The sequence below is a fragment of the Grus americana genome, chromosome 1, assembly GCF_028858705.1.
Source record: "Grus americana isolate bGruAme1 chromosome 1, bGruAme1.mat, whole genome shotgun sequence".
NCBI lineage: Eukaryota > Metazoa > Chordata > Aves > Gruiformes > Gruidae > Grus > Grus americana.
In genome coordinates, this window is record NC_072852.1 from 99,872,608 (window position 1) to 99,985,033 (window position 112,426).

The 112,426-nt window shown below is 38.5% G+C and overlaps 3 protein-coding genes across 12 annotated transcripts; 1 reads left to right on the forward strand and 2 right to left on the reverse strand.

The window, feature by feature from the left end:
* Positions 1–24,588: 24,588 nt before the first annotated feature.
* Positions 24,589–57,687, reverse strand: PROS1 (protein S). Its single transcript, XM_054819112.1, has 15 exons — positions 57,477–57,687; positions 52,775–52,932; positions 51,742–51,766; positions 51,324–51,410; positions 47,981–48,103; positions 47,704–47,826; positions 45,640–45,765; positions 39,127–39,248; positions 36,530–36,648; positions 34,241–34,430; positions 33,087–33,254; positions 31,842–32,010; positions 30,518–30,666; positions 29,576–29,789; positions 24,589–26,619 (listed from the first exon to the last, which is right to left on the reverse strand). Exons 1-15 carry the CDS (start codon positions 57,553–57,555, stop codon positions 26,474–26,476), a joined length of 1,998 nt encoding a protein of 665 aa, XP_054675087.1. The 5' UTR covers positions 57,556–57,687; the 3' UTR covers positions 24,589–26,473.
* A 600-nt stretch (positions 57,688–58,287) lies between these two features.
* Positions 58,288–109,211, forward strand: ARL13B (ADP ribosylation factor like GTPase 13B). Of its 9 annotated transcripts, none has more exons than XM_054819145.1 (12): positions 58,288–58,537; positions 63,568–63,742; positions 64,866–64,936; positions 68,189–68,438; positions 93,293–93,398; positions 96,663–96,865; positions 99,509–99,605; positions 100,830–101,061; positions 101,543–101,659; positions 102,108–102,176; positions 103,840–103,883; positions 107,061–109,211. In XM_054819145.1, the coding sequence occupies exons 2-11, from the start codon at positions 63,684–63,686 to the stop codon at positions 103,845–103,847; spliced, it is 1,212 nt and encodes a 403-aa protein (XP_054675120.1). In that variant the 5' UTR covers positions 58,288–58,537; positions 63,568–63,683; the 3' UTR covers positions 103,848–103,883; positions 107,061–109,211. The 9 variants fall into 9 exon arrangements, with proteins under 9 accessions (XP_054675120.1, XP_054675130.1, XP_054675148.1 ...); XM_054819155.1 differs by lacking the exon at positions 107,061–109,211 and adding an exon at positions 104,240–106,284; XM_054819173.1 differs by lacking the exon at positions 102,108–102,176.
* On the reverse strand, positions 73,404–89,521 carry STX19 (syntaxin 19). 2 transcript variants are annotated; one of them, XM_054819220.1, is made up of 3 exons: positions 89,219–89,521; positions 86,015–86,095; positions 73,404–79,131 (listed from the first exon to the last, which is right to left on the reverse strand). In XM_054819220.1, the coding sequence occupies exon 3, from the start codon at positions 79,039–79,041 to the stop codon at positions 78,166–78,168; it is 876 nt and encodes a 291-aa protein (XP_054675195.1). In that variant the 5' UTR covers positions 79,042–79,131; positions 86,015–86,095; positions 89,219–89,521; the 3' UTR covers positions 73,404–78,165. The 2 variants fall into 2 exon arrangements, with proteins under 2 accessions (XP_054675195.1, XP_054675189.1); XM_054819214.1 differs by lacking the exon at positions 86,015–86,095.
* Positions 109,212–112,426: the final 3,215 nt, after the last annotated feature.

The window sequence follows — 112,426 nt, forward strand, 5'->3', positions numbered from 1 at the left end:
GTGATATTTGCCTCCATCTAGAAACCATATGCAAGAGTATAGGCTCCAAAACAAGATACAGCTGCATGTAGGCTGTTTTTGTGGTGAAAGACATCATACGACTTCAGAGGCAAAAGAGTTACACCATTTAGTTTACACAGAGAAAATGAATTTTCTGGCTATGCTAAGGGATCTGTGAAAGGAAACCTACATACAAACACCCAATGGACTCTAATAGGAAATGATACCTTCTCTGTGGAATTGAATAGAGAATTACATCACATGCATAGGACTCTATAGGATGGTTAAAACCAGAAATTATTTCATTCTGTGTTATGCCAACAGTCTCTTAGCTGCCCTTTGTCCACTGGAGGCAGGAGTGCTTTAATAGCTGCAGGCCTTTATAAGTCACTTCTATTCAACTATAGTAAACACCTATAAATTTATCAAACTTCATAGGTTTTTCTACAAGAGAAACACCCAAAGAGCAGTTGTATCTATTCTATTTCTCCTGTAAATATTTCCTTAAAATGCTACTAAGGTAAGATCATTTCTCCATTGGTAAACCAGAGCTAAGATACTAAACTTCTAGTTAACTTTCCTGCTAGCTATCTTCTCTGTGGTTAAAAGTGGTAAGGAGAAGGCCCAGCTCCAAAACATTGCTGGCTCTATCTGACTACTAAAGCATGTTCCAGAACTCACTCAGGCTTAATGTGGTTGTATCAGGCATGATAAAATTGGTTTTCAAAACAAATATTGGTCAATACAGGTTCGTGTATGGTCATGACTAGAGAGAAGATAGGATAGATGGTCCATCTTGAGCCTGCTCCAAGACCCATGCATCAGCATGCAGAGAAGAGCATATCCATCCACTAAATGATCTGATCATTTAGTTGACTCAAATACAGAAAACTGTTCTTGGAACAAAAGATGACTAAGTGGCTCAGTTGTGTTACTAATTTACAGCATTTTGATGTGAACTGCAGCCAGGAAGTCTTCATTTTATTCTTTGCTCCAGACACGCTTGCTCCCTTAACCGGCTGTTCACCTCTTACCAAACTGTCAAGAAATCCTTGCAGTGCTTCATTGCTGGTATCGCTGTCCCAACGTACTATGAACAGCAGGACATGCATGAATAAGAGAAGGAAAAGGCATTCCTATCCTCTAGACCCTACTGCTAGGATTGCTGAGAAGCATAATCTCTTTCATGTTTTATTCCTATTGTAGTTATATTGATTTTTGCATGTAAAAAGGAAGTAGATTTTGTACTGTATTCCTAAAACACAACTCAGGTCTGTAACGGGCCAGAACCCCTGTTACTACACTGTGTAAGAGTTTGAGCTCCCATTTTGCACAGTTTGGGCTCAGCCTAACCACGGCTAATGCTCTGAAATGCTGTGGTCTCTTTGTGAGATACTGCCAAGGCCAGGCTCACAACTGCACTATAAATATAAATCACTGTCATTAGTGGTTTGGAGGTGCATGCCTATGTAATAGAGTAGGAGCAATAAGAAAGCTAGAGGTCAAAAGTTAGCCATGAAATTTTGAAAGGCTAAAGAAAAGCAGAGGTGAAGGTTGCATCTCTGAAAAATTCTTTCCCTTTGTATCCTTGATTCCATCTTTGCAGAAAGGGTGTTTTCCTGTGCACGCATAGTAGGCAAGAAATACGCACAATTTGATGATATATTTCACGCATGAAGTGCTGACAAAATTAATGTAGGGATCTATCACAATTTACAGTGCTGCAACTGGCCTCAGTGAATGGGTCCCCCTAGAATTTCTCCTATGCCTCTGTCTACCCTTTCCCTCCAGCCAGACAGAGGATACTTTCTAACCTAAAATCCTGTGAGTAGAAGGAAATTTGGGAGAAAGCGCAAGGAATAAAAATAATCACATGCTATAATAAAAAAATTAATCCTTATAAAATCATTGTTCAAATTAGCCTAATGTTGTGATTAGTGTTTAAAACAGCCATGGCTGTACCCTCTTTCCATTTAACTTTCTTTTAACACTGGTCCCTGTGTAACCCAGTGTTTTTGATCAGATTTTATGTTACTAATCAAGGTACAGACCAGGCCTCTGACATTGTCTTTCAAATCAAGGAGTGCAAGTGTGTTGAACCATAAAATGGTTCCAATTAAAATAGTTTGGGACAGAAACTCTAAGATGAATCTGAAGAGTTTTTTAGTGTTGCTTTTTTTCCTCACATTCCCCAGATCAATGCATTCCTCATTTGATGCTTCTTGAACTTCTCTAGTCTCTTTTTCAAACATCAGTAATAATTTTACTCTGTGAATTCAGGTAGAGATGTAAGTATGTATTATAATAATAAAACCCCACAAACTTGACAAACCAACATAAAATACAAACCTTACATTAAGTTTAGGAAGGGGGAAAATTCTTCCTAGAAGAAATCTTCTCTTTAGTCCTCACCAACTTTCTGTGGACAGTCACATTGAACTACTTAAAAGCATGGTATCACACAGAAAGTCTGATCTGCTGATCATGTTGATGATGTCTTTCATTTCCCAATGGGACACTCAAATGTTAATGTGAATCTTTTCCTCCTGTTGTTTTGAAGGGCTTGATCATAAAAACACAACTTCAGAAAGTGTCTGTAGTGCTGCACTGAACCTTCCTCCTGATTCCTAGAGAGCAGGAAGGAAGGAAAAAGAAATGTATTCACTCAAAGAGTTATATTTTGCTCCCATTTCAATATAAGCCTGCCTATTGTGTTTGTGAAATATACTGAAAAGGCAAAAGCTGACATCACAGTCTTATCAAAACAGACTGATTCATGGTTTATATGCAGATAATTGCTTACTACTTAACCCACTTTTAGCTACATCCCCATATGCAGCTTGTTTCAGTCTCTAAATGCTTTCAAGTCAGATGAAGAATATTAATTTGTTCCTCAACCCAGAAGGGTGCCCAATTGTTGGGTCAGCTGTTAAAAAAGGGAAAATAGTCATTTGCACCAGGCAGCTTGCTTTCTTCCATTTGATCAGATTACAAATGATTAATCAAAACTATAGACTTTTTACGAGCAGGCAGTTCTCCGTATTTGAGGAGAGTCCATGTTATTTAACTCAATGTATGCCTTTTGTGAAGTATCCTTTGCCATTATTAACTATTATTTATCCAGTAGCAGCCCCTGAATGAATTAACTCATACTCTGCTTTAACTTGTAACATCAGAGCTTGTAGTTCAAATAGGAACATGCAGCCCTTGTGTTATGTAGGTAAGGAAAGTTTATTATTTAACATTTATGGAGCCTGGGTTCTCCTGTGCCCTGTAATCACAGAGGTCTTTTACTAGCATGACCAGAAAGTGAACTCACATCCATTTCTAAAGAAAGCCAGACTCTTGCATCTTGAACATGAAACTACAGCTTCCGCAGCTCTATAAGACTATGTTGTGACTTTCATCCTGTTATATTACAGTGTATTTTAAAGCCATTATGGACAGTTTGGCAGCTGCTAGATACCAGTGTATTGCTTTCAAAGCCAAATGAGATTCACTTGTTAGCAAAGGTTGCTGAGGGCTTGGCCTCTTCTGATTCCTCCAGAGCAAGACGTTCAATGTGCTCCATGATTTTGGAGCACGTCCTGCTTATGGTTTCAAACGTGTGTTCCTGAGTTGCCCAGTCCATTTGAAACTCTCAACTCCTGAACCAAAAATGGATAAAGAAAACTAATGTGCCAGCTTGTACTTACTTGTTCAGCACTACCAATCCAGAAAAACTACACTGCCAATATCTGAAGTTCCTCTGGATAGACAGTAGTGACATTTAGAGAACAGGCCCGTCACAGGTGACTTGGTTGCTCTCTAAAAGTATCTGTATGCTTGTAAAATCAAACAGGTTGTCCTTCTCCTTGTAGGGAATAATGCTCCTATGTTTCAGGAAGTCTGTTTCCCATAAGTGAGATACATCAGTCTTGATAGACGCCCTTCATTACATCTCTCTGTGAAGCTTTGCTTAGTTAAAGGTTCAAATATCTCTTAAGAATTTGATCTGGGCAGCCAATATGTAGCTCGCCTCTACAGAGATGCAAGCCATTGGGCAAAGGCTCAAGAAGTCTTTGCTAGCCTTCATCCTCCTACTCAACGTCTGTGCATGGGCACAATCAGCATTTGTTCCTAGTGAGGCTATAGCTGCCCCAGAGCCAGGAAGCACACTGAGCGGAAAGCCTGGCATCAGCACTCACGCTGAGCTGTAAGGCTGGCTTTGTACACTGCGACCCTTCGAAGAGTAGGTGAATTGCATTTTGAAAGTCCACGGTCCCTCGGGGATTCTGACCCATGTGGTGAGAAAATGAGAGATGAATTTTCTAAGTACAGGCTCGCTCTCGAAGGGGCACGAGGGTCAGCTTCGCAGCGCTGTGTGCAGCTACTTCAGTAAATCAGAATGGTTTCCAAGGGCCTCCAGCTGTGTTACAGCTCTTCCTGCTGTACTGCTACTCCTGGAATATTACCGGAGAGAAAGGCAGCATCTTACACAAGGGCTGTGATCCTATAAATGTCACTGCTCAGAATCCACCTACGTGGAAATACTTTTGGGGTAGAGAACTTTGGTTTCTACACCAGTGACCAAAATCTCTAGCTCTCTCTGGATTGGCTTGGCCTGATGTAGTAGATAGGAAGAATGAGGGAAAGATCTTGTTTGCCAAAAGACAGGATTTTTGTTGTTCCCAGTCTGAAATCATAAATGAATAGTTTCTTGATAATTTAGGGGGCTAATTCAATGTGATGTTTCTCTTCATTTACCTCACTGAGTCCTGTTAATAGCACCTCAAACCTAAAACTTTTCTGCTTTAATAGTCAAAAGTTGCAAAAAAGCAACACAAGAAAAAAAAAGGCAATTAATTTTTCAAGGCAATGATTCACAGTAGCAATAGATTCCATCTATCTCCCTCTTGTGCTAATGTACAATCTAATTTTCCAACTTTAAATTCATTTTGAATCCTTCCTCTTTAATATCTGTAAAATTTCTGATGGTGACCTCTACTTCTTGCATAATTACTGCTAATGAAAAGCTTAAAATGCCTCATTGAGTTGGAAAGCTATTTAAATACTTGTTATCCAGCCCAAAGTCTGAATTCCCCATTGTCTTTGGTGTACTTTTGCTAAGAAGGACAAGTTATGAGTGTTAATAAACTGGCTGTATTGGAGAATTGGTCTGGCTACAGGTGGAGGCTGAGTAGAAGCTGAACTTCATCCTAAATGCTCCCTTCATTTGCTAAAGTAATATGCTAGCAAAGGCAGGATCTTACAGAAAATGGGGGGAGGAAATGGCTTTGATCCTCTGCCCTCTCTCTCCCTTTTTCACAGCCAATGTCATTTTTTTTCTGCTTTACATGATTAAGTCTCATCTGGGTGAGGGCTACATCCAAGGATTGAGAAGTAAATAAGATATGTGGGCAACTTTGGTGAAGCTACCTTGGTTTGACTGATTTTGTGCAGGGTTGAATGAGTAGAAGATGTGGACCTTTAGCTGTTCTTGCCTGAAACTGGAGCAAACTGAGCTTCTGTGTAGAATTGAGGCTTGAGTCTTGGATCTATATCTGAAAGCTTGATCTGGTTTTCCTTTTATTAAAAGGGTGTTCAGGCATCATCTCCCAGCTCCAAACCTGACTGAAGGAGGAGTGGTTGCGTGGCTGAGGCACTCAAGAGTGGCCTTGGAGACCCTGATCTGCTACCTCACAGACGTCCTGTGTGACCTTTGGTGTGCTACTCAGTCTCTCTGCACCTCAGTTTCCCATTTAGTTTAAAGTCATGCTTCCCTCCTTCTGGGAAAACTGTGAGGACAAACACATTGGTGTCTCAGACTTTCTGAATGGGTCTATTACAGAGAGAGGTGAGAGCTGGTCAGTTGGAATAGGCCATAGTGACACAAAAGAAAAGTCATTGCCTCAACCTTTACCCCATTGGGAAGCTTTTGACATCCATACAATACAGGTAGTTTTTCAGCATGGCTGCTGTTACTGCTAAAGCGTACTACTAGTCTTCATTCTGATCTTCTCCCAGATGAAAAGCTGGATAGTGATATATCAGTGAGCCTTACTCATCCCGTGTTTAGCTGGAAACATGGGTGGAGGACAAGAGATCGCCTGAACCTATGAGAACTGATTCCTGTAGCTTCTCCAAGAGGTGGACAGGTGGAGAGTGTATCCCTCTTTCCCCACAGATAATAGAAATGAAAAATCAGGAGTGGCTGGAGAAGCAAAGCCTCCTGTTTTTGAAAGGAAAATGTACTGTAGGAAGGAGGGGCCGAGTAGCTTGTTTTTATTTAACTGCGTGTCCAGACAAGATCAAAGGAAATTAGCTGGGACAGGGGAGAGACAGACTGTCTGACTGACTCCATGATTCAAAAAAAAATTATATACTGTGAGAGAAAGATTGAGGACATCTCTGAGGACTTGGCCCTAACCCCAAGGATGCTCTCCTTGAATGAGGAAACAGAAAAAGATATGCCCATTTTATTGAACCACAGCCTTATATCTCACGTGCCTCTAAGAGTCTTTTGTTAAAGACCCATTCACTGAGATGATTTGTGCCTCTCAACTTTAATTTTGCTTTAAGGGGTGTCTGTAAGCCCCAAGGTAGGCAGAGAGGCTCAGCTCTGGCAGAGGGGGGGTGTGTAAGCCCTGGGCTTGGTGGGGAAAGGGAACGAGTCATCACCAGGTCTTTGGTGCTCCCATTTCCATGAAAAGACACCCTGCACCCTCCAGGAGGTGGGCAGGCCCTGGGAGAACTATGGACCCCACGGGAAGAGCACATCAATCCCCACCAGCCTGGCGAGAGCCCAGATGAGGGGATTTAGGTGTGTTGGGGTAGGTGGGGGCACGCGCTGAGGGACTGAGGGCAGCAGTGGTTCTGCCCACGTAGCAGGATGCGGGGGCACCTGGTATGAACGTGATCTCTGGTCGTGCTCACCACGCTGCGAACCCCTTGGCTCCAGCTTAGTTTTGTCTGGCTTTTAGGAAGGATCAGCCCCTGCTAATTCCGGCTGGCCACCCACTCCTTGCTCTCATCTGACTGGAGTCTGTCACCTCGCCACTGCTGAGTCCTCCAGCTTCATGAATTTCACAATATGGACTGCAGTCTGTTTTTCACCTGGGAATCTCAGTTTTTATTGGAAAAGAAACACATTTTTGGCCTTTGTGGCTTTAGAAAAAAATCGGAAATACATGAACTTTACATACTGTGAAAGGGGGTGGAAAGCTAAGAGAGCTAAGCATTTATTATTTTTAAGTCTACCTTTTAGCATACCTCAGGAATTTGGGGGCTTGACATAAAGTTGGGTGTTTTTTTTAACACTGAGCTGACGGTGACCCATCTTTGAAACTCTTGATGCAGCACTGTGGAAAAAGCAAGATGTGAAGATGCCAGATCCTGCCGTTTGCATGTGTTATGTCTATCTGGAGCCATATAATGGAAGTGAAAGGGATTACTTCTGGTAAACAGGAGGGATATTTGTGGTCTCTGGATCTGGGGGAGAGTTTCTAATCTCAAATTTCCTTTATGTCAGCTCATGTAACCATAATTACCAGGCACTGGTCCTTCTTATTCCTGTCACCTATCCGACATCTGTGCAGAACTCTGAAATCCCAAACATGTTGGTGTGAATCTGTGCAAGTCCTCTGGTTGTGGGAATTTTTTTTTTTTATTTGGGGGATTTATTTCTTTTTTTCTGATCAGGTGCACAGCACACGCCTGGTTCCCACAACTGAGAGGAAGCAGTTTCTTGGTGTTCACTCTCCTGGGCAGTAATTACAATTTGTCAGGAATGCAGTTTATTTTGTAATTCAACATTTCCCCATTGCACAATTGTGTAACACCTATACAAATATTTGTTCCTGTTAAATGCTTGGAAAAAAATAAAACATAGTAGAGGTCAGGATAGGCCTAAGGAACAAAACCTTTTCTTTCAGTGTCCTTGAACCTAATCCACTTTTCATTAAAATAATGAGTAATATTTCCATTGACTTCTGTAGGAATAATTCCAGATCCTAAGTGTTTGTAGTTCCTGGCAGATGCTATATCGACAGCCCTAATCTATTGATAAATCCAGGTGGCACAGCAGAGGTAAAACAAGAATGTCATCACTGCCCAAGTACAAATCTTACAGGATGGCAGCTGGGTATCACCATGGACCTCAGTTCCTGTGCTCCTGCAGTCAGTGGTTTCTCTGATTACAAGTCTGATAAAGGAATGAAAGTAATTTTTTCTGATTAATTTTGTACTGAAGCTTCTTTTTACAGTGCCAGGCTAGTACCATTTACACCTTCTTTTATACCCTGTCAAACAGCCCCAAAGAAGAGGTTAGCATGAGACATACGGCACTGGTGGTTACTACTTTCTGGACATCTTTTAAGTCCTTAAGGGTGAGCATTTAGAGCAGAAAAAAAGATGTTAAATCTGGTAGTTGCAACCCAGGATTTTTTGTGATCATTGGGTAGTTGTAGTATTATGTAAAACAACAGCAACAAAGTTAGAAAATTGGGAATGTAGAGCAAGCAGCTGTGACTTTTTCCTCATTTTCTTTTTAATTTCATTTGGAGGGAAAAAAGGGCCAGGATAAGAAATTCTGTAGGAAATATTTTTTACTGAATATTCATAACCTGCTGGTGAAAAATGATGTGGTTATTAAAATATCTTCTGTTCTCATATGGAAATAAGGCCATCAGATGTCTATCCCCATCAGGAAGCAATGCAACTGAAATGACTGTCAGACTATTTGCACAGTGATGGCTCTTATTTAAGTTGCCACCCCTACCAAGCTCCCTGCAGTATTACACCCTTCTGCCTGCCTCATGGTGCACCAACAAAACAGGCAGAAGTGTAACCTCAAAAAAAAAATTTTAAAAAAATGTTCATAAAGACTGTGGGATTTCTGTCCATGTTTTGGATGGACTGTATGAACTATTTGAAATGGATTTTGGTGAGTGATATTTCAATATAATCCATTTAAGTAAGCGGAAAGAAAAATATTCTCACTTTTTTTTTTTTTTTGGAGTACCTCATTTGCATGAAACTTTTATTTTTTAAGAGTGTCTCCTTTTTGATTTCCCCATGTAGAATGGGAAGTCATGTTAGCTTTCCAGATGAAGTAATAAAAGTGGTTTATTTCCTCGTGTCCCACTCATTCTACAGAGTCTTCTAAGTCCCAGTAGCAATCTGACTGGCAGAGTTTTCACATTTTGAGTCAGGGCATACAGAAAACACAGCCTTAGTGTATTCTGCATCTTTTTTATTTTCGTAAGGAACTGTTGCTTTTGCAGATACAATCCCCCTTCATGTCAAGCAAGATCCCTGTTGATATGTGATTTTTACTTGACTCAGGGGTCAAAAACTAAATGGAAGACCTACCCAGTGGTGGAGCAAACACCTTTCTTGATGTTAGGAATTCTCTTAGGAAATTTTGAAGGAACTGAGAGCCAGAAAGCCAAATGTGGGAAGAGTGCTCCAGGAAAGCTTTGCCATGTAGGAGGTACCAGCAGTGCTCTGAAGGAGCCACCTCCCTCTCCAAGGGTGGAGATGAACCGATGAACGGAGTAAACGCTCCCCATTAGATCGCTCCATCATCTCGCTGGGTACGTGGATTACCGTAGAGCGGGCACCGCCATGATGTGGCTGTTGTGTGACTTTGCCTGCGTGCTTGAGCTACATTTGAACTGTTGGTGAACCTCAAGAGGCTCAAAAGCCACGAATTCATGATCCTTCATCTAGTTGATTTCTGTACCAAAGATTGCCCATTGGGTTCCAAGCAAAAATAAAATTGAGATTCACTTTAACTTTGTAATTTTACAATGCAGCCGGAACTTTATGTTTTTGCATCAAAAAGAGTCCTAAAGGTAATGGTGCTTTGGGTCCATAAGAGCCAGATGAAGCTATGATCCTCTATATATGTCTGCACACACAGAGCTTACAGCAACGAGAAGAAATGAGATATAGAAAGCTAGGTTTGGGTTACCCTTGTCTGGAAAAAAGGGGAAAAAAAAAATAACAGCATTCTCAAGTGCTCCCTACTCAAAAGCTGGTCTCTAAAAGCTAGGAAATCAACCCCAAATCAGAAGTTTTACGTTAAATACAAAGAGATGCTATCTATTTGGATTCCTGTGTTAAGCTTTTAAGATGTACATTTCCAAGTTTTTTTCAACAACCTTGAGGGTGATATGGCAAATATGTATTTTACTGTGTTTTAATAATAATTGTATTTCTGCAAAAGAAATTTCTTCTAGGTTATCTGATGAATTCTAGCCAGGTCCCTAGTGACAAATCCCTGGCCTTTTTTCTGCATTGCACTTCTGCATCATCAACCACCTTGTTTCTATATAAAAAAGGTGACTGGAATTTGCAGGTATGTTAGTTATTGGTGATTTCGCACTTGCTGTGAAGCCAGACATTTGACAATTATAAACAGATGCTTCTGTAACACATTTGGTTCTGCTCAAAAAGTGGAAAAGTTGTTTTATCCTCTATTAGAATAATAGTAAAACTATAGTTTTATTGTAAGTAGTAAAACTTATGCAGTCACAAGCAGGAAAAAAATCTTCATGATAAAACTATTCATAGTTTCACTCAATAGCAGTATCTTCTACTTAACTCAGTTATTTAACTACACTTTACTCAGTGCAAGTGTTGAGCAGAAGGGAAACTGGACTGAGGATGCTAAACCTGCGATTATTCATCAAGAATGACCATCACCTGGAGTTGCAGGGCCAAATTCAGTAGGTCTACTCACAACGATTGTACTATCTGAGAAATATCTGTCCTTTGGGGGGGAAAAAACCCAGATATTCCGTATAATAATCCCTGATCTACAAAATTTTAACTTCTGAACACTGTTGTGTATATAGTACTCTAGAAGATAGACATAAATGAGCTTCTGAATTGAAACAGTGAGCCAGACACAGACTGTAGTGCCTCAGTTAACTGTAATCTTAAGCTTGACTGTATGCAGAATAATTAAATCAGAAAATTCTTTAAAAACTAAAATAACTACTACCATCTAATGTTTAAATGTTGTTATAGTGGTTAATAATGCTTTTCAATAATGTGTGTGCATCTCTACCTTACCTTTTTAATAATAAACAGATTGCATAAATGATGCACGTAGAAGCTCCCCTAACCTGATGAGTCCATTATGGAATTATATCTTTAACTCACGTGCAAAACTAATCACAGGAAGAATGTTCATGCGGCAGTTGGTTGAAATGAACAAGAGTAAGTTAAAAAGATTTTTGTCTTTTTTTTTTTTTTAATCCACTGATGCTTTATTTTATATAAACTCATCACTAGAAGACATAAAAAATCTTTAAAAATCAAGTTAGACAGGTAACAAGACTAGGATGTGCACAGAAATCTAAGCTTTGATTTATTTACTTTTAATTAGTGAATGCTTTGTGTAGTGCAGTGAAACAAACCATGTTTGCCAATGTTTTTCCATTTAATGTACTTTATGAGAAAAGTCCAGCTTTTGGAACATTTAAATCAATCTAATTGCTTTTGACATGTCCGCTGCTTTTCATATTTTTCTCTCCTGGATCTGTTTCTCTTTTTGGTACCTGGTTCCTCCTTTACCTCTGTTCTCTCTCATCTTCATATTACCTGTCTTATTGCTTTCAGCTTCCTTATCTTCTCATCAGTGAAGTTTCAATTCTGATTCAATTCTTTGAATCAGAAATGTAACACCACTGCACAATGAAGGTCCAGACACCGTAAGTTTACAGGCATGTCTACTCTACAGTCATAGGACAATAATGTAGATATCCACGCTAGCTTTAAACTGCCTCGCTTGGTTAACAATACCAGCCTGGCCACCATGTGAATCAGCAAGAGCTAATGTAACCTACTAAGAGAATTCTGCAGAACAGATGCCTGCTAAATCCTGCAAAACCTTCTTTGAGGGGAGGTTACACTGTGCAGTACTTTTTACGGATCCCTGTTTAGGTCGGGATCCTCAGACTTGGAAGACCACTGCTAAGTGAAAAAGTGAAATATTTTACCATCTCTGGTGCACGGGTATTTGTAAGTCTTCAGGTGTGAGTATCTGGATCCTGAAGTGGCTTTCCTTCTCCTCCAGTTAGATTAGGCCATCAGTGCAAGAAGAGCTTTTGGTTATGATCTGGATTCATTCTTCACATAAGTGTGGAGATTAATTAAGTGAGGAACGGATACCCAAGACACTTATAATTAATGCCTTAAGTAAGTTACAAACCAGGGATCCAAAGATGAAAGCTTACTGCTTGACTGATTTACTAAATCACACATTCCCTCTCGACCACTGTTTTAAGGGCACAATCTTTGGCAGCTCCATGCATGTGCTTTGATAATTATTCACTTCAGAGCTTCTTGCATTATCAACAGCACAGTATTTTTTCCCAAGCATAGCAGTACATGCTCATGTTAAATTCTTTGAACTTGCATCACTTCGTGACATCTGATTAAACCTTTTAGACCTGCAAGTAGATGTTTTGCATATTGAAGAACTTAATCTCATGCCTAAATCCTTCTGCCTCTGGGGGTTCCCCACATGAAAGGTATTCTCCATAAGCTTTTCAGATGCTTCTATTTTCATCCTGGAAAACTATGATGACTTTAGGGGGAATCTAAGAGGGAGCAAGTTACTTTGAACCTTAGTCTTCTGCTACAGGGTGGGCACGCTTTTCAGTTTCAAACTTAATTTAAAAAAAAAAAAATTAAAAAAATTCTGGCATTCTGGCACCTTTCAAGAAGTTGGGTACTTTTTTCTTTTTCTTGTGGCATTTTCAGAGAGAGTGTTTGGAATGTGGTCCAGTACTCCTGAAGTCTAAGAGAACTGAGGATGAGAAGGGAAGCCATTATGGCTAAAAGTGAACTCAGGAGGTTATTAGATGTAAAAAAATATCCTTCAATATGTGGAAGTCCAAATGAAGAACATAGAAAAGATAATAAAGCTTCTGGCAAGCTAAACATGAGCCATAATAAACCTGGCCAAAAAAGATTCTGAGGAGCAAGGGTGCAGAATTTAACAATAAAAACTCTTTGCAAATACATCAGAAGCAGGAAGTTTGCCAGCAAGCTGATGGGGCCAATATATTACTGAAATGTTAAAAGACCACTATAGAAGGACAAGTCTATAGCAGAAAAGCTTGAAAGTATTACATTTGTGAATGCTCATTATGGAGGGGCTCAAAGAAGTTTCTCTATTGGAGCCCATTGCTGGGGACTGTCCTGAGGAACTGCTGACACTGAAGTGGTTTGATAGGAAAGGGGATGAGAAAAAATCCACACAACAACAGGGCCAAGGGCCACACTGTAAGTGTGCAACTCGTGCAAAAGCTCTAAAGAAACTCGAAGAGGAGTCAGGTCTTCTGGCATCTTAGCACTTAAGCCAGCCTTGTTTTAGAGATCTGTGACGTTCTGTATCTGACGCTGCTTTTTGAAAAAAACTTCAGGGCAACCAGGAAACTACAAATGTGGATGTGACTTCCGTATTTCCAAACTGGTATAATCTTCCCTTATTATAGTCAAAACAACAAACCCAAACCCCATGCTTATTGCAGAGCAAAACAAATCAAATTTCCAGCCTTATATCTTTTGTATGGATAATTGATCCAAATTCAGTTGAAAAGTAGTACTATTTTTGTATCATTGCCTGACTTTTGACAGGAGACTACCTTCTGTTCCAGCTTTAAGTCTTACCAGGCCCTTCAGTCTAAGTTAGATTCATGCACTCCACAATTGGGATAATGAGTGGGGAGGAAGAAGTAATACTACCTAAAAATTGAACAGGAACTGTGAGATGTTTGGTGGTTCATACTTCTGGGAGAAAAGCTGGTGTTCCCAGTTTCCTGCAGTATTAGTGTGGCTGATTTGAAAGACTGGCCTCAGCTCTGTTCCCCATCCATAGTACTGAGGGGAAAAATAAGGATTAAGGTTATTGTAAGTGATATTTTGGTTAAGACATACAAGGGCCATCTGGTCCCCACCCGATCACCAGCGTAAGTCGGAACAGGCAGTTTATATCGCATTTCCCCTGGTCCCTTTGGAGCTTTGGAAAGCAATGAAAAAGCCTGGAGCTGTGTACTTCATCTCCTCTTTTCTTCAGCGCTCCCTCTCCCATTCCTTGGTGCAAAATCTGCTGTCTGCATGGGAGACTGAAGCACACTTGAGGAAGAAAAAAATCTTTCTGCTCATCTTGTGCCTCCTAAGAAACTTCTGCAGAGAAAATTATTTCATGTGGCCTTTTTTGCCCTCTTTTTTAGAGTCAGTGGCATAAACAAACTATACATAAACATTCACATGACCTGCGAATAGGTAAGACCTATGTTGGTTGGCCTGTGTTCATTAATAGCACAACTCCAACTACTGTGCAATAAACCTCTTATTATCTGTGTGGTACAGTTCTATAACTTTAGAGAATTTTGCATGTGAAGCTGCTACCCAAAATGCCTGTTATTATAAAGCAGATGCGCTTATTTCATCCCAGTGCATTTTGACTACAGAGAATATTGTTGATGATAATATGTGGACTTAATACTGTCAATTTGAATTATGGTTTAGTTTTACTTTTTATGCCACGATCTTGATGTAGCTTTCAGAAATAGGGTAGTTGTTCCTAGCTAGAAAGCTTTGACAGATCTCTCTGAACGTATAGGAGACCTTTATCAGAAATGGTGGATGGCAATCCAGCTGTCCATAACAGGATCTTAAACATTGACTCCTGATCCCTTAACACTTTTTTTTTTTTCTTTTGTCATGAATAGCGTATAGAGCCGTGTAACTGTAAATACATCTTTAGATCATCTCCGGGGATGTCAGATAAGTGGTTGTTGCCTTTGTTATAGAAAAGCCATCCGGAATGACCAGACCATTTAGAGACACTTGAAAATACAACTGAAGAGGATCCCCCGCTTATCTGAGATTACCATCAGCGTATATTGCCGACCCTTTTTTATGAAACATTTTTGGTTAGGTAAAAAAGAAAAGTGAGTAGCTTCTGCTGAATACACTTCAAATATTTCCTTTTCATTTATGAAGATCATAGCTATCCAGAGAAATGAGTTCTTTGCTTTTATCCTTATTTGCAATATATAGGGTTTTGATTAATTTATATATATTTTTTTCTATAATTTACATATTTTGTATAAATTTATATATTTTTATATACCAATTTGTGTAATTTATAATTGTTAAAACTCTGAGATAGAACCTTCTTCATTCCCTTTAGTTCAAAGACAATACTAGTAGTAGAAGGGAGGATGAATTTACCCAGATCCCTTCAGATATGCTACACTTACTCCACAAAGTCTTCAGATACCATTTCAAATGTTCATCCAAACTAACTGTCTACTTTTTCCGGGGGGGCGGGGGGGGGGGGGAATCCTGTTTGCCCGTAAATAACCAAATAATAAAATTGTTCGCTCTGACTTTACAGGACTTCACAAGTCTGAAAACGTCGGGGCTTACTGCAACTGTACAGTAATTCCTCTAGAAGACGAAAGGCAATCGGTTTCGCTTGACCGTGAAGAAGAAATCACCATTTTATCCTAGTCCTTTTCTCGCACGGCGGGGACTGTAGCCGCGCAGGAGGCCGAGGCTGCGGGGGGCTCCCTCCGCCCTCCCTCCCCCCGGCCCCGGCCCGGCCCGGCCCGGGCGCGTCCCCTCTCCGCCGGTGCCGCAGCGCCACCCCGCGGGTCCCGGCGCCGCCGGCCGGGGCTCCCCCAACCCGGTGCGGGTTCGCGCCGCGGCTGTATCGAAAGGAGAATTGCTGTACGCCTTAATGTTCCTAACCTCCGGGAAGCAGGGAAATAAAGTCTTTAAGGTGCGTAATGAGCCTTTGCAAGGTGTTTGAGCTGGTTTTAATGAGCCCTTACCATATTCGTCAGCAGCTCTGCCTTCTCTCGCTTCTGTTTATCTCGCTGGCACGCTCATCTCGTCCCTTCTAGCTGGCGTTGACTGGGAATTTCCTGGCTGAGGGACTGAACGTCATTTCTCCTGATTTAATAGGAAACAAACAGTTGCTAATGCCTCTGAGCCCTCAGACCTCGGTAGCCAGGCGGGCGCCCCAGGAGCCGTCCCGCCTCGGGGAGAAGAGCCAGTGGGGCAACTCCCACCCAGGAAACCCAGTGCCCAGCTCTCCACCTCCCAGAATCATCTTTAAACACAGCGTAATATTTCCTCCAAAGCTTAATTTCACAAAGTTTCTGCTTCTCTGTAATTCTTTCACATTTCTGGATTTCATCTGCAACACAAAAGAAGAATTTTAGAGGAAAATCAAAGAAGTTTTTCGTAGAGAGCAATGCATGCGCATGCATTTTCTTTACAGCAGATCTTGCATAACCTTTAGAAAGTGAATTTATTTCTGGAACCTTATTTATGGAACAGCAAATGAATGGATAGCTGACCCCTGGGAGAAAAATGTAGGTCATCACTGACAAGCATGTGGAAAGACCACCAAATTCCAAGCTGATGTTGCCAGGCTGATAACTATATTAGCAAATATTTTATATAAGCCTAGCTTGTATGTTCCCTGGTAACTACGTTGGTTTTAACAGCTTACATAAACATGACGGATATGAGCATTTCTTTAAGATCTGGTGTATCACATTGTACCAAAGCATTGGGTGAGAGACTGGCAATAGGTCATCCAAAATAATGCAGTTTGATGTGAAAGGATTTTTGCCACTTGGGGTAGAAATTCTCTGGGGGAGGAGGAGAAGGCATGTTTTGTCCTTAAAAATATCTGATTCTCCACACATACGCACTCCACTGACAGCACATCAGCAGTTAGCCGTGCGAGAAACATCCATTTCTTGTTGGGTTTACTATCTTAATTAAATGTATTTGACCAAGGAGGCAAAGGCAGAGTGGACAGGTCGCTGCAGCTGACATAGGCAGGCAAAAGTGCTACATGGCAGATCTATCTTACTACGGGCCATCACCTTTTGCCCTGGTGGAAGCAGAAGCTCCCCTGCCCCACAATGCAGAGTGCTTTGTATAAGAAATCTTATTTGTGCTGTCTCAAACCATCATGTGTTTGTGTTCCTGTTGAGATGAACTTTAATTCTAACCCTGCTGAGGGTGTATTGCTTGTTTTGGAAATACTTGCAATATCCCTAGAATGTTTATTTTCCACCCCAATATGCTGCTACATTCTTGCGAGCTTTCTCTGGTTGTAATGCAATGTTTGGCCAGGAAACAGAGAATACAAATGAAAACCAGTGCCCCAGTCTTAGGGAAATGGAGTGAACCTGTGACAGAAAGTGTTTTGTTGGAAAAAAGACAAAGATTTCCAGAGAAATAATAAACAAACAGCTGGTCAACATCCCTGTAAGACCATCAACTTCAGTTGTTTATTTCCTGGAAGGATCGGAGTATTTTGTTTAATTCTCTTCCTCTGCCCTCAGCAGGTAGGAGAAACAGAGGGTAGGTCTAGTGATAACGTTCCAAATCAGATAATTGGATATTTAATAAGTGTAGCAACAACACAATTTGCATGACCAGCTAACCACCTACAGATTGTTTCCAGTAATGGATCCAAGCCGCTGGCTTTCTCTGTGTATTTGCCAGCACTTAATCCACTGTACATAAAGAGTCAGGCACCAAAGGGTCAGCACGGGAAAACACTTCTCCCCTGCACTGCTGTGCCGGAACCTGTCTAATGTCAGTGCTGACATTAGGGTCCCTTTTGCCAGGGCAGCAGGGTGTTGAAAGGGCCAAGACAAGACCTGTGTTCTCTGAAACAAGGGCTCAGCCCCTCAGTAAAGAAACAGAAGTTCCCAAAACCAGTGTCAGAGAACCTGAAAGCAGGCCTGGTGTCCACAAAGTCATAGCAATTCCCTGCACACGGGCTAGATGGAAGTGCAGCTATTAAAGTGGGTCCAGGTACAGAGTCAGACCTGAATCTAACAACAGCTAGTTATGTCACCTCGGAGGGCTAGACGGGAGCCTGGCTGCACTGCCACTACCCTGAGAGTGCTCAGAATTCAGGCTCTTCATGATAGCTAGCACCTCCCCCTTCAAAACTACATTGCAGAGTGCTATGGCATCTCCGAGTAATCTTAGAAGCAGAACATTCCCTTCTGATAGGCCACAGACTTGTCCAGGGTAACAGCAGGCCATCAAGGTCTCCCACAAATGCAACTACAGCTTGCAGAGCTATATAATCTAAATATTAAGACTAAAACACTGTTGGATGGCACCAGGTGGCTCAAATCCCGCTGTGTGATCAACAACAGAGGCAGAGAAATAAATGTGACCCAAATCAGACAAGGAGGGTCAGGTAGGCAGTTCCTCATCTAGAAGCGTGAGGAGACTTGAAGAGTCTGGAGTTGAAAAAAAAAAAAAAAAAGAATGAAATATCCAGGAATGAGGAGGTTTTACAAATGCAGAGGAAGAGGTAGAGTCCTACTTGGCCAACTTTGTCATAAGAAAGCGAGTGCCTGAGCCTGGGAGAACCCAGCGTGCCCATTACGCTGCAAGTGAAGCTGCTGCTTTGGCAGCTACCGTAGCCATTATTTTATTGCTAAGCTAAGCAGGTTGGATATGTACGTTCACTGGGACCTCAAGACGCTTTGTACTCAGATGAACTTGCACATGAACATTTAGTGAGTAGCAGAACATCTACAGATCTGCTTTTACTGGTGTGGATGATGGATGGGGAACCTAATATGCAGAAGGAGAGGACTGACATAAAATCGAGAATTTGCCTTCAGGACAGTGTTTGGAGAAACTTTTTCTTGCTATAAATGCAAAATAAAAGGGTTGGGGGGCAGGATTGATTTTTTTCCCTACAAGGCAAAGTAACAAAACTGGCATTGTACTCCAGTGAAAAGTCAACCTTGTGGCCAGCAGCACAAAGCCAGAGCCTTTGAGCAGACGGATCCTTGTAGATAACATGAACACACAGAATTGATGTATCAACCCATAAACGTTGCAGTGTCTGTGGAGATGACAGACACATAGCCAAAATAGCTGCAGTGCTACCTGGGCCTTCTCTCCCCTTTAGGAAGCAAAGCAAATGGGCTTGCACCATGCTCCATGGTGTTGTAAAATACAAGATGGGTCATTGTAACATATCATTGCTTCCTGGAGTCTAGATGTACCATCTATAGGCTACACGTTCTCTGCTTTCTGCACTACTCAACCGTTGAGCATCCAATGGTACCTCTAGACGGCAGGCCTTTGTCATAGCAGTTGAACGTAAGCCCCAAACAACCAGACACGTACCGTCTGCTTTCTCTCCTCTGCTTGCTTCGCACAGCCAGCATCTCCTTTCTGCTAGGAGGACTGAGTGATAGCCAGCTAGCTCTCCTCCAAGGGTCAGGCATAGCCATGCCAAGCAACTGGACTTTCGAACTCTGGTGGAACAGACGTGGAGATGAATGTTGCTGGCACACTGGACTCCCCAACGCTCTCACCGTGGCATTGACGTACAAACCTAGCTGCAATTTGCAAAAGGTCTTAGTGTCATTGCAACTTTCTTTGTCACTGGGAACTGAAAGTCTGGATAGAAAGTTTCTAGCAGGAGTTTGAATTTGGCATTGCTGCATAAACCAAACATGGCTTAAGTTCAACACTTAATACTTAAAAATGCATTACGCTATGCCTTTGTATAGTACAATGTACAACAGACATGGGAAGTCATCAGATTTCTGGATTGTCTGGAAAATTACTTTCTCACTCTCTGTATACATCATACTTAGCAGGGACAGGTTAAAATTGATCTCCCAGTGCTGTACTGTCACAAACTTGTTTTATTTTTGTTTGAACCTATTGCGTTTCTTCTCTGACTGCAAACATAAACCTCTGTGTTTGTACCCCGGTAAATCTTTGTTCTGGTAAAGAATAGCACACAATTTAAGTTTTGGCTTTGAAATATTGTGTAGGTCAGGCTCTTTTGTCTGTGTAACAAGACAGATTTTCAGAGGCATGAAGGGTAGTGAAGTGGTTGACTTCCAACAGTAGGTGGATGCCTAATGTCCCTTTGCGCCCTTGGAGACCGTTCCTTCGTGCGTTGTTTTGCCATCTGCCTACACATGCGCTCTCTGCAAGTTCAGAGTTAAACCCAGCATTAGCAGCAGAAAAATCAGTGCACTTAATGAAGAAAAACTAATTGGTTCCGGGTAAAGGCATGAAGCGCTTTGAGGGTCTGTTTAATATTCATTGCGCAGATTCCCAAGGAACTAATGTCCACTTTTAAAGTTTCACTGGTTGCGTGTTTTTGGGGGTGAAGAGTGGTTGGGTGTTTTTTTATATCAAGGCCTACAACAGGCTGTAAGGTAAGACCGATTAAATCAATTTCATCCTTGGTTAGCGACAGTTTCTTCAGGCTTCTGGCAGTAGCTGGGTGTTTGAAATATTGGCAAAGCTTGTTCTTACTGTCTAATAGATGAGCGAAACTACATTTTCAGCCCTTGAGATCATAGGTCATAGCTCTGTTTCCCCAGCTTTGGCTGATGACATCACTGACACCCAAAACAGAGCAAGGAACTGCTGAATGCATCAACTGCTAATATTGTTAGTGGTGGGGAACCTGAGACACCTGATATCTTCAACTTTTGATAAAAGTCCAAAACCAGTTCAGAAGAAAGTTTGCTACGAGCACAAAGAGGTGAGAGAGTAACCATTTCAGCTACCTGCTTTACAATAGCAGTAAAAAAAATAATAATATATATTTTCTGCAGGACCAAAATATGAAAACAATATTCACATCATTTAAATCAATGGTCAGGCTTTTCAGTGACATGTAAAGACCTTACCAGCACATCTTGCCCCAAATGATTGCAATTACATTCTGTCTGCTTGTTTGAAAAAAATTTAACCTATATTTCTAATGTTTTGTTGGGTTATTTCTTTAAAGTCTTCCCCATGTAAAAAAAGTTTGGAAAATAATAACTCAAGCCTCATCTTGCTTTAAAAAGAGCTACAGTAACTACGCTCATCTTATTTGAAATGGTTGTTCTTATTCATCACTGATTTAAAGAGAAAAATCTTCTATATGGAGCACGCCTGGAAATATTGTTCATTTATCTTTGTCTAAAAAGCTAAGTACCTATAAAAAGCAGCCTTCACTTGTGAGGAGAGGACACCCGTCCCTCTCTTGACTGTTTGACCCAGACTAACATAATTTCCCATATGGGGTGGAGCACCCCAAGGACTGGGCGTTTTGGCCCACCCCAGTGGATGGAAGGACAATTTGGGGCAGATCCTGATGTCATCCTGGTTCACATCTGTGGAAAATGGCAAATGCAGCACAATGACTTCACTATGAGGATTTTGTGAAGCTGCCAATGAACTACTTATGAATGCTCTGAAAGACTGTGAGAGTGCGTGTAAACCTCCACGAGACACAAACTTCAGTTCATTTGTGCAGCTTGTTTCATGCCTCTGATGCCCGGCATGGTAATATAAAGGCATGAATTACAAGGTGATAGGGTTTGCCGGTTCCAGGCAAACAGGTTTGTTAAATCGACACGACCCTCTGTTCCAGAAGAAAACCTTTAAGCAAAAGGTTGGCTTCCACCCAGATGTAAAAGAGAGGATTGCTATTCAATGGGCTGTGTTAGCAGGAGCCTGTGACCAGCTGGTGGGAATGATCACGCACTCTATGATAGGTTAGCAAAGAGTAAGGCTTGCTCTAATCACAGCTTTTTTTTTTTTTTTTTTTTTCCTTTTAAACAGAGTTTTGGTTGATAGGAATCGTACCAGGATTTGAAGAAGGGAAAAACCTTTTTTGAAAGGTAAGGTACTGCTGAATGGCAATCACAAATACTGGCTGGTTTACACATAAATTGTTCTTTCTTAGCATTTGTTTTAAGCAAAGAAGTTTTTATTCTCTATTTTTTGTGCTACCCCAAACTTGCAACAATTCACATAAAACTTAGCATGTGCCTTACAGTGGTCTTCTTACATTCTGTTAATTAAAACCTTACCTTTATAAACCAATATCTTATTTATGATATTGTATGTAAAACCACTAGTAAGCTCTAGAAGTATTGCTCTCCAGTGCTGTGGCCCTCACCACCGCTTCCGTTTACTTACGCTGGGTGCCAGCGTTGCTGTGAGCACGTGCTTCCCCGCTGGTGCTGCGGTGGGCTGTCAGCAGGGGAAGCTTGGCCGGGTCAGAGCAGAATGAGGCTGATTTGGGTCCCCTATCTAGAAAAGCTTATTATATGGCTTTTTGTAACTGCAGAGTAGTGGGATCAGAGGAAGGGGAAACAGAGCGTCTTAAGGAGCGTTAAGAACCAAAGTGCTACTTTGCACAGAACTGTTAAGGCTTGCAAAAGTAAAGCAAGATTTTCAGAAAAGCTTCAAGGATTGATTTTGCTTATGAGGAAAGGTGAGCAAGAGACTTGATCTATAGCAGGTCTGGCATCCCAAACTAGAGTCTTGTACTTTCAGTGCCTTCAGTTACTCTTCTAATGACAGATACTCAGGGGCAACCTGAAGTCCCGTTTAAGCTCCGGTTTACATGCAAGCATGCCTGTTCAAATACATACATTTATAAAGCTGGCTTTGGGGACAGGGGGGACAGCCCTGACTTTTAGGCAAACTGTTGCCATGCTGGATGACGTAAAATTGCCAAGTGAGGTTAAAAAGCGAGCTGTGTTTTTTTGAAAGAGGTGTTTATGTGTTTGGAGGGGCACAGAGTGGAAGAGAGAGGAAAGGAGGTGAAAACATTTATTGGATCAAAGCAGCTTGTGTTTCTTGGTGTATGCATTTTTTTGTGGGTGGTTTTCTTGGTTAGTGTTGGCTTTGGTAGGGGTTTGTGCGTGTGTTCCTCCCTCAAGCACTCAGCTAGACTGGAAAGAAGCCGGAGCACCAAGGTGGGAATGGGTTTCTGCCTTTTTGATGCTTCCAAAATCAAGAAGCAGAAACAAAGCACCATGCTACTTTGAAAAATCTTCTGGCATAGATTGCTGCATAGGCTGCTTTTATGCTAATGTTTGTGTATGAAAATGTTAATTATGCAAACAGTACTTTTTAAAGTACTTTTGCACATGTCTGACTTTCCCAAAATGCACCTAACTGCTTTGGGGGGGGGGTGGTTTGTGCTTTGTATGTTGTTGCATCTCCAATGGTCCTCATCCTGAATGACGATGGGGTGGGGGGATATCTGTGGCTTTGCAAACCATGTTGTGTGATTCTGGTTTCTTGTTACTTGTATTTTTTTCCACATTACCAATGTGCTGAGATGCTACAAATTCTTCAGAAAAAAACCCTCAAACTGTTGGGTTTTTGTTGCCTCTTTTTTTCTTTTTTTAAAAGCCACATAAATTAAGTCCTGAATTACATACAGCTGTGTCAATTTGCAACCACTTGGTTGGTTCAAGTGTCTATAAGCAACATACTAGCTCCCTTACTCAGAACCAGCTTAAGATTGAGCTGCTCACTCAGAGAGTCCTGTTGAAATGTAACTACCCCTGGAGCAGAAGGATGTGCCCAGGGTAGCACTGGGCGTACAGTCATTTTGCAGGTAGGAAGTGTTTTTTAAAAACATGAAGGGTAAAACCCTGTTACTGTGAAGGTTTTGTGGGTAGTTTGGATGGAGGTTTCTGTAGGTGTTTCTTTTGATTTCTAATGATAGCACAACAGTATCTCTGTCTTGTTGGCACTTTTGCACCAAGAAAATAAGCTATCTAAAATGACAGGAGGAGCTGGGGTCATTTCACTCTGAACTGCTGCTGCAGGACTGTGGTCAGGAAAAGAACGTGGGACAAAACCAGAGTCGGAGCATCTTGGTTCTCTTTTTAATCACAAAGTGATGCCTTAACTTACCCCAGGTATTAGTTCTTATGGCTTTCATTGTATTGAAGTTTTTTGGTACGTAACTGTTCTTTTTGGCAGGTGAAACATGAAATTGCTCAGGTTGGTGGTTTTGACATAACAAGGTTGCTGAGGCAGCAAAATATTAAGCATGTACATACAACTAATGACATTGAAAGACCAACATCAGTGTGTTGTTCAGTGATAAGCAGGACTGGGATGATGGAAAATGAGTTTAGTCTCTCTTTCTTTGAAGATGACAGCTCTAGAGCTCATCTTGAATATCAATAGTGAAGGCGTTTGCACTCAATCAAGCCAGTTATCTGTACCAGGAGACATGCAGGCATTAAAGCATGTAAAGGAAGCTTTGATCAGGCACGTAAGCAGGAAGCCGCTCTAGTATAAATGCGAACCAATTCCATGACTAGATTTCATTTTCAAGGAAATTAGGACATACTGACTGGTAACACTTGGTGCACAGGAGCTGAAAAAGCACAGTGCAGGTCCAGCCATTCTGTATAAACACTGAACGGCCCTTGCCGAAATGATTATGCCTAAAAATACAACAAAATGCTTCAGATGAAGGAGAAAAGATAGGAAGTCAAGAACTTTCATGGATCTCCTTTCTTCCATGTGTAGTTTTAAGCAAAGCTTTATTTGCTCAGGCAATATTAAACAATTCATAAACTTTAAAATTTATCTAAAGAATATGGGTACCTATTTGTATAGCATACTAATTTGAGCCAATTCTTTTCTTTGATGCTGAAGATTATCGCAGCCTCCTGAGTAACCCATTTGACCACTAGAACAAGTCTTGCACAGTGAAAATGAACAAAGATATGCAAATACGACTTAAAATGAAAAGAAACTTGCAAATGCTGCTTTATTTAATTCTTACAACAGGGAGGCACTTTTACATTTAAAAAAAAAAAGTGTAGAGGTTTCATTATAACACCCTAAAATGTCTTCCATGAAAACAAAAAAAGTTACTTTTTTTTTTTTTGCTTTAATTTCACCTCTATACCACTTATTATACTTAAAACCTTAAAAAAAACCCCCAAAGGACCAAACCCCTGGGTGTTGGTCGTATGGTATTCCTGCTGATAGGCAGCTATGTATGAACCAGTGCTGCGTAGATTCGGAGACTGCTGAGGCTGGCTGGTGTGAAAGTCAGAGAAAATCCTGTATTACTTTACACAAGTGGGAAGTGAAGTTAACAATAACTTCAGACAAAGCAATAACATTGAAAGATGGGCTCAGATTCTGCAATACTGATGTACTAATGTTAGTACTCAACAATGAAAGAAACCTCACAAATGTCACTGGGAGTATCTCTGGAGAAAGGCAATCCTCAAAATTAATATTGTCACAATCCATCCTTCTGTACATACATTTCCACTTCAATGTCTCAAGTGAAGAAAGCAAACCCCAGGTCAAGAATCTTGGCAGATAAATGTCTCTCTGGCTGATGGATGAGAGTATATATTCATCACTTACAGCAATTCTCTTACTATTTATTTGGTTTGGGGTTAACAAAACCACTAGGTGAGTGGCACAGGGAGGCTTCTGGCTCTGAAAATGAGATTGGAAGTGGAAAGAACACTCAAAGGATGCTAAAGAAATATTAGAAATGCTTGAAATGAGCACACCTGAGGAAAACAATACTTTTCTAATCACCTCTTCCGTTAAAGTTGGCTGAGCAGAACATGGCTTTACATTCTGATGTTACTAGCAAAATTCAGGCTTTCAAGTATGTCAGAAACACAACTGCAACAGGGCTGAAAAATAAATCTCTTCTGGGGATCTGTGAATGCAAGGTTTACCTAAATAAAGGGAATATGATGGACCATTAGAGGGTGTTCATATTGAGGAGTGCTAGATTTGTCACAAATGGAATAAATGTTTGCCGCCATTTCTCAGCTTTACTTAGCAAACTCGTTTTATATCCTGTGATGAAGACCAGTGCTCCTTCTTTCAAGCCATCTCCTCTATTTTCTAAAATTGCTTGGTGTGTGTTTTAAACCCACTTTGAAAGTAAATTACCTGACCTGATCCAGAACTCTGTTAAAAGTCTAAAGCTGGGTTCCTAAAGTAGAATAATTAAAGCTGGTACAGTATAATAAGAGCTAGTTTCAAAAATTTAGCTACTTACAAAAGCATTTCAGTTTTGAAGTTGCTTTGCCAATACTGATACAACTTGTAAACATATTCACAGAGTCCTTGGGCTCTGGATTCCTGGGTATTTTTTCTTTAACCAAAAGCACATATTACAAAACCTGTACAGATTTTTTTTTTCTTTGTACGTTATGCTTGGAAAAGTTTAATGAGACTGGCTTTGTTTAGATCCAAATACATTATCAAAACTTGCAACTTGTAACTTCGTGCTGATATATGAAAAATAAGAAGTAAAATTGGTTCTAAACAGAACTTCCTGAACTTTCTCTCCAAACTAAATATATCAAGGGCATAGTATGAACATGGAAGATAAATCTAGCTTTAAGATTTATCACTGATATGAATAAGAGAACATTTTACAGAATTTTGATCTTGATTGTCTCTTTACAGCTGAAAAGAGAGGGGATTTTTTTTCCCTCCACTTTATATAGAATAGGGGAAAACACGCCGTTGATTATTTTCCTGGCACATTTTGAATAAAGTAATACAGGCTTCATTATGGTATGAGACTAATTACACAAATTATATCTGAAAGAAAAAAGTTAAATTAAGAATTGAATGGTTACTGCATAATCAGTGGGCACGAGTGAGATCTAATGTCATTGTGTTTAGAAATGGCTTCATCCGGATCCAGCTGTCTGTTGTTGACCTTCACCTCCATGCAGCCGTTATAAAAAGCAGTTACTAACGTAGCACCCAGAGGAACATCTGCACAGAAACACATTCAATTTATTAGGCCAAGGCATGCAAATTCTTATGTATTTTTCAGATTAGCAAAAACACGGGGAAAATTCCATTCCCTATCCATTAGTCAGCCATGGGAGGAAAGAGCAGTTTGGCACGAAACACTTAAGTTCTTCTCCCTTTTGTTTAAGATTGAGATAAAGTCAGCAAAGCTGAGAGAGGGCAGTAAAATTTAAAATGTGCCTTAGAAGTCTATTCCCATCCAGAAACCTAACTTTGTGAATGTTTTTCATAGTAGCAGTTCCTGTATTAACAACTGTGAACCAATAATTTGTTTCCTGGAGTCCACTGTTCTTGTCCTGACCTACAAACAGATGTTTACAGGCTTAGAGGTCACAGAAAGAACCATCTTGCTTTTGCCAGAAAGCTACTCTGGATTCAAATCCGCAAGTTCTCAGATGGGGGACCCCTGGGAACTCCACACATTTTACTGCTTCTTCAAAGTGAATTCTCTGTAAAAGGCTTTATCTGTTGCTCATTTAGGTATCGTTGGGTTATGGCAACATCAGATCCTGGATATGCTTCCAGGAAACAATATGTTAAGCACAAAATCAAGCAGGCATTGCTCTGAGGTCTTAGGGTACAATTGGATTTTTACAAGGTAGACATAAGGTGATCCAAATACCTTCAGTAACTAGAACGAGGATACCTAGAAGCTGATCTCAAAAACATTTTTTTTTCCAGATGTTAACTATCCTATTCCTCCTAGACGATAGACTTGATCGTCTGGGGAACAAGAAATGTTGCTTCATTGTGATTTTTCTTTTGCTGTACACTGAGGTACTGGACAAACAGTCCTGTAGAATTGTGCCCTTCTGCACATTTTACTCCAGTGATAACAACACTGCTGTCACAGAAGTGTGCAAGTCTCATTTAGCCTGCATTAGCTGTGCTGAACTAATTAACAAAGAGGCACACTCCCAACGCTGTTACTAGTTTGAAGAAACGTGCATCCAAAATGGGGACTACTGGTCTTCATGAAATGAGTATTTTTGTTAGGTGCCTCTTCACCATACAGTTCTGTGCACTGTAGCTCAGTGTGGGGATGCTTGCCCACCTTTTTATACCACTCAGCACTTCCAAAGGCTTTTCAGGGGTGAGTTAGAGTGAGGAAATGAATCAAACTGGCTGTACACAGGGACCTAAATTACGTTCCCTATATCACTTTTTCTGTCTTGGGTAACAGAGGCTGTTGTGGAAGCAGCTCCTTTGGATAATTTGAGATTGGTGGGTTTTTGTTGCTTTTTTTGAGACCTCTAAGTAGAAACTGTTTATGCATACAGAGTTATTTTTGTTAATTTGCATGTTGAAGATACATTTTAAAACTGAGAGATGACGTTTACTTTTAAGGAGCAGCCAGTAACTAATACTTGCTTCTTAAATATTTGGGATGCGTGAATGAAGCCAAGGTCTTAGCTCTTAAGATGCCAATTACTCTGTGGCTGGCAATGTACTATACAGAATCATTTAAATATCACAAAGATGAAGAGGTCTAAAAAATGATCAGAAACTTAGTTACTATGGCTCAGTTAACTGACTGACTCACCTCTACTAAGTAAACACTGACTTCAGTTCTCTCTTAAAAGTGAACTGGTATTACAAAAGCACCGACATTTACCTATTTCAGTATGTGATGGTACTACACCATTAGTGCATTCTTCTCATTCATTCTACACATTCGATTTGAATCGAACTCACCTGGTTACCTGGTTTTCAAAATATTGCATATCCATTCAAAAATAAAATTAGATGAGAAATTGTCATATTTGGTGTCTAAATCTTGTTACATCCTTGATTACCAGTGTATGAAGACTTGTAGAGAACAAGTAAATTCCAATACATTGGCCTGGAAACTGAGGCAGCTACCACTTCAGACAGAGGCTGTGGTACCTGCAGTGCTGCCCTAAACACCTTGCTTCTATTCTGACAAGCAAGTCTAGGGAGCGGAACCATAACTCCAACTTCTTCTGTGTATGCTACCTTGGAAGAAATGCCTAGAGAGATCATCTCTAATGATACACAGTTCCTCCCCTCTCTTTACTCCTGTGCACCCTTGTCTCCTGCAGAAGACATGCACTGCAGATAAACACCAGCTATATCTGCGGGAGTACTATGACACTGCAGCCTACATGTAAAATGGATGTCAACTCAAGACTGTGTTGGTCAAACTCTTAGAATTTCCTTAGGAATTGTGTCTTATTATTCCTAAAATAACTTTAACAGAGGATACAGAAAAGCTCTGCCAGTAGTAACATTGTAACCATGGTGTCTTTCCCCTACCAGTTTTCAAGTATGAGGATCTTAGGCTTTGAAAATTCCTCAGCTATGGCAATGATGTTTTTCTTCACAATTCACCCTGAAGTCAAACTACTTTATAGATAATCATGTGTACGCTTGCTGTACAAAATGATGCTTGTACATGTCTTAAGACTGGGTATATACTAGCAGCTTGCTTTAAACAAAATATTTGCTGTTTCAACACATTTTCTGTCTCATAAAGATTTTCAGTCATCTATTGCCCAGAGTTTAATTGCTGAAACCATATTCCTGACTTCTTCTGCACTCCTGACACTTAATTTACTTACAAATGCCTAGTTTTCTTCCATGCTTGATGCAGTTCCTAAATTGTGCCAGCTGGTGGCATTTCAGAAATATGCAGTGCTCATTCCTCTCCAGCTCAAAAATCAAGACATATTCTAAATTCAAACCTTTAGAGAGATACTTATGACTTTTAATGGGCCTAATAATGTTGAAAAGCAGGCTCCCACAAAAGCTGAACAGACTGGATTAAACAAGAAGCATTTTGGGGGGAAAAACCTGTTTCTTTTTGTACAATTGCAGGCTTTTTCTGGTTTGGGTAAGGCTAAATATAATCAGGCTTGTACAAATAATCAAATTAATGAAAAGAAATATAATTCACCTGGCAGGCCGCCCAAGTAGGTAACAACATTTGCCATCATTGCTTGATGCAGGACAGACAGTTGCTCTGAATCGCTTCTGTCTGTGTGTGAATCGACAGACAGCTCAAGCTGCTGTTTGGTTACCAGAAGTCCAACCAGCACTTTTCTGGGTGTACATAACTTCTTTGATTCCAGATGTGCAACAGTGATGTTTCCAATGGTCACAATGATTTTCTAAATGGAAGAATGGTAGGTCACAAAAGATGTCACATGTAACTTTAACACACAATTATACGTAGTTCTGATGCACTTTATATTTGGGAGTGGAAGAAAAGGAAATGTTAGAGCTACATTTTATAAAACCAGTACTTTGGCTATGGTTCTGAGGTACAGGCAAAAGGAGTACTGATAGAGTTTCAAAAGTAACCAGGTGTTCACTCTAGGTCCTTATTCAGGCAAAACCATGGATTAGCCACGGTGTATAATCATGCTCTATCTTGGGATGCCTGATGTAAACAGATGTAAATGGAAACTTAAGGACAAAAAGATCCATTTATAAATTGAAACTAGCATGATGCCATGCTAGTTACTATAATATCATCATTCTACTTCTGTCATATTCCCCTTTCTGCTTGTGCATTTAGAAGGAAAGGTTAAAGAAGACATGATGTAATGTGTAGTAACTGACATAAGAGTGCTTAGTGCTCAGTCGCTGCTGTAGCAATTGTTAATAGTAATATATTTTCTGCACATACCTATATAATCTAAGTGTTCTTCAAAATATTGATTCAGCCTACCAGCTCCACTGCAAGTAAGTGTGAGTAGCTTTTTTTAGTTCGATTTTTCACAACTATAGTAAATAGTAAGTTAAATAAGTAAGTTAAATATAGTAAGTTAAATAAGACAAAACCAAGAGGTGTGACTTATATGCATATCAGCTGCTATGATAATTGTAAGATCACCTGTGAGTCAGAGGAGTTAGAGTCCACTATGGACAAAGCAAGAGGCACTGTTTCATTGGAAACCAAGGCAAACATAACACCCGTGTCTGTGGATGGGCGAATAGTCATAGTCACATTTATTAGCCAATCTTCAGCACTGTCAAGATTATCTGTTTTAAAAAGAATAATTGAAATTAATAGAGTGTCAAAAACTAGTATTTAATCTGCTGACACTATGAGAAAATTCATACTAAACTCCAGAAAAAAACAGTGAACTTTGGAACTTTTAGAAAGAACCAGAAGTCTAAAAAACCCAACCAAAACCCAACAAAAACCAAAACAAAAAAAACCCAACAAACACCCCCCCCAACTTCAATAACTTCAATCCTGCATCTTCCCTAATGTTCTGTGCTTATTGACCTTTTCATTTTTGCTGCCTTCGCCGTTCTAATGTGGAACAGGTGCCACATTTATTAGACATCAGTTCAAAATTAAACCCCAATACCTAATTTACTCATAAATTGTTGCCACTGAGTAGAAGATTGGTACATCTTGTACACCTTTACATTCCAAAGCAGTTCCACTATTAAAATGGGAATATGCAGGTGCGTAAAGTAAGTATGCAGATAGTGCAAATATAATTTCATATGATGTGTTCATAGTGAAGCTAATACAAAAGGTGCAAAATACCTCCTTAAATAGTAATTTTTATGTCTCTTCTTTCAGTGTCTCTTCCCCGCCCCTACTCTCCCAGTCAAATCTAGTAGTTTCTTTATTTCTAGCAGTTTCTCGAAGAAGCAGAAATCCTAAAATATGAGGTGAGGTCATGTTCCTACACATGTTTCCTGGATTGGAAATCTTGAAATTGGGGCAGGTCAGGCAAGAAAATTCTGGGTTCAGGAAGGAGCAAGAGGTGCACCTACATCATCTAGACTGGATATTTGTGTAGAAGCAGAATTGTATAGACGAAACTACCAGCGATCCTTTTCTCCATCCCCAGTCGTCGTCTTCTGTCAATAATATGATAGCTTTCCCCATTGATGAACAGGGGACAGAATTAGATCTTTGGAAAGTGAGTGTGTTTAACAGTGCCCATCCTTTGCAAATAAAGAATATACTTCCTAACCTAAAGCACTTCAGAAATTAAATAAATGACACCAATAGGATCAGATTTCTCATTCAAGCAAATTTCTAACAGAAGTTACGGGAATCATTGCTGGATGCAGTGGTGTACAGCTTAGTTTGTGTGTGTGGCTCTTTTTTTTTAATCTTATTTTATTTAACAATTCATTAGTTCCATCACCAGTCCAGCACAAAAGATAGGAATAGACAGAAAAATACTTACTATAGTTTATCTGAAACTCTGCCATTCCAGTACCAGGGTAGAAGGATCCTCTCTCCACTGCTACTAAACAGTGTTTGCTTTGTTTTTCTTGAATAACTTCTTTTACACCTGAATGTCCCTGATTCATCAGGTTCCAGGCACGAATGCACCCATCCAGCCGAGGGTTAATCTGTAGAAGAATTACAGCACTAGGTGTTCGCATTCAAAGTTGGTTTAAAAATGTGGATACTAAGGCATTACTTTATATGTAAACTTATTTCTGCGTAGCGAGAAATAGCTTTATCAATGGTATAGGTTACAGCACTGATGCTGGAAGAAAACAAATGGCATGCATTTAGTACCTCAGACTTCAAAAGGTATTTCTGATTTAATAACACTTCACATTTTGATGCCAGTGATCTGTACAAAATAGATTGCTTCAATTTTTAAAGCTCATGCTGTCCTTTTGCTTAGGTCACAACAGCTTTTCTGTAGCTGAAAGACAATGATCACTAGCACTGTTCCTTGTTCAAGGTTTCATCTTATCCTTGTACCAATGTACAAAGAAATTTCTGGAATTACTTTCTATTGGGTAAGGGGATGCTGGTTTATTGCTTCATATTTTTTCTCTCTGCTTCACTTTTGAGCAAAAATGGATTTAAAGGAAAAAAAAAAGTGCAGCCTCTATTGTACAGTTACTTTTTGCATCTCTGTTTTGACTGCCAATTAGTTTGAGGGCTCCTGGACTGAGAAACAGACAGTCACAACAACTTGACTGTACCCATCCCCAGCATAAGACAGAGCTGTTAAGGATGGAAGTCTGAAAGAATCATAGGCCTTGTTGAGCTTGGTCTATTATAAAACCTATTAAAAATGAAAGCTCATTGTGCTGCCTGCACAGTGAATTGCATACCTATTCAGAGCCTAGCAAAAGCCAGCACCAGAAACATGAATCACTCTGAAATGCTCTTGCAGCAGAAGTGGTGGTGATTTAGGGAATCTTAAAGCTATATTAGAAAACAGGCTACAGAATCCTGAAAGATTAGACCATAAGTGCTCTGTTTTTATAACTGAAACCTAACTGAAGACAGACTACTAAGCTTTATGCATGTTTATTTTCAAAACAGTGGTTTAATAAGCTGATTTTCACTTTCTAAATGGATTCCATGCCACTCTTCCTTTCTCTGTGAATACTAAGTAAACAATACAAAACCATACAAATAACAGAACAGTATTAATCAACATTAGTCTTATCATTTTAATTACCTGTTTAACAAGAGTATTGCCCACTTTGCGAGGTAATCCTGCAATGTACACTTTAGTTTCCAAGAAACCCTGTGATTGTTTAAAAAGAGTTCCTGGGCTGTTAATACTCATCACGGCTTCTTTAGCTATTTTTACACTGATGCTGTGTTCTAGTTCTTCAACTGATATCTAGAATTAAATACAAATAATTACATATTCTACATGTTTGTGTGTGTGTATTTATTTTAAATACTAATTACATATACCTGTATGAAGCATTACTCATGTTTCTCTAAACATCTAACTTGTAAAATAGTTTTAATGCAGTCAACATTTACAGCACACTTAAACTTGAATCATGACAGCTGTCCATATCCACAGACATCCACAGGAGGATGGTCTTCCATTCTACCCCCATCCTATCCCTGGGAAACCCCATGCAGCTGATTAGTTTGCTTTATGCGCTAGAGTTTGCAAGAAGCTGATTTCTACAATTGCTCTGTATTCAATCCACATCTGGCATACACTTCTCCATGCGAGTCCAACATGCTACAGAAGACTGAATATTCACATGGGATGTAGACAAAATAGATTCAACACCTGGTCCCACTATTATTAGGCGCCAAAGTAGATTTTTAATCTCAAGGAAGTTGTACTGAACTGAAACAAGAGGTCTATGCAGAATCCTAGCTTCTCTTGCCCCCCTTTCAAAACAAACAAACAAAACCCAACCGATGTTAATAATTTGGTGTGATTTATAGATGGTGTGAGCAAGGCCTTTCACCTCAGGTATGTAAGCTTGAAGAACAAGACAGATTTCTGGTCTAGCAAATGTAAGACTTGCTCTCTAGACAAAGTTTCTAATAACTATGCACTTGACCATGCAATCACACTTTTTAATGTTCTGCTGCTTCATTTTTCATGATTACAAAGAATAATTCCTATGCTGCCAGATAATGGTAATCACCTCTTTCTCTATCATAAACAGGTGCCATGATTTCCCAAATGTAAGGCATTCTTGTGCATTTCTTGGCTGATTTTTAAATCTGGGATTTCAGGGCATAATTTTAAGCCTTTTTAATAGTTGCTTAGTTTCTCCCTATTTTACTTGTCAAGACAGAATGTTCCCATAGTGGGTTAAAGGAAGGAAAGGGGAGAGGAAAACTCAAGCTTACTATATGCCACAGTCCATCATTAATGGCTTTGCCTCCACTGGTGACTTTTGTTCCAAATTCATTCTTGAATTGAATTTCAATCTTCCCATCACGAAGAGCAAGCAAGATCCATGCTGTATTGTCAAGGGACTCTGCATATAGTATAACTCCCTCTGCATCATATGTCCGGAAATCAAATTCTGCTGTAAATCTGAGTTGTGAAGAAGAAATCTTAATAAGGTGACAGGAAACATGAAAAACTGTATAGCCTAGGATAACTCATTAATAGGCTAAAAAAAAAAAAGTTCATAGATATTAACTTTTTGGTCACTCTTTGTCTGAGCAGTTGTGCTATTTACACACAATTAGTCAAAAGCAGAATCTAATGTAATTCTTGTTCATCCAAATCCAGTGAAAAGTTTTGAGATTAATGCCCTGAGCTATTATTTGAAAGAGCCTTGGTTCAGTTCCCAAATCTGCTGTGAAGGATATCACACCCCCTTGAGTAAGAAGATAGATGTAATATTCCTATTCCATTTCATGGAGATGCGATGCAGAAAAGCATATATGATCGATGATGTGCTTCAGTACAACAGCGTTGCCAAGTGTTGTCCTAAAACAATTATAACCTAGCAATTTGCTTTGGTTACTATTGCCTTTTATATGTCATCCTCTAATTTATATGTCTGGATCTTGGCAGGTGGTTGAATTTGTATATGTAGCAAAATTATTTTTTACATTATAGTGCCTGTACAGTGGAAGAGAGAAAGAGTACAAGTATAGCAAAAAACGGTCCTTGTTTCCTAGAATTTTTGTACTAGACAAAATAGATTAAGGATGAAAAGAGAAAACAAAGCATTTGGAAGTCAGGATTTGCTGAAGACAAGAGAAACAAATAAGGGAGCTGTAATTAAGAACTCAGGTCGCTTTCACTCTCAGTCTTGTTCTTTGTCCACTAGATGTCATTGTCTCTCATGCAGACCCACAGAAAAAAACATTCTGTATTTACAGAGACTATTAAGATCGCTTCAAACACTTGTCATCTTGGAAAGGTCTTCTAGGAGAGCACTAATGCCTGGTCAACTTGGAATAGTGGCAGAGAAAAAAGTTCTTGGTATTTATGTCCTTCTGTAAGGTTCTCAGGCTCTGGGGATCACCAGCTCAACAGCTGCTGCTGCTGTTACCCTCAAATTGTTCGGTCAGTAAGTCAAGGAACACTGCAATTTCAGCTGCTGCAGTGAAGACGTCCAAGAGTAATAAAGGGGTCATTACCATTAGCAATTGTTCTGACAGCTGTAAAGGAAATCATACAGACAGCGCTCTAAGACAAGGTACTGTGCTCTATCGGTGTCCTTGGAACACTGTGAAAGGAAGCACGGAGGTTGGGGGGAAGCACTGGCCTGGTTTTATTTCTCAGCAGTATGTGCGTAGCATGTCACAGCTTCTACCCAGAGCAGAAGTGAAGCAGCAGCAACATCCAAACAAAAGCCACTCCCATATATAACTGGACATTGTACAGTAATTATTTTCCTGTCACATCTGAATTTTATGTTGAGAATTTTAAATGCCTTCCTGTATCTGTATTGCTGCCTCCCACCTTCCCCAGCCCCTGATCTTTCCTTCAGGAGAAGAGTAAGCTACTGTCATGAGGAAGCACCAATCTTTTTGCTCTCTTTGTTCACTAACAATGGGACCTACTGCCCTACTGCCTATTAAACTTACTGCCCTCAATTCTGTTCCTTTTTCACCCATTCAAGTCTAGATCTCTTCAAACTCTTTCTTCCAGTCCATATACCTCTCCCTACAGCAGCACTGCTAACCAGAACTGTAATGGCTGGAAGACTCCAGCTGTGTTATTTGTAGATATGATCACACCTGAATGCCAACGGTGCATGTCTTGCCCCCGCTGTGCACTGTTTCCTGGCTGGGACAGAGCTGCCACTGCCTCCTTACCTGCTTCTGAGGTATCTGGAAGAAACTTGCTGACCTTCTAGTTTTGCCACTTGAGAGAGCTGTTGTCTATACTGATGAGGTGGCTCAAGGACACGGTATAACCAATAAGAGATGCTGTAAACTGCCTCCAGACACATTACTCTTGCCTGTCCACTTCCAAATTACTCCAGCTTCCTCTAAGTGCTCGTATATGTAGGAACCAGAGTCAGTTCATTCTCCATCGAAAGGTATCTTAACTAGCAGGGAGACGGTGGTATAATTTATGCATGCAATGCACTCCTCCTAAACCCTCAGAAAATTAATGGAAACAAATGTCTGTAATTTCAATGCATACTTTTATCAATAGCAAATACTTACCTTGTCACATTTGGCAATTTAAACTTTAAGTACAGAACAGGAATTCCTATAAATTGCTCTGCCAGGTAAAGCAGTTCATAATTCTTTTCAAGGTTCAGTGGGATACACGCAGTAACAGACTGAAAATGGCAGAGAATACAAACAGCTGTTAATGCATTGTGCTGGTTCATGAAACAACTCCTATTGCTGGCTGTTAGCCTGTCCTTTTTTTTTTCTTTTTTTTTTTTTTAAATCAATGGCTTACCTCTGTTTATTCTTTTGTTGGTTTTTTCTTTTTTTTAAACTTGAATACCTATGAAGGGATATGTTTTTTCTTTTTGCTTGAAATGTCCATTTATTTAAACTGTTCGAGGATAATTCAGGTTGAAACACAGTTCTGGTGGATTGCAACTACTATTTAAATATTTAGTATTTGAATCAAGAAATCAAATCTTCCATCAGGCACTTTCCTTTCACCAGGGACCTGTTGTTTGGAATCTAAACCTGATCAGTGGTTGGAAGTGAACAGGGCCAGAGCTGTGTCTTGACAAGGCTTAATAAAAAAAAAAACCTAAAAAATTTCAAAATCACCTTTTATTATCTTTATCAATATTGAAGAACAATTACTCATAGCTGAACAATCTCTAGTACTACTAGAATAATGTATCTGGAATAAAAAGTAACAATTTACAAGTAACAGTTTAATAGAAAATGTTTCTATCTGGCTGTTCTTTGAATGTTCTGTTTGAGCTCTGGAAAGGAATGTTGATGAAGTCAACACCACAATTCCTGCTGGAATAGCACTGAATTAATATTTTGGAGAACTGTTAGTGGGGATATGAAGCTCTTAAGACTACATTCTCAGGAAAACTGCAAAAGAATTTCTAAGTATTTGTGGCAACTGCAAGGCCTACAACAGTATGTAAAACTGGAATTAATCCTAATGCTCTAGCCAAAGTCAATGTGAGTAATCACAGTCAGCCAACTGCAGTTGCAATGAGAGGAGAAAAAATGGTGCTTATTCTTTCAGGTATTCATCTACCTGAAGTTTTAAACAAAGACTTTTATATCCAGCAATAATGTCTACTTTATGTGTAGTGCAAGTTTAAACTAGGAAAACATTCAGTAAACAAATGTCGGGTATCCATTCTAAGGCATTGTTGACTTTGTCTTCTAAAACTGTGAGGTTATAATTAAAGTAACATCTACAGTTTTGTTTTAAAAGTAAAGCACTCAGATTTCCTTTAGGTACAGGGAACTAGGCTCTGCTTGTGGAGAGAGGTGGGAAGACTTGCAGAATATGGTTTAGAGCACCTGTCTCATTGACTAGTAGGAGCCCAAAAGTCTCCTTCATCTAAAGTTATCCCTTAAACCACTCCTGGAATATCTTCTATATGATGGCAGTATAGTAGTCCTACAGAAGAGAACGATAGAGACTAGGTGGGAAGGGCTTTTCTGTTCTGAATACATGCTGTACTTTGGTAAAAGTTAACAATGTCATTCCCAAACTCTGACTACTGTATTCATGATGTAGCAGTTTCATTAACTATATAGTTGTTCATCCTGAATTTTATGGCTAATTCATTTTATGTCTGCCAGTGTCTCCAGTCTACATATATTTTTGGATGACATATTTTCAGCTGATTAAACTATTATTTTTTTCAATTAAAATGCCTGAAACTAGCTTCCAGATAGAGTTAATCACTTTTGAACAACAGTATTGAAAATAACATGTAATGAGGCCAGAAGATGTTCCTCCTATTTCATGAATAAGCAAAAAGAAATATTATGACTGCAAGCGTTGTTCAGATATTAAATTTCAGAGAGTACAAACAAGACCTAATACCTACATGCTAGAACTTGAGCCAGACCTTGTTCCTACAGTTTAAGCCAAATTTTGTTATACTATGTTAGAGGTGGGGTTTTTTGTTGGCAGTCATCTGAGCTAAACTCACATAACAAGTCTCAGCCTGCCTGAACCTTTCAAAGTAGAGAGAGAACCACTCACAAGAAAATCCTTGCACTGGGATTCTCCAGAGTTTCAAACTTTCTGCTACTAAGAAGTGTAAATTTTCAAACTGAGCAACAACAGCCAATTTTGGCTGCGAGATGTTCTTCAACTGGCAGGTATAACTAAGTGCTTTTTCTTAAGCTATGGCAGATAAGAACTGTGGAAAACAATCCAGTTTTTTCAACCCAAACAAGCAAAGCATAGAGTAATTCTGAAAGAGCGAGTGAAAACTCTTGCACAGTCTAAGGAAAACCTGGGAACATATGGACAAATGGAGTATTCTGGCTCAGATAAAGCTGAACAGGAATGATTTGATAGGAGAAAGTTGGGCCTTATCCTGGAAGCAGCAGGGAATAAAGATGACTAGCTAAGGCAAGCTTCTTTTGACAGGATTCCTGTAAATAAGCATGCATGAACTGAATGGCAGCCAAATCCCCACCGGGTCTGTTTTGTGAGCCAAACCACAGCCCAGAGTCCCCAGCACTTTCTCAGCAATTTTAAAATCAATTCTGAAATTGCTTTCTGTTTTCTAAGTCTAACTTATCCTGTCATCAAGAAATATCCAACTTTGATTTTCTGCATGGAATTTTACATCTTGCAGTTTTACCTCACAATTCTTCATGTCCTTAGAGAGCTTGAACCCTTTCTTGCCATCACAATAGCAGCTGTAACTTCCTGGCGAGTTTACACAGAGCTGAGCACAAACATTTTCAGCACATTCATCAATATCTAGGAGAAATGGAAGCATACAGAAAGCTTTATTCAGATTATTCATGGCACAGACTGAAAACTAACACAATAAATTAATAGAATAATGGACAAGATGGGTTCTCTGGCATAACATGAATCCAATAGGTGACTGCTGCTAGGCTAAACTAATGCTAATGGATGTCTCCTATGTAAAACTTACAATCCAGAATTACCTGCTGGGTGTATAAGACCTAGTAATCTGATAGAGGCCTTGTGTGCAGAGCTGGGGAAAACTTGGTCTGATTTGTGAGGAAGAACCTGAGCTGTAAGGTGAAAGATAGCTCAATAAATCACTACCATTTATGGCAGAAATGCCGTTCTGGGTCAGATCTCTTCCTTTCCCTATAGACATCATGAGAACTTAAGAGTATTAAGAGTATATGTGGCAAGTATGTGGAGAAAGGACATGCTTTATTCACATAACCCCAAAATAATCTTGGGGCAAAATACCTTTTAAAATAACATACAATAATCTCATAAATAACTAAGTTTCAGACAGCATCTATTTGTGGAGACCAATCTGATTTCAGCTGCGAATAAGCTAAACCAACCAAAGGAACTTCATTTTCTATTTAATAGGCTGTAAACAATAAATAATTTAGAAATGAAAGGCTGTGTAAAAGGACAATGTAACTGTTATATTTCTAATATAGAAACAAACAAAATCTCTCCTGCATAGGAAACTCTAATAAGGGTGATTTTGGGCCTCAGATTAAAGAAACTACAGTATTTGTTTTGAAACAAATGGCCTTTCTAGTGGGAATAAACAATTTTGTATTAATGTGTGCATTTAAAAAAAAATCTGGTTTATACTATGATAGGGTTTTTTTAAGATTAAAATACTTTCTGCTGCTTGGGGGAGGAGAAAGGAAAAGAGGAAAAAAACCCAAACAAAACCCAACCCAAAATGTTATTGGAGAAACTGTTACTTTGTAGTGAGCATGCATAATCTCCTGCCAAAACAGGATACTATGTTTAACGGTTTGGGGATGCTATTCTGATTTCTCCTCTGCTGCAGTTAATGATCATGGGCAAGTCACTTTAGTGCCAAGTGCTAGCAGTTTCTACATTATTTAAATGGCTGACAATTCATTAATAAGTTAAGGAAACTGGTCTCGTGTTTGGCTGAAGAGTTCCCTATTACTAAAATGCCTCCTCTTCCTCACCTTTTCTCTAAGTCATCGGTATAAGGGGTCTGTGCTCAGAATTACACTCTCTTGTACTTGATCTTATCAGAAGAAAAAGCTGTACTGTTCTGTTCTACAGCTAATACAGTCAGAACAAAAGTTCTGCTCAAGATCCAGCCACATGCTGTGTCAGTCTTCCTGCTGACATGGCAACCTGATGCTTGGCTGTGTAAGCTACAAATACAGTCTTCTCTTGGTGTTTGTGTAATTTCTACCTCCTTCCGCTCATCTCCCATTCTACCCTTGATCTTCAGAAGCTGGATGACCCTTTCTATAGGCTGATCTATCTGATACCAACTTTTGTGTTCACTCTTTGCGTGAACTACTGCGGAGTCTTCCGAGTCACGGTTATTAGCTCCAGAATGATTGCTTACCTCTGCTCTGTTAAACTGAGAACCATCTCCTGCTGTGTAGCAGGCTGATGGAATGCAACAGTGAGGTTCTCCTCCTCCTCTTTTTGGAAAGAGTTTCAATGCCATTTTGAGCTAGCTTAGCAAGTTTGAGAATGATTGCACTGCATGCCAGAAGCCTATCAAAAGTCTTGGGTGTTCTACAGAAAGGCATAGGATGCAATACAGAAATCTGTAGTATATTCAAGCTGTGCAGAATTCAACATGGCATTAGCACTCTACAGCCAGCTCCACCACCTCCTTGGTCCCGTTTCACTAGAAGAGCGCTCTCTCCTGCAAGGGACTGGGGGATGGGAAAAGAAGCAAGATGGAGATCTCTGCATTAAAATCATGGTACTTCTAGAAACAGTGAGCTCAAACCAACTGCTCTGCCCCAGCAGGGTTCTCTGAGGGTACTACACTGGGTCATAAAGACACATGGAAGACCTCAAGCCTTTGACCGGCAAGTGTTGCCAGCGTGGTTTCCTGTTCAGGGGAAAGGTTCGATACATACTGGAAGACAATTCCTAAAATATAACCGGAGAGTTGCTCACTGGCTTTTTGGGTTGTTCAGGTTCTAACTGGTCTCAGGTACGTAGCTGACATTTTGGATGGATGAGGCACTTGGAGTAGAGAGAAGCAGAAGAATTTCCTATGTAACCTTTTAGTGTTATTAGCGTTATTTTAGTGTTTATTTTGGAGTCTTACTCAAACTTCTTTCCGTATGCTTCGGAGATAATGCTCGCACGTTAGTTACATGGCAGGATTTGGTCAGTTGTTAGGAAGTATTTTGCTGATGCATATGTACAACTGACTGACCCCCTCCGTTTTCTCCAGCTACAATAGATTACCTCTTACTCTTCTGTTTGGCATGTGTACGCCTTTCCATTTAGACATCATTAAACTGTTTATGGTCTAGATGGGGATTTACTGCCTAACCCAGTAAATTGCAAGCTCAGCTTGGTGAAAATGATTCTGCTGTGAAAGTCACTTCCTAATAATTTCTGGTGACTGGCAATCTGATACCTGTTTAAAACTGAGACTGCAAGATGATGTGTTACAAGGTGAAGCTGCTTTTGTTGTTCTTGTTTTTGCATCCTAGCAAACATGCAAATGAGGCAATGACAAAATCCAAAGGTAGCCTAGCCATACTATGCAATGGGTGAGCAGAATGCCTTCTGTGACCTTTCCTATCCTGCCTGGTTTTGGGGCAAAAAATAATCATTCTGGTTATGATCACTGTGAGATCTGAAAAGGCCAAGAAATCTAGAACTAAGCACACTGAGAGAAGGAAAAAAAAACCACAAAAACCACACAAAAAGAAACAAACAAACAAAACAACCAAAAAACTCCAACCCTGCAGCCCGCTTCACTGTGGAGATGTAAAAGGAAATAAAAAACTTGACACCTCCCAAAAGCAATTGGAGCAGAGAGACTCCAAGAAGCACCTTCCTTCCCATTACCTTCCTAGAGGAGCATGACTCTGTGTAGACACTTCAGGAGGCACTGTTGTCTGTGAAAGAGCCTGTACCCCTTCTAGTACTTGAACACCTAGAGTACAAAAGTAAAACTACAAGCACTGGCTAACCAGTAGCACTAGCGTAAATGTGAGTGCTGAATTCTCTGAAAGCAGTGGTTAATTTTGAGCACATTCCTAAGGCTCAGGGCCTGCAGACAGAGACTTATGACGTTATTACAAAAGCTTATCGCATAGTTTGACAGATGAATTTCTATCATTAAATCAATTACTCAGAGACTTGCACCAGTCTTGTAAGGGTGTAAGTTTCCATTACCCAAAATGAACCTACTGCTCAAGGGTAAAGTCTCCCTCAGAGTGTACTATAGCAGCAGAGGGACAGGCACAAGCTTCTTGGATAGGTATGAAGTCTCTTTCCTCAGCAGATGTTCTGGAATCCCTGATCAGACCAAATGGCAGGACCTCCCTGTGCAGAGCTAATTGTCCTGCTACAGAAATACTGACATGCACAGGCTGGAGGGGACCGAGTTTTCTGGAGGTTTGTTTCAATCATTTATGCTATAATTATCCTGCACTTTCTTTTTCTTCCAAGTTGTAGTCAGCATCTATGAATGTTTGAGATATTTCAAGGGCTTCCCACAGATCTGTCCAAATGCCAGTCCCACATCATGAAACACTCAGCAGAAGCTATTTGCACAAACCCATGAATCTGAGCAGCACCCTGGGTTCATACAGCTGCTTTCAATGGAAAGCTGAACTAGCTTGCTTTGGATAAGTTGCTAAGATATGATCAAGTCAGCCACAAAGGAGCTGCACACCATTTCCTAGAAGGGAGCTACTCTATATAACACCAGGGAAATATGGTTATTCCTAGAGCATGGATGTGGGTAGGCAGGGGTTTGTGTGTTAAACAATTCATGTGAGAAGGGGAAATCCCAATTCCTTGTCTCAAATTTTCAGACTATGTGCTAGGGAGGGACTACCACCTGGAATACAGACATACTCTGTGCTGTTTGATTAACTGGCTCAGTCACTTCTTTAAGAGAAGTTTCCCCTTCAGAGAAGGAAGAAGAATATGGGGAAAGACATGACAAAACTTAGGTCATTCTTTAAAATATGGGTTCAGCTTGGTTTGTCTCTTTGATACTGACTGCAAGACAGACCCCTCTAGCACAATAAGCATACTTACTCATTCCCACTACCCCTTATTTTGGCAAGGTGTTTAGACTGTAAAGGTGGTGAGAAGAAAATAATCAAATTCTGTATCTAAAATTGTATGTCTTCCATGAAACAAAGACTGGACTGTACAGGTATCTTCCACTGATAGTGTGTCCCAAAAGGTGGGAATGAAGAACTGTAGCAACATTCCCCTAGGAATGGGTAAGGGAAAAAAATCCAAGCTCTCTTCTATTCCACTCTTATTGTACCTGTCATCACAGAGAAAGTTGTGCACAAATGTATGCAAACCTGATTTTTCTAAGAAGCATAATTGAATTTGGCCACCTACATGCAATATGACAATGAAAAGCTAATGTCATTTAGTATTTCTGTAAGGCTACATTCCTGTCATTCTGCAGAATCCTGTCCTTAGACAGGATTTGGTGACTCATTTAATGTGGTTACAACAAGGTCTGAAAAGCTTAGCAGTATAATCCTCCTTCTAGGAGGTAAGTCTTTGCTCGTTTTAATGTCCTCATCTTGCAACCTTCTGGAATCCATGTTTCAGAAGGAAAATAATACTTAAATGCGATTTGATGCAACCCCTGTATCTGCAGAAAGTACTAAGAAGAGCGAGAATTAGATTACTGTGAAGTTTTTCTCATTTCAGTGCATGCAAGGACATAAAACTGTTAGTAATGTTTTAATCCCATAGTAACTGGACGAAGAGCAGACATCTGAATATGTAATCATTACCACTGTGCAAAGCTTTCTCACAAGAAAGCTGCATGAAAAGCCATGGAGCAAAAGATTCACAGCCAGCAAGAAGCTACTTTGTGTCCCTTTGAGCAATAACACAAAGGCAGCATTTAAAATAAAAATTGCTGATGTATTTTTCTTAAATTGGCAATGTAGAGAATTTCCCTTCATAGTAAAACTCTAAGAGCTTATATATCTCTTCTACAACTGAAGTTTAATTTCTGATGTGTGTACTAAACAGAGAGGAATAAAATATGTTCTAGGACAATTATGCAAATACTTTCAATACTCGAAAAAGCTATTTTATGACAGTCTGTGTATGAATGGCTTCTTGCTGCTTTACCGCCAGCTATCAGTACTTTTCAACCTTGCTATAATTGTTACAGAACTCTGTCTTGAAGTTCTTTCTTCCAGATTTTCATTTCAGAAAAGAATACTCCTGAGGAAAGATTCTTTTGGTGCAGCTTCTTTTTTCATAGCTCATTTTCTGGAGATTTAGGAACATTTTTATTTTAAATGTGGTGTCTTTATACAAAATCTTTTATACAACTGTTATGCTTTCATTTCCTTCATGCCTCGGATGGAGATCAGTTCACTCTAACACTGTTATTTTCTAGCATAACTAGATACCGCAAGGAAGGATTAGACACTTGAATGTTATTTTAAATGGAATTCAATGACCCCAGTGAAAAGGTCTTTCTAATATCTGAGAATCTAAGGACATATAAAGGACAGAGACTGAGTCCCTGGCCATGAGGGCTAAATAAGGACCTGAATAGCCTATCAGATGGATAAAGACAAGCTTTTTCAGTTTTTAAGACAACTTGATTAAGCACAATTTTCATTTTTGACAATTGTCTCTTTATAAATCTTCCTGTCTTGTCCAGTTTGGAATTGCCAAGTAAGTACTTTGAATTGCTTTTGCTATAACTTGAGTTAGGGGTATATATTAAACTGATTGACATCAAATATTCCATCCTTATAACTGCAGCGAGGCTTAAAAACAAGGTACAAGTAATGCCCAGATCCGTAACACATTGCTCCAAGTTATCCGAAAGAAACATGCTAGCTGGTTAGAGAGCTTGGACAGAAAGTCCTCTCTACAGTGGGACAGGAGAGCTCGCATGAACTGAGAAAGTTATCTGGCATACAGCAGGACACGGGAGTATACTGTAAAACCCTCCAACAGCCAGGAGTAAGCCATTGCAACTGTACGCACTGCCTGTAATGTAGCCGGACTGAATCTCTGAAAGAACAAACAGTTGAGTTATAGTGTAAAGAACAATATGAAGATTAATAAATATGCCACTAGATGAGATGCTGGAGTTTGGTATAGCAGTGGATTCAAACAGGAGGGGAAAAAAAAAAGAGAGAAAAGGGGGGCAGGGGGAAAGACCTGCCTTCGCAGTTCTTGGAAGTTGAATTATAGATGTAGCCTTCTGCACATTCACATTCGTACTTCCCCAGGGAGTTCTTACAGATGGCTGTCCCACAGATGTTTGGATGCAACACACATTCATTTATATCTAGAAATACAAACAAGTTATTAAAAATAAGTCACCTTTTTTTTTCCCAACCCTATCCAAAACTGTGCAAACTGAGTAAGGCTGGCAAACTGTCTCTTTCCTGCTAAGCTTACCGTGCTTTCATAGCAGACTATACCTATAGCCACAAAGACTTCCAGAGGTGTCTAAGAGGCACTTCTGCATGCCCTCAGTGAAAAATAAATTCTCTGCCTGCCTACCTTCCTCATTCTCTCATGTGTTCTGTGGATAACAGGAAAAGGGATGCATGTCCAGGAAGGCAGAGAAAGAAACAGTCTGCACATTTCCTATAAGCTAAACCAGACTGCATTATAAAATCCTATCTTAGAAAAAGACATCCAGAAAGACAAGAGATAAGATTATCAGAGTTTCTTACGTGCTATGATCAATTCATGTCACTATTGTCTTTTAATTGGCTATGCTGACAGGTGTTCAAGTCCCTCACTGTCTCTCCATCCCTCAAACCATTTTAGTGTCTATCTTTTATATTGTTTCCAATTTTTCAATGTCACTTTCAAAATGCAGATGTGACAACTGGATGCAGCATATGGTATCAATCTTACTAAATGTCTGGTAAACAGAAAAATATCAGATCCCTGGTAGTACCTCAATTTCCACTTGTATGTGCAGGGATCATTCTAGTTTCCTCTGGTTTTGTATTAGTTGTAGAAATGATGCCGCACAGGGAGAACAGATTCTACCACTGGCTTGCTAGGACTCCCAAAACATTTATTAAGTCAAAGTTGTCCTGAATTCAACCTACTTTTCTACAGTTACTGTGTGTGCTCCAAATTCCTATGTGTATAATTTTGAAGTTGGATGTAATGAAACACTTAAATCCAGTTTATCAAATGACCAAACTAGTAGTCTAGGTACTAAGGCATATTAGTGTATTTTTATCTTTAAGTACTTTTTTAATGAACTTTTTCCAGTATCTTTCCAAGAATTACAGATATTCTAACCAGTTTATCCTCTTGCCCTTTTTGACAAAACAGCAATCTTCTGTTCTTCTGGAATTTCTTCAGAAATTATTCATTCACAAAAAAACCCCAAAACAAAACATAGACTAAACCTTTTAGGAGGAGATGACCCTCATCAGGAGATGACCCTCAAGTCTGGCCTCTCATAGTATTTAACATATTATCCAAAACTGTTGGCATAGTTCAGCAATAAAATATATGGCATTCAAATGGAATAAGGTTGTATTTTTTTTTTCTAACTATGTAGTAAGAATTGCTAATTATTTTAATACATAGACTTTATCTGGAATGGAATGAAGCATGTAGGTCATGGCCAATAATAACAGACACAAGCATGTACAGAAAAAAATTATGCTGGGTGAGTAAAAGGGAAATCTTTCTCTCCATTAAGAGCATTTTCAGATTCATTAATAGTTTCTTCTCCAATGAACTTCAAACTCCCCAAAGAGCAACATCACTAATTAGGAGTGATTCAGCGTAAGCCAGTGTTTACCAGACAGGATTTCCACGGTAACAATGTTAGGTGGTCGCACCACTCTAGATTCTTGTTTCAGCATGCTTAAAGGGTATGTGAAACTGGTTAGTGATCAAAACAAGCTTTACAGAGTTCTAGTAAGGGACCATAATCTAATATATAGTCTTTCTCTGTTTAATTCTTCTATTTTTCTTTTTGTTTTCTTTTTTTTTCTTTTTCTTGAATTGGTTTCAACCCACCTCAGTTCCTTGATCTGGTTCACAATACAGTTGCACAAATGCTTGCAGTGGTGTAAGGCTGCAGGTGGAATGAGCAGCCAGGTTGAAGCAGGACTGCATCTCTCAGAAGCCATGCAAGCTTCTGCTGACAGAGCATTTAGGAACTACTGGACTAAATTCTTTCCTCTCTAGTCAACAGGCAACGTACTGTCATGTAATGACATCCTCCTTAAGACTCACTTCCTACCTCCGCAATCCCGTTTATTTGAATGCATGAAGTATCCATCTTCACATAAACAACGGTAGCTTCCAGGTAAATTAGAACAGCGTTGGCTACAACCTCCATTTAAGTCTTCACATTCATTTATATCTAGAAGGAAAACAAAATAAAAATCTCTGCTCGGGGGGAAGGCATTAATTGACCAACTGTGTGGGTATACTTAAAGATCTGGTACTGTTCAATAATAGTAGAACTAAAATTGTGTTCCTGAGAACTAACATTGTAATGAGATTAGAGGCTATACCTTCTTCACATTTCTCTCCTTGCCATCCTGGTTTACAGACACATGTATATTTGGCTTGTCCATCTATGCAATCCTTATATCCATCTTTATGGCACGGCAGAGGGCTACACTGGTTTGAAATTTCTGTGGGACGGAAACATTGGAAATACTTGTTATTTGGGGTTATTTTTCCTCAAGGATCAGTTTAGTCTTTCTTCTTCTTTTCCTCAGGTACCTTTCACTGTTCACAAAACAGGAAAAGGCTTGATGCATAACATCAAGTACCCTACAACCATCTTGCTGCTAATTCTGTCAGCAAGAATTTGCAAGTGACTGAGAAAAAAACCAAAGCCTCCGAACATCACAAATATGTTGTTTCCACTTTAAAGATATGTTCTTGTAAAGCTCTGGAATGTCATTCTGAGGCATGCTTTTAAAAATAAGTAGTGTCCTAAAAGAACAGATAGCAGAATGAAAAGAAATGATTTTTTTGATGTTCAGATTCAAGAAAGTGGAATGAAAGGCAATGTTCCTGAAGTACAAAACTTGCTACAATTCTGTACCTAAGGACTCACTGGATTTCTTAACTGTTTCTTACCTCACTCGAAAAACTAAAGAACTGAGCCCCATAGAAAAATTAGCTTTCTGTGACTAAGAAAGTTTAACAAAATCTGTGTTAGTATATTTGTCGACTAAATCTAGTTCTCATTAAATTCTGCTGCAAGTAAATCCAAATGCCAAGAGGCCAGCCAAGCTCCAGAGCACCTGTAGAATAGGTGCTGCATGTCATGTAATATTCATATTGCAGACCAAAGGACTCCAGTTGCAGATGAAGAATGACAGAAAAAATTGTGCAGAAGAAATAAAAGGAATGGGGTTTATGTATGGATCCTTCACGGCAATTTCCAAATGTAAGTTCTAGAACTCCCTATGGTTTTTTTTCTCTTTTTTGATTATTTATTGATTTTGTAGGTCCAGGAATAAGTGCAGTATCAGCTTGGTATGAGCGAAGTATTTCGTAAGTGATATATGTGGAGATACCCTCAGAGTGTGCAACTGGGGAACAAACTTGACTAAATATTTCTGAGCAAAAGGCAGCGGTGGCTTGTGAGTGTCTGAACTGATGGATGGATTGGGTTGGCAGTGTGAAACACGAGTAGATGGAATAAGGTGAATTAAGGCTATAAAGGGAAAGGAAATTGAGGAAACCAATGAATGAAAAAAGGAGAAATGGTGAAATACCCTAGAGGAAGAAGACAAGACAGGATGGATAGGACTGGATGGACACAGAGGTTATGTCCACAGATGAACAATTAAGATGCCACGGCAGGAACAGTAATGTAACAGCCATTTGTTCCAAAAGCAGGCCTGGTATTCCTCTTTTGCCAGTTCAGGGTGCCTTCTGAGCCACTATCTAGCAATGCTTTTTGATAAACGCTTGTGACAACAACTAAATGTCAGAAGATATACTCAGCCTGCAATAGAAAGGGTAGGTGGCAAGAAATGTATTGTGGTACCTGTACCCTCTGCCACTTAGAGGCTCTGGTATCCAATAGATATGTCATGGTGAGCTGGATAGATGCAAATGCAGGGATTTTTTTAAGTGCTTATTTTCAAAAGCAATTAAGTATGCAGATTTATGGGATACAGACTTAAAAGATGCAGCTTAGATACCTGCTTGGATTAGAAAAGTATGAAAAAGGGTCTTCTATTCTTATAAAAACTTTCTGTTTCCTTCCTAGATAGGAATTAAAAAGTCATTATAGCCACAAATTTTTGTAACTGTTTATCCAGAAATGTGTATCCTTAAATGTGTGTTCATTTGTGTTCTGAAATAAGTCATTTTGACAAATACGAAAGCAATGAAATTTTTAAATCCTGTTTGCATTATCTTTATTCCTTGATTTTTTTCAACTTGAGATTCAAATCATGTTGTTATAAACTAATTCCTAGAATTATTTAATTATTTCTCATTAGAAAATTGGATTTTTCATTTTGACAATATCAAAACAATTTCATCAATAAGTTCAGAAAGTCAAAACTTTTAAAAATAAAAAAAATCTCTTGATATCAGTATCACAACATCTTTGTCTCGACGAAAACACATTTAAAAAAAAAAAGTTATATAGTTTTAATGGGAATTTTAAATTCCATTTCTCCAGAAGTAGCTCCTTTCCAGAAATGTGCATAAATTTTGCTGAACACTTAAGCCTTAGAAACACTTGTAAATTTTATGCATGCTCTCCTTTACTTCTCCTTTATCCTCATGATTGACCAATAGTAACAGTTTATTTAATTTGATTTTATAATATGAACCCAAATGGAGAAATACAATGACTATCAAGTAAACTAGTTGTTTTCACTGAATAATACAGAGACACTGCACATTCACACAACTCTGCTAAATCCTTTCCTCCCAGGACCTCTAATGAGAGTGAGAAAGAGTGATATGAATGGGAATACATTTTAGTTTGTGACAGCAGTCACGTTGGCCAAGTGATCTGGAAAATATGTTCATCCATAACCATGTGCAGTGTAATTATTACGGATTTTTTTGCCTTCCATAGCTTTCAATGACAAAAACAGTGTCAGATGATTAAGGATAAGTATCCCTACTCAAACTAATTGAAAGCTTCTTTGATGTAACCAGGCTGTAAAGGTTTAAGAGGTTTAGAGAGATGTTTCAACTGTGACAAGTAGGGAATATGGTACAGATTACCTCCTGTGAATTTACTAGAAAAACCGCAGTTCACACTGGACTTATGAATGGATAGGCATAAAAGATAAAATATTTGAGCAACATAACAAGTTTCGTGCTTTGTGATCTTCTTGTGTCTGGAGTCAATGATTACGCCTTCCAGCTGATCGTTGAATTTTTCAGCTGGTAATGTTACCCACTTCATGAAGGGCTACAGCGTAACTATGGGCCAAAGGCTGGTACAAAGGAGAATTAACCAGATGGTCTCTTCCCTGAACTGACAGAACAGGACTTGCTAGATGCAAAGAGTTAGGCATAACTATTAAAGACATGGCAGAGTACAGAGGACATATTAGGGAATATTGGTGGGTTGGTGTAGGACAGTTCCATGTTTCTGGAAGAATTCTGCCTTCCATTTTGCATTTAATTATGCTTCTTTTCCAGCATGCTTTATAAAGTTAAAAACGGTCACTTATATCACTTGCTCTGAAACTGCTCCATCTCACCTAATATTTTTCTGTCAATTTCTGTTCCAGATTATTGAGTTTGCTGAAGTTAAATGGAGATTTGTCTCTTTTTCTGCCTGTGTGAACTGCTTTCTAGCCATGTACGTGTGTGGTGTTAGATCTGAGTACATTAGATAAAGTGTCTAACAGCAGCACTTACCATTGACGCAAGCCCTCAGGTCAGCTGGAGAACCTGGAATAACTGCAGTAACCCTGAAAACCTCTGCTCGATGGGAGGCAAGGCAGCCTACAAATGCAAACCCACACAATCTGCTTATGATAAAAACACTCATTTAGGCTGAAATTACAACAGCTTATGCATGGCATCTTCAAAGAGTCTGTTCTCACAGCTTGAATTAGAAAACTTGTCCGGGCATATTAAGGACAGCTGATCACAGACCAACCTTCTGAGTGCCTCTGCTAGGATCTAAGCACACAGAACTGCCTGGGAGCTACTATGCATTGCAATCAGCACGGAAATCATTCAAGCACTATGGGCAGAATAACTAAACTAGTATTACCCAAATAAGAAGACCAGTGAATGATATACTAGAGTTGTTCAGGCTTTTCATACTTACTTAAATATTTGGGATAAAAATACTCCTGCAGAAAGAAAAGAAAAATTTAAGGTAGATAGTATTACAGCAAAATATGTGCTAGAATATATTGGTATTAAAACTACAAAAGAAGCAAAAAAGAAAATGTCACTTTGACTTATAGAATAAAGACCAAATTTTCTACATCACTATTGTTTAGGCTAAGACAGCACATTATTTAATAAACACAAGCCTAAGTGGAGAGATTCAGATACTGCACTGAACTGGTGTCAAAATGACTTTGAATATTGTCTCTTTAAATGGGAGGATCTTGCCCAATGTTGTTACTGGATGCAGAGCGGCCTCCTTTATTTCCCTTTTTCACTCTTAAATAAACAAAAAAACCTGGAATAGGTTGAACATTTCATATGCAATTAATTCCACATAAAGTGAAAAGTGTTACTAAAACAGAAATTGTCAAAAACAACTGATGATTGATTACTGAAACTATTTAAACTTAACAATCAGTATATCCAAATACATGTAATGTTATCAAGGACAGAAGGTGGAACTGACATAGTTTGCAAAACAAGAATTCATTTTAACCACATATATTTTGTAATAAACCTTTTATAGTACAAAGTTGAATAAAATATACCTAATACTAAATAATGTGCAGTGGGAATGAACTGAGGAATAGAGTTTTCCCGCTAGGAAAAAACCTCACAGCAGTATGTCCAATCCTCTCATTAAAAGGGCTGCACTGCCATGCATCCTCTGTGTAAAATTGTAATTGAAGCCAACAGAGTTTCCCCACGTGAAATTCTTGCAGACAACTGTGGTCTAAAACTGGTGATCCGTACGAGAAATTAAAATAATATCTACTCAACTATTCTCTTTGCTTATACAGTCTTCATTATTAATTGCACAGGTTCTATACACAAAAGAATTTCAAACCAATTCTTGGTCTGCATGGTGGGGTTCTTTTAGTTTGGCAGTGTGAATTCTATGTGCTTCTAGCTTTCCCTCTGCAAAGAACTACTATCTACCTCGTAGATATTCAGTAGATACTTACAGTTTCAGGATTATTTTCAAAGATTTCCCTGGCTTCTTCCTTATTGCATAATTCTTCAATGCATTCTCTTTCTAGATTTCCCTTCTTACTTTCCTCCATAAAAGAATTTGCTCGACGTTTCCTCACCAGGAACTGAGAGGCATACTGCTGGGATAAAACTTTGTAGAAACAAAGGAGCTCTGTTGTTGTTTGTTTATTTTTAAAAAATAAAAAAATTCGAAAAACAATGTAAGCACTGAACGAATATGAGAATCTAACAAAAATCTGAATTAAGTGCTTAGTCAGAAGTTGCTGTTTGCTATCATTTTGGAAAATGTGGGCAAGAAATCCAAAGATTCTGTTTTCTGTATGTGGGATAGCTGTTTCTGACCAAAAACATCCAGAGTCACCAAAAAAAGTTTGTGCAATGCTGTGCCTGAATCATAATTTAAATGTCCTATTCAGGACAAGATCTGTTTTTTTAGCTATGGATATTACAAAGTCAGACATATGACCAACAAGTGGAAAAAAGCCGTGAAGCCTTTTATATTACTTGTTTCGGTGTTTTAGGAGTAAATATTCTGATCCTATTTAACTTATGTGAGATCAAAAATGTGTCTTATAAAATCAGGCTACTGATTACATGTAATTAACATAAATAACAGAACTGTAAAGAACAAGACAAAGTAAAAGGTGAGAATGATATCCTGAGAAATATCAAGGCAGACTACCTACAAATACATTCACATCTTACCAAGATAAAATACAATCCTAGCTAACTTTGATATTTCAGATCTATCATGTTATGTGTCATTACTTAATTTTCATGTATCTTGTTACAGTCATTTTATTGACTTTTACACAAATGGTGAAGAAATAAGTGAGTTGAGAAATTACATTAAAAATTAAAGATATCTGTTTGCTTTGACATTCTTTATAAAGCACACAACACTACAGGAACAGCAACTAAGTTAGACTGCCTCATTCGTTTAACTTCTGGACATATCTCGTGATTAAGAGAAAAATGGATGACCATAATTGGAAAAAGTCCAGCTCATAGGGTTAAAGAGCATGGCTGACATATGTTAACTAGAGAGCACCACACTTCTACACCTGCCCTTCTTTTATCAGCCTTTACACAGCTTAACCTCTCAGCCTAGCACAACTGTGTAAGGGTCATGACACCTGCAGTGCAAACCAGATATGGTCTACATACATATTCATCACTAGTCTGCGAAGATCAATTCAAGCAGACATAGTCAATTCAGTAATGTTTATGAGCAGGTAATCCCTCAAACCCAGAGTGCCTTTATGGGACGTGCAAGCAGCCAAGTATCAGAGAAGAGCCTGCCAGTGTCTGTGCACTAACAGGAATGAAAAAAACCTAGAAGACTTATTAGAAAGAGCTGCTAATAAGGCCCAGAATGTGAAGTGAGAGTAGCTTTCAGGTGACAGATGTAGCTAAAATCATACCATCCTAAACATGGGGAGCACAACTGAAGCACTCAGAAGTGCTGCAATATTGGATAACGACCTGAAAAAACCTTTCTGCTACAGCATCCTAAATGTATTTGATGTGGGATATGCTTGTAACTCCAAATTGATCTATTTGCTTTCATTCTGGTAAGACTAATTTCTGGTAAGGCAGTAGGAAAGATTTCCTGAGCATAAGGTGGACATACTATGGCACACCTCTGAAGTTTTGAAGCAACCAGCAAGTTGCTTAGAAATGCAAGAAATCAGCTTGTGCCCTTTCCTGCTACTAAGTATACGAGCGGGCAGCAGTCTGGTATTTAAGGATCCATTTCTTCTTATATACATGTTGATCTTACATGGTGGTCTTACTGAAGAATGGAAAGAACTCTGTAAGGTTAAGACTGATCCTCAAGGAAACTGCTCAGGGAAAGAAAAGTTTTATTTTTTGGGGCCCCACTTCCAGAAATTTCTGGCACAAAAGAAATGATTCAAGCTTGCTTTCCTCTTCTACTCTTTTCCACTTTCACAAATCTTAAGGTACGCCATAAGCACATCTCAAGGCCTGGATTTAGATTCTCTCGTTGTTACGTATCCTTCATACAGCAGTTAGGAGGAGCAATGAATTGGAAGCTGCTGCATCTGTGAATCTCCTAGACCTTTTCTCTCAATCTGTGAGCCCACCACTAACATCGTCTGCTGGGGGACTGGCAAAAAGCACAGCAAGATCACAGGACAAGAAGGGCCTCATGAGAGTTCTTCTGAGCCCTAACCACACTGGAAAGCAGAAAAACTTTTTGATAATTTATCACCAACTGTTGCTAGTATCATTTTAATTAATTTGGGTAAGTGGTTGTATGTGTCATTACATAAAAGCAGACTATTAAGAAGGATGCAGAAAGTCCATCTGTTCTGCGGCAACAGGAGTGACAACAAAATAGTAAAACTGCATGTTGCATCTGCTATTTTGTTTACCTTGGAGTTTACTACCAGTGCAAGCATGCTGACATAGCTTTGGGGCAGAGGCTCTGTGGTGCAGATGAGGCCTAATTCATAACTGATTTCAAACAATCTTGTTTTGACCTTTAGCTACAACACTCTCTTTTGACATAGTTTTTCAGTAAACAAAGTACAAGAAAATTCCAAGCGCATGCAATGTTCTCGAGGACATTACACCAGATATAATACTGCCTACCGCATGTTTTCGGTACAGTGGGGTAGTGGAATCAGGTCTGTTCGCCTACATCACAGCAGTTTACCCTTCTCTTAAGCTGATTTCCTATGACTTTTGAGTTTAAATAAGACATATAACTCAATGCAAATTCCATATTTTTATTGCAAATACTCGAATTCACATGCATAGAATTAGTAGTGTATTTATTCAACTCTTCTTTCCTTACAAAGATTATGATAGGATCTTTATTTAAAAAAAAAAAAAAATCCTTGCCGCTGCTGCCAGTTTGATTACAGGAAACTCCATCCCACTTTCTGACCCTGCCAAACCAATAGTTAACCCTTAATGACCTCAGTGTGTTTCATTTGATTATCGCTGAAGCCTCATGGAAATCCTAGCCATGATTTCAATAGGTGCTGTACAGACACTGTGCAGTGATTACTTATCAAGAACTTGTTTAGAAGTAATGCTACTGAAAAAAAGAAAAAAATGAGGGGAGAAGATGAGATGCAGTGGTTCTTACGGCTATTTTGTAGTGCAGATGCAACTATAAGCCTGCCTTAAGTGGGCTAGTTAAACATGGCTTAGAGCTGCTTAATACCCCAGTTGTAAAAAGCAGTTGTAAACTACTAGTGCACTCTCTCAGAAACTCAGAAGACCCAATAAACTGAATAAAAAAGAAATGCGATGCCACTGTGGAAAGTGGCGTTATTTGTACAACTGTTATATTGCAATCAGCTCTACAATTCCAATGACTAGTCTCCCAAAATGCTCATGAGTGGCATAAGCTTTATGCAGCCAAGACAATAAAGCCAACCAACTGCTAGTGTTTGCCTGTTCCTTCTCCATCTTATCCAAAACTTGTCCGTCACTGGACGTTGGACCAAATGCAGCTGCACTAAGACAGAGAGGCAACTTTCCTTTGTAATTATTGAATGGTACAAGCTTCTTTATTATGATCCGTCTGTTTTCTGGGTTGGTTTTTTTACATGTACCAGAAATCCCTGGCATTGTTCAGAACCAGTGATAGCAAACTGGACTACACGGGCCACCAAAATTTTGCATGAGTAGGACAACTTCTGATTTCTCACTGTTCATAAAAGAGAAAACTGACAAGGTATGCAGTGGGGAAGATAAATGGAACAGAAAATGTGATGAAAACAGAGAAAAGAACATGACAAAAGATTTTTTAGATGACTTATTTTTAGGATCTGTTCAAAAGTGTTATAAAATGAACTTTCATCTTTCCATACCATTCCCTTCAGAGTCAGAATCGCTAGCATTCAAACAGAAGTCTGAATAGTAAACATTAGGTTTTTCTTCTGCCTGTTTAATCATTAGTAAAACACGTCAGAAACAGGCTTACTTTGAGCTGCAATTTTGCTTGTTCCAGATACATATTGTCTTCCTTTAGTACTAAGCTCAAAGACTTTCACGTCAAAGACATAAGCTTTGATTTTCTTTTATTTATATGTGACAGCAAGTAGTTCTTACCTATGGTGGTATGTCCGAACTTATCAAGAGTCAGGGCTGCTTGCCTGGACTTTGCAATAACGCCACTCTCCTGAGACCATGATCTATCAAGTATTTTTCTCCTAAGCGAATCAAGCGCTACTTGAAGGCACACTTTCCCCTGAGCTGCAGAGCTGCCTTTTGGCCGCAGCTAGCTTCAGAGCCGCGACCAACCTCCAAGTGAGAGCTCAGCTGCCCCAACCGTATCGGCTGGCTTCGAGAAAGCAGCCAAACCCGACGGGATCAAGGCGCCCCACCAACGCGGTGGCTCTGTGGCACCTACCCGGGAAGGGAGGTCGCGATGCACCGGACGGGTGGGGAGGGCCGCCCCTCCCCTCGGTGCTGAGGCGGCCGCCGGCGGCACCCCCGACCCCACGCCCAGGGGGAACGGCGCCGGTCCCCGATCGGCAGCTCGTCCCGGTGCCCCGCGCCCCCGGCCCCAAGACGCCCCCGGCCCCCGGCCCTGAGGGGAGGGCGGTTGGGAGCGCGAGGGGCGCTAACGGAGACCGCACCGCGCGCCCCGGACCTGCTCGCCCCGCACCCCTCCCGCCTTGCCTCACTCACAGGTCGCGGCCTCCGCGAGGGCGATGGCCACCGCCAGGCCCGCCAGCAGCGGGAGGCACCGCCTGCCCCGCGGCCTCATCGTTAGCGGGGGGGCGGCCGAGACCGGGGACAGCGCCGTGACTGCGAGGCGGCTACTCTGCGCGGCGGGGCCGGGCGAGTCTCTGGGGGCGGGAGGGAGGGGCAGCAGGGAGGCCGGGCCGTGTCCAGGCAGCGTTGACCTGCGGGAGCGTCAGCAGGGCGCCGGGGGCAGCGCGGCGGGGACGCAGGCGGTTCGAGCCTGACTCGTGGCCGGGCGCGCCGAGGGGCAGCCCCGGGGGCGACGACGGCAGCAGCCGGGCACGCGGGGGTCCGCGGGCATCCTCCGGCAGCAGCCGGGCTCCCGGCGCTCAGCGGGCGGGAGGGCACAAACCGAGGAGGGCCTCGCACCAGCGCGAGAGGGGCACGGCGGGCCCAGCGGCGCCCGCGCGGCAGTGGACACTACTGTGGGGTCGCGCCCTTGTTTGCTCTTGGGCGGGGGGCTCGAGGGGAGCGTTCTGTCCTCTCCCCCTTACAGCTGATTGGCTGATCCTCCGCGGGCACCGAGGAAGCCACACGCTTCTATTGGTTAGCCGCGGGCCTGCCCTCTCGTGCCTCTTCGCCCGAGCATCGGCGTTGCCTGCTTTCGCACTTCGCTGCCGTCGATAAGTTTGTCCCTTGCCGTCTCCCGTTAGCGGTAACCAAGGGTTACCGGCCTGGTTACGCGTCCCCACTGCCTCGGAGATCTCGGTTTCGACCAATGGGCGGCTTTGCGTGAGCGGGGCTAGGGGCACGTGACCCCGGATCGGCCGCGTCGGGCCCGGCGCGGCGGAGTCGAGCGGAGCGCCGCGGCCGCCGCCTCCCTCTCTCCGCGTTCGGCCGCGGCCTCCCGTCACCCGGGGCAACGCCAGTCCCGCTGGCAGCCGCCGTGGCGGGGACAGGCGGGTGGCGCGGCGCGGAGCCGCCTGGGGCGCGGGTGGGCAGCGCGGAGCCATTAGCGCTCGGACTGCGCGGCCTCATCGTCTCGAGCCTCCGCTGAGCGACCGGTAAGTGCCGCCGCACGCGCTGGGCGGGGGGCGCGCAGGCAGCGGCGGCGGCTCCGAGGGGGGCTGGCGGCAGCTGCTGTTGCCGGTGTGAGGCGGCTGGTTGTGCGGCTCGCCCCCGTCCCGGCCCCGCCGGGGCCTGTTTTTCCAGAAGCGCCGTGTGCGGCGGGCTGCCGGCGGTGCCGCTGGAGAGGGGCGAGGCTGGCAGCTGGGGGTCAGAGCTGAAGCCCGGGCGCTCCGCGGTATGGCAGAGTGCCTTCTTCAGGTGTTTGCGCCTCCGGGGGTTGGCGAAGTAAGCCTGCTGTCGACGGGGCTGCGGCGTCTCCCGGGAGGGCTGACGGGTGAGGTCGATGCGGCGGAGGGGTCGCCCCGCCAGGCTCCGGCCGAGCGTCCTGCTCGGCTCCCGGCCGGCGGAGCTCGAGTCGAGTTTGTTCCAGCTTCGCTCCAGTGTCACCACATAAAAGACGTCGGTTGTGTGTCCGCAGTGGCAGCCTTGGACTGTGGTGTTTGGCTGCCAGTTTGTAAGTCTTTGAGCAACAGAGAGTAGAATTTTTTCTGAAATGTTGATTTTATAAAACAAAACCCATACTCCTAGAGTGGAAGAGATAAGCAGAGAAAACATGCCTGAAACAAAGTCTAGATTTTAGGACTTCTTTTTCCAAACTCAAGAAGGGTGAGAATGTGGCTGCAAAGTGCACACACTCACAAATGCTAGTCTTGTAGTAACTTTTCTTTACAGAAGAACTGGTGGTCCTAGAGCTTATTTCTCACAAATACTTGTATGCTTCAGTCTTTCAAGATGTTACAGTTCTTGCTTGCACTTCACACACCTGTTAAATACACTACGATTTTGGCAGAGAGGATGGTGTTCAGATTTTAGCTGAATATACCTCCTTCACTGCTCAATTGCTTGGCTTGCTGTTCAAAATATAATGCAATATAACTAAAATACTGTGTTCTTATAATTACTTCAAACAGCTCGCGCAAGGAGCATCACAGTAGAAAGTTTAATTATTTAACTTTATGAGGAGGGTCAGATTTAAATGGTTTGCTTAATTATGTTTTAAAGAAAGTGAGAGCTTGATAGGACTGAAAAAATTGTCTACCATAGAAGCCTCTACCAAAGGCAGAACATTTAATGTAAACTCTGACAGTGAAATGTGTAAAAGATGCTTGGTTTGTGCTTTGATGTGGAAGTAGATAAACTTATTCATGAGATGACTTTGGATGTTGGACTTGCTGGTACCCAGTATTTTGGATCACATAACATACAGGCTTCTAAGTAGCTCTTGATCTAAATCTAGTGTGTAAAGAGTTAATGCAGTTATCTGTCATGTTTTTCTTTGTCTCTGTAATACACTTCTGCTGTTCTCTTACCTAAAAATAGGATCTTTGACATTCTTAGTCCTTTACACTTCTGCTGACCTGCTAGCTAAATGATATACCAGCTTAACTACACAGTTTTACATATTTCTGAGCTTGAGGGCATAAAGAGTTCAAACTGACAGATATAATATCTGGAACAACTTCTGAATGTTGTTAATGCAACATATGAGATACGTGTAGTATGTTCCATAAGTATTTCAGAGATCAATTTTTTTGTCTGTTGCTAGTTCAAGAAATGCGGTCTCTCCAAAATAGCATAACACAATGTGATTTGCCTCCCTACCACAATTTTCTCAGCAGTGTTGAATGCCCTTTCTTCCTATAGTGGCATGTTTTGGAAATTTTTTATCTTATTTGTCACTCCCCCCTCCCCACCCCCACACCCCTCCTTTGGGGTTTTGTATTTAGACAAGATTCCGCTGCTATGACATAGTTGTCCTCTGCTCTTCACTCTTTAACAAGTTTTCTCCGTCTCATGAATCCCATTTGAATGCTATGTGCCATATCTGTGCTTTAGAGCAATTTTGTGACAATTTGCAAAGCTAGACAATCCGTATAATATGGGAGGGGAATTGTTCTGTGATGATGCTCAGGCACTGAAAATGTTATACTTTTGTCAGCGCATTGTCCATTGAGCTGTTACATTTTGCTTTTCAGCAGAACTAGCTGAAAATTTGTGTAGCCATGTTCTCAAAGTTAGCTTTGTATGTACTTGCTTGTGGGTTGAGGCACCATACTCCATTGCGTGTGACTTTTTTTAAGGTTTTTTGGATTTTGGATTCTTCAGAGCCTGATGTTAATACTTGTAATAGTTGTAATCATCTTGCTGTCCTTTTTAGGAACTTATCTGTTCCTGACACACTAAGCTGTCCTGTGGAGAAGCTATTCTCAGGTGCTCTTGTATAAGGGAGTATAAATATTTGAAGACTATCTGTTGTCTCTGCTGTGGAAGAAATCTGACCTGTTTCTGACATTGAATGATGGCAGATCTACACAAAAGCATCCTAGAATATATCAGCTTCATAAGATCAGGAGTTGTTCTCAGTTCCTACCTGTATAAATTTTCTAAACCATCGTAGTTTATTAGGGACAATATATGTATGTTAGGAATAATGCCTCAATTTTTTTTTTCCACTTTCATTGATGTAGGTTGGGAAGATGACAACTTTGGAAAGTTATCATATTTAATTATTCACTTTTCTGCATAATTTGAAATTACCTTTAGTTTGAGGTTAGTTATTTAAAATATGACAGAAATTTTGTTGGGTTTGTTTTGATTTTTTCTTTTTTTTTAAAAAAAAAGGAATATTGAGAACCAAACTTTAGGAAACTTGCTACTGTAATTCAAAGTGTCACTACTCTCAGTTGATCTGCTCGTGGAGGCAAGTTAGTAGTAGGGAATATCTGTTTACATCTCAGCTGCTCTGATATGAATCCAGTTGGGTTTTTAGCTGAAGCTGCTGATCAAAATGGAAACTAAGCTGGTATGAGCCTATGAGCTGAGGTGATAGTGGACATTCCTTCTGCAAGGGTTGTGATAATCTCTGGAGGAGAGATTGCTGTGTCATTGACTGCCATCCCCTGTCCCATGACATATGCATGGATATTTTTCCCGTATTCTGTAGCCTCCCACCCCAAATTCCATGCTTCTTCCCCAAATAAGAACAGTTGATGACTTGGATCCCACCTCTGGAGGTAGTTACTCAGGGCAGGGGAAGTGGCATGTCAGATAGTTGGGTGTCAAGACCCACTTGGGTTGAGTCACCACTACACTCCCCTGGTTCTTCACAAGGCTCATCCTCCTTTGGTTCAAGTGGTTCCTGCTATACTGTTCCTGTAATGTACAACTCAAATCAAGGGTTATTTCCCCCCAGGTTTAAATCTCCTTGAGGTACGCACTGGATTTCCCCATCCTTCCACATGACCCACCAAGTGCACTTGGGTCCTTGAGCAAAGATAATCCCACAAATGGCTTTGCCTTTTCCCAAGTGAGGAGCATCCCACACTGCCTTTCCCAGCCACTAACAAGCACTGGACTTTAATATACAGTAAAGTAAGCAAGCTCGGTGACCAGCACAGGAGCCTGCCAATTAACAACTATAATGTGCTCAGATCAAAGCTGTCATCATCTTGGCCCCCATGTTGGACACCAAGAAGGACTGTGGTGTGTTGACCCTGGCCAACAGCTAAAGTTGCACACAGTGACTTGCTGCATGGGAAGATAGAAGGAAGGTGAAAAGACTTGTAGATAGAGATAATGGCAGTTTAATGAGGAAAGCAAAAGCTGCATGCTCAAGCAGCGCAAAAAGAGGAATTTGATCACTACCGCCCATCAGTGGGCAGATGTTCAGCCACTTTCTGGAAAGCAGGGCCTCACCGTGCTTAACGGTTGCTTGGGAAGACAAATGCAAAACCCAAGAATGTTCCCTCTTCCTCCTCGTTTCCCTGAGCTGTCTTTTGCTGAGCATGACATCATATGGTATAGAATATCTCTCTAGCCAACTGAGGCAGCTGTCCTGGCTGTGTTCCCTCCCAAGCTCTTGCCCACCTGACTGGGGGGGACAGAGGGGCAGGACAGAGTGGGAAAGAAAGCCTCCATACTGTGCAAGCACTGTCCAGCAATAGCCAAAATATTTGTGTGTTATCAGCAGTGTTTTAGCCAAAAATACAAAGCACAGCATCATCTGTGAAGAAAATAGCAGTCAGACTTGGTACATCATCCTACAAGGGAGGTTGCGGATTTGAACTCATGACAGTAAAATTGCCCAAAGATTGCCAGTGAAAGGCCTTTACCTGGACAACTACTGTTGTTCGCAGTAGGATTGTTGTAGCTGAATAACTAAGGAAGTTTTAAAGCTTTTTCATCTTTGTGCACTTGACTGCATGGTTTGTGTAAGCTTTACTGTTTCATAGCTAAGTATGCATACAAAAAAATAAACATGCACATGATCACAGAGTTATTCTCCATTGTTTGTTCTACAGAGCAACATCAGAAAGAGGAATATTCTCTGTTTCTCCTGATTGAAGAGTGGGAACTGGGATTGTGAAATGATGGAAGTACTTGATACTTCTATTTAATTTAGTGACAATTACTAGATATTAAGTTGCCAGTTCCTCAAAGTACTCACTAGAGAACCCAGTTTCCTTGTTGTGGGATCTTTCTGTGTGAAAGAAATTGACAGTTAAATGAATATACTTAACAGGTAGGACATTCTTTGTTTGCTTTTAATGTCTTATCCTGTTATGTTCTTACAAGTCTTACTCATGCTTGAAATTGGTCCTTATTTTCTGTCAATCAGCAGAGCTGTGGGATGTGTTAGCAAGGCAAGCACTGGAATTTCATAGCTTGATGTGTCTTACTGCTCTAACTTGCAGGTTTCCTTATGTGCAGTGGTCTTGCAATATTATTTTTTATGAATACTGTGTCGTTACTGCCCAGATATGTAAAATGGGGGCAGATGAAGTGTGAGAAGATGGAAAAGTGAAAGATGTAATAAGACTGTCATATTCAGTCAGCCCCATGACACACTCTGAATACACAGGCTGCTGCTAGGGAAATGGCTTGCCTTGGATATACATAGGGGCTAACAATGGGTTTAATTTCTTTTCTTTTCTTTTTTTTTTTCTTTTTTTTGTTTTCTTGCTAGCAGTGACAAGACAACATCTGGGCCTCTGCAGTCTCTCTCCCAGTCTTCTTGGGTTGTTCTGGCCTGTCCACATTGTTTCTGTAGCTTTCGTGGCTCTGGATGGTTAGTGAAGAGGGATGTTCAGTCTAATGGCTAATTGCTGCAGCTGGTTAAAACGGTGGCAGGAACCTGTCAGGTAAACACATGAAAGTATCTTACGTTTTTGTGCTGACCTTTCTAAACTGTATTTCATGTCCTCTCACCTACGGTTTACTTTATTTGCTATATAACAGTGTTTTTCAATTCCAAGAAAAAAATCCATCATTTTTTTCTCCAAGAGAGAATTAATATATCTTCTGAACTTAAAAATGAAATATTAATCATCTCTAATTCAGGTACTTTGTTTCTTCAGGAAAGTATAAAGTTCAAAATATTGTCCTTTGCATACTGTTTCCTCAAGTTGAGCATTATGAGGTGATGCTAGAATCATAGAATAGTTTGAGTTGGAAGGCTATTATAGTTTTAAGACTGGGAATAACAATGTTTTTAGTATTCCTTCACTTAAAGGGGCATAAAATTGAGCAAATTCCTTTGACTCCTCTGAGTCTTTGTAAATAGAAGGAACAATTGAGGTATACACATAGAAATGTTTTTCCTATTGCTTTGCTTAAAATCCTGTCCTGGTATAAATTCTAACCTGCATACCAGTTTGCTAGTGTATTGTAAATACTCAACACCACTAGTTTACACATTTGCAGTCTAGATTGCTCCTGCTTGAAACAAAGGCACGATAAGTACCAGTGCCGCTTATTTACAGCATCTGATGCTGTCTACAGAAGTGTTGTATACTCTATAGTGTTGTTCAGATGCACTGGTTGAGTCAGAAATAAATTTCTGGTATAGGCACAACTTCGAGGCAGAGAGATGGTAAAAATACAGGGGAATGGAAATTAAATTACAGAAATTGTTAAAGAGACCGTGACCATACCAAAAAAAAAGGATAAAATTTACAGTACCATGAAATTAAATTTCAGCAGGCAAATACAAGTTGAAAGCAAAATCATTGTCTCATGTGAAACTTACAGCACAATATTAGACTTCTCATTTCATACCTTGTTCTGCTGTTCTGTCTGATTAGATGGTTTGACATATTGAACACTAAATACACAATTGTAACAATGCCTATTAATTGGTATTTTGATACCTATTCTTTCTACTACTTTGTGGTAAATTTGCTGTGCGTGTATTAAAAAAACTTAAGTGATGTCTAGCTAGAGGAAAAAAGATTTGAAATATTTTTTTTTTTTCTCCTTATGGAGGAAGGTGACACTAATAATGGTGGGTCTTGATAATGCTGGTAAAACTGCTACAGTCCGAGGAATTCAAGGAGGTAAGCAATTAATTTGTTTATCATCTAAATGGAGCATTGAAAGAGAGAGTATAATTACTAATTTTCCATCATTTTAATCTAAAAATATTGCTTCATCTCTTAATTTATCTCTCCCTCCCATATGTTGAAAGAAAATTTTGGTAATTATACCACCAAAAATGGTGCAAGTGTGGTTGCCAAAGTGAGTATGTCACAGGTCTCATTGTGTGAAGACCTGCAGATGAGAGAAGAATTAAGGGGTCTTACCTTTGAAACATAAAGATCCTGATTTTTGATATCCAGCAAGTCATGCTAGGGTCACTTAAGAAGTAGGTGCTCTTAGTGATGTGCTTTATGCTCAGGAGAAGTAGCAGAGCAGGCTCTGTGTTTGCTCATTGGCTACTGCACTTAACACCACGTTGGGCTAACGTAGACCAAATCAGTGGTAGTTCAACAAAGTTGATACCATTCTGCTAGATCTTTTTCAAAGACGGTATTATGTTATAGAGGCAAGGTAGATAGTATGAAAAGACCTGCCTCTTAAGACATTGCACCATGCACACTTAGTCCAGTGAGACAGAAAAAATTAGTCCACAGAGGTGTTTCATTATCTTGGAAACACTAAGACCAAATGTTCAGAGTACCTTTGTGCTTATGTGCCTTGAATTGACCACTGTTTTGTTAACTGTGCAAAATGCTGAATTGCAACAAAATCTGTTCTGGGCTCTTGTTTAAATTTCATGAGCATCATAGTGTATTTTTGGACAAGAGGAAATTTTTTTCAGTAGTTCAATAAATAGCTGAAGGAACGTTTTAACTACAAGCAAGCTGTCTGTCTCTATCAGTTGTTTTAAGTGAAAGTGCAGGACAAAAACTCTGAAGGCTGTAGACCACATTCTAATTAATAGTTACTTTGAATTAATGCAATGACACGAAATATTCCGGTTAATGATGTGTTTCACATCTTAGTATATATTAGAGAAATCAATGGACCAGATTTTTTTTTCTTGTGTGCATGTGCTGAAGTTGCTTTCAGATGACCATTCAGTAACACTCATACGTCAGTAAACTTTATATAAAAATCAGTGTTGTAAGTGTATATAATGAGGAAGAGGTTAAAAAGAAGGAAATTGCATGTGTATGTATATAACATAAAGAATGGTTCTAGTGGTATGTATTATTTGTCACCAGAAAAGCACTATCAATTTTTTGGCATTTACTAAGAGACCACTTGATTTTGGAGGCTGCTTTGCACTATCCAATGACGCATGCAAGCAGGATATAATTTGAGATAAAACTTGTACTTATGAAACCAAAAATTCTCTATGTTTGTTTTTGTTTGTTTGGTTTTTTTTCTTGTGGGTTTGTCTTTCTAAATAACTTTCATCTTGTGTAATAACAAGAGAGTACTTAGTAGTGTTATGGCAGACTTGCAGACTCCACCTTGACTTTCTGTTTATACCCCTTATGTAAGTTCATGGACTTGCTAAAGTGTGAATAATGTTATGAATATTCTCTCATTTATATTCCTGAATCTTTGCCCTGAAAACATGAGTCCTTCATTATTTAGCCTTCCATTCTGTTTCAAAATCAACTTTAAAACCTCTATCAGCTAAATATGACTGTTATTTCTAAAAGTCCTTTTTTCTGGGAAAAAAATGAGATAAAGATGGTTATTTCTAAAGGGAAACTCCAGGAAAAGATAGTTCTGACTTCTGTTGACTGTTTCCCAGGGCTTGAATAGTGTTTGCCTTAGCAATTTTTTTTTTTTTCTTAACAGGGCTTGCAGACATTAGAACCTTCAGTTAGTCTTCAAGGTTGATAAACCCAGTGTTTTTGCCTGTGCACTGGTCATACAGCCTATAGGAGGAGACTGGTTATAACTGCTGGGTTTTAGCAGAAACCAAGTATGTTTCAGTTCTTAGGACTCTTAAAGCTAGGCAAATCAGCACGGCCACCAAAGTCACATTTGCCAAAATGGATCTGCAGCTTATATGGCAGACCCTGGTTTTGCATTCATGGCTGTTTATTATTGGAGATCTTACTGTACAATAGGAGCAGATGTTTCAGCAATATCCCCTTACATTCAGCACTATCGATAACTTTCACCCTTAACCAACTCTCATTTTGGCATTGCTCTTTCTTGTAAGAGCATGTACTTACGGCTCACAGTGCAAAATGTTCTTCAAAATAAAGTCTGCTGAGTTTTGAAGCTGTAGTTTTTCACAAATGGGGGTCCCAGACCCTTCTTGTGCTGGAGTATTGGCTTACACTGTCCTGGGCAAGGGGTCTGTTCTGAATCCCCATCTTGGCTGTGTGTGAAGGATTCTGTCAAAAAAGGAACGTGGTAGCAGAAGGCTGATGGTGATTTAGCTTCTGCACTGCTCTTCAAAGCTCAGTGCTTTTGACCATGCCTTCATTTCTTCCTCTCAACAAGCTGAATTTTACATCTGTTTCTCCTGCCTTGTGCTACCAAGCTACATAAAACAGTTGCAGAGATCCAATTAACTCACCTGTGTAGTGACAGCTTTGTGGTGTGAGGCAAGTACAGGCTTTCTTTGCCTTCCAGAAAGGAAGACAGCAAGCAAAAGTATTAAATATAAAGCTATGGGGTTTTAGCATATTGCATGGCAAACTGAAAAACAGAAAATAAAAATAAACAAACAAACAAAGGCCAAAACCTGATCTTCAATAAAGGGAATCAAGTAGTTTACGTTTTGGAAGAACACGATTTCAGCGACTTCATCTCAGCCCTTGGTTTGAACTTTTGAAGCTGTTTTGGCAACCGTGAGGGGTAAAGAATAAATTTGGCAAAGTTCAATGCTTCCTAGGTCAAAATACATTAACTGTTTTGTTTGTTTTCCTTCTCAAACTTGGATTAATGCCAAGTTTGGCATTAATAATACAAATGCTGTATAACTGTTCAGACGGGAGCATTGGTGGTGAGGGGGAAAGTAAAAACTGCAGTACACTGAACACCACTGTAATTTAACTGTGGTGTTAAAAATTGCATTTTTAGCTTTTTTTTTTTCTTCCCCTGGTACTTCTACCTAAATTAAAGTAACTGGTTGAGACACTAGTGCATTAATTTGAAATTACCTGAGGAGAGGGAAAATCTTAATGTAAAAAATACGTGGTTAGCAATATGGTGTCACTTAACAGGGAGGGTTTGCTCCACATTTTTAAATATGAGTTTTGCTACACAAATCACAATTCTCTTCAAATAACTAAGGACACTTTTTACTGAAGGCTTTCTTCTTTGAACTCTGACAGAGTCTCCTGAAGATGTGGCTCCAACTGTTGGGTTTTCCAAGATTGACCTGAAACAGGGACGCTTTGAAGTCACCATCTTTGATTTAGGAGGTGGAAAACGAATTCGAAATATCTGGAGAAATTACTATGCTGAGTCCTACGGTGTAATATTTGTTGTGGATTCCAGTGACATTGCGAGAATGGAGGAAACAAAGCAAGCCATGATAGAAGTTTTAAACAGCCCTAAGATATCAGGAAAACCTGTGTTAGTGTAAGTAATGTTAAATGTTCTCCTAAATATCTGAAATTTTGTAAATTTTGACCTTCAATATACCTCAAGAAGTATTTATGTACAGTATAAACATAAGTATACAGTACACTAATACTACTGTAACTTTAGCACTAAGCAATAGTACAATTAGTTTTACAGTATTTCTGAAGCATTTATTTATGCCAATCTTGGTCTTATACTAGTGAACAAAGCCTTTTCTTCCTTCCTTTTTTTCCCTCTTGAATTGTACGTGGTGATATACTGTATCCATTCACTGCATCTGACATTAGATCTTATTTAGCCCTTCTCAGGGATATTAATTAATTTCTCTTCTCTTTCATTAGCAGTGGAAAAATAATAGGGTTTTTTTTAATTCTTTAGAATTCTAATATTACTTGAAATGGTATGACAGGTTAAAGGCTTTGCAAGTTTGGCATGGCAACATGGTGTAAAAATATTGTTACTATTTAGGCTTACATCACTTACTTAAATTGTAAATGCTTGATTATATTCTGCAATACCAATAATCTCCTCAGCAATAAATGTCTTGTTCACTTAACACATGGTGGTGCTGCTGATACGTGGTCAGCAAAATCTCATTAAAGAAGGCTTACTTTAATAGTATTTGGCATGTGCTTTTGTTTTAGTGCATGTGTTTTAATTTAAAAAAAAAAAAGTTGAAGTTTCAAAAGGTCTACAGACAGTCTTTCACAGAACAGATAGATTAATGAACTTTGCTTAAAAACTAGGTTTTGTAAAACACTGGAAGTAACATTTTATTAAATTCAGCCACACAAAAGGTCTTTGAGGACAAATACCCTTTTGAAGTTACAAAATAAACTATGAAAGTTTAAAAACATTTATCAGGACTATATGTCCTGTCAGCATGAGACCTCCATAATGAAGTAATTACACAACATTTCTGTGATACCATAAAAAATCTGTAAAGCCAAGAGGAGAGGCCTCTTACTTTTAAGTAGCAGTGATGCTCCAATGGTTTGAAGATGTAACTGGCTAATCTGGATCGAGTGCAAGCTAATAGTGTATATGTTGATAAATAGATTAGATTTTAACTTCCATTGCTATCTGAATGTTATTAATACAGGGAAGGCAATAAAAATAAAATCAACCTAATGCAGCTAGTTTAACTCAAATCTGTTCTGAAAATGCAACCTTGATAGTTGACAACTGTGCAGTATTTCTAACTAAATACAACTTTAGGGTTGTGGTTTTTTTTTTCACAGAAGTCTCTATGCCCTAATCCTGTAATCGAGTTTATTTGGGTGGCTGGCTGTACATGCAGAGAGCCCACTCACTTCCCTGGACTTGATCCTGCTTTTCAATCCATGTTAGCAGCTAATCAGAAGGCAGAGTGTATTAACTGAGTCTAATGGTGATTAAACTAAGTTTGTTGATGTTATTGCCCTCTGATTGATTGAGCTTCAAGCCTTTGAACAGAATTTGCTCTTGCAGTGTCCCAGTTCTGTGGAGGGATCCAGCAGTTCTTTGTTTTATGCTCCCTATATGAGCCTGCATTTTGAGTTATGAATTCTTTCCTGTATTGCCTTTGGTTTTGGTTTGGTGTCTGTGTTTATGGCATAGCTATGCTACTTTTGTCATGTTCAAATCACAAAACCCTAGAATTTGTTCCAGTATTTGAAACACTTCTTACGTTGTGAAGCAGGAAGGATTGCTCAGTTAAGCACTAGTGTTTGTGGTATGGAAAAGGAGTGCTTAGCAAATGAGACTAAACTGGTCCTGTGCACCTTCCCTTCCCTGAAGATGCCTTTGGTTGGAGATGCAAATCCCCGTCACTCATAGTTATGAAAAGAGATCTGTGGCATAAACTTTTCTCCCTTAAGTCCCTAGAATTGAAAAAGGAAAATGTAGCAAGAACAGAATAAAGGAAACAGCACATTTCCACGTTTGTTGTGAAAGTTAGCCTTTTTAAAATATTTTTTTCTTCTAAGGATGTTCAGCTTTTGTGAATTTATTTGTTTGTTTGGGGTTTGTTTGTTTGTTTGTTTTTAAATAATGAGATACTTGGTATCCACATACCCAAAAGTTCCCTAATATCTTACTAAGTTTCTAATTAGTGTATCTTAGTCCGTGCATGTATGTGTGAAGGCCAGTATTTACTGAAAACAATACAGTGACTTCTGCATATTAAATGCAGGAAAGTTGAAGTTTAAGTAATTTACTTCTCTCCCATGCCCTTGTAGTGCAGAGCACAATCTATTTCTCTTTTTATAGAGCCCTGTTACAATTTTATGCCAGAGGAGAGACTCCTCCTCTGTGATTTCCACACTCCATGGGTGTGTCTCTGGTCTGGACTACTTTCTTCCTCCAGCACTTGATATAAACAAGGAGAAGCAGAAAAACAGGTGTAGTTTGTTTACTCTCTGCTGTCTGTAGGTGCACAGATTTCTCTATTATTTGTATGCTTAAATACAAAGTGCTTATTCATTAATGTTTTATTAATTACCAGTTATCATCTTAAAAACTAACGAAACTAAACTCTAAAGAAATGAAAATGAGTGAGCTATAACTTCAAAGTGTGTGCGTGCTGAAGAATGAGGAGAGAGGTATTGGTAACTTGATCAGAATGAAACAGATAAAATGCTTATACTGAATATTCATGTTTCTTTTTTAATCATAGATTGGACCAATGTACCAACATTTCAATGGTCAGCACTGAATTTTAGTCTAATGTTATTTACCCTTACTTGTGCTGCACGTAGTATCTTGTACAATGAAGTACGTATAAACATGCTGTAAGATTGGATGCAAGTCCATTCTGGATTTTGAAGGCAGCAGCAGAAGTTACTGCATATGCAGTATCAGGTGTATCATTGTGTGTACCTAGCATCCGCTTGTCTTTGAAATAACCTGCTGGTTATGTCTTTTTTTTCTTTTTTTTTTTTTTTTTGTGTGTGTGTACTTCTGGTAGATAATAATCAAAAAGAATTACCTTTTTCTTTTGCATTTATGGGCTTTCATCTATCTGGACAAAACTAATTTTGCCAGTTAGTTGGGGAAAAATAAAATCTTCATGAATAGTAGCTAAGATGTACCTTTGAAATAAACTACTGCTCATGAGACAAAGTAATGTAAAGGAACATTTCAGTTATCAGGGTATCAATATCATGTATGTGGCTGTGCTCTGTAATATTTTTCTTATTAGTTAATACAACTTGGAAAGGAGTGATACTGGAGTGGTAGCAATGGTAAGGAGGCAGGAATTTGCCTCGGGACAAGAATTCTGACCTGTCAGAGTTCTCTTCCTAATCTGCCTTTATACCATGGACTACCTCAGCATATATAAAATAAAAACTTGAAATAGAAATTGCATTCCCTGTTAGGCAAACTAATGCTTCCTAGAACTTTCATCATGTTTTACTTGTAGAACATTAGGATTTGGATTAGGAAGAGTGCTGTTGTTGAATGCTTTTAGAAAATTGGCTGTTCAATAATAATTCCAAGAGGAAGTAAAATACAATTTGCATAACTCTGCACTAATGAATAAACACATTACCTAATATACTCACCTTTTCTTACATACTCTGACTTCTGTCACTAGTTCCTGAAGTCTGACCCTCTTTCTCCTTCTCTTTCCTTCCTCCATTCAGCATTTCCTCTCTGGCTGGGTAAGCACATGCTGTGTCTGGTTGTGGTGCAACAAGCAAAGTGCTCGGCTGTCTGTTGCCTTTGAGAATAGGTGAAGTGAATGAATTAAAACTAGTTTTGGTCTCTCTCCTCTACCCGTATGAATTTGATATAGGTCAGTGGTACGGTTATTGTAGGAGCTAACTGTCCTTGCAAAAATGGTCTAAAAGAGTAGTAGGGGAAAAAAGCCTTCTTCTACTCAAGTAAGCAAATTTTGATGTGATGTAATGGGTAGAATATATGCTGAATCATGAAGTTTTCTATCTAAATAGATCTCCTTTTTATCTCTCAGATTTAAAAAAGATAATAACATATCCTAATTTAGATAACTATATGTTTCTTCCTGTAAAACAGTAGTGTTGTCTATAACTACAGGGTCTGGTTCATTACAGTAAAAACATCTCTGATAGTTACATTTAAATAAAAGTATTCTCCAGTTGTTTGCTGTTATGTGATGGCAGGATTGTCCATTACTTTATATATTCATTCAGTGCTCTGTAGATTCATTCAGTTTCAAAACACACAAAAAACACCAAGAACAGGAACAAACTTCAACAGTGATACACTTTGACACACAGTCCTTAATGAAAGTACACAACATTCCCCCCCGCCAGTAATTATGTACAGTAATTATGTGGTTTGTCTACACTGAGGGATTTAGTTATTTACTCCCTCCCCTTTTCTCCGTTTTTGTTATTGTTCTTTGGGTGCTGTCATAGCAATGAGCCGTACTGTGTATGTGTTAGTTGATTTACTTATTCCTTCTTGGAGAGAAACAGTTGCGTGTCCTTCCTCTTCTGGAGAGGACATGTCTGTATAATACTGGAGTTTGGTCAGATAGTAAGGGTGTAGACCATACCAACTTCAGCTCCTACTAATCAGGACAGGTCTCCAACACTGCATCAGCAGGTTTTGCATGCTACATGCCCTCATGCTGTGTCCCAAAGCTTTAAACATATGACATCAGCATGAACAATTCTTTCATGAGATGCATTGCACTGATCGTTATTTTGGATGTGTTGAATTAAAAATAAACCAGTTTTATATATTTAAGTCCTAAGGCCAGAGGAATGTCACGTGCAGCCCACAAGAGACTGGGGTCAAGTACTGTAGTGTGGATGTGACCAGACCTATCCAGAAGGTGATCTCCAAAAGCTCTTCACTCCAAACAGCATATATGGGTGCCAGTCCACACCGCTGTATCGAGGGATCAGAGCTTGCTCTCTGGCACTGTCCACAAAGACATTGTAGTTATAATTTATTACCCAGGTGAGCAACTAAGTTAATGCGTGTATTTGGAAGAAGGGGGGAGAACAATTTTGGATATGTTGTCTAGCTGAGACTGTGATGTGTGTGTGCAGTAAACATGTATTAATCATAATATATAGGGAGGTGTGCAAATGAGGCCCTCAATTCTTTCATGAAGTACATGGAAAATTATATCCACAACAAATACTTTAAAATTTTCCCAGTAGAAGAAAGAGTAGGTCCTTGAAAAATGTATGTGTTTTATTCTGGAAAAAGTAACTTTTTTTCTTCAAGTTAAAAATCTGGGATTTTTTTAAATACAAGTTTTTCCCAGTAAGTATACTATTTCTATTATTTCTTTGAATAACAGAACACTTCCCCAGAATATGTTTTCTATTTTGTTTTACATCTGCCAAAACAAGCAACAGTCCTTTCTGAAAAGCACTGGGAATTAATGTCAATTTATATCACATCGTCTTAGATGTCTTTTGTCGGTAATCAACTTCATACTGTGAGTACTGCTAGCAAGATACTGCCGTGAATTATCATGGGTAGATGGGTCTGATTTCACAGTGAAGAACAGGATCCATTACTAAAGAGTTTGAGATGCAATCTTCATTACAGAGCAAAGTAGAGTTGGAGTCACTGGCCCCCTCTTCCTTTTGCCATCCTTTCTTCCATCCCAATCCATTGTATTATGGTATGCCATATCCCATAGTACGCCTATACATGTGGCAACTTTGCTTTTTGCCAGGGGTAAGAAGACACACTGCTGACTGAAGAAAAGTAAAGGGGAAGACAACTCTTGCTCCTCATCCTCCCTGATAAAGGAATGGGTAGCAAGCCTGAGCACTGTTCAGGGAGAAGTGGAGGGAAAAGCCTGGAAAGAGAATAGGCTGAATTGTGCAATGTGAGCATAAGATTGGTACAAGACATAGGACAGTAATATGGGTTTGTAAGAGTTCTGATATTGTTCTGTCTGATACTTGCTTCAAATTTAATTGCTACTGTGGCATCTTATTATCTATCATCGTGCATGGGAGGTGTCACAGTATCATTTTAAGACGGTTTTCCTAAAGTGCTGATGGTTTTGGCTGTTATTGACTCTTAGTACAAATTACTTAAAGACATTAAACTTTATATTTGGCATTGTTTTTACTGTTCAGTGTTACTACTTTATTAATGTTGCTTTGCTCATGTAGGCCTCATTTAACACTCCAGTGCTTAAGTAGTTAATCAGTCTGTTATGCGTGGGGAAGTTGAGTTGTAGAAAGTAAGAGTTCTTGCAGTTCTTATGTTCATGGGTCAATTCTTCCGTCAGCATCCTCAATACTTATATAGGTATGCAAGTTTAAATTTTCTTCTCTCAGAATTTTTTTTTGTCTTTCCTTTTATCAGAAAGGAACAGTTAGACTTCATATTATGTAGACAAATGCTGGTTTTGTTTGGGGTTATTTTTGTGTTTGTGTTTTTAATTTGTGGTTCTTTGGTGGTTTTTTTGTGTTTTGGGGGTTTTTTTTGGGGGGGTGATTTACTTTGACATTAAAGACATACAAGAGGAAAGTAGAAACTTTCTACCTGTTATTTTGGTGATGAGGGATTATAGCTATTAATATTTCATGTTTCTTATTAGAACACTAGCAGCTCTGCTTTAATTTGTTTGCTCTTCTGCATAACTATGTAACTAAAAAACCACTGGAAAGTAATTGTAATGACTACTGCAGAATTTCTGCTGTTAATCATTTTGAATGCTCAATATCGAATTCTCATGATGTCAATGTAAGTTGTAGTTAATACTAATTACTTTCAGTAAATAGCATCTCATATTAAGAAAAAGCTTTCCACAAGTCTTTCTGATTTTTTTCTCTTCTCAGTTCTTCTGCAGTGTATTATGTGTGTTTCTGTTTTGCCATTTTCTAACCAATATACAGCTGAAAACTACTTGAATTATTTACTTGTATATGGATAGGCAGCTGTCTTCCTGAGTATTAGTGCAACTGGGGTTTTCTTCCACGATTTAAAGTACAGCTCTTGTTTAACAAGACCATGTTTACTTCAAAGAAACATATCTGTTTTGTGAAGAGGAAGGGCTAGCCCAGGAACACATTTCTCTCTCAGATAAGGATGCTTGTGTGAACACCCCTTCATGGGGGATGCTGTGTAAATATGTGGTGTTTGTTTTATTCTAGTTTTCTTTCCTGTCAATGCTGGCTGCAATAATCTTTCACAGAAGTACCATAATGCCTTTCTTTTTATGGGCCCAGGAGAGAAGGCTACCTGTTATGTGCCTTTGTTTTTTTCTAAAAGTAAAAACAGGAAAAGATGATGGGGTGGTGTTTCTGTGTAGTGCATATTTCTGTGTGTATTATATACATACATATATATATGAAAGAGCATGTTGGCCATAGCAACTTTTTTCTCTGTGTTGTTTATTGGCTAGTTCCTACTCTGCCCTTGTAATGTAAAGGTAGCTTCCATGTATGCAAGAGTGAAGGGACATTATTTATGGAATAGTATCAGTGGTATCATTAATTTCATTTTTTTGTTGCTACAGTGTAAACAATCTTTTTCACTTTAAAGTTCAGACCTCTGATTGTACTTTGATAATAGTTAATTCCAACTAATTTCAACTAATTGTTGAAATAATTAATTTAATAGTTGCAGTTTTAAGCTGGGATGGAAAGAATCCAACTATTCATAAATAACGCAATGTGAAAATAATTCTGTAGTCCCTTTTGATAGTATATTAATTTCATCTAGTGGAAAAAAAATCAAAGACATCTAGCTTGCTTAATGTGTTGTAGAATTGCAGTGCAAATTGCTCCGACTTCTCTGACTGTATCCAGATACAGTGGTATATATTGTGTCTTTCTAAAGCATAATGGAGTTCAGAAATATGTTCCTGGTTTGATGTTTGGTTTTGGCATTTTTTCTTTTCTTTTTGGAAATAACTTCTTAGTTGTATTTTTATTTTCTGTTAAAATGCATTAGAGCACTATTTCTCATGTAGTTCTGAAAGGGGTCAGGTACAGGGCAGAAGCCAGCCTTTGGGGCTATGAAAAGCAAAAGCACTTGGTATCTGCTTGCTTCTGTTCCCTGCAGGGATAACTGCTGCTGCAAAATAAAGCAATGGTATATTTCCTGTCTTGCTAATTCAGCTCTTTCATAAAGAACTTCTAAGTTATCTTCAGAGACAGGTTGAGTCAATGGCTAGCTGCTCTGTTTTAGGTACTTAGGGGAGGTATTCATATTCACTACTATAGGCATCTGTCTTGCATAACTACATGATGAGGATCCTAGGATTTTACAATTAGCAGAATTTCATGGAACCATTTAGAGTTCTGGAAACCCTCAACTAGTTCTTCTGGATGCTTCTGTAGTAGTACGAATAAATGCATGTCCTATACCCTGTCTGGTTCTGGACTTCCCACTACAAGAAGACTGTGAAGACAAACATTGATTATACTATAGTGAGTCCACGCTGCTTGGGTATTGGAGCATGTGACACATGAGGAAGGTCAGAGAACTGTGTTAGTTTGGACTTCAGATGAAGAAACTAAGGGAGAGATCTTCCCACTGCCTACCAGTAAGGTGTGAAGAAAACAGAACAATGGTCTTCGCAGAGGCATGGTGGCAGGAAAAGTGGTGGACAAGAACTGCAACCAGGGAAATTCCTGTCTTGATCTGAGTAAGAGTTTGCGTAAGAGGTTGGTCTGGATGTCCCACAGAAGTTCCTTTCAACCTAAATAATTCTCTGGTTCTAGATTATGTTTATTTTTGTAAGGATGGAGTTCTATTTTTTTAATTTTTTTTCCTTGATTTTTGTACTAGCGAAAGTGAGACTGCAGAGGCAACTGCATATTTAGATAGGCTAGGCAGCAGTAAGAACGTGCCTTATCACTGTGTAATAAAGTATCATATTCCCCATCCTTACCTGGTAGGGGTCTGCCTATGTAGTTGAATAATGTAAATATCTCTATGTCAGTTTATTAATGAAGGCTGCCTTCTCAGCTGGCTGCTAACAAATGTCCCTGTAGGTTTGGTGATGTGGTCTTCTGCTACTAGTGATCTTTAATGTGTTCAGAAAATACCAGCTCAACACCTATTTGTAAGAAATATAGCACAGTGTTATTAAAATAAATAACCCAATGTCTGTTTTGCATCCCATAAGACAGTGCACACTGTCCTACTATAACATGAGTATTATTTAATGGTGTTAAGCAGGTAAATAAGCCTGTAAGTAACTTTTCCTCTGGAGGCAGTATTGAAACACTTCCGATTTTTCTGACTTTTGTTTGATTTAGGCATCACATTCTGGATTGTTACTAACGGTGTCTGCTTTATGTGTAGATTTTTTTTTGGTAGAATTTCAGATTCCTGGAAAAAAAACTTTAGAAATTGAACTAAGTAAATAAGAGTGCTAAAAAACCACAAGGCAATTAAAAATACTAATTATTATTTTATGAAAGGTAACTAAACCGTTCTTATGAATCCTGTCTTTCAGGTTAGCAATATTGTCAATGCTTCCCAAAAGCATGGGTAGTTTGTTGCCACATTGTTTTAGTTTGTGTAGAAGAAAAAAAAAGTGTCACTTCTGTCCTTTGATCCTTCCCTTCATTCATGTGTTTCTGTGAAAATGATAAAATTCTTTGTAGTCTTCTAACGCTGGAAAAACAGATGCAGTTTTTCCTGAGAGCTCTGTGAAAGAGGAAGTGGGAAGAAAAATGAAGCAGTAGAGGCATCCTAAGACTGCTTCACAAGATCAGTTTACTAAATAGGAACCATTGGTATTTCAAACAGTTTATTTCTTTTGTCATTTGCAGCATGGACAACACCAGCAGCATATTACTTTGCAAGGGTTTCTTTTTCGGTACTTGACTGCAAGCCCAAATTTTTCTTTAGATACTTGAGTATATTCTTGAGTGTTGTTCATACTGATTTCAATGTTGTTGATCATCTTCCCTTGCTCCTCCACCAGAACTGATATCTGGATGAAAAGTTCCTTTAAGTCTTTGATCTGGCTCTCCAGATTGACTAGTTCTTTGTGTCTCTGTTCAATCTCCGAAAGCTGAGCTTTGGTAATTTTGACTTCAGTGAGCAGATTTTCATTGAAAATCTCCCATTTTCCTTGTTGGAGCATGTCATTGACTTCTTCCTCAGATACCTCTTTACCAGCTACTTCAAGCTGACGGACTATAAATCTTCTGCATTTCTCTTGCTTAGCAGTTATAGCATCGTTGTATGAGAGCATAGCATTTAGGTAACGCTGGGATAAGAAAGAGTACTGGGAAGCTAGAATTCTTACTGTGGCACGTGATGGCCCATGTTCATTTTCAGCTTTTTTCACTGTTTTTGACAGTTCATCCAAACATTTTCGTATGTGCTCTGCTTGAATTTTTATTTCTCTTGCTATGTTAGATTCCTTTTTAAGAACACTGAATCTTCTCATTGAAGATACTAGGCTTTTTTGTTGTTGACTGAATTTATGAACTTCTTCCACCAAATTGTTAATTTCATTCTGAAGCTTCTGGATTTCATGCAAGTGCCTTTCAGTTATGGGCTCTTTTTCATAAATAATGGCCTGCTGTTCAAACTCCTCCTGCTCTTCTTGTACAGTTGCACCATTGTTTTCTCCAGCTATCTGTAGTTCCTTAGCTCTCAGTTTAAGCTCTTGGAGGCGGTCTCTCATGGTTTTTGTGTTCGGGGTTTTTCTTCCAGTTTTTTTTCCCCTCTTGCAACACAGGGAGTTAAATCCAGTATCTCTTTTTTTCTTGTTTCACTGTAATCAAAGTGTAACAACAATCAGTCAATGTTGGCAGTTATCTGTATACAAGAAAAGAAGTTTTGCAGATCAGAGCTACTTCCCTCTGTACAAAAGTAAAGTAAAAGTAGCAGTGCATTGGAAATGGTAGGTATTCAGAACAAATGTAAAAGATAAGTGGTGTCAGTGCACTCTACCATTTAATCCAGTTTCTGTAGGACTTAAATTAAAAACTTTAGGTTATGATTATCTTCAGATTGGTACAGTTAACAGTCTTCCCTCAGCTTCTTCGCTATAGGGTTGGTTTTAGTTTCACATACAGTGATTTGTAGCCCAAGCCCATTTTTGTGGTGGATTTGTGATGCAGGGTCCAGAATTTAGAACAATGAGGAATATGACATGTGGAGAGGACTTTTATTTTGGGGTGGAGAGAGTAGTAACTCAAATTCTTATCATAACTCCTTATTTGATGAAAACCTATCAACTTTAAAATCTTTTTGGAAATAAAAGTGAATCTGCTGCTCCATTTTTGGATTCTCAGTAGGAAACACACACTTCAGTTTTTGAGCTTATGAGATAGACCATCTAATGAATCAGAGTTCTGGTATGAATAAGCTACTGGCTTCAAGTTTAGCCACACTGAAAAATCTTTCTGCGTTTTCTATGCCTTCCCTTGCCTGCGGAGTTAAACTGATAGTAACTGAAGCAGTTAACTCTACAGCAAAACAGGACATCAGAACTCTAATAATTTAGCATGGAAAAAACATGATTTTTGATGTCTGAGGTTTCATAGAGGTAGATCCATATCACTAATGTTGCAACTTGAAGATTTTTCTAAGCCTTTTTGGATTACTGCTATCTATTCTTACATTGTCATTTGCAGTCTTCCTAAAATTTATGCAAATGTACTTTGTACACCATAGTGAGACACAGTTCAGTATTTTTTTCTTATTTAATAGAAGGTAGATTTAGTTCTGTGTTCTGCCCTAGCTGTTGTGCAGGCTTTACTGGAGATATAATTAAAAGAAAGTAGCTATTGTGTATGTGTTAGAAAATATCAAAGTTCAACTATTTTTAATTATAGGAAAGAAAGTATTTTCCTCAAACTCTACATGAATGTTTTCCTTGGACTATGATCAAGAATAGAAAATTTCAGTAAAAAGTAAAATGTTCAGGACTGGAAGATTATGGGATTTTTACCTAGAGTCTTCTGGTTAAGTCAAATGTGTGTCTTTCAAAGGGTTGTTCAAGCATAAATGTTGAACAGTACAGTAGTATCTTTTGGCTGTTTTCAGAGCTTTAAGGGCAGTCTTCTGAAATAGCAGTGTTTTATAGGTGCATTTCTTCTTAAGCCCCAATTCTAAAGATTTATTTTTTTTTTAGTAAACAAATGCAATATTTCTTTATAGTATCCAAAAGGATGCATTTGTAATAACTGCAGAGGATCAATCCAGTAACCTGTCAATATGCAAACGAATTTGTTACATTTGAACAGCTTCAACTGATACTACTGTGGTATCTCTGATCCCTGGTGCATATTTAAAATTCCTAAATTGATTTTTGCATAATATAAGTCATGGAGTTGAACAGTGTGAACATGTCTTCCACAGACTTAAATCTGGCTGTCTGCCGGAGGATTAGTTGAAAAATAAAACTTGAAATGCTACAGAGATCAGTCATGAGAAAGAATGTTGATATCCTACCCCAGTGTGGATTTCCCTTATCGCTTCTTTTTTTTCCCCTTAATGCCTTAATATCTGAATTTAGTGTTTGTTGATTCACATCAAGAGAATCCAAAAAGCCTAGCAGTCATTAGAAGTTACAGTAATGTACTGAGATTTGTGATCAGGCAAGCTCGCAAGTAATTTATTGGAAGACACTACTTTGGTGTTGGGAAAACGCAACATGCATTAATTTTGTTACAGTAATTCCTCTTCATTGCCTAACCTGCTGTGTATCTCCCCACAGCAGAAGTCAGCAATTTCTTCAAGATAACATTCTTTAGGAATGTTTAAGAGCTGCTTGGCACCACCGAGACTGCCACAGGGAAAGTTCAGTCTGGGGCATGTGAAAGGAACCAGGAGTGCTAAACAAGGCTTCAGAGAAGTGACCTGAAAATCTGTTTTAGTATAGCCTAACACATCTGTTGACCCATGTGAATTTAGCATGGCTTGACAAGCCTGTGATTAAAAGCAAGTTCTAAGGGCGCCATTAATGCTTATGATGTGAGGTGGCAAGACTTTCTTGTATCTAAGAGAATGCAAGTCATTACTGAAAAACTCTAAAATATGCATGCACAATACAATTTCTCAAAAGGGCAGTTACCAGTTTTTCATATGCTTAATCTCCTGTGGTTTGAACGAAGTTAAATATAGGAGCATAAGAACTATACTGGGTTTCATCTTCAGTTTGTGTATCCATTAAGAATTGACATCTACTTTTCGATGTTTTGAGTGCATTGGTCTTGAAATAGCTATATTCCTTGGGGGAAGAAAAAGCAACAGAATTGCAATCTGCAAATATTCTCAAATATCAAACTTGCAAAGAAGTAAGCAAAAAAAATTTAAGATTGCTGTTAATGGATTTTTTTTTTTTCCTTGTCTAAACGTCAGTCTCACTAAAGAGTGGAATGTAAGCAATTGAACCCTAGTTTCATATCTTATACCCTATCAGGCTTGCCTTCAAAACCTGCCACTGAATGTGCTTGCCAATAAATGGAGTTGATTATACTGGCAACTGAAACATGCTGGTTTCAAATAAATAAGGATGTCTTCATGGCAAAGATAACCTTGGAAATTGTTGGCTTGACTTCTTGAGCGTTCCACAACAAGCTTTGTTCATGTACTAAGTCCTTGTGGGTGTCCTACATGTTTGTGTATATGTATAGGGGCACATCCTGTTTTCTTTTGGTTGAGATGAAAGATCTATTTCCTTGAAGTTTTTGTCAATAGAGGGAGAATATGCCTATTCTTTTAGATTTGAGTAAATGGAATATATGGACTGAAAGCACTCCAGTGACTTACTGTGACCCCTACATTCAAAAAAAGATTTTAAAAGTTGATCCTTCTGAAGTGATAAAGTAGCACAGCCTAACAGATCCTCATCAGATTTTTTTCTTCATCGAATATTGGAAAATTTGGGTTAAAACATCTAAGAGACTGGCTGCAGTAAAGGCAAAGCAAATCAGTAGATGGGAAAGCATTAGCTTGTTAAACTGTAGCTTCAAGTTGTCTAAGCTTAGAAATGGCCCTAAATGCTCTTACACATATAAATCTGAAGAACACTGGTGAGGTCTGCCCATGTTTCTGGCCATTCCTCAGTCATAAATTCTGCTGTATTGTCTTTTATCTGAACTGTTTCTGATGCTGGAACCATATGTTTGGAGCTGGAATCACAAACTGCTAGCCGATCTTTAATAATAGATAATCTGTAGACATTGAGTTGCTCTAATAGTATGGCTGCAGTAACTTAGTCAAACTGATGTGGCGCTGTGCTTTCTCTGTTCACACTTAGAAGCAACGTAAGGTAGAGAACATAGCCAAAGAACAGACAGGGCTACAGGGTGGGTTTGGGGAGTAGGTGGAAGGGGTAAGAAAGAGAAAGGAGAAAGAAACAGGCCCAGTTTTGCCCAGTACCTAAGTTGTACTTGGAGTTCAAGGATTATTGATGTGCTTTCGTACACATATTCGGGGAGAAGAAGTAGGAATGCACATGCAGTATTTCAGTTTGGTCACTTTTGTGTACCTTATCTTCTAGAAAGGCTTCCTCCTCCCCCAACCCCCCCGCAGTATTTTTATCGTGCAGATCCACTGGTTTAAGTTTATATTTGTTCTTTCGGTAGGCATCTTTATATATTGTTGACAGCTTCAGGAATACAATTTTCAGATCCTTGTCAAATACATTTTAAAGGTATTGCAAGAGTCTTTGCCTTCTGATAACTTCATTGTGTTGCTCATCAGGGTTATAAATCCCTCCAGTCAAACTGATAACATATGTGGCTGGGAAAGTCTTTATAATGACAATTACCTCACCACACTGACTAGGGGAATAATAGATCCTGGTGAGTGGACCACCATTGTTAATCTGGCATGATGATAAAGTATGTCCTAAATGCAAAGATTAATGAATTTGATTTAAATGAAAATGTTTATATTATCTCATCCATTTTTAAGGGGGGGAGAAGGTCTTTTTCTTTAATTGCAAAGCAGCTATACAGAATATTCTTTCACCCATCTAATTTATCAGTAGACTCAGTGAACAGGGAGTCTACATCCAAAAATGAGTTTTGGGCTGTATTTAGTTAAAAGGCATAAATGGATATGTGAAGTAGGTAAGTTGATCATATGGAACTCTTGTTGTTGGCTGTAATTAGACTTAATGGCTTCTTTTTTGGCTTTGATGAATTGTTTTATTTCCACCCCACCTCCTGACTTACCAAAAACTCCTGTTTATATTTCAGTTTCCGTAGTCTTGTTCACTATTTCTTGGTTCATTAAAATGCCTGACACAAAAGGCTCTGTTTGTATTTGATCTTTGATGCAATTTGCATGCCTTCTTATGTTCATTTTAACATACTGCGGTCCACCAGGAGATGAGGACTTATAGACAATTGAGGGACAGAATTCTCTAAGATCTCTTGGAGATGTATGAACTGTGTTCTGCATCATACTCCTTTCTTTACCTCTGCTGAAACAGCTACTTTTTTTTTTTTTTTTAATGATTGCAACAAAAATAAGGGCCAGGGTTTTTTTCCTGTTCCTTAGTTATGAGTTAATTAAGGGCACTGGGTAGAGGACACTTTCAGGCAACGTGTCCCAAAGGAATTTCAGGTTACAAGCAATCATATGTTTGGTTTTGTATTATTTTTTTAAATCATTTCCAGGCTGCAGTGAAGTTACATTATAGTTCTGTTATATAGTGCCAATAAACCCATATAACTGTTATTTTTGAGCATAATGGCTCTGAGTAATGTTTGGAGTCATACTCTGGTCTGGAGCTTGATTACTGCTTTAAGCGTCTTAAGTTTAGCAACAAAAAACTAGTGAGACACATATACCATTTAAACGTCTACAGTTTAAGATACTTATAGTAGTCTGTGGGGAAAACTAGGGGTTTGAGTTGAAATTTCAGTTTGTTCCAAAGGCTACGCTCTGGTATGTTCTCACAAGAAAAGAAGGAACTTGTTTGATGGTGTTTTGGAATCTGGCCCTATTATCCAAAGATACATCTTAAGTAACTAAAGTAAGCGATCTTGCTACAGGTTACGTTTATTTTCTCCTTTGTTTAAAAAGTTTCCTTTACTTAAATATCTTGTAAACAAACATGCTTAAACCAAGGATTATCACACAGCAAGGCAGTTGGATGAAAATATCCTCTTAAAGCATGGCTGTCTTAAGATGATAAATCCTTGGACAAACGTATTTAAAAATAGTTCTAAGTTCAAGTTTCTGTTTGTGGGAAGTGTGGGAGTGGTTCAACAGGAAAATACTAAAGGCAGAGAACTTGCCCTGGTTATGAGCCTAAAAAAAGATGCAATTATAAGTGGAAGGCAGCTAAATTGTGTCAGAGTATATATGATATGATAGTGCAAAATCAGTAACATTTTCAGCACAGGGTACTTAAGCGTTAATGGGTATGTCAATATTAAAAAATACTAACACGTAAAGGTAATTTGAATTTGTCAGCTTTTGTCTCTGGGAAATAACCTGTAGAGCATTGCTTCTGGCACTGCCAACTATGCAATGCTGAGGAAATAAAATCTGGTTGCTTCTTCCCTTTAGACAGTGTTACTCACTGAAATTGCCACAAGGCTACCGAGTGAACCCAAAATGATCAATATGCAGGAGCATAGAAATGGTGCATTTGAAGCAAGGTAGCTTGGGAGTTCTCTAATTAGTGTGAAATAGGTCATGGGAGGTGGAGAAATGTTGATACTGAGTGAAAACATGAGATTCAAATGGAATAAAACAGGTCTGAGTAGTCAAGGAGTTCATAAGACGGGTAAAAATGAGGCCCAAGTGTGCTGGAAAAGTGTAATCAAATCATTCTGCTGGAGTAAGCCCTCCAAGGGAAAGGTAGAGGGTGAAAATAGACCTTAGTTACTTAAAATAATTCAGATGTTATGGGTGTTTGGCCAGAAATCTGTAACACAATCATGTTGTAGGAGATGTAGTTGTCTTGTGTTGATTGTGTGGTGTTGCATGATATGGGAAAGAATCCTGAGAGAGAAAAGGGAATAATACAATTTACAAGTACAATAATATGATAATACAATTCAGCATGAGTGGAGTGGGAGAACATAGCAGTTTGTGAATCATGTGTATTACAAGCTTTTATACTTCCAAAAATCTCTACAATGTCAGTACTTTTCTTACATTCCAATTAGAAAAATGTGGTGGGTTTTTGGTTTTTCTTTTTTGCTATTTTATGAAGTATTTGGTTCAAAGATGCGCAGTGAATCTGAGAGCATACCTTGGGGTTTTATACCCTGTATTACGAATGTTTGGCTGCAGACACGGAAGACTTGAGGAAAAGCATCTACCACCATTTCCGTGTCTACAGACAGCAATTCTCATGTTCCCTACTGATACTTTGAGTAATGGAAGGTGGTGATTTCATGGTTTTGCACTGATGTAAGTCACAGTTGTGGTGACGCATACTTCACCTACGTGTCCTGACTGACAAAACAATGATCTCATTCTGCAAATCAGTTAGTTGGAAGATTATTCACTGTAATCGGTAAGGGAATGGACTATCCCTTGATTAAAAACAAAGCTGAAGAACTTGTTTAACGTTTTGATGGTGGTTTTTTCACCTCTTAAACCAGAGATTTACTGTCAGCAGTGCTCTTAGACATCAGAAATGAGTAGTAGAGAGAAGTAAATGTATGCATTGTAGATACCTGGGTTTGTTTATTTCCAACAAGAATAACACTGGAAATCAGCACCTTCATTTAATTAGCTGGTCCAAATATGATGGTCACCTATAGGTCACAGAAATCCAGAAAGAAAATCGTGATCTCCTCTTCCAAAAGATCACATAATTAAGGTCCAGATATTGATATATTTTAAAGCAGTATTTAAAAATGAATTAGGAGCAAGAGAAACATCTGCAACAGGATAGAGAGCAGGTGGAATTCTTTCCATTTAATAGGATATATACCTTGAACTCCTAGTTAATGACTTTTTGTATTGCTATAAATCAGCTTCAAGATTTTTGTCTTCCTGACAGTAGAATTGCAGGGTTAAAACTTATACTGTGCAACATCCCACCTATTTTACATTCCTGTTTCTTCTGTCAGACCATATAGCTACATATCACAGCCTTGGAACTCACCTGTAATAAATGTGAGGATTTCCAGGCAGCTTTTTTAAAAAACATATCTTATAGGCAACTTTGACTAAATAACTTTAATGTTTCCCTAGGTATTGGCATATCAAGATGAAATGGAGTATAAGAAAATAATTCAACTTTGCAGTTTTTTTAAATCTCATAAATGATATTGCCATATATTTTTGTATTGTCATTGCTTTTGGAATTACACATCTGGAAGCTGAACATAATATTCTTGATGTGAGCTCAGACTTCTCTTTGGATGCAGCCTATTTGATCCATAGGTATGATTAAACTGATAGCAGAGCAGAGTGTGTCAGAGAAATATGTTTTTGGTAAATAGGAATATGTTTCAGACCCGAGGTGAGAATGAGGCCACTTAACCAAAATGAAATGTTAGAATTGTTGACATTCATGTAACCGCTTCAAAAGGTAATAGGAGAATGAAGTTGCCCTAGAGTTGCCTAGAGATGATATAAACAGGAACAGTTTAGAATCTTATTTCTAACTATTCTCTTATTTAAATGTGACCTAGAGGAACTGTTTAGGGAAAAAGTTGAATTAGAGGAATGTCTCTTACATCTCTCTGCAACTGCAGGAAAGCAAACTCTTAACTGATGTTTGCAGGCTGATAATCTTGTAGCACTTTATTCACCAGTTTTTCATTATAGCTTACCCTAATATTCAAAGGATTGGTTTTGCATAAGAATCAAAGGCATGGAAAGCAAACTAGAGAAATGAAAAAAGCCAGTTTATTTGAGAAAGAGCCTAGTGTCAATCACTAAAAAGTTACTGATGGGTTTGTAATTGTTGTCAACAATCCAGAAGACTCAGGGGAGATCTGTTAACACCCACCATTTGGATTATTTCAGTGTAGTTAAAAGTTTTTAAAAGAAATCCACAAAAAAATTGTGGAAAGAGGGAGCTGAGAGCTTAATCTTAGAGTGCCTTATGGTCTCCATGGGAGGCCTGAAACTGTTGGCTAGTTCTCCTATCTGCTTGTTTTTTAAAAATATCAAGAACTTTGTTTTCTTTGACTTACTCAAAAAGCTAATGAACTGCCAACAACTGAAGAGGAAAGAACAAACAAAACAATCTGACAAACTGACATCTTTCTGCCCCGATCTTTCTGCCCCGTTGTGGATCAGGAGTTTGACTTTCATGGATGTTAACATAAGCAAAATATAAAGAGACTATCAAACCTTTTCTTGCTGTATCTGCTGAGGCCTCACTTCTCTAGGATAAAATATCCTATTGATTACTGTTCACAGAATTGCCCAAGAAAAAAGTTAATAGATGAGAGATGAAATTTCTGAAGGAAAAAATGTAGAACAGTATTTTCAAATAGAAGATCGACCATAGACTGAAGAATACAGCATTGTTCTTTCCCTTGTGTAGACTGCTGTTAAATTCAAAGGTTCTTGCTCTTCTTTGTTTTCCCAGGAATGCTAATTCAATCGCTGAAAGGTATGGCTTCTTGAAGTAGCCTTAAAGACTAATATTCTTGATCTTAGATAAAACATTCTCATAAAGATACCTTTTCCTTAAGTTATTTTTAATCATGGTGATAGTTCTGATACTGTAATATTTTGACCTGAGGGATCCTTTTCTCTTCGTTAATTTTGATGGCCACCATGCAGGTTTGACCCACAATTTTGGGTTTGTGATAACTGACTCTGATTAAACCTAACCCCAAAAGCAGCATCTCCGGGACACTTTTACAGATTACTCCCCTCCCTGTACCCTCTACAGTATTTAGTTTTCAATGTTATGTTACTGTATGAGAATCCCACACAAGTGGAGAGAAATGCATAAGTTGGAAGGTAACTGTTTAAAAAAACCCCTCTAATTCTGCAAAACAAGAAAACAATCACGTGGGCAAGCACATACCCTCACCCAAATAAAACCTTTCTGTAACACTTCTTGGATTTTTGAGGAAAGCTGAGATACAAATGTGTCCTTTTCATACTGGATTTTTTTTCACCAAACTTTTTGGATTGTAAAGTAAACTTTAATACTGATTATGGTTTTTTTTCTTTTTTCTCTTTGCTCAGTAATTTACATTTTAGAACCAGGTCAAGGAACACACATAGTTTGCATTCAGACTTTGTATTTCTCTGGCATGTCTTCTGGCTTCTAAGAGAAATATTATTGTTGAACTGTAGATGTCTAGTTGTGCCAATGCACACATACACTCCCTTTCCACATTGTTTCCCATGACTCTTAAAATAAAGTTCAAAAGCTCTCTCTTGCTTAAAAGAATCCTACTTGATATAAAAGCAGTTGGCTATCCTTTATTTCTTGCATAAAGTAAGTTTGTTACACTAAGAAGATTCCAAATATACTTTATGTGAAATTGAAACAAGCCAAGCACGATTTTATATATGAAAGCTTCTCACTCCGCAAACTTAACGTGATAAACCAACAGAAACTCTCCTCCTGCAGTTTTTTTAAACATGAAAAATTGCTATATATGAAGTTCTACTGACTTGGAAAAATAAAATCAAGGTCTATCCTTTAAGATAACTCTGACGTATTCCATAAAGAAGGAAGTTTTATGCATAAAAGTTGCCTCAATACCTAGCATTCCTGTGCATGAGCAGCAGAGCTCTGAGACTATATTCACCCAGAGAAGTATCCAGTTCTTTGCAGGGTAGACATCCATTATTTGTATGTCTTGACACTTAGGCACATTTCCATTCTAAACCACACTACGCAGCCTTTTTCTGATATTTGCAACTTTATAAATATTAAGTAAAAGAAAAGTCTTTACCTTCTAATCCTGTGCTGCTGGCTTTCTGTTTTATCCTTTACAGAGGAACTCCTGAGGCTAAGCTTCAGTATATTCTGAAAAACATTGTTTTGAATATTTGCCTAAGTAATGTGTCTTGAGTGGCATTCCATTAAGTATTTTTCTGCATGCCTTCCACTTCTAGTTCTTATATAGTTGTCCAAGGGCTCATCTTCAGGAGCGGTGGTGTGAGAGAGAACCTGACTTCTGCAACTGCAGACAGGCAAATTGATTACTTTTTGCTTGGGGAATCTGGTTCTGCCTGTTTGAAACCCAGCCTTGCTGAGAGGCGGATCACTGCTGGAGCTGCCTAGTAGCAGGAAGTGTCTGGAGCAGCTCCCTAGTAGATAGAGGCCTCCTAAGCTGGAAGTGGAGCACTGCCTACCTATGAAGCACAAGTGTAAGTGTGGGGATTGCTTTCTTTCACGCTGAAGCATGAAGGAAAAAGGAAGCAAGGTTAGGTCATTCATACATTTACTTGAAAGGGCAAAAAACATCCAGCGTAAAAATAACCTGTATCACAGTCAGTACCTTAAAAACGTTTTAACTCCATTTATAAGTTTGATCTAAAGGCTGAAGCAGGAAGGGGTATACAGCAGGATATCTATGACCTGTGCAAAACCACTTCAGTTCTTGGGGAGCATAAGGTGGAGACAGCTATTTGGATATACTGCTTTTTCAGATACAGCATCTCAGCTGTATTTTTTGGATACAGTCACTATTGCAACAGGAGTGCTGCAAAGAAAATGGAAGCTAATTGACCAAAAAGACAAATCTTACACCTTTCAAGGTATTAGAGGTTAAAAATCAGCAGCTGCTGCAAGTTATAGGAGGTTAGAGTCACGCTCACACTGAGCTATGCAGCTTACCAACATTTCATTCTGCTTCAGCTGTGCTTTGTGGAATGTGCAGTCCAATAACACAGTAAATAGTGCAGTTATTTAATCTTCAGGTGAGAAAGGAATAGGCTGTGGCAACAAACTCTGTGTTCAGAAATATTTTCTTCAATTAGATCTAGATGAATTGACAGCACTGTGAAGGAATGCTTTTTGAGACTAAGGGGCAGTGCAGTAGGATTTTCAGACTGTAACAAAGATGAGGTTTTTTATGTGGAAAAAAAAAAAGTTGAGATAATTATTTCCAGTCTTTTAATTATTTTCCATAGCTTTCTGGAATTTCATTTTAGTTTTTCCCTGGTTTAGCTTTAACCCCATTTCATAGCTAAATACTGAGAGGACATTATTTGTTCTAGCTGGTTGGTGTGAAGGAATAGTGCTAGAGTATCATAAACATATTGAAAATGTCATAGGTTCTGTATATGCATTGAACAACAGTTCTAAATCATACAAAGTACTGTAGAAGTACTCTTTTTGTTGAGAAGTAGGAATGGGTTATCAAAGGAGGGACCAGGGAGAAGACCCTTATGCTCTTTCTAGCACTGTGAGCAAGTCAGGGAAGTTTTGATTATTAGTAAGATATAAGGGGGTTTATCCCTAAGGTGATGATAAATAAGTGAACCTTTTGGACCACAAAAGGTTAGGACTGATTAAGATTGAGAGAGAATGAACATTTGAGAAGCTGTCTTTCTGTTGTCTCCTTCATAAAATCTTATTGAAAAGAAAGATTAGATAATGAATCATAGTGCATGAGGTTAATGGTGATAAGGAATGGTTTTCTGAGCTGTGAATGCAACACAGCTTTTTTTTTTTTAATGTCTCTTTGAAGCTAAAAACTCTCTTGGGAGTAAAAAAAGTAAGAATTGAGGATCTCATACTGTGATTCTGGAGAATAGGAAGGAATAAGGTCTTAGATCAAACTGAAGTGCTGACAAGTTCTGCTAACTATGGAGTGAATTCTTAACATTGTTCCTTCCCAGCAAGGAGCATGATAAATCCAAAGTACAAGCCTAACATTCCCTAAAAGCTATTTGAGTTAATGATGACTTGAGATTTCAGAAGAAAGACTATGATGTCTGGTTCCAAAACCATCTGCCACTGCGTTCATGGAAGCCAAATGTTTGTGATTTTATCCAGAAAGTTGAATCAGAGTTCTTATGTAGTGGAAGGGCTGCTAAATTTCAGAACAACATTATTTTAGTGGAATTCCTTTATTAGAGAGAAGCAAGTGCAATTTTTAGATTCTCTAATGCTATGCAATACTCCTTTTCGCACTTAGTTTGGATCATTACTGTTGTAGGAAGCGGAAAATAAGATTGCATTGTACGCTTATATTCCAAAATGATCTATACTGGTTCAAAGCACACAGTATCAGTTTTCATGCTGAAAAATAGTAACTTTGAACAGGAGTAGTCTATTGCTTGTAAAATATTATTTAACATCTTTTCATACTTCCTAGAGTTTTACCATACTACATTTTAATTAAAAGCAGGTAATGGGACAAGAAAGGCTAGATATCCTATTGTCATGAAGAGTTTTTATGGAAGATGAGACCAACTCTTCTGTGAAGTTTTGTTTATTCCTTATAAAAAGACCCTCAGGAAACATGAATGATTTCCTATGTTTTTCTTTTTGTCACTTTTGTTTGTCTGTTTAAAATATATATTTTTGATTTCTATCTAAGTTTCTCCATTTGTTACTAAAATTTGCTTGTAAGTGAACTCAGAAAATCATTGACCAACATGACTGCAAGTTTACTTTTTTAAGGTGGTTCTTAGGGAATACATCTGCTTGGCTAACACATTCCTAAATACTTAGGTAAATTTACCTTGTTAATCCATCCTACCTTCTTGGACGTTGACGAATTTAAATCCATTTTAATCAAGAAATTGAGGTCTCAAGGATAGTCAAGTCCTGTGAGTTTCATGAAAATTATTACTTGGATAGCTGAAAGAAATCCCCATAAGGGAAAAGATTTTCCCTTTCTGTAATAGGTGGTTCCATACAGGTTTTGGCAGTTACCCTTGCTTTTCTTACATGTAGTTTGTGATGTACCTTTTAAGGCTTTACATCAGAAGCTTTTCCAGTTTCATTTCATATATAGAGGAGTTTTCAGTGAAACATTAAAAAATTAGTCGTGATAAAAAGAAGTAACTTTCATTTCTGTGGTTAGAACGTGGTATCACCAGGAGTTTGCTGAGGTGAAGAACTTCAGTGTTTGGGATGCTTATAATTCTGCACAACCCTCTTATCTTTGTAGTAGTTATTGATAACAGTGTTGAAAGGAACATAACAGCCTCTGCTTCAGGGTATATGTCCATATTAAAGTGTGAAATAATGAATAACGTTCTTTGGGTGGTAAATCAGATCTAGTTTGTGCTATTTAAAAAACACACATTATTGGCTGTAGTGTTGGATGCAGTTACAGAGTATATGGAAGATAAATCTGATTAAGAACAACAGTCCTCCAAAAACTTAAGATGTTTATCTTCTGGAGTCCTCTTTGCTACTGTATCTCTAAGAAATAATACAATGATGGCAGTTCATCTTACAGAATACTTATTTTGTAAGCTATGTGTTTCATACACCTTTTTTTTCCACTTCTCTCTATTTAATAATAAAATACGGTTTTTAGAGCCATTCATGCAAGTTCCTCCCTCCAATGTTGAAGTTCAATACATTACATATCAAATTGTTTGGCATTAGAGAGAAATTCTGGATAGTAGGCAGACCTGAGATGATCCTGAAGCAGTATTATGCAGGGAAACGCTCATGGTTTGCAAAGTTCTGAACTTTGATCCATAGACTCCAACAGATTGTACTCTGTAGCTTTAGATGTAGAATGGTAGCATCTTTTACATCCATCTTTGTAGCTGTAAAATATAATTGCTTTGTCTATTAATAATTATTAAATAACTGCTAAGCACCTTTGTAATTATTTATTGTTAGTATCTGCTGAAAATAGTGCATGGACTAACATGTTTATTAAGTAGAAAGAACAATTAAGAATTAAAGCTGAAACAAGGCATCGTCTCTTTACTTCCTCCTTCTTCCTCTTCTTCTTCCTACTTTTGTCAGAAACTTCGATTTTGGAGATCTGAGAATCTCTCTCCTGTCAAGGTGCTTAGTGTTTCTTTTGATTTTTTTTTTTTCTGTTTAGGTTGGCAAATAAGCAGGACAGAGAAGGAGCTCTGTCAGAAGCAGATGTTATCGAGTCCTTATCTCTGGAAAAGCTTGTCAATGAACACAAGTGTCTATGTCAAATTGTAAGTATATTTTAAAATGCTTCATTTTCTAACATGTACATAAAAGTTGCAAAAAGGTAGGAGATTGTGTGTAAAACTGAAACTAAAACCCTGCAATCCCAGCAAAGATGCAGTACATATATCTGTTCTGTGAGCAATTCTACTGTTCACCTTGATGTTCTGATTCTGGGTTTGTTGAAGAAGTCTTTATAACGAGGATCCTCAAAGTGCCTGCTGGTCCATTTTGAAACCATGTTAGAATAATTAGTTACTGATGGGGTTTAAAACTTGTTCAATTGGACAGCAAGTTTAGTATTCCACCTTTTTAAAAAGAAGCAGGAAATGGAATTTGTCTACGTTGACATTCAGGAAGGATCACTGTTTGGATATGATGTTTGTCTCATTTCTGTTCATAGCTAAACCCATCATTTATTCTGAGTCACCATCTGGCAAACAGTAAGAACTTAATCTAATTCCTAGGGCATCTAATTCCCAGCACAGTAATCACCAAGGAACACTGTTAGAACTAGTTGCTAGTTAATATTTATCCTAAAATAACTACATTTCCAATGTAATATTCACAGTCATATTAAAAAAATAAAAAAAAAAAGCTGAGGTGAGGCCATAACCAGAAATGTGTATGAAAACTACTTAATATTGTTCAGTATTTCAGATAATTTATCCAAATCATTACTCCCTGAAGTTTTGTTTAAGCCTTTGTTTTAATCAACCAGTTTGTTAGTTAACTATTTGTAGGCATAACTTTTATAATCTTTTTCTAATGCCAATAAGAAACATTTTAAAAAATAATGAGAGTTATGCTGTTATTAACCAAAATTAGAAGGCAATTTTGCAAAACTGTTCCAGCTGGTATTTGAGTTTTAAAATTTAAAAAATACTTTGAATTAATTAGAGTTGCAAAATTCATAGGGTAATACATATTGTTATTATTTGCTCTAGAAAGTCGAGTTATAGCAGGACATAGCTATGTTCATTATGTCATGACTCTCTCAGTGCTTTTCTTCAGTCAGTGGACTTTGCGTTATGCATATATAGTAATCATAAAAATAAAAATGGCAAGTTTGCCTTTTTTTTTTCCAAAGGACTTCTGTGACAAAAATATTTTCTTGCAAAGCATTATCAATATAAAAGACCTGAAAGATTCTAGTGTATTTTTGCAATACTTTAGAATTACTTAATTTTGTCATGTTCCAGTAAAAAGCTGTTCTTGTTCTCCATTTATATCTTAAGTGTAATCAACAAAGAAACTATTCACATACTCCAAGTCATTTTAGCAGCTGAGAGTCTTACATGCGCAGCTTCTTTACTGGGCTCATGAAAGGTAAACATGGTCCCAAGTTATTTCAATGTGATGACTCATGGGATGAAAATAAACAGGGGCATTGTGAAACAAGATTTAAATAAAATTAGGTAAAAACCAAAAAAACTTTTGTTTCTTCTTATTTTTTTAATTCGTTTTCTTCTGGATCGTTAATTTTCCCCACAAAATATTAAAGCAAATGGAAGGAGTCATTTGTCTCAGTGTCACACAATGTCAGTGAGAATGACCTTCCTATTTTTCTTTTTTAATATGTCTGTATATTCTATATTTCTACATTTTTATATTTTATAACTGAACTATAGCAATAATAATCTTGGTGCAAACTGAGAAGAAAATTGACCCAGTGCTGTCCCTTGTTTTATGTTAGTTTTCTTAGAGAAACAAAGTATTATTGCCTATACATCTTCTCCCTGATTAGGTTCTGCTAGAGCGTATTGTAGCCTTCCATAGTGAACAACACTCATATTTGAACCTTAATTTAGACAAAATGGGAATGTATTAAAATGCAGACTAGGCTTGGCACTCTGGAGGGACATAACAGGTCAGAATTCTTTTTTTTTTCTGTTGTAAATCATAGATACCATATGTGACTATGGTGCCATTTAAATACTTGTCAAATTAAGAGATAATACAGAGAATTTTTTAGGTGTTGACATTGGAGAGAGTCTTTTTTTAATCTTTCTTCATTTGTGAACACAAATCCTGAACACAATCAGTGTGAAAGGTCATTTCTTATGTCAAATACGTAGCTTGATCTATTCAATTGTTATTCAGAGAACAGTTTAAAAGACCCATACAGTGCTTCAAAACATTCTGGAAAATAGTCCTAAAGAGATCTTGAGAGGTCATCTACTCCTTTTCCATGTCCAAGCTAGAATCAAGCCATATCTCTTTTGTTCCAATTAAAGCCCATGACACTTCTCCTCCTGACAATGAAGAGCAAATTATTCTTTTCCAATTTGCAGTTATGCCTTCTGTTTTTGAAGGCTATTATCGTATCTCCTTGAAACGTTTTCATCTCGAGAGAACCATTCCTGTTCCTTCAATGTTTTCTTACCAGATATATTCTCATAAACAATTTCGGTTTTTTTCTGTTTGCTGCTCTTTATTCCTTCAAGTCAATCCACTTCCTTGAATTGTTGCATCCAAGCTGGATAAAGTGTTCCAAACTAATTTAGCAATGGGTTTTGCACCTATCTTCCAGTAGGTTTGCCTAGATCATGTTTCTCTTGCTTGCTGATGAGGATATCATGACAAAAGTTTTACTCCAATCAAAATGCGTAATATTTTGCTTCACCTCTATCCACAATACCTGTTCTGGTCTAAAAAATAGAATAGTTGTGACAGTTTTTCTGACAAATTCACACTGGATTTTATTTATCCCCTAGGTGCTTATTAACAAGTCAAACATTTCTTTCATGAACTGAAGCTAAGCTGATTTTCTTGCATCTCATTTTATCCATTTTACTAGATAAATATAACATGGACTATTTATAAACCAGCAGCAAAACAGAACATACATATTGGGGGTTGATAAATTATATTTCTATATAGATGCATAGATATGGATGTGTATAGAACCAGGTGTGTAAATATGCATATATACACATAGCAGGACTATATGTAACAGCTGTGAGTATATATAACAAGTATATATATATGTCTAGAGACAGACATGCAAACGTTTTTCTGTGCAGTATTCTAGTATTTTTGAAATGGGACTGTAAATAATGGAATTTGGTAGAACTAATGTGATTTGTACCTTGGGGTACAGAAAAGTGCCTAAGTTTATAGCATACCTAAATGCAAATTTATTTCCCATACTTCTCAGTGTTTTACAGGCTTCACAGTAATCAGTAATTGTTTGGCTGATTTCTTGTTTTCAGTCAAGGAATGTGATCTGAACTGCAAATAATTTCCCTTCCTTCTCCTTATATCTGCAGGAACCTTGCTCAGCTATCATGGGCTGTGGGAAAAAAATTGATAAATCAATAAAAAAAGGTTTATATTGGCTTCTACACATCATAGCAAAAGATTTTGATGCCTTAAATGAACGCATCCAAAGAGACACTACAGAACAAAAAGCATATGAAGAACAAAAGAAACTAGAACGAGCTGAGCGAGTGAGAAGGATACGAGAAGAAAGGTATTCTCTCTGGAATTTCTCCTACCTCCCCTTCCTCCCTTTCTCTAAGATATTTGATTCATTCCTGTACATAGATCTAGTGAGAACCAAGCCATCAAGGACTTAAAGCTTACAAGCCAAGAGTCTCCATATTAAAAGTACGGACCTGAATGCTAGAGCCTTTCTTTAAGACCTACAAGTTTTTGCCTGGTTCATCCCCTTTCTTTTATTTGCTCTATGCTGGAAATGTACCATGAATGAGAATTCCAAGGTAGTTGTGGAATAAATTTGGCCTTGCTAATATAACTTCACAGGAGGCTAACCTAAAAAATAAATCCTGTCATTTAATCTTAAGTTACCTTCAAGTGTGTTCTAAAATAAACTTTTATTAACCTAAGTTAGACTTTGTAACCCATATGTGAATATCAAAGACCAGATGTGAAACTTTATTCAACACTATGCTTACTAAACTTCAGGATATCCAGCTGGCGAGGCATGGAGAGACTGAAGATGATGCAGGGTGGGGAAGCAGGACAAGTGGTTTATTACTTCCCTTCAAAGCCCTTTGTGGTCATCAGCAGCCCACCATGGTTCCTATTAGAGACTGATGTGAATCATTTCACTGGGGCATTCTTAAGAAATTTGCTGAGCATCCCTGTCTCCCCCATCTGCCCTATATATGCAGAGATTTGCGAGTCTCTGTTACTGTGAGAAGTAGCTGAGAAGGTACTGTGAAATGTTTTGGCTTGTACTCTTGCTTATTTGGTTTAATTCAGCAAGTAAGTTTGGGCACAAACTGGAACACAGGAAGTTCCATCTCAACATGAGGAAAAACTTCTTCACTGTGAGGGTGACCGAGCACTGGGACAGGCTGCCCAGAGAGGTTGCGGAGTCTCCTTCTCTGGAGATATTCAAAACCCACCTGAACGCCATCCTGTGCAGCCTGCTCTGGGTGATCCCGCTCTAGCAGGGGGGTTGGGCTAGATGATCTCCAGAGGTCCCTTCCAACCCCTACCAGTCTGTGAATCTGTGAAGTAAATTACTTAGCACATTTTAAACACCTGGAATTTGACATGGTCTTCATGCATATTTCACAAACATAAAAAGATTCACATGCTGTTAGTCTGACAGATGCCTCTACATAGACAAACCCCTCTGACCATGTTGGATTGTGTTGGGTTTATGCCACGTTGAGAGGTGCAGTGAGGAGGACTGACTTTGAGACATGCCTCAAAGAGATTGTCTGATGATATGATCATTTTCCATATATTCTGTTCCCGCTCAGTGATCTCGATTGTATTTGTTCACTGGAAGTATTGGTTGGGTCTGAATTGTATTAAAGGCTTATAAAGTTTTCCTAAATTTCTTGTGTCTTAGAGAAAAGCTAACTAGTAACTTCTGGTTTTACCTGTAGCTGAGGGCTTGTCTCAGATATAAGAGATGGCATTAACTCTCATTTTGCTGTTTTGTATCAAATCAATTTCTTACTGTAAGAAACAGGTTAATCTTGATTCAAGTGTAACTCTGTTTCATTCTGGTTTAGTAATTCCCCACATTGCTTTTTGTTCAGATTTGCTTCCCTGAATGTTTTCTCAAATTGCATTTCCTCCACAATACGTTAGTAGCAATTGTCTTGTTCCAAATGGAAAACCAAAGAGAGAGGTAGTGCCAATAAGTTTTAACATAGCACTGGCCGTTCCTTCCAAGTCATATGATTTCATAGATAGATCGGTGACCTCCTTTTCATTCCCATCTGTGCCTCTGGACATTGGGGTTACTTCTTCTCTCAGTACTTGCAGCTGTGAAGTAGGTGTAACAGTGACTTCCTATGTGCAAGTACCATCAGATCAATTGATGAAAAGTATTTGATGAGCATATACTTTATTAATGATATAAGATTTAATACATAGTAATTTAATATTTCTTACATAGAGATCTGGTACATAACAAATAACTAGTGCTGGTGCAACAACAGTATACTGATGATTGTGTCTTTCTGAACTTTTCTGAGTTCAGTTGAAGCAAATATGATTCCCTAACTGTTACTACATAAACTGAACAGTGTGGCACCAGTTCTCCCTTATGGATATTAAGAAGAATCTAGAATTATGAGAAATGGAGGTGTATTAAAACTAGAATAATAGGTTTTGGATAGTCTAGTTTCCCACCACATGGATTTTTTTTTTAACTATTGAATACCATGAAAGCAATTGATATCAAAGATTGCCAGCGTGAAAATTTCAGCATACTGTTGAACAACCAAAACCTTCCAGTTACAGATGTATTCTGTCACATATCCTGTCCTCAGAAACTGCTTCTACTTCCTGAAGTGCTGATTGAACACTCAGGCACATGGCAGCATGTGTTTCTGCCTCTGCCATAACATACACTTGTGCTTTATTAATGTTAGCCTGTCATTGTGATTTCTGTAGAATGTTTTTCAACATACAGACGCATATTGTAAAAAGCAGCTGGTAAGAATTGCAGGATGAGTTAGATGACCTAGTAAGTCTTCTCTATTTTGTAAAACTTATGACTTGGCTTCTTCATAATTCTTTGATCATCCTTCTTCTTCCCTTTCCCCCTCTCCCACACCCCCAATAAAACCCCAAACAACCCCCAAAACACTAAAACAACAACATAAACCAAACAACAACAACAAAGGGAAAGAGAAGAAGGAAGAAATGTACCTGATGAGGAAGACCCTGAGCCTGGGAACTCTGAAAACCCCTTCCAGCCTATATCTGCTGTAATCTCTGAGGTATGAGAATATGTGGAAATCTGGATCATTTTAGACCTACTACTAACAAATGTCTGAGAGGTAATGAGAAAAAAGTTCATTTAGAGGAATTGTTCTAAGTCTGTGCACAGCATTATTATATGTATTCTTTTAATCTTGGCAGTCTTGTTTTATGTGCATTGAATCAATGCTTTCTTGTTAAGAAAATCCCCTATTATTGATTCAGGGACAAAAAGTTTTGAAGATGCAGTAAAGTAAAGGTAATAAATGCAATTGTTAAACTATTGTATATTCAGCAGTGGAAAATATTCAAGGTCTGGTAGTTTCTTGTAAAGTGTTTTGGTGATGTAGTGAGTCATATAAAATCTCCCTGACTACTTCATCTATTTAGATTTCTGAGTGTAACCTGTTTTCTGTCTAAAACTGAGACAATTGAGAAGTTTTCTTAGCTTTGAAATATGAAAAGCATATTAATATATAAAGTTTTCTTAACCTGTGTTTCTGAGTTCAGGTAGTTCTTATTTATTGTACTATTTTTTTTTATTCAGTTGACTTGAGATAACATAATCTCAAGAAACACGTAAACTCTCAGAGAATTTTTCCAGTAAGTAATACAAACATTTGCTTCTCTCCAGGACAAAAGTGCCCATATCCATATATCTTGTAAAGTAAGCTACATGCACATTAATGCACTTTATAATAACATACAGAGTAAGAAGGGTATAGCTGCAAGTTTTGCAGGGATGGTGATTTAGTGTTCTAGAACCTGTGAAACAGCCTATCATTGAGTCTGTGTGATGTAATTGGTCTTTGACCAAATCATGGTAGCACTTTCTGGATACTTAAACTAGGTGCATGTGTATTTTGTTAACGAAAAAAAAAAAGGTAATTGAAGAGGAAGAAGTATTAGGAGTTTTCTAGCTTTTTGCTCAGGACTGTTGTTGTTGTTTATACAGCTAGCATATTTTTTTTTTCATATGACCAAAAGGAAAGCAAGAAAAAAGGCTATAAACCTAAAGATCATTTCTTTTGCTGTTAATATTTTTTTCTTTTTTTTTTTTTTCCCCTTCCTGTGGACAGGATATTGGAAATTTAATTTTTTCACCTATTTGAAAATATTTTCTATGCTAGATGTGGTACAGAAAAATATTTAGGAAAATTTTGATTTTTAAAATAACCTTCCTGTCTTATTAGTCATTTTACAGCACTAGAAGTTGTTCAAAAAATTCTTATTTTTTTTGCTAGAATGAAAAACAAATTGAAAAAGAAAAGAAGCGGCAAAGGTTGGAGACTGAAAAGGCTACAATTGTCTTGAAATCACAAACAGAGCAGGAACAATTGGATGCCCAGCACTTATCAAGTAGCAGTAGCCAAAATACAAATGATAGTAGACCGGAGACATGCAATTCTACAACTTCACAGCTTTTGCAGCATGCAGAAGAGAATGAGCAGCAAGCCTCAGAATGCCTTGACTCAGGTAAAACTGCTTCCTTTTAATATATCATTTAATGTTGTTTTCCACGTAGCTTTTCCCTCTGTCTGTATTATTTTGCATGTTACCACATGACAATTTAATCTATTGAAAACATAAAAATGCACCATTAGGTTATTGTATTGGAAAGCTGCTTTGAAAAAGTGCAAGGTTTGTTGGTGTGACTGATACTGTGGCTGAAACTAGGTTCATTTTTATCATAATTGAATGTGTGGTCCATTTTCCATCAGTACCAAGCTACATAAAATTTCTTTATTAAAACATAGAGTTTGCATATGTTTTATGCTTGCAGTTTATTTTTTATAGCAAAATGTCAAGTAAAATTTGCATTTCACATAACTTTGTGTATAAGTTTGGACTGAAAACGCTGATGCATCTCACCCCAACAACTGTATTAAAAAATTATGTAAGATATTCTCTGAATATAACTGTATGATACGTAATGCTTTGTTTCTGTTTGGTATAGATAACAGTAAGAAAAAAAATAAAAAACCAAAATTAAAACGAGGCCACAGAGTAGAACCTGTTAATGCAGAAGACAGTGTTCCCAAAAATCCTACACCACCACCAGCTCTTCCACCAGGTAAGTGTACTAACAAACAATAATCCATGTCTCAATGTGTGGTTATTTATCCTTTAAAATACTAATTTTGAATGATGAAACTGGAATGATCTTCAGACAGAGATATGCTGCTAAACCTTACTCTCTAGCAAATCTTTGATGCAGTTTCTCACTTTATGGTATGTACTTTCAGCAGTATTGATTTGATCTATTCTGTTGGGGAAGATAATTTCACAAAAAAGTCAGAAACTTGACTACTCACTGATGAAAAACTGATTAAAAAATCAATATTTTTAAGGGTAAATCAGTTTTTGAAGTATTTCATCATTATTCATCATATATACAATATATTACATACTTTTGGCATTTCTAAATGCTTTGATTTCTCCTAAAGAGAACTGGCTTCCATACATTTCTTTGGAATCAAGTGCAGTCGTGGCGTGTTTTGACTGTCTCTGTTTTCCTTTAGTTGGCTGGGGAACTCCCAAACTTAATAGACTTCGAAAACTTGAGCCTCTTGGTGAAACACATCATGCTGGTAATTGAAATTATTTTGGGTTTTGTACTTTTTTTAAAGCATTCTCCATTGTTCATTCATTTCTACATTCATCTCATTCTTCATCTTTTTTTAATTTCTTAATGCCAATTTTCATTTACCAAAAGCTAACCCTTTTGCTTAGCAGAAAGCATCTTTTTGATTTTTCAAGCCTTATTTCTTTCTTTTACCAAAAAGAATATGTTCTCTCAGTTTCCTTTACAAAGCTTGAAGTGGCACAGGATATCAGATGCTATCAATGATCTGATTCTGATCACATAGAGTTAAATATTCTAAAGAGTAACAGGTCGAGTTACTTTGAGTCGAAACACATACTACATTCAAAAGGAAAGTTTCAAAGTCTATTTCCATTGTCCATATTTAAGCAGTTCATCATTATCTGACGCAATAAGGACAGGAGTTGGGTTACCTGGATACTGGAAGAAGTCTGAGGTACTCAGCAGAGAGGATACTGCAGACACGCCTAAGCAGGACTGGAGAGATCCAGCAGGGCTTATTAATTTGGGATCCATGGTGGCTCTTCCACATCCAGGCTGGTTCTGCACTAAGCTGCCTGTTGGTTTCCACACTGATCTTATAATCTGATCTGGAAATGCTAATTGCTTCACAATACTGAACCCAAACAGGCCCCATGTATTTCTGTAGTTCTGTCAGTTCTGAACATTCTTAGCCCACATCCAGATGAATTAGCTGTGCGTAAGCTGACTCCTTGTGTTGCCTCTTGAGATAGTCTACAGTTTCTTCTACCAACTGCTCCTGTTTCCATATGGTTTTAAAAGCATAGTCTGTATGATTTTTGTCATTGATTTGGGGGTGAGAAAGGAAAGCTAAAGACATGTGGGCATCTCTGAATTAAGTGCATTATGTTAGCAACTCCAAATGAGGGACTGCAATCCCAGCTAGGATGAAAAGCCCAACATAAATTTGATTGCAGAAGTAGTGAGACTTCCAACTGAAAACTAGGTTATTGGTCAGCAAGGAGAGGTGTCAGTGATAAAGATTGTGATCTGCTGCTTTACCTGAAGAGCCAGTGTCCCTGAAAGTGCACAAACTGGTAGGAGAAATAAGTTTAATAACTGGAAATGTCAAGGTGTAATAAGCAGATTCTTGATTTCTCTCTTCAGTAATGACTATTTTCTATTTTTGGAACACCATGGACGATTGTTTTTCATATACTCATATTGCATCTTTTTCTCAGTTTTAGATGGTAATTTCTTCATTTTTCTTACATTTTTATTTTTCAAATTTTGAAAAGCCAAGTGAGTATGGAGACATCTGGAGTAATGTGAGAGGAGGAGGAGAACCAAACTAAAGCAATGAGAACGCTTACACAAATTGAACAGAGAACATTAATTGAGGAACTGACAGAGAAAGGAGCTCAGTGCGGCTGTAGTGATCCTTGAGCTTAACCCTGACTTGAACTGATTATACTACTATCATGTAGTACAGCACCATGTAGACATACCTGCTGAAGTTCTGAAGCAACAGAACATGGAGCTTCTCTGCCAAAGAATCAAAAGATGCCTAAAGGGGAATTAAGATCTCTAAAAACTAGTTTTTCTTTTTTTACAGGAGTGTAATTCGTGTGCATAAAATGTAATTTGTAGTCTTAATCATAAAACCATCTTGCTCTTTTTTTTTTAAGGCATATAGAGAGAAGGCGGCAAGAAAGAAAAGCCAAATGAAGAGGTAGGGCCAGGGGAAGAAAGGGAAAGGGTGATGACTCAATTTTTATCTGTACCTAAGGGAGGTGTTGCATTTTGTAGCAAGAGCATGGGTGGGGCAAAGGAGGAAAAAACCCTCTTAAGCTGGGTTCCCTACTCACAGGTGTGTAAGTTAGTAACCTGAGACCTGTGTTGATTTAGTCCATTTGTAAAATAATAGTAGAAGTATTTTAGAATCTAATGATGGAAAACATGTTGGTAGGCGAATGATGTCTTGATCTGAGGTATAACTATTGAGATCAGAGGAAACTTGGAGTGCTCAGAACTTTGCAGCTGAATTCAAGATATTGCCTGCTGTTCGCTGAGATTTTTTTTTTTCAGGAATTTTGGGACACTCACAAGATTCACACAGATACAGAAAATCCTGAGAGCACGAAAACATCTATTAGGAAAGCACTATTTATAAATGAAAAAAGCTCTTAAAACACATGGTCCAGCATTGTCAAACCTTTAGTTAGGTCCCAATAGCACAAAGCATCAATTACTTATTTTGCTTAAAGCAGCTGCGTTTTTTCACTCAAACCATTTGAGAGCCATAGAATCAGAATCACTTAACACTACTAAGTCCATCTTGCACTGATTTTTAGCTGCCATCTGTTCTTGCCTGTTTTCTGTCATGAGACAGTGTTTTTGAATGAGTTTCTGCATATTTTGCAGATGGAGAACCTGATCCTGCTTGGAAACTCATTCTAGTTTTCCAAAGATTAGTGGAGCCTAACTTTGATCCATATTTTAGAATATTCCCTGAATTTCATCTTTCTGAAAACCAATCTCTCTTTGGCTGTCCCTTCAGCAGAGAAATAAATAATTTTTTTTTTTCCCCAGCTTTGCCCAAAATTCACTTCAAAGATGATTTTATAAGTTTTTCAGGCATTCAACCTTTGTAAAATAAAAAGGCCTGTTTTCCTTATTGGTTTCATGATTAACTGATATAAATGTCTTGAAGACACAATTTGCAGGGAAAGCTTAAAGTTTGTTTTGGTTTTTTTTTATTTCCTTTAGCTGGGACTTCAGTAAGGCTTTCTTTTCTGTGGGTTTTTGGATTCTCTGAGGTGCACTGTTTTCTATAGCAATGCTGCATTCTGCTGAACAATTTGCTTTGACAAACTGTTATTGGCCAAGTGGGTGAAAAGTCTTTGTATATGGGGCAAATGAGCACCTACCTTCACGTAGACCAGGCTGAAAAACCTCAGTTCCAGTAGGATGCCCAGTAGATGCTTTTGCCAGGACTCCAGGTAAAATTGTTTGTGTCCATAAGGGCAAGGAAAGAAAAAGTTTAAGGAGCCTTGGTTATGCATAGAGGTCATTTTCAGGAGTACTCTCAAAGTCTGTGTCCAAGACTGTATCAATGAAACATTTGATAGCTCCTTGAAGCTTCAAAACAGATATGACTTTTTGTAGTGTTGATTTCTGCTAGTCCATGGAAAACCACAGGAACAGGTGTGTCTCAGTATTCCCATGCATTCTAGTACGGGTCTTTGTCAGTTAGGATAGCAGTTATTCCTTTGGTTTTATTTTAAAAATGATTTTTTCTGGAAGTGTCACAGATATATATTTCAGCAGTAACATCTACCACATAAAATTAGTATAGTGTGAGGTTGAAACAACCTCCAAAGATCTGGTTTTCAGTGCTAGGTGTTCTCAGAGACATAAATCTGTCTTAATGGTTTAATGTGCAAACTGAAAAATTTAAGTGTTGGTGAGCAGCCTATTTAGTATACGTATTGAGTAATTTTTGTGTCATTCTTAGCAGAGAACATTATGTTGGATGTTTAGGCAGAGTTATCAGGCAGTAGAGTCAATTGTATAAATCTTTAATTATACACTTATTTTCACTAAAGACTGCAATTTTTCCAGTCATGCTAATGATTCTAGCACAACACTAGGTAATGAGTGTCTGTTTATTGCCACTGGAGGACACATTTGCAAGAATGATAAACCTCTCTCATTATAGGAGGTAAAATTGTCTGCCAGTCTTAAAGTAGTCTGCCAGACCTCAAGAATCTGACTAATAAAAACATCAATTGTCCAGCTTTTCATTTACCCTATAGTCATTTGTTGCTTTTCACATGCTGCTGTAACACTGAATTAGCTCTATTAAAATCAAAAGCTTTACAACGATAATGTACAAGTGTTATTATTTTACTGATTAAATGTAAGGATAACTAAAACCTTGATCCTACAGACATGTACACATATTCTTAGAGTTATGTAATCGCTTTTGTTAATTTTAGCACAAGAATGCAGTTTTAATGCAAGTTATTGCATATGTAGAACAAGTGGAATATATTTTTATTGGAAAATTATGATTTATTAAAGCTGAATTTTGTGTTGGCAGGCCATCAAGGCTTTGTTGGGGAGGATGTTGTCTGTATAAACAAAATGGAGATTTGAATGCTTCAAAAAGCTGCTTTTATTTTTTTCTTGATTTCTACCTGTTTCCTCTTACCATCTTTCATGATATGCTTTTGCTTGTGAAATGCTTTGCATGTACCAGTCTGCATGTTGGGGTTTTTGGTTGGGTTTTTTTTTTTATCAATTGCAAATGTTTGAGAAAACTTCTTATTATCATCTGGTGTACTTAATAACTTTGTTTTGAACAATTTTACTACTTTAAAATCCTTTCTTGACAAAAGGAAATGTTGTGCTTTTATCCAAAAATTCTTAATATAGTTCTTTTAGAAAGTCAGTGAAGCTTTCAAGATAGATGTCATGCATAAATGGCCCCAAAATTTTGGATGCTGCTTAGCATTACTGTCACTTAAAACTTGACTGCAATGCAGACTTGACTACAGCAACATTCATATTTTGATATTTCATTTTTTCAATTGTTATTTGTACACTTTGGATGTCTCATTTCCTATTTTTAGGGATGTTTACAGATCACCTTTGGGCTTGATCTTGCAAATGCTGATGCATGCATAACACAATGTAATTAAACCCTGCTTTCGTCAATACACCTCCAGACATTAATGAGTGCTATGTCTGAAGTTGCTTGAGTGAATTAGCTCTAAACTTGTGGGCTACCTAGCTTTCATTAAAGTAGCAAGAATTTAACTTATTTAAACATCCTTTAAGCAAGGGAGATGGTAAATGATGGATTAATGTGGTTTTCTTCTCTGGCATTTCTTTTCTTATACAGATTTCTGTGGAAAACCTCTGCCCCCGCTGACTATACGCCAAAGACCCAACAGTGATACGCATGATGTCATTGCTTAACTGGATCACAAATAGCATTTAAAAAAACATAATCAAAAAATCATATCAGAAACGGTTTTTGCCTTTGAAGAATTTTTTTTAAAATGACACTCTGTCAGATTGTTGCAAAATAACTTGGTGACAATTAAACCTGGAGTTCATTCTATCGTACTTAGTTGATCAGACTTTGTCATTTACTTTTCACATCACCAGCTGTTCTTCAGGATTTAGCATGAAATCAAGAAAGCTCTATGTGCCCATGGATGCTCGTATGAACATGGTATTGAATATTTATGGGGTTTACTTGTGAAAATACATAGCTGTAAACCTGAAGAAAAATACCTTCAAGATCACATAATACTGGATTGTACCTTCTTCCCAAGACCTTTCTCCAGGTGCTGCGCAGTCATTGGTATTTTTGCAGCTAATAAATGATTCTAAAGCATTTTGTAAGATTTGTGTATGATAGGGTGAATATAGGAATGTTATGCAACAAATATTGAGTATATTTTTCTAACTTTTTATAAAATTATTTGAAATTTTGAGTGGACACTCATACATACTACCAATAAAATGATACCTAGAAAGCATTAGAAAGCTAATAGTCTAATGCATACAAATAGAGTACATTTGACTCCTCTTACATTTCTCTTACAGTAGCAATACCTCTTATTAGGGATTACATTACAAGATGCATATTTCTGGCAGTCTGAAGGGAGGTAGAAAGGAAGGTTTAAGAGAAATATATTTTATACAAAATTAATGCTACTTTAATTGTCTGAAAGTTTTCTTATGTGATGTTTTCTTTGTTTTGTTAAATGAGTTCAGTGTAGGTAATAAATTCAGTTGAAAATAGAGCTGAATATTGTATTGTCTACTACAACATACAAGAAAATTGCACATAGTGAAAGTTTTGCACTAATGCAGTCGCCAATTTTGATGGAAAACTAAATCAACCAGTATGCAGATAAGCTCCAGCAGTTTTTAAGCTCAATAATACTAAAATACAGCCTTGAAAACTAAAGAAACCCCAGATTTTTAAGGACTTACATAATATTTCCATGTAATGTGTTAATTTTACATTAAAAAAAAAATCACATACAAGTGATACATAAACAACATGGGTTATAATTGGATATATTCCTATTTAAATGTTTTTCCTCTTACATTCGAGACAACCATTGGTATATTGTGTAAGGGTATATTGTCATGCCACTTAGTTACAGCAAGGATGAAACCCCCATTCAAAGGTTTTTTTGAAGAAGCGGTACTTGATGTTTTTCTATTATGCTCTCGGTCTTCCATAACATGGTATTACCAAATGATTTTAGTAGATGTTAAAACAATGCAATGTATATATTCAGCACTTTGACATTAGAAATCTTTGCCACATACCCCTTATGGCAATGAGTTGCACAAATAAACATCTACCATATCAATCAAAATGAAATTATTAAAATTTCTAAAGAGTATGTTTGAATGGGGGGGAAAAAATCAGTCTTAAGAATATTGTTTGGAACGGGTAGAGAGGAATATTCCGAGTTTGCTACTTTAGTGTAAGGATGAAACAATTTGTATGTGACTGTCAGCATGAGAAAGTTTTCGTTGTATTCTAATAGTGTAACATGGTTCAGTTTGATTATTCTCAGGATTTAGTCATTTTCACTTCAAACAAACACAATATCAAGTGGAGGGGCGGTTGCATAAAAGTTTATGTGTGCAATCTCAATCTTACTCTCTTTAGCTATGTTACCACTTACGGGTTTTTTTGGCTTAAAGGTTCTACTTTTACAGGCTTATTTTTTTACAGCTTGTTTCTAGAAATGTATTACCCTTTTATTTTAACACTTATCTAAAATAAATTAATGGAAGTCTTTATTAAAAATGAAGCTAAATACTGCTGTGGTAACAAAATTTGAGAAACTGAAATGTAAGATGTTGATACTTACATGTGAAATGTGTGTTATGTGTGGTGTGTGTGGACACGTGTATCAGTTTTGTTTCTGCTTTTAAAATAAATTTTACCAATATGTGACCAAAGTACTCAAAAACATTTCATACAGTTTTGTTTATTAAAATGCTCTGTAATTATTTACTACAGTAGTTCTTTCAGTAATTTATACTACCTTGACTTTATTTGCTCAAGATGACACTTATGTCTAGAATAAAACTAATGCACAGCATCAGTATGTTTCCCATATTATCATAAATTTACAATTTTTGGAAGCAAGTGTAGTCATAAACGTTTAATGGCTGCAAGTCTCATTTACATTGCTAAAATGTACAAAATAGACACCTTATACATGGAATCTTTGTATATTTTTACAACTGCAATGGGGTCAAATTTAGAATATATTTATAGATTGGCACTAAGTTATGTATATATGTAAACATAAAATGCTTTGATAGTGCACTTAATATTTGAGAAGTAATAAGTTGCACAGTTTTAAGTTGAGAGGTGGTAATTATTGCACAAATTAGAAGATTGCATCAGGTTCTGATGCTTTTCCTTGTCAATAACATCACTTTCAAAATGTGTCAGTGCATTCTGCTAAGGGTATTTGTACTTAAATACATGAGTGATAAGAACACAGAAACGCGCTACATAAGCAGAACATTTTGCATTATCTATGTGCAACACTTTAAATGCATTTTAGACAAAATATTTTCAAAGTAAGTTAAATGTATCTTCTAAGATAAGGAATAGTAATTGTCATGAGCTGAATTTATGTAAAAGGTAATCAGTGCTTTAAAATAAGTCATCTTTATTGTTATTTTCCTTTTTAGCCGAAACCTAGAAGGCCCTCACTCAGAGATTTAAAGGTTTTAAATACAAAGTATAATTGTATTATTAAAATAGCTATATTTGGTATCCATTAGGTTTAGTTTCACATCTGCGACATGACATCTCTCCATGTAAATAACGCACAGTGAGGGGCACTCATACTGAGGTGACACAAACGCACTGTGACTTTAGAGGAAGCTATTTGATAATCTTGAGAGATTTCTATTTCAGTTCCACAGTCCTGATGGAGAATTATAAAGCTTTACAAGAATTACCGGCAATAGGCAGCTGATGCCAGCTTTCTAATGGCCCTCTCATGAACCCGGGCTACGAGGATCAAGATGGAAGCTCAAGGCAGCCGCAGAGAGGCTCACGAGGCAAGTGTAAGAGACAATCCTCAGGCACCTCCATCACCCCACTGGCTGCCCGTGGGGCTGCGGAAGCCCCTGTGCAACAGGCTTTCAGCCCATGTTATCTCTCACTTTCCAGGCTGTGAATTCTGCATGAGCTTTATAAAGGCTGTGGTGATTATCCTTTCTTGAAACTCAAAGAACTGTAACTCTATCCTCTGGAGGCCTATCCGTCACTTAAAAATGGATTTCTCAGTTTTAGTATTTTAGATGACTTTTAAAATAAGGTTGCTAGGAGTGGTCTCATGACAATTTTCTTCTCCAGTAGAAACCAGTATATTTCCTGAAAACGGTTATTTTTGGATATAATGATGTCACATTAAAAAAGATTGATGGACAGTAACAAAGTAAGCAGCATAGGCTGCTGCTTTTTTTTTTATTCCTTTAAATAACATTCAAACAGTATTTTTTCCACTCAGATATTCTAGTATTTTAGTTGAAAGCTTAGTACTGTAACTTCAGGATGCTACCAACTAACTTTGCCATACTGTCTGTTAGCTTCCTAGCTTCTGGAATTCATTCAACTTAAAGTACTATTTTGAACAGAATATACCCCACAGTATCTAAATAGATACATCTGTAAATGGAGTGAGGAACAATATTTTAAACGTAAGTGTAATTTGAGGCTAGTTTATCTTAGGACAGAAGAATATTTTTCTTGGTTGGTTGGTTTTATGAGGGTTTTTGGGAGTGCTTTTTTTTTTCTATTTTCTCCCCCTACAGTTCACATAAGCTGTATTTTCTTTCTTAGGATTGCTCTGGCTACTGCTCTGTGGTAATGAAATCTATGGTTTCCAGATTTCAGGAAAGTGGACCATAGAATGGTTAGCAATGTATGTATACTCCCCAGTGTATACTCCCTCACTTCAGATTCTCTTCCTCCTGGGTAGTGGAATGATTGAGAGAGAGAAAAGTTGAGTGAGGATGAGTAAGAAGAAATGAAGTCCTTGCATCAAGTGAAGTATGTGGGTTAAACTCATGAAGACCAACAAAGCCAGGTGAGCCTGAATAAGGTAGTCTAGTCATGCTACTGAAATAATGACTCACTGATAAGCAACTGGATAATAGACTGTAGGACTGAGGAAGAATAGGAGACTCAGGATTGTGAAGTGTATCCATACACTTAAAATTTTTCTTCAGAAGGCAGCAGATTTTGCGGACCTCAAACTGATGTTTAGTCAGTCTTCCCAACACATTTGCCTCTGATACTGCAAAAAGCAGCATCCTAAAATTTATCATGCAGAAAAATATGGTCTTAAAAAATTTTCCCAAAGAGTACCACATCCCAATAGCATTAATTTACATGATCTTCTAATCTACCTATTTTTTTATCCTAAAAGTCATGCCATCCATGATTTCCATTTCCATAAAACCTAGCAAGCTTTTGCTATGTCTGTCCTAAATAGCAAACACAGAGAATATTGTTTACTCCTGTATTTTTAAATTACTACATAATAATGGTGAAGACTCAATTTGCGCTTGCTTCAGGAAGCTGTGGACACTCGAAACTTAACAGTGAAAGTCACAGTAATGGCCTGTCTTTTGGCTAGGCTTGGAGGATGTTGATGTGCTGCTGGTGGTTATATTTCTGAATACTGACTTGCTGATTGTAAGACATTTCATCCATCCTCCACTCCCTGAAAGTATCCAGGGGCAATAGGGCATATGCTGTGTCCTCTTCCTTTGCTTTTCTGAATGCAAGGATATGCTTAGAAAGTTTGAAATAAAGTAACTTAGGTTTGAAGGAAATGTGTTAGCTTAGGAAAATTATGGACTGAGGTTACAGTGGAGTTATGGAGATACAATGGATTTTGCAGAAATGAGATGCAGCTTGTGGTTTGTGATTTAACAGAGCATCCACACATGCACGCGGTCACTTAGCATGACGAGCATAGCTATTTAGGTGACAGAAATGGCATAGGTTTGGATTGCTTTTTATTAAGAGGAACAGTAGCCCACCTTTCAAAACGTACTGAAGTTAATTCCCCCAGAGCCAATGCATCTCTTCAGTAGCACACTAAAGAGATACAGGTTGCAGTAGCATTTTTACTGTTTTGTTGCAGTTTGTGATGGTGGCACAGACTGGTAAGTTGAAGTCTGTCCTTCGCTTCTGAC

What these genes read in the sequence shown, in the direction of transcription:
- STX19 (XM_054819214.1), bottom strand. Translation starts at nt 79,041, where the DNA reads ATGAGAGACCGCCTCCAAGAGCTTAAACTGAGAGCTAAGGAACTACAG.
- PROS1 (XM_054819112.1), bottom strand. Translation starts at nt 57,555, where the DNA reads ATGAGGCCGCGGGGCAGGCGGTGCCTCCCGCTGCTGGCGGGCCTGGCG. An exon ending in AGGAGAGAAATGTGAAGAAG is followed by an intron (nt 47,827 to 47,980) that starts GTATAGCCTCTA and finishes TTTTCCTTCTAG; the next exon opens with ATATAAATGAATGTGAAGAC. An exon ending in ATGATGGACTGTGGCATATA is followed by an intron (nt 33,255 to 34,240) that starts GTAAGCTTGAGT and finishes ATTTAATTCTAG; the next exon opens with ATATCAGTTGAAGAACTAGA.
- ARL13B (XM_054819126.1), top strand. Translation starts at nt 63,684, where the DNA reads ATGTTCAGTCTAATGGCTAATTGCTGCAGCTGGTTAAAACGGTGGCAG. An exon ending in AGAAGGATACGAGAAGAAAG is followed by an intron (nt 96,866 to 99,508) that starts GTATTCTCTCTG and finishes ACAACAACAAAG; the next exon opens with GGAAAGAGAAGAAGGAAGAA. An exon ending in CTCAGAATGCCTTGACTCAG is followed by an intron (nt 101,062 to 101,542) that starts GTAAAACTGCTT and finishes TGTTTGGTATAG; the next exon opens with ATAACAGTAAGAAAAAAAAT.